Genomic DNA, 144179 nt, shown 5'->3' with positions numbered 1-144179 from the left:
TTTTCCATGGTTGAGGATGTCAGCTCCTGCAGGATGTTCCAAGAAGTTTGTCCTTGGTACACACACCCTGCACACAACATGCAGAGCAGGACCCTGGTCCCCCTCCTTGATGGGGCTGCCAAGGAGTTTGTGAAGGCACAGATGTCCGGCTTTGCTGAGAGAAGTGTGCACTTCACATCTGGACCTGCCCTCGGTTGCATCAGGTATATCTCTTGCTGATTGTGCACTGGTATGCCAAACAAGCAGAGGACCCACTCAAACAATGTTATAACAAACAGTGGAGACCAAACGAGTGGGTGGCAAAACAAATCAAATACATTTACCAAGGTGTAAATAGTGTTGTTCACACAATATCTTTAACAAATAATGAATAAAAGAATAACAATAGGTGCATATATCAATTATGAGTCTGCATATTCAAATGTCCAGAAAAGACAATAACACCAATCAAAAGTCCATAAATCTAGGAGCTTTGCACCACATGGATCGCCAAACAGGCTTTCATGGAGCCAAGCCCACATGCCCAATACGCAGCACCGGTTCTTTCTGCTGTTTCATCTTCCTGATTGTGCACTGGTGTCAACTTGATGACCTTCTGGGTGGGGATGGGACAATCAGCACCAGGCAGGGTCAAACGGAGGGCTACCAGGCCAGCTATCACAGAGCTTTGCTGAGGTTCTTGACAAGGCACAACATCTCTGCTGCCATTGAGGGGCAAGTAGTGCAGTGGGTAGGCAGGGACATCACCTCACGACACATGGTGGCAGATGGTGGAGAAGGTATCCAAGCAGCAGCACTGGTGGATCTCAAGCACATTTACGGTGTGGCCCACAAACTTCACTGTATGGTGAGGGTCATGCTGGGTCTGGGTTCTTCTGAGGACCTGAACACTGCAAAACATGTGCTCCAGTGTCTTATCATGAGATGCTGGTGCATCATTGGTCACTGCTCCCACAGTGTGAAACCGACTGTGCCAGAAACCTGTCCTGCCAGGAATGCTAGTGCATCACCTGATCAGCAATGTTAGGACTTGATGGAGCTCCACCTATATATGCTTTAGTATTAGGTGGAGCAGCCAGTGACCCACAACGTGGCTCTCTGAGAGCAACACTCCGAGTTCAGCCAAGAGGACTGGCTGACCATCTCCTTAGGCTCTTCAAGCACTTCACTTTCATGGTCTCATCTGACATGCAGACCCTGGGTTGGTTCTTCCTCTAACTCACATGCTTCAGAGGAGGGTGGCCTCCTTTCTGAACCCAAGAACCAAATACAGTGTAGAGAGCCAGTTTGGTATAATAGTTAAGAACAGTGGGACTCTAATCTGAAGAGCTGGGTTTGATTCCCCACGCCTCTGCTTGAAGCCAGCTGGGTGACCTTGGGCTAGTCACAGTTCTCTGGAGCTCTCTCAGCCCCACCCACCTCACAGGGTGTTTGTTGTGGGGATAATAATGGCATAGTTTGCAAACCACTCTGAGTGGGTGTGAAGTCATCCTGAAGGGTGGGATATAAATCGAATGCTGCTGTTATTATTATTGTCATTGTTGTTGTTGTTATTTGTTTCAGCAGTGTGCACGCTTGTGAGAAGGCTGCGAGAAGATAGCAAGTCCCACCTGCAACCTCTCACTGTACTTAGAATTCAATATAGGCTTGGGGCTTGCTGCAGATCTTCATTCCTGGCAACAAACCTGTAATGGATTGCTGAACTAGTAGATTATCAATAAAGCTTTAACTCATGCAGTTCTGGACTCATGTAGTGAAGTTATTGAGATCTACCTGGCAAAACATTACCCTATCCCCAAATGGTTGTCAGTGTTTCCTGTTGACTACATTCTGTGTTGTGTGAATCCCCCATGTTACTAAGTGTTGGAGAACCTGGAGCAGTATTCCCCCATAGCCCTCTGTGTGGACTGTCCCCCCTGCTCCTTACAACACCTCTGGAATCTCATTCCCTGCCAGAGTTCCTCCCCCCTCCCCGCAGGCTTTGGCCATAATCCCCCTGCCTCATCATATCATCTTACCATCTCTTGGCTCAACACATGTAATCTTAGGCTCCAAACATGCCCAAATCCAGCGGGAGACAGACCCACAAGGTCCATGCGGTCCTTTGAAAGCTATCTTTAGTCATCAGGAGAGCGGTGACATGGGGGTGAGTGTACACTGCCTCCATAGAGTGCATGCAGTAGGGTTCCTGGCTCTCAGGGCCCAAGCATTAATTTTTCAGACCCTATAAAACTTGTAAAACACAAACACACACCAACCCCATAATCCCTCATCCTATACATACAGTCTAATGAACCATGAAAAAATGTTTGGGGGTTTATTATTATTGTTGTTGTTGTTATTTATTACATTTCTAACTGTACACGAGGTACAACAGATTATAAAAATATAATACAAATATCAAAACCATAAAAGAACAGTTCATCATAAAAATCAACAAACAGATAATAACTGTCCCAAGATGGGATCAATTCCAGATTCCTGCCCATCAACATACAGGAGGAGGGAAGTGGACAGATAATGTACAGCAACCTATATGTGGGTCAGCAAATGACCCATAGCCCCGTGCTGTACCCAAATGTTGGGCAGCTGGCCGGTGGACACTGTATAATCCCACACTTAGTGGGAGGCTGGTGGGAGGCTCAGTGAGGATCCCATGCTGGCCTTAACCGTACGCCTGGTGGAACATGTCTGTCTTACAGGCCTGCTGAAATGATAGAAGATCCTGATGGGCCCGGGTGTCCTCCGACAGAGAGTTCTACCACGTTGGGGCCAGGACTGAACAGCCTCTGGCCCTGGTTGAGGCCAACCAAGCCTCCCTGGGGCCAGGGACCACCAGCAGATGTTTTCCAGCTGATCAGAGTGTTCTCCGGGGCACATACGGGGAGAGGCTGTCCCTTAAATATGCTGGTCCCAGTCCATTTAGGGATTTATAGGTCAAAACCAGCACCTTGAACTTAATCCGGAATTCCACGGGGAGCCAGTGGAGCTGCTGCAGAATTGATGTAATATGTGTCCTATAAGGAACACCCATCAAAACATGTGCAGAAGCATTCTGGACCCGCTGTAGTCTCTGGATCAAACCCAAGGGCAGCCCTGCGTACACCGAGTTACAGTAATCCAACCTAGAGGTGACCATTGCATGGATCACTGTTGTTAGGTCCTGGGCTGAGAGACAGGGGGCTAGCTGCTTGGCCTGCCGAAAATAGAAAAAAGCAGCCCGGGCAATCGTCGCAATCTGGGCCTCCATAGATAAGGAGGAATCCAGGAGCATGCCCAAACTCCTGACTGATGGTACGGGCACAAGTGGTGCCCCCCCAAAGGCTGGGAGATGGATCCCCTCCTCTGACAGCCCATGGCCCAAATACAGGCCCTTCGTCTTCATGGGATTCAGCTTCAGCCTGCTCTGTGCCACCCATCCAGACATGGCCTCCAAAGCTTTCAACAGGGCATCAGGGGCAGAGTCAGGTCGATCGTCCATCAGCAGATACAACTGGGTGTCATCTGCATATTGATGAAAACCCAGTCCAAACCTCTGCACCAGCTGGGCGAGGGGGCGCATATAAAGACTGAACAACAGGGAAGAGAGTATTGCCCCCTGAGGGATACCACATACCAAAGGCTGGCGTGTGGACAATCTCTCCCCCAGCGCCATCCAGCATTCTACTATCTGGTACTATCTGGGCACTAGGGGTTTGCAAAATGGAACAAATAAGCTGAAAATCGCACAACAATCACTGGTTTGATTTGTTAAAGTAGCTTCCTGGTGAAACAAAATTGGAAAACGAAGCTGTGACAACTCCCCCTCACTGAAAAGTTTGTATGTTTCATTTCAGTTCTTCCATGCAGAGCAGCAGCTCAGGCATGCAGGCAGTATGGGCCAGCAGGCAGCACCTTGTTTTTCCTGATGCAGGGATTTATACCCAAGACCAGCTGGTGGCTGGCCATGGCTGGCCACTGCTGGCTCACCATCCTGGTGGGGCGGGGCCAGGGAGCTGCACCAGAGTAATTTGGGCTTATAATGGTGTAACTGTGAGATGCATTGATGTAAGAGCTAGTTTGCTCTGATGCCACTTCCATGCCACTCTCACCCTGGTGCAGGGATTTATGCTCAAAGTCTGTGTCTGCCCTCCATCAGCGTAACAGCTTGGCAGAGTGGCACCAGGGAGCTCCACCAGCATAAGTCAGGCTTAAGGCAGTGGAGCTCCAAGATATGTTAGTTACAGGCTAGTCGGCTCCCTGAGTTCTTTCCCCCCCTCTCTCTTTCTTTCTGTCTCTCTCCCACACACACACACAAACACACCAGGGCCATTTTCACACTGCTTACTGGCCATGGAACATCGCGGCAAGATCCCAGAACAACAGTGTCTTCCTGGCACCAGGAAGACACTGTCGTTCTGGGAGCTTGCCATGATGTTCTGTGGCCGGTAAGAAGTGTGATAATGGCCCTGGATTGCTAAAATCTAGAAGTTTTTGAAATGTTGGGTTCAGAAAAATTAAAAATATAAAAGTTCAAAATATTTTTGTCTCGCATATGCAGCAAGGAAGGGAAGGTGGTATAGTCCTGGAAATCTTGTAAGATCTCAGAAACTCAGCAGGATCAGTACTTCAATGAGAGACCAATGAGGAAGACTCTGCAGAGGAAGACAAAGGCAAATCACTTCTGCTTCTCACTTGCCTTGAAAGTCCTTTACTGAGGTTGTCATAAGTTATTTTTGACTTGACAGCACCTTACACACATACATACGTAGCAGAGTCAGTTGATTTTAAAAAGGACTAGATTTTCTTGGCCAGGATAAGATACTGAAAATCTCAGATGAGCATCACCAATTTGTGGGAAAATCTAATTAGGCAGAATAAGTTGAATTGGTAATGGAAAGTGCTGTCAAGTCATAGCTGACTTATGGTGACCCCTGATGGGGTTTCCCAGGCAAGAGACTAACAGAGGTGGTTTATGCCTGTCTTTGCACAGCCATGCTGCTCTTCCTTGGAGGTGTCCCATCCAATTACTAGCCAAGGCTGACCCTGCTTAGCTTCCAAGATCTGATGAGATCGCGCTTGCCTGGGCTATCCAGGTCATGGCAACCTGAATTAGGAATAAAGAATCTGGAAATCGGAAAAACATCAGAACCAGATGATTTTATAAATGAGTTCTGTTCTACTTTCTTGAAGAACTGACCCCATATTATTGAAATTATATTTGTTTATCATTTATAATAATAAACCTATGAAAACTTATGTGGATGCCTATATTTCATTAGGCATGCAAACTTTCAATGTATAAACTAATCTTCATACTTAATATGGATTATAAAATGTTAATATTAATGTTAACTAAGCATCTTTAAAATTATGATCAACCATACTGAATAACTATACAGTATAGCTATACCGTGCTATACAGTATAACTATATTGTACTACATATAACTATACTCAAGCCAGTTTGTCAGAAGAATGTCAATTGACAGGTAACATTCTAAGATCAATTAATTTGATAAATTCAGTAAAACACGAGCATATTCCTGCAATGTTATACTTTGTTAATGCTGCAAAAGCATTTGACCAAGTTAACTGGAATTTTTTGAAAGAGACATTAAAGGGTTCGGAAGTGGGCCGTAATTTTTGTAAACTGATATGTTTAATCTACTCTCAACCAAAGATCCAGCTTTCCTTTTGATGACATATCTCATCACAATTTCAGTAACAATATCAATAGTAAGAATTTCAGTAAGAATTTCAAGCAGAATAACCAGGCTTCTAGTCAGGGCATCTATTCTGCTTACTAGTAGGACACCTGCTCTCAGGCATGTAGAAAACTGTTCTTTGGTAAGATAACAAGAATCTCCCCCTGCAAAAAAGAGACCCCCCCATGCTTTGATCAGGATTGAATATGTTTATTTCTCTCCAGGAACTAGCAAACGTTGAGGGCAGGTAAATGCATGCACAAATACTTACCATATTAGTCTTTTTTTAAAATTTACTAAAATAAATAAGTTACAACTATGTACAAAAACAACAAAATACTTATAAAATACATTGCCAATCTGAATTCCCTTCTGTCCTGCCTCCATGGACATACCTACACCATCACCATCAACGGACGTTATCAATACTACAATACTATTTCCAATTATACAATTGCCAGTTCCATTCTTTGTATTGACCATAAAAGAGCTACTCTATATGTGTGTCTATTTTTCTGATAAACAGTTTCACTAAAGAATCGATCTCCTTTATTTTCAACAGCCAGTCTTGTAGTTTATAAAAATATACATTTACCTGGCAGGGGAGACACTTTCATCACTATATTAGTTTAACAGTATTCAGGGGGGAGAAGAAATTTCAGTGTTGGTTCCCTCATTCCTCAAGATACCTCAGCTTGTTACTCATATATTAATTAGTTCTAAACTTTGAGACACCATAGAGGTAACATCCTATGAGGTTTAGAAACTTGTTTACATTGCTTAATGATGATTCCAAGCCTTTTAAAGGAAGGATATTGGGGCAAATTGTTTCCACTTGGAATAAACTTCCTCCAGTCTACCTCCATGTAAGCATTCTGCTTTATAGCATTCTTCTTAACTCTCATGCATAGAAGCTTACTGTAGTTTGAGGTTCAATAGTGTTTTGTTTGAGCTGTAAGCAACCAGACACTCTGTGTCCTTTGTTGCTCAAAGATCAGTGGCAGAACACCCGCTTTTCATGCAAAATGTTCCAAGTTTAGTTCCTCACATCATCAGTTAAAATGATCTGAATAGCAGAATTGAGATTAAGAAAGACCTTTGCAAAAATACTTTGGAGAGTTTGGAGAATTTGGAGAGTTCCAAGTTAAAATACACAATCCTTTGTAGGTCAGTCATCTGATTGATTAAAAGACAGCATCGTAGTCAGATGACCGAACCTTGCTTTGTTAGATTGCTAAGTGATAATTAGAGTTTACAAATGTTTGCTTGATGGCTGTTCAACAGGAGTCTGCTAGAAAGAGATGCTTTTCTAGATGGGCAATCCATGTATTCAGATCATGTACCCTTTAGACTGAAAATGTGACGTATTCCCCACTGCTGTAGGGAACAGAAAGAGCTGATGTGTGAAGAAACCACAGTAGTCAAGAAATAGGGAAAATGGCAGAAGGGTGTTTCTATGAAGAGTTTCTAGTAAGAGTTAGCCGGAACTGGAGCAGTCTGCCCAAGTGGCTCTCTGGGCAACCTTCTGCCTTGAAGAAGTGCCTATTTGCTACTAGCTTTAGCTAAGCACTTTCCAGACTTCGACAAACCCAGTAATGGAGGCCATCAGCTCATGACAGTATATCTGTTATGAAGTGATTTTCCTAGTGTCATGGAGTAATTGGCTCAAGCTGAAAATAAGATTGCAGAAGTATGTCTCCGCTAACAGGAAGCAGATTAGTAACTGTAAGTAGCAGCAGGGCTTTTTTTCCTGGAGGGTTCATGTTGGCACATAAACTGGCACTTCTTGCAGCTGGTGGGCTTGGCCCCCCCAAGGCAGTGAACATGACAGTACTAGCACTTTTTTTAAAAAAAGTACTGAGTAGCAGACACTGAAGTTGCACAGAGACAACAAAATAGAGAGTCTCAGTTCAAGCCTCTTTTTTCTTTTACCCATGTCTTTTAAAATTGGAGGCAGTAGAAGACAAGTGAGGAGGGGGCTGCACCATAGATAGTGGTATGATCCTTCAAAATGGGAACATCTGAAGAGCTCACCAAATGATCAGCTGCCTGCTTGTGACCAGTATACAGCATATGAGCCAAATCATCAGGTATTCAAGCATGCCCACTTATTGTTTACCCTGATCTCGTTAGCCTGATCTTGTTAGATTTCAGAAGCTAAGCAGGGTCGGCCTTGGTTATTAATTGGATGGGAGACCTCCAACAAAGACCAGGCCTGAAGAGGCAGACAATGGAGACCTGTTAGTCTCTTGCCATGAAAACCCCGCCAGGGGTCACCATAAATCTGCTATGACTTGAGGGCACTCTCTGCTACACATATTGTTTGCATGTGTAAAGCAAATATTACAAAGACACTATAAGACTGCAATGCTTTCTCCTCCACAGCTTTAATAATAACGCGTTTAAACTATGTTAAATATGGAATCGGTATTGTGGAGCTGAGATCTTCAACAAAATTTACTAATGACTTCGACTGGCAAAAGTACTCGCATCTGAAATTATGGGCCTCCTAGAATGGTGTGTCTTCATTTCTGTTTGTTCCAGAACAAAATGAGACTTGTGAGGGATACTAGAATCAGATTTAAGGGCTTCTTTGGTTGTGTTCCCCCAACCAGTGGAAACCGAACAATTGGTTTGAGGAATGACTGGCAGCCCAGGAAATGTAAGGACATTGTTAATTGAACCCCAATATAACGAAGCAGCTTGTAGATATTGTTTGAGAGCCTCTGTCTCTAAACTTTGAGACTTTTTGGAGACCAGTGCTGTCCCAGAAGGGGGGGGAATGTGGGCTTGGAAAATGGCAAACCAGTCATCTTGACAACAATATCTCATAAAATTCTAGAACAGATTATTCAGCTGTCAGTCTGTGAGCTTCTAGAGAAATCAGTGGGCTTAGAAGGTAAGATTGCACTATTAGCAGAACTGAAGCATGTTCAGCAGTACAAAGCAGTTGCCAAGAAAACAAACACAGTCTTTGGCTGTATTCAGAGGATCAGAGTAAGAGGTCCTGCATAGATCGGGCTTCCGGTTATGGGCACCATATTTTAAGGAAATTTAAAGAAATTGACAAAATAGATGGAATCCAGAGGACAACAAACATGATGCAGAGAATCTGGAAACCAAGACCTCTGCGAGAAGTTTGAAAGAGCTGGGCAAGTTGGTGTTAGTGCTGGTGGGTAAAAGTTGCAGAGTTTAACATTAGCACAGTGAAAATAAGTAGACAGACTTCTGTGGTTTTAGCTCTAGAAAATACTTTTACTACATATCAGGGGAAAGGTTACACAGGTTAGAAAATAAAGAATAGCTATCTCCTACATCTCCACGCCTTGGTGATCAGGCTAGAAGAGAAGAGAGACTGAACAGAGAGAGAGAGTGAGAGAGCGAGAGAGAGCAATAAAACTTTAATATATGTTGCTAGTAAAACCCTCCCCCCAACAAATTGGTTTATCCAATAGACAATTCTAGATCCCTTCATTAAGACCAGACAAGGTCTTACTATGGTGGGAACTTTTATTGGACAGCTAAGTGGTCCTCTGCTAACTAGCTATCTAACTAAACAAAACAGAACTTCAATTTCACTCTTTTATGACTGAATATAAGACACTTGCTAAAATCCCAACAGTTAGTCTTACAAGTGCTATGGGACTCTTGCTCTTTTCAAATATCAGAAGGGATATCACATCGAAAATAGAGCAGACATGTTCTCACTTGCTCCAGAGGGCAGGGTGGAAATTATATGCAGGTAGATTTTGGCTAAATAGTAGGATGAATTTGCTGATTATAAGAACTGTTCAGCACAGCAGTGGAACATGTTGTCTCAGGAGGTGAAGGACTAACTTTCACTTAAGGACTAACCAAGGCTGAGAGACCATCTTTCTGAGATGCTGTATTCCTGTTCTTAACGGGATGTTGGACTGGACGTCCTCCAAGATGCCTTCTCATTCTAACAGTGTATGACTGTAACTCAGAAGTATTTTCAGGAGAACCTCAAAAGTTTATATATATGAGATGATGGTACTCCTACAAAGTCTCTCGACAGTCCTTAATCTCATGTTACTGATTTGCTGTTCTTAGGAGACGAAGGAAAAACAAGATAATCCCTCAAAAACATCTGGTGTGATGCAGAAGAGTTCATAGTAGCCACATACCCATTAGCAGCGGAATCTCCATCATTAACAAACAACTTTGACAGACAGACTTTGCCCTTGAGATCATGAACGCACCAAGCGTGTTTCTCCTTGCTGCACCGCTATTTCTCAAGACAATATAAACCGCCTTTTCTCCCTCAATGAGTAGCCTGCATCCAATTTGTGAGTTAAAACATTTTAAAGTATTTATTTGTAAAAAGTGTTAATTCATTGGCATTTATAAAAAAAAAATATTGTAAGAGTGTAATGGTTTCATTCCAGATTCAACATCGATGGAACGAGAAAATCAAAGTGTGGTGACAGAATTCATCCTCATTGGATTTTCGGGTTTCCCAGGACTGCAGATCCCACTATTTGTAGTATTCACCATAATGTACTTCACTATTTTGACAGGAAATATCATTATTGTCACTACGATAAATCACGACTCCAGCCTCCACACCCCCATGTACTTCTTCCTCGCCATTCTCTCCAGTTCAGAAATCTTTTATACACTCATTATTATCCCGAACATGCTTACAAATCTTCTAAGAGTAAAGGCAACGATTTCATTTGTTGGCTGTGCTACTCAGATGTGTATGTTCCTGGGCTTTGGCTGTACAAACTGTATACTTCTCACAGTGATGGGGTATGACCGATATGTGTCCATATGTAAACCTTTGCATTACCAGGTGCTGATGAATCAGGGATTCTGTACTAAACTGGTTGTCTTTTCAGCAACTACTGGTTTTCTTTTTTCTACAATTGAGACAATTTTCGTATTTACCTTGCCGTTCTGCGGGCTGAATAAAATCAATCACTTCTTTTGTGATATAGCACCTTTACTTGAGCTAGCCTGTGCCAGAAATTATATAGGAGAAGCTGTCATTTTTCTTATTTGTTTTTTGGTAGTATGTTGCTCATTCTTTCTGATCCTTCTGTCCTACATTTTAATCTTAAACACAATCCTGAAAATCCCCACCACAGATGGGAAACGGAAAGCCTTTTCAACGTGTGCATCTCATCTTATTGTGGTTATCGTGCACTTTGGATGTATTTCCATTATTTACCTGAGGCCCAAATCCAGGTATACTTTGAATGGAGACACATTGATCTCTGTTACATACACGCTGGTGACTCCATTGCTGAATCCGGTTGTTTACAGCTTGAGGAACAAAGATGTCCAAGTAGCACTCAAGAAATCCCTGGGCAGGAGCACGTGCACCAAAAAGATATGAGAAGCTCTTTGGGCTCACTGTAAGTCCAGTGGCACCTTAAGAAGAACAATATCCATGCTGGTATGAGCTTTTGCAAGACACAGCTCACTTCCTTAGGTACTATAGAAGAAAGAAGCCCCTTTACCTTAGTTTTACAGAACATTACAGGGAGGGAGCAGGAAAGATGGAGGAGTTTTGCAGAGAGAGGCGTAATATAATAAATCCAGTGAGATTCTTTATGTGGGAACTTGAACCCCTATGTGGGGTAGTTTAATGGATGTTGGGAGAGATTACAGGTTCCTACATTAGGTGAAGATAAACAAAAGTGCAATAAAATAAATGACAAATTAATTAAAGAAGAGGTAGTTGGATATATGAGAAAACTGAACATCAGTAAAGGATTACAGTATGATGCAATAGGTGAAAAACAGGGTGTTAAAATTATTAAAAAGAGTCCTCTGGAGTTATTAGAAATTATAATGAATTAAGAATCCCAAGTCTCAATTTAAGCCAGAATGACAGAAGGTGTTTATTTTCTGGACGAGTTCTAATTCAGCCCTTTCATGTGGCATATTCCTTTTGAAGTTTTTCTGTCGAACAGGGGCTTTCAGATCTGCAACAGGATGTCTGGAGAGATTAATAGAAAAGAGTCTAGTAGCACCTTTAAGACTAACCAACTTTACTGTAGCATAAGCTTTCGAGAATCACAGTTCTCTTTGTCAGATGCATGGAGGGTAAGAAGAAAATGGTCAGATATATAGGTGGAGAGGGGAGGGGGGAGTAGATACAATCAGTAGCTTCTGATAATGGGATCAGTTACTTCTGATAATGATATAACCATTCGTAGTCCCTATTCAATCCAAACCTGACTGCATCAAATTTACATATGAATTCCAGTTCAGCAGCTTCCTGTTGGATTCTGGTTTTGAAAGGTTTCTGTTGAACTACAGTGACCTTTAAGTCCTTGATGGAATATCCTGGTAGATTGAAGTGGTTTCTGGATGTTGCCATTTTTAATGTCAGATTTGTGTCCATTTATTCTTTTGTGCAGAGGTTGGCTGGTTTGTCCAATGTACAGAGCAGATGGACATTGTTGGCACATGAGGGCATATATCAGATTGGAGGATGAGCAGCTGTAAGAGCCAGAGATCATGTAGTTGACGCCATTGGATCCTGTAATCGTATTTCCTGAGGAGATATGAGGGCAGAGCTGGCATCTGGGTCTGTTGCAGGGCCGGGTACCTGTCTTGGCAACTCTGCTAGCTGATTCATGGTTGTAGGTGAGAAGTCATCTAAGGCTGAGGGGCTGTCTGTAGGCAAGGAAAGGTCTTCCATCCAGGGCTTGTGAGAGTGAGGCATCATTTTCCAGGATGGGTTGTAGTTCGCTGATGATATGTTGGATGGGTTTGAGCTGGGAACTTTAGGTGACAACCAGTGGTATTCTGTTGTTAGTTCCTTTAGGTTTGTCCTGAAGCAGGCTGTTTCTGGGTACTAGTCTGGCCCTGTCGATTTGTTTCCTCACTTCATTATGTGGGTACTGTAGCCCCAAAAATGCTTGTTGTAAATCGCTTAAGTGGGAGTCCCTATCAAGAGCATTGGAGCAGATACGATTGTAACATAATAGGAGAAATGAACCAAGTAATTAAGTAATGCAGGCCACGGCTTAGTAATAGAGCACCAGTTTTCCATGCATGTTCAATCTCTGGCATCTCTAGTTTTTATTTTTTAAGTTTATGTGAAAAACCTCCCCCTGAGATGCTGCTGGACAGAGTAGACAAAACGGAGAGACTAGTGATCTAGTATAGGTGTTAGGGATTTGGGGGGGGTAAAACTCATTGATCTGGACTGCTCAAAGCTTGTGAGAAAATTCTTCTACCCATTCTGTTTTGCATTTCTGTTCCTGAAATTCTGATTGTAACATTATAAATGTAAAGGCCATGAGAAAGGCACAGTGAGTTTGCTTCCACTACACACTGAAGCCTAAGAATTGTTTATATCCGGAGATATTCAGCTCCGGCCTTGGGTATCTTTTCCCAGTTATGTTTTGAAATTAATGGTGCCATCCAGGAATGTTATTCTTACTGTGTTCCAGGGCTTTTTTTCTGGGAAAAGAGGTGGTGGAACTCAGTGGGTTTCCCTTGGAGAAAATGGCCACATGGCTGGTGGCCCCACCCCCTGATCTCCAGAAAGAGGGGAGTTTAGATTGCCCTCCGTGCCACTCAGCGGCGCAGAGGGCAATCTAAACTCCCCTCTGCCTGGAGATCAGGGGGCGGGGCCACCAGCCATGTGACCATTTTCAAGAGGTTCCGGAACTCTGTTCCACTGCATTCCAGCTGAAAAAAAGCCCTGCTGTGTTCCTTTAACTGCTGGCTATAGCTTGTCACTCTCCACTGTCCAGAAGATCATGTACTTTGACTTGACTGTAAGAACAGGCTGCTTGTTTACAGAATTGTATGAAATCTTATGAACTGTATACAATCTTTGCTATATTGACTGAAAGGTATAAAATACATGTGCTGATGCTCCCATGTAGCACGCAACAGTAGCCCAGGGACCAACAATTCAGTGAAACTACAATAGATACCAAAATTGAAAAATAGTATAATTCTGAACACTGAAACAGTGAAAAGTAGCTTTAAATATAATTACAAACAACCATCTTAGTGGAATAAGTACAGTTATAATGCCTTTAACACTAGAGTGGACATTTTCAAATGGACAAGGCTCATTAAACTTAGGAAACTCTTTGGTTGTAGCTTGGACATCCCCACGTACAAGGGAATTAAATACAAATCTTCATTTCCCCCCTCAGTCTCTGACCCATTAATTGACTCTTTTGAAAAGGTAGTCCTAAGGGGCATCCATAAATTAGAACCAGCACAGCAATACAAGAGATATAATCTGAGCAAATTAGAATGGGATGCTTTAAACTCCCTTAAAAACGACTGCAGCATTATTATCTGAGCTGCAGATAAGGGAGAAGGTATAGTGATTCAGGGCGTTCAACACTATACCCAAGAGGTGGAAAGACAATTGAGAATCCAAACAGATTACAAACCACTTCCTTGTAACCCACAAGTCCAGAATGTAATAAGAATCGTTCTCGATGAGGGTCTCATTGCCCAAGAAATCGATCAAAAGACCCATGATGCCCTGATAAATAAACAACCACGTACGTCAGTATTCTACACTCTGCCAAAAATCCACAAGGAGGGTTCCCCCTGCCCCCGGGAAGACAGATAATTTCGGGAACCAATTCGGTTTTGGAACCCCTATCAGTATTTTTGGATTTCTTTTTACAACCATTAGTAGTACAGACTCGGGCTTACCATAAGGATACTATGTCCCTTATCACCTTAACTGAACCTCTTGTGATCCCAAATACAGCTTACCTCATGACTCTTGACGTTAAGTCCCTGTACACTTCAATCCCACACAAAGGGGCTAGGGAAGTAGTAGAAAATGCACTATACAAGAGAAATTCTCAATGTCAGATCTGTAGTATCTACTGGGGGGTCCTGTAAGATTCGGTTTCCCCCTGTGTTGTTCATTATTTATGTGAGACCCCTGAACAAGTTCACTAAAGAAACATTTTATTGGATATGTTGAGAACAAACATAAAAGAAAAAATATACATTTCACTATTTCTTTCTCCGGTTGAGTACAGATTTATCCCCAACCCACCCTTCCCTTCCTCCCCATCAGACTCCAATAGCGCTTATACCCTATAATTCATACATTGTTCCCTCTAATTCTATTATTTTCCATAATCTTCAAAGGTAAAGTTACACTCAATACTAAATTCAACAAATTACATAATACTCATCAAAAATTATCCATAGACCACAACTGATCTTTTACATCCCAGTTCTTTTCCAAATAGTCTTTCAATTTTCTCCAATCCGTCAGAAAATCATTTGAACTTTGTTCTTTTAGCTTTCTAGTTAATTTGTCCATTTCCACCATGTACAAAAGTTTTTGTATCCACTCATCAACTTCTGGTATCTTATCTTGCTTCCAATATTGTGCATACAACAATCTTGCTGCTATAGTCATATACCATAATAATGTTCTATCCCTGACATTTATAGTTTCTAAATTAAGTCCTAACAAAAACATTTCAGGATTTTTCTGCAAATTACATTTCAAAATTTTCAATACTTCAGCATGAATAGAAGACCAAAATTGTTTTGCCTTATCACAAGTCCACCACATATGGTAAAAGGAACCTTCATGTTCCTGACATTTCCAACATTTATTTGACATTACATTATTCATGTTTGCTAATTTTTTCGGCGTTAAATACCGGGTGATTCCGCATGAGTGGTTTTCCCTGCTTCAGCTTCTAAATGACCTCGATTTTTTCTTGTGTTTCCACACGTGGGAAGGCAATCCTAGCAGCAGATTCGAAGCCACTGCACGTTTTGTCCGGTTTTTTTCCATCCTGCTTTCCCCCGACTTATTTGTCCATTCGCAGCAGATTAGGGATTTTAATCATGCGGAATTCTTTATCCGATGTTCTCCCCACCCTTGCCCTTTTCTCTCGCCCTTCGAATTTTATTGGCCAATCATGTTTTCTAAGCCACACCCACTACCTTTTCCCTTTTCCTCTTTTTTTTAAAAAAAATGTAAAAAAATGGCTGTTGTGGGTTTTCCGGGCTGTATTGCCGTGGTCTTGGCATTGTAGTTCCTGACGTTTCGCCAGCAGCTGTGGCTGGCATCTTCAGAGGTGTAGCACCAAAAGACAGAGATCTCTCAGTGTCACAATGTGGAAAAGATGTAGGTCATTTGTATCTACTCAGGAGGGGTGGGTTGAGCTGAGTCATCCTGTAAGAGTTTCCCAGGGTGTGGAATGCTAATGGCGGGAGGCTTCACTGTATCCTGAGGAGGTTCTTTTGCATATGGATTGGTACTTGATGTGCTAATCTTCTCTGCAGGGCTACTGTCGGGGATAGAATGTTTTGTTAGCCTGGTGTTTTTCAGAACTGGAAACCATGCTCTATTCATTCTTAAGGTTTCTTCTTTCCTGTTGAAGTTTTGCTTATGCTTGTGAATTTCAATGGCTTCCCTGTGCAGTCTGACAAAGTAGTTGGAAGTGTTGTCCAGTATTTTGGTGTCCTGGAATAAGATACTGTGCCCTGTTTGAGTTAGGCTATGTTCAGCCACTGCTGATTTTTCAGGTTGTCCAAGTCTGCAGTGTCTTTCATGTTCTTTTATTCTTGTCTGGATGCTACGCTTTGTGGTCCCGATGTAAACTTGTCCACAGCTGCAGGGTATACGGTATACTCCTGCAGAGGTTAGGGGGTCTCTACTGTCTTTTGCTGATCGTAGCATCTGTTGTATTTTTTGGGTGGGTCTGAATACTGCTTGAAAGCTTTTTCATAAGCTTTCCCATCTGATCAGTAATTCCTTTGATATATGGCAAAAACACTTTTCCTGTAGGAGACTGTTTTTCCTTGGTTGTTTGATTCATCCTGGGTTTGATTGCTCTTCGGATTTCATTTCTGGAGTAGCCATTTGCCTGAAGTGCGTGGTTTAGATGATTAATTTCCTCATTGAGAAAGTGCGGCTCACATAGCCGTCTTGCACGATCCACTAATGTTTTCATTATGCCTCTTTTCTGTCGGGGGTGGTGATTGGAGTTTTTGTGTAAGTACCGATTAGTGTGAGTTGGCTTCCTGTAGATCTTGTGACCTAACTGAAAGTTTGCTTTGCGGATGACCAAGGTATCCAGGAATGGGAGTTTTCCCTCGATTTCTTTCTCCATTGTGAATTGTATGTTCAGGTGGATGTTGTTGAGATGATTCAAAAACCCCATCAATTCTTCCTCCCCATGGCTCCAAATGATAAATGTATCATCCACAAACTGGAACCATACACTAGGTTTGTGGGGTGCTGATTCTAGAGCTGTTTTTTCAAAATGTTCCATGTAGAAGTTTGCTATAACTGGGCTGAGTGGGCTCCCCATGGCCACCCCATCCATCTGTTCATAGAATTCGTTTTCCCATTGGAAGTAACTGGTTGTCAGACAATGGTGGAATAAGGCTGTTACATCCTCTGGGAAAATCTGATTAATAAGTGCAATAGTGTCTTTTACTGGAACCTTGGTAAACAGGGATACAACATCAAAACTGACAAGTATGTCTTGTGGATTGAGTTTCAGAGAACTGATTTTGTTGATGAAATCTGCTGAATCTTTGATGTAAGATGAGGTTTTCCCGATGTGGTCCTGCAGGAGATCGGCCAGATGTCTAGCTAATTCATATGTCGGTGAACCAATGGCACTCACAATGGGTCGGAGTGGGACTGAATCCTTATGTATTTTGGGGAGTCCATATAGTCTAGGTGGCTGGCTTCAGTCTTGCATAGTTTTCTGTGCGTGTCGGGATGTAGTGAGGAATTCTTGATCAGCGCATTTGTTAGCCTGGTGATTTTGCAAGTGGGATCTCGTTTTAGTTTTTTGTAGGTGGAGGGGTCCAGGAGTTCCTTAATCTTCTTTTTGTATTCTTGATCAGCGCATATAACACGCAAGGAGAGAAATGCCATCAAGACCCTCAATGCAGATCCAGACATCATCATTCTACCAGCTGATAAAGGCAATGCTACAGTGATCATGAAAACAGAGGAATACAAAAAGATTTTGCAAGTGGGATCTCGTTTTAGTTTTTTGTAGGTGGAGGGGTCCAGGAGTTCCTTAATCTTCTTTTTGTATTCCTCTGTGGATGATACATTTATCATTTGGAGCCATGGGGAGGAAGAATTGATGGGGTTTTTGAATCATCTCAACAACATCCACCTGAACATACAATTCACAATGGAGAAAGAAATCGAGGGAAAACTCCCATTCCTGGATACCTTGGTCATCCGCAAAGCAAACTTTCAGTTAGGTCACAAGGTCTACAGGAAACCAACTCACACTAATCGGTACTTACACAAAAACTCCAATCACCACCCCCGACAGAAAAGAGGCATAATGAAAACATTAGTGGATCGTGCAAGACAGATATGTGAGCCGCACTTTCTCAATGAGGAAATTAATCATCTAAACCACGCACTTCAGGCAAATGGCTACTCCAGAAATGAAATCCGAAGAGCAATCAAACCCAGGATGAATCAAACAACCAAGGAAAAACAGTCTCCTACAGGAAAAGTGTTTTTGCCATATATCAAAGGAATTACTGATCAGATGGGAAAGCTTATGAAAAAGCTTTCAAGCAGTATTCAGACCCACCCAAAAAATACAACAGATGCTACGATCAGCAAAAGACAGTAGAGACCCCCTAACCTCTGCAGGAGTATACCGTATACCCTGCAGCTGTGGACAAGTTTACATCGGGACCACAAAGCGTAGCATCCAGACAAGAATAAAAGAACATGAAAGACACTGCAGACTTGGACAACCTGAAAAATCAGCAGTGGCTGAACATAGCCTAACTCAAACAGGGCACAGTATCTTATTCCAGGACACCAAAATACTGGACAACACTTCCAACTACTTTGTCAGACTGCACAGGGAAGCCATTGAAATTCACAAGCATAAGCAAAACTTCAACAGGAAAGAAGAAACCTTAAGAATGAACAGAGCATGGTTTCCAGTTCTGAAAAACACCAGGCTAACAAAACATTCTATCCCCAACAGTAGCCCTGCAGAGAAGATTAGCACATCAAGTACCAATCCATATGCAAAAGAACCTCCTCAGGATACAGTGAAGCCTCCCGCCATTAGCATTCCACACCCTGGGAAACTCTTACAGGATGACTCAGCTCAACCCACCCCTCCTGAGTAGATACAAATGACCTACATCTTTTCCACATTGTGACACTGAGAGATCTCTGTCTTTTGGTGCTACACCTCTGAAGATGCCAGCCACAGCTGCTGGCGAAACGTCAGGAACTACAATGCCAAGACCACGGCAATACAGCCCGGAAAACCCACAACAGCCATCGTTCTCCAGCCGTGAATGCCTTCGACAATACAATGTAAAAAAAGTTGCAACGTTTCTACATGTCTATGCAGAAACATATCCTGTGTCACATGACAACTGCTGACCAATAACGGGTCCATTTTACAACACGCCAAATTTGTTACTTGTTGCTCGCTGACAGCTGACAGCTTCTGAGGTAGAGTGAAAGTGTGATGGAGGGACTTCAGCATTCAACTAGTGGTCTAGGCATTTCATGGAGGGAGAAAGAGACCGTCCTCAACACAACACCTATCACTAAACTACACTGCTGAAGAAAGCGGGAAAGATAGACACGGGGTCATTGGTAACAATTTTCCCTCCAAATGTCAATAGCCAATACTCTTCCACAATATCAGCGGGAAGTGCTCTGGCCTATCCAATATGTTTATTTGATGTAACGTTTATGTGTAGCAACGTTTTTTTGTGAGAATTTTTTTTCTAATGTGTTGGTTTGATGCAACGTTTATGTCTAGCAACGTTTTTTTGGGGGGGGGGAATAAAAAAAACCCGAAGATGTGCATCATTCGAAACTTCCCCCAGAAAAAGCGATGAGGAATCGATTTTTATCCTGTCAAAAATTCCGCATGATGGACTTTGAGCCGATGAAATATGTTAAACAAAAGCCTAATGTGGAATCGGGGAGAAGTGGATTCGTAGGACTCCACCGCGGCATGACTGCACAGAAAGTCTGATCAAAATTGATCATGCGGAATCCCCCACCATCTATACATCATTTTATAACCATTTTTCTTCAAATTGACACACCTGGATATTCTCAGGGCATTTTTCCATAAATACTCCCATGATTCCATTGTAATCTCTTTATTCAAATTCAATGCCCATTTCACCATTTGAACCTTAACCACTTCATCTTCTGTATACCATTTCAATAATAGTTTATAAAATTTTGAAATCTCTTTTCTATCATCTCCTAATAAAAGTTTTTCCATTTCTGAATTTTCCTTTCTAAAACCATTTTTTTTTAATCTGACTCATATAAGTCTTTAATTTGTCGATATTGTAGCCATCCATATTTAAAAGTTAAGCCCTCTTCTTTCTTCATTTTAACTATATCTCCATTTATTAACAACAAGTCTTTATAAGTTAGCCATTCCTTCCCTTGATATTCCGAATGCGGTTTTATGACTTCTGCAGGAACAATCCATAAGGGTCTTCTTTCTTCCAAAAATTTTTTGTACTTCAGATTCAGTTTCGTTTTCCCGGCCAAGTCGGACGCTCCTCTCTGCAGGTCCGGGAGGAAGCACCCGAGCAGCCTGACCGGGCGGTTGACCTGCGAGGGTTAACCCCCAGGACTCCCAGTGAGGGGGTCAGGGTCCAGAGCTCTGCGGGAAGAGCCCCCTGAAGTCGATGCAGGGGGTAAATTGCCCGTTTGCTCCTACGGAGGCCGGCAGATTTGCGCAGCACATCACATGCTGCCGGGCCATGGAGAACGGCAATAAGCAAATTTAAGGTGAAAACCTGTAAGTAAGCGAATCCCTTCTGTTATTTCAAGCGTATGCGAAGGATTGGTGGGAGTTGAAGCTAAGAAGGTTCGGATATCTTCCCCTTCGTTGAGTTTTGGAACTTAGTTGGCGGACTCCCCCCACCCCTAAGATGGCAACGAAAAAGCAGAGCCCTGCTGTGGACAAATCTGTTTCGGCTGCTTTGCAGGGGAAAGGAGAGTCTCTTGAAGAGGTGGTTAAACGGTTGGTCGTTGAAGCTATGAAGCCCTTTGTTGATAAGCTAAATGAAATTGGTCAAAGGGTTGGCTCAGTTGAGAACGAAGTGAAAACCATTAAAGACGTAGCGTCTTGGGCAGAGCAGTCTGCTCGGGAAAACGCAGTACTCATGAAAGCAACAACCAAAGAAGTAAAGCTTTTGGAGAATCAATTGATAGGGTTACAAGTGGATCGTGCTCAGATGGTATTGCGTCTTCAGAATGTGAAGGAGGAGGAAAGTGAAAACTTAAAGGATTTGGTGTCGGAACTTTTGGCGTCATTTGCAAAGGCAACTAAAGAAGAGTTAAAAAGCGATATTCTGGAAGTCCGCCAGACATCTTCAAAATATGCAACGAAGCGTCAGCTGCCTCGCAAGATTATTATCGATTTTTCATCTAAGAAGACTCGGGACACCATCTTATATAATTCGTACAATGTGGACTTGGACTTTCTGGGTAACAAGGTTAAGATATTGAAGGACATTCCATTTTTAGCTCGGAAAAGAAGATTCAAATATAAAAGGTTTGCAGCTCTTCTGAGGAAGCGTGAAATAAAATACAAATGGTTATTTCCGGAAGGCATCTGGTTCAGTTATAAAGACCAAGCCTACAAGATAACATCGGAAGTACAGCTGAGGGACTTTGTGTTTAATCATCAAGAGTTCCAGCAAGGAGAGGATTTAGAATCTGAAGGGGGAAATGGGGAGAAGGGAGTGAGCGCAGCTACTGTAGCTGTTCAGAGAGAGTTGCGACCGAGACGCAGGGGGGGGGGGGGAAGAAGACCTGATCCTGACTGTAGTTCGTATTTTATAAGATCTACCAATGTAATAGCATATTAGAAAGTTTAACTTTAAATAATTGTATTATGAAAGGAATGCAATACTTGTAGATGTAGTGTGTGTTTTTATATGTTGTTTCTTCCCTTTCCCCCTGTTCCCTTTTTCCCTTTTTTGTAGTTTTTGAGGTTAGTAATTAAAAATAAATTTTTTTATAAAAAACAAAAAACAATTTTTTTGTACTTCAGCCATACAGAGAAAATACTTCTTCTTATATAATGATGTAAAAACATACCATCCATTTTATATTTGTCATACCATAAATAAGCATGCCAACCAAAAATATTGTTGTGCCCTTCCAAAGTTAGCAACTTATGATTAGTCAAACAGATCGCTTCATGATATAATCTCAAGTTTGGCATTTGCAACCCACCTCTTTCTTTTGCATCACACAATACCTTCATCTCAACCCTTGTTTTTTTGCCCGCCCATCAAAATTTAACCATTTCCTTTGCCATTTATCAAATTGTTTCACTTCTTTAACAATTGGGATTGTTTGCAATAAAAACATTACCCTTGATAACACATTCATTTTCACCACAGATATATGACCCATCAATGACAAATTCAGTTTATTCCATTTTATCATATCTTTTTCCAATTGTACCCACAGTTTTTCATAGTTGTTCTTATATAAATCTATATTTATCATTGTTAACTCAATTCCCAAGCATTTTGTTTTTTTTTACCACTTCACACTCAGTAAGTCTCATTAACTCCTGCTTTTCTTTAGTCATATTTTTACGTAACAGTTTGGACTTTGATTTGTTAATATAAAATCCTGCCAAATCTCCAAACTCCTTGATCTTGTTCAATAGCAACAGAAGTGTCTGAACTGGATCTTCCAAGATAAACATCACATCACATGCCCTAAACTTATAGGAAACACCTTTCAATCTTATACCCTTGATACTTTGATCTTCTCTTATTTGCCTTAACAAGATTTCTAAAACCAGGATAAACAACAAGGGGGAGACAAGGGGGAGAGTGGACATCCTTGCCTTGTACCTTTTCTAACTTTAAGTTTGTTGGTCAAATCATTATTCACACATAATGCCGCTTGCTGGTCTCGGTATACTGCCTTTATGGCTTTTATAAATCCTTCTCCAAAGTTCATTTTTTCCATTATTAAAAACATAAAATCCCAATTCAAATTGTCACAGGCTTTCTCTGCATCCACAAAGTAAAAACCCACCTCTTTCTCAGGATGTTTATCATAATATTCTATTGCATCAATTACAACTCTCAAATTATCTTTTATTTGTCTGCTAGGCAAAAAACCTGCTTGTTCTTCTCCAATAAATTCCATTAGGAATACCTTCAATCTTTCAGCCAGAACTCTTGCAAAAATCTTGTAGTCATTATTTAAGAGAGAGATAGGTCTATAGTTTTTAACATCAGTTAAATCTTGTACCTCCCTGGGAATCAACGAAATATTGTCTTCATTCCATAATTTTCAAAACTTTGTAAAATTTGGCTGAAATCTCATCTGGGCCTGACTCCTTACCCAATTTCATTGAGTCAATAGAATTTAAAATTTCCTCCTCTGTAATTAGAGTATTCAAGACTTTCTTCATATAATCTGAAATCTTAGGTAACTTAACCTTTTCTAAATAGCGATCAATATCTTCTTTGTCAATCAACTTTTTCTGAAATAGTTTGGCATAATACTTATGGAAAGCTCTTTTTATTCCTTTTTATTTTTTTTCAATTTTTTTAATTTTTTAAAACAAACAAACAAACAAAAACAGTATACAGAAGTAAAATAGAACAACAACAAAGTCTTAGTGAACTATATACAATTATATACATAGATGTGAAATTTGTGAAATGCTTTAGTTTTTATACAGGAATAAGGAAATTAGATAATAAACGTCATGTCAATATAGTTAAAACAAAGACAACTAGCATTTTTTTTCAATTATTTGATAGTCGTTGCTTCAAATCTGAGTAACAAAAAGTAAGTGCTTAGGTGGAGAGTGATTTTTATTGGAAGTGAATTCAATGAATGGTAACCATTTTGCAATAAAATCAGTTTCTTTCAAATAGTGTTCACTCTGGCATTCTTTTTATTCCTTGATGGTCTATCACTTCTTTCCCTTTTTCCAAAATTCTGTCAATTACTTTTTTCTCTCTTCTTTTCGTCAGTTGCCAAGCTAAAAATTTCCCTGGTTTATTAGCCCCTTCAAAAGATTTTTGCTGCAATTCTTTAAAGTTTCATTCTAGTTCCCTGTTTGCAAAGCCACTCAGTTCTTCCTGCAAAATTTTAATTTCCTGTATAATTTTCTTTTTTCCTGGTCTCTTCCTTAATTCTTGTTCCTTCTTGGCTATTTTATCCTGAATTTCATGAAATTTCTTTTCTCTATTATTCTTTTCTTTACTGTGATCAGGTTACCCCTGATCACCGCTTTGTAAGCATCCCATACTGTCTGTATAGGTACCCCTTTGCCAATGTTAAATTGAAAAAAGAAATTCGCTTCCTTCTGAATATAGTCCACATTAATTTGCTTCTGAAATAAATCTTCATCTCCATCTGGGTCTTTTATAACCCATCGGACCCTTCCACATTAACGGATTATGATCAGAGCTCACTCTGGGCATAATTTCAATTTTTTTGGTTAATAGATTAATGCCTTTTGTTGTCCAAATCATATCTATCCTTGAAAAGGTTTGATGTCTTGCTGAGTAAAATGTAAACTCTTTTGTTCTAGGGTTCCATTTCCTCCAAACATCTTCTAAGTTTTCTTGTTTTACTAAATCAAAGAAAAATCTTGGCAATCTCCCGTCTTTACTTTGAATCCTTTTTGACTCTTTATCTAATTGCAAATTTACAGTCCCATTAAAGTCTCCCAGCAACATTATCTGATCGTAAATCACTTTATCTAACTTCTGATTTAGATCTTTAAAATAAGCATCTTTGGCACCATTGGGTGCATAAACGCCCCAAACCAAAGTCTTTTTAAAATTCAGCATAATTTCAACTGCTAAAAATCTGCCTTCCTTGTCTCTGAAAGCCATTTTGAGTTCCAATTCTTTCTTTACATAAATCACAATTCCTCTGTTCTTTTGGTTTGCTGATGAAAAAAATTTTCTCCTAAAAAACCATTTTTTAAAAACCTAAAGTCCTGTTGTTTAATATGAGTTTCTTGCAAACAAATTATATTACAATTTTGTTTTCTTAACCAATGAAAGACTGATTTACGCTTTTGACGTGAGTTAAGACCATTCACATTCCAAGAAATTAATTTGTATTCCATAGTGGTTTACTCTTTACCAAATCCCCCAAAGTCTTTTTGGTTATCAAACAAAAACCTAATCATCTGCTCCTTTGTCTTGATATTAACTTTCATTGCCTGGAAGCACAAACCTTCTGGAAGTTCCCATCTGTACCTTATGCTCTTTGATCTCAGTTTCTCTGTCAGTTCTCTATATTTCTATCTTGAAGTACTTTCCTGGGAAGTTCTTTCATTATTCTAATTTTCTTCCCCTCAATTTCCAATGGGACTTTATAGTGTTCCCTCAGGATCTCTTCTCTAAGTTTCTTGGTCAACAATTGTATAATTATGTCTCTTGACAATTTTTTTGTTGAGCATAGGCAGAGTCCACTCTGTAAATAAGGTCAGAATTGTCTTCTATTTCTTCTGGCTGTTTTCCTAAAAGCTTTGCCAAGCCTCCGAGGGTTTGTTCTTGTACATTTTCTTTTAAAGATTCTGGCACACCTCTCAGTCTCAGGTGGGTTTCCGTTGCTTTGCATTCCATCAATATTATATGCTCTTGGAGCTTCTGATTTCCCCGGCTCAAATTCATAGTCTTTTGTTCCACTTCTTGTATTTTCTGCATCCTGTAGTTCTTTTTTCATTTCACCTAACTCCTTTCTTACTTCACTCATCTCTGCTTGCATCAATTCTTTCATGCTTTTAATTATTTTTTCAGTTTGAGTTTCCTACATTTTAATTATTTTTTCAGTTTGGGTTTCCTCTATTTTTTGCATGCCTTCTAACATTCTTTTTTCCAAAACTTCCATAGCTGCCTGCCACTCCTGTTGGTCTTTTTCTAATTTCTTTGCCATCTTTGGTCTGGGCTTGGATCAGCTCCAAGTAGTCACCTTGCTTCTGAGCTCCATTGTTAAAATAAGTTTTCAATCAGCAACACCAATCCTTTTATTTTTATATGAGTTCGATCAGTTATTAACTTGCCAATTAAATCGCTACCTTATTTTAATTTTAATTTATTTCCGTTTCTTTTATTTTACTAAAATTCAAAAATACCTTCCCAAAATGTCCGACGCAAAAACTCTATGGTAGTTCTCTATGATTCTTCTTTTCCACTCCTAAAATGGCTGCTGGTTCTCTTCCTGTTTACATCCGGCCTCCAAATCCTCTCTAGGCCCCGATTCACGTTTCTCTGTGATTTTCTCAGTCTTGTGATATCTTCTACTTGCTCTTTCCGCAGTGCCCCTCCAAACTTAATTCTTATCTGCATTCCAAAACTGCAGGCATGCATAAACAATATTGTTTTCCTCTTCCAAATCTCCAATTTCCATGCAAAAATCTCCACTCTTTCTCCATACAATTCTTCAGGCAAGCAGATTACAGCGATATCAGTAAGTTACTTGCACTTTTTAACGTTCTTTCTTGTTAATTTAGTTTGAAAAAGTCAGATAGCCATTTTTACCTTGCTTTGCTCTTTGCAGGTTTCAGCACTGCTTCTTACTTTCAAAGTAGTTCAAATTCTTTTAAAGAAGCCTGGATTATGAAGATCTTATGCCAGATCCTGGCTCAAAAAGGGCTCTGCAGAGATTAAAGCTCCCCTGTCACAGATCGGACCTCAAGATGCGGTGAGAGTCCTTTATTCAGAACACCCCCACGTCGAGGTCACCCACTCTCTAGGGCTTGTAGCGTCCCAGCTCTTCCTCTACCTGAAGAAGAGTGGCAGCAGGTATCTATGTGCCTGACCCACCTATAACAGAGCCCCCGATTGCCCAGCTCCACTGAACAATGTCAGAGCTCCATTTTCTCCAGACTGGAAGTTCTACTTGTTCAGACCCCTGAACAAGTTCAGACATGGTTTGTAAAAGGAGTGTTATTAATATGCTGATCACCTCAACTGTAGATCCCCTTGATTAATTCAAAGAAGCTGATCTCTCTGTGCTGGGCTGATGCCTGAATGCTGAAGGAGTCACTGAAGGAGAGTAAGCTGGATCTAGAGAAGGCAGAAGAGATGCTGGTTGGGAAGATAGTGGTGGATAACGCCCTCAAGTCATAGCTGACAGGGCAACCCCTAGTGGGGTTTTCATGGCAAGAGACTAACAGAGGTGGTTTGCCATTGCCTGCCTCTGCAACCCTGGTGTTTCTTGGAGGTCTCCCATCCAGTTACTAACCAAGGCCAACCCTACTTAGCTTCTGAGATCTGACAAGATCAGGCTCACTTGAGCTATCCAGGTTGAGATATCTGCACTGAAGGGGATGGTTCACCTGGCTATTGATAGGGTGCCCTGTTTGTCAAAGGACTTGGTTAAAAGCTTGGTAGGTTAAGTGGTGGCTGGACAACACCGAGACTTCCTGGATGAAGCAGATTGTTTGGCTCCTTTGCAGCCTGGTTCCAGGCCTGGCTCTGGGAGTGAAGAAGCCTTGGTTTTCTTGGTGGGCAGAGGGAGCCCAATCCTGTTGATCCTTCTGGGCCTTTCAGCAGCTTTCCATACCGCTGATCATGGTATTATTTTTTATTATTTATTTTCTTCAATTTATAGTCCGCCCTCCCCACACAAGTGGGCTCAGGGCGGATTGCAACAGACTTAAAATACACCACACAACTAATCAACATCACCATTAAAAGCATAAATAATACATATCATTCAATTTAACTCAACGTAACTTAATGATTACACTAGGATCTCCAGCAAGATTCTTTAAAGCCACTCTTTCAGCCTTAGACATATTATCCCATCTTTTTTTTTAGCCTTCAGGTCTGCCTTTTGGAGTCAGGACTGTGAGGAACCATCCTGCGGTGGTTACAGTCCTACTTGGAAGGCAGGGTTCAGATGGTGGTGCTGGGGGACTGCTGCTCAGCCCTGCGGCCTTTGACTTATGGGGCTCTGCAAAGGGCCATTGTGTTCCTCCCTGCTTTTTAACATCTACATGAGGCTGTTGGGAGAGGTCATCTAGAGATTGGGCCTGGTTGCCATTAATATGCAGTGGATAGTGTAGCAGATCCCAGGGAGGCTGTGGAAACCATGAACTGGAGTTTTGGATAAATGAGGACCAATTAACTTAATCCTGGAAAAAGAGAGGTGATGCTGGTGGGCAGAAGAATCAACCCAGGTGTGATGGGTCAGGGGGGTTGTTCTGTTCTTCCCTCCCTCTGATCCCCCCCAGTTTCTCCCAGTAGGACCACCACCACTTCAACTGGGACTGGCTTTACCCTTCAACAGCTGTTAGAGAAGTTGATGAACCTCTGAGCATATATAGAGTTCTGGCATGGGACTGGATGTAGGCACGTAGGTGGGGACTGACACAACCAACAAAGCCCAGGACCAAAGTGAAAGAGGAGAACCAGTGTCCAACCAGAGAATCCCAGTGTCCAACCAGAGAATCCCAATGTTCAACCAGAGGACCCCAGTGTAAAAGTAAAGAATCCAAACCCAAGCTGAAGTGGAGGCGGGGGGAGTTGAGGCTCACCAGAGCTGTGGAATTTAAAAGGTGGCTGCCACAGCTTGAAGGACTCTTCTGGAGCTTGGGCAGGGAAGGAGGTAGGGGATGGGAATCTGTCTGCTGCCGTTAATTCCCTGCCAGTATTGTGCCAGGGCCGCTTGCCTCCACTTTGTGCCGCTACCCTCTTGCTCATGCTGTTGATCTCTTGCTCTCTGATGTGGCTGCCTGTGGCTGCTTGCAACCAAATAATCTGGCCCAGCAGAGTTGGGTTTCCCAGATCCATCTGAGATTCTCTTATGAGGTCCATTATAGCCAGATTATGCCAGATTGACATAAATCTGGTTATAAAGCCAGATCACAAATCCCAGACCACACACCCTCTCCTGTGCACCTTCTCCTGTGAATTAACCTGAAGTTAATGTGCAGAGACTCGAGGACAGAGAGAAGAAACATGAAAATTGGCAGAGACCAGAACAGTTAATACACCTGCCTCCTCAAGCTACTCCTCCTCCCAAAAGGCCAGAATAAAAACCATTCCAATCTTGGCATCTTACAAAAAGTTCCACCCAAACTCAGCCAGCCACCAGCCCCAACAACACACAGCGGGCAATCAGTAGAATTGCAGGAACAGTAAGAAGGAGCTTGCATAGATTGGAGAAACCCCTAAAACCTTTAGCCCCCCCTTTCAAGTTTCATATCTCCTGCAATAAGTATGTAGCAGCCCCTGGGCCCTAACTCCCTCCCCAAAGTAGCGCCCCTTTTAGATAGCATGGTTGAGCTCTAGGAGTCTGTGTGGTGCAGAGAACAGCTACTGGCATTTAAGAATTAAAAAGGCATTTATTAGAGAAACTAGGGAAAATCAATATAGTAGCCATGTTAGTCTGTCTGTAGCAGTGGAAAAGAGCAAGAGTCCAGTAGCATCCATAAGATTAATAAAATTTATGGTAGGGTATGAGCTTTTGTGATCTGAAGAAGTGAGCTGCGACTCACAAAAGCTCCTACCCAACCACAAATTTTGTTAGTCTTATAGGTGCTACTGGACTCTTGCTCTTTTCTAGGAAAAAAATGTTCACACAGAGCCAAGCTGCAAGTGACGAATGACACTTGCCTGGCAAGTGAACAGACTCATGTGTATTCCTCCCTGTTCACTTGCCCTCCACTTGCCCTCCACTTGATCAGGTGGAGAGGAAGTGAATGGCAGGTGAACAGAGAGGAATACACGTGAGTCTGTTCACTTGTCAGGCAAGTGTCATTCGTCACTTGTAGCTTGGCTCACACTTCTAAGCACAACTCCAAATCAAGGAAGGAAACTCAAAAAGAAATGGGTAAAAATGCAACACCTTTCCCCCTCCACTGGGACATGCCTAAGGGACAAAACCTTTTCTGACACAATTTCCTTGTCCTCTCTGGGGGCTCTGTGGGTTGGGGGGGAAGGAGGGGGGGCTCCCCCTTCCAAATAGGTTGCAAAATTCCTCTTTGGACCTTGGAGAAAGGCTGGCCTTACTTCCTGTTCCCTGTGCTGTTGTGCAAATGCAGATCTTTGAGTTCCCAAAGTAGACCTGACCTCACCTCACCCTCACCTTTTTCCATCCCAGGGAATCTTTCTGCTGCTGTCATCTACAGCTAAGAGGTTCTGTTCTGTTCCCTTGCCAAATGGCAAAGCATGGAGATTTGGTTCTCCAGTGACATGGGGGGATGGCACAACCCCATGTACTGGAAAGGTTGCTGGCTGACCGCATTCACCTCCAAAACCAAACATGGGTTCTATATCATTCCTTTGTGTCCCGGTGTGGATATGAATGCTGCAGGAATGGGGTTTCACATGTGTCAGACTCTGGATGATAGATTACAGCAGACAGACACCTGGTTAATTGTAACAAGACACTGGTTCTTGAGTAAATGACTTTTATTCAGAAATCAGTTCTTTCCATAATCAGATCCAAAGGTCTACTTAAGAGCAAGGTAAGCACCTAAACAGTTCTAAGCATGACCAGAATGGCTACACAGGAAAATTACATCCCTCTTCTACGCTCTGTTCCATCCCCCCTCCCAATTTCCAAACAACTTTGTGTTGTTTGATCTGTGTGAGAACAGTATGCGTATTTGGGTTATTAAGCTACACAGAGAGCAGACGTATCACAAACAGGATGAAAACCTTAAACTGGTAAACACCTGGACGCCTGGGAATGGGTGAGAACTTATTGGAATATTAGCAACAAGAATACATCCAGGCTTTATTAAAGTTTATAGCCCATTTCACCATTTGTGTTTTAACTATCTCATCCTCGGTATACCATTTCAACAGTACTTGGTATACCTTGGATATTCTTTTCCTGTCTTCTTTAAGAAGGGTCTGCTCTAGTTCCGAGTCCTCTGTTCGTATGCCCCCTTTTGCAGAGTCCGAATTGTATAAGTCTCTAATCTGTCTGTACTGGAACCAATCATAGTTAGGTGATAGTTCCTCTTGCGTCTTTATTCTAAGTTTAGATGCTTCAGTTTTGGTTATTTCTTTGTACGTTAAACATTGTTGTTCATTATCAACAGCTCTCGGATCTATCACCTCGTATGGAACCACCCACCAGGGGGTTCCTTCTTGTAGGTAAATTCTGTACTTCTTCCAGATTGTATATAAACTTCTCCTTACAAAATGATGCAGGAACATCGAGTTGACCTTTACTTTGTCATGCCATAGGTATGCGTGCCATCCAAAAAATTTTTTATATCCCTCTAGGGCTAATAGTTTCTTATTCTTTAATGTCATCCACTCTTTTAACCAAACTAGGCAGATTGCATCATAATAAAGTCTCAGGTTGGGCAGTTGCATTCCGCCTCTTTCCTTTGCATCTTGTAGAACTTTTACTTTCACTCGAGGCTTCTTGCCTGCCCAAACAAAATCTGATATTTTCCTCTGCCATTTTTCAAATTGTTTAGAGTCTCTGATGATTGGTATTGTCTGTAGCAAAAACATTACTCTTGGTAAAAATTGTTTATCTAAAGAAGTATAGTTTGGATGTATAATAAGTAAAAGAGTTAAAGATGTACTGCTTAATATAATGGAGAATATATATTTGTTTTAGACAGAGGAAGTTAATAGAAGTAAGGGAAAAGGGACAGAGGGGGGGAAAGCTGTTGGAAGTCAACAAAAGGGGGGGAAAGGGAGGGGGTTAGAAACGAAAAATTAGGGGAAAATTGAATGTAATGTAATGTAAAAATATTAATGTTCTAACCCAATAAAATTTTTTTTTTAAAAAAAAAAGAATACATCCAGGCATACAAAATGGAGTCACCCCTGACAGAACAAAGCATATACTTGACAGCAAAATCATTGGCATGAATGAATGGGTACAGTCAGACATGACAACATGAAATGTGAAAGGGAGCGCTCTTCGTCAGACTCTTTTCTCTTTTGCAATTACAGACTAACTCGGCTAACTCTTCTGGATCTATGAACATGGAAAGCACCACATTCAACCTAACAGAAAGGAAATCCATCAACCTCATGAAGAAACCAGCATGCATCTGACGAAGAGAGCTGTGGTTCTCGAAAGCTTATGCTACAATAAAGTGGGTTAGCCTTAAAGGTGCTACTGGGCTCTTTACTATTTTGCTACTACAGACTAACATGGCTAACGCCTCTGAATCTATTTCCTAGTATGGGGAAGTTATGGGGAAATTGCTGTGCTTGAGGGAAACACAAACATAGCATCTCATCATGCAGATGGGCAAGGATGTCTGAAGGGTAGCCACTAGATGTTCTGTCTAGAAATAAATCAGGAATTTTCTTCACCACCAGCGGAATATCCAGGAGCTTTCTCTCAGCAGCACCACCATGAAGGGGGGAGGTGATGGTGGTCAGAAAGCGTATCTCCAGCAGGAGGGATGCTTCTCTCACCCCAGATGTGGGTTCTGCAGTGGAAAGGGAAGTTTCAATGTGAACAACACAACAAAACTCGTGAAACAGTAGCTTTTAGTGGCAGTGCAGATTTGGACCATTTCCCTATGTCTTAAACACTCACGGAACGCTGGGGGCCCTGTGGCGCAGTTTCTGATGTCACAGTTTCCAAAATGGAGGCAGGCGGTTATGATTCCATTTTCTTGATGCCACAAAAACAGATTCATACGTAGTTGCCTGCCTCCATTTTGGAAACCATGATATCAGAAATCGCGCAACAGAGTCGCCAGCATTTCATGTGAGGAGATGGCCTTGGTTAATGAACTGGTGTGCAGCATGCTTGAACCAACTTGGAATATACACAACACGGGCCGTTTCCACACGACTTACCAGCCGACGAAACTGTCATCAGAATTTTGTTCGTGGGTTGGAACCAGACCTTTTTGGCCTACGTTAGAAATAGAGAACCAGCTATAGTTTGGGGAAAAGAAATCTTCCAAAAGCTCTCTCTGTCCCTGCAGAATAAAGTTGCATTTTCTGGGAAGATCTCACCCTCTGTGACAGGGAATAGATAAGGCCATAAAAGCTGTTAATTGTTTGGGACTTTTTTGAGTCCTTTGGCCTTTTTCATATAAATCACCAAAAGAGCAAAGGTAATGAGGACCAGGGCAAACAGCAAACAGCTTATCTCTGGGGAGAACAGGATATCCTAAACCTATGACTAGTGTGGTGTGAACATTCCTTTGCAAATTACAAATGCATATCAAAGATGCAGTCTATCTTAGAGGTAAAGGATGCGTAGATTTGTGTTTACATGAAAGACCCTCAACGGAACTGTCTTTCAAGAACAAAGACAATGTAATTGATTAGGATGTTAATGAAACAAGCCTTTGATATCTTCCTATAAAAGAGGGACGAACCAGATACTCGGTACCCTTCTCTTGTTAGAGGACAGGGACCTCACAGGTCCCTGCTCTCCGGAATGGCGGGTTCTCAAGGGCCCTTGATTTGGGGGGAAAAGATATCTTAATTGTTTTGTATTATTGTTATGTCTAAACTAATGATTTTGTACTCTGTATCTATCTCTGTAGTGTTCAGCAGAGGTGAGGCCCTGATCTGGTGCCTTGTTTCTCTGCTTGTATTCTCCTTTGCCTTTTTAAATAAAAACTTCCAGTCTTGCTTAAGCCCTTTTTGCAACAGGCACATTATTCTTAGCAGAGACATCAGTTTAGTACTAGGGAAAGATAAAGTGAGGTTGCACTCTTTACATGCCTACGGTAAGAGGCAAACCCAAGCAACGAACCAAAAGCAACTGGTGGACTAGTCCCCGGTTGCAGAGCGACAATTTCCACAACAGAAACGTTCCAAAAAACACCTGGAAGATAGTGTCTTCTCATGCAAAATCACATCAGGAAGATGCTACTTCGCACAAAACTCCTGGATGAAAGCGTCTTCCTGGCACGATTTCGTATGAGAAGATGCTAGCTTCCGGATGTTTTGTGGAATGTTTCGTTGGCCGGTAAGTCGTGTGGAAATGGCCAAGGTTAGTAAAAATTGTAACTGGAAAGAAACTGGAAGTAGCCTTCTCTTGGGCAAGCTAGAGTGCATTTTCTTCCCGTCCTATTGGCCCACCACAGAACATATGAACTTTTCCGTAGGAGGGTATTGTTATAATTTGATTTCCTAGCTCACCATTCTGGAAACTGTTTTAATGAAACAGAACGGCTATTTCTGTGTGTATTTTCAGCTTGTTTGATTTTTTCTGCATACCACTTGTGTCTATGCTGCCACCAGCCTTTGGCTAAACTTATCCCCTGCTAAGCACTCCCAGCACTCCATCCACATCACCATTTACAGGCTCTTAGTGGCCGCATTTACAGCTCGCTTCCTCCAGGGAATTTGATTTCTGTAGCCTGCAGGTCAGTTGTGATTCTAGAAGTCCGGGCTCCAAATGGAGGGGATCAGACGGACTTGAGCAAGGCACCTGGCAACCATAGTAACATCACCTGGTAAATACCATCTCACAGGAGTGCAGGCGTTTACACTTTCATCCCAGTTGGGAGGGGAATGAACTTCTTATCAGTTTGGATTTTGAAATCCCACAAGAACTCAACAAGTTTTGCAGACGGTAGTTCGTACCTTTTTGCATAAATTCTAATGCAGCATTGCAGCTACTTTCTTGCGGCACTTTTCATAGGGAATTCCCCAAATAGGATGGCATCCCTGGCACTGTGGCATCATGCCAAAACTGGAAGTGACATCATGGCACCAGTGACACCAGTTGTTGAGGTCTCTCCCCTTCATTGCTCCCAGGCTGGAACAGTCTGGAGGCTGGAAAACCTAATTCCAGAACACACCTCTCAACTCAACCTGAGCGATTTCTTAGGGGAAAAGTAATGTGTTGTTAGGCCTGTGACATAATTGATGATGTGACTCCATATCAGTGTGGAGGAGGAAAGCACAGGGTGTACGAGGGGAAAGACAGGCACTGTCTGGCAGAGTCTGCAATGCCAGCCAAGGTGGGCCAGTGCCAGGTCTGACGCAGCACAAAGAAGCTTCATGCATTCCTTCCTCCCCGCTGTCCTCTCCTTTACAGCGCTGAGGAATGAGAGCTACTCTAGCCCCCCTCCCCATCTCTTTTCCCTAGACCTTGTATATTTCCCATAGTCCCTCCCAGGGCTTTTTTTCAGCTGGAACACGGTGGAATGGAGTTCCGGCACCTCTTGAAAATGATCACATGGCCGATGGCCCCGCCCCCTGATCTCCAGACAGAAGGGAGCTTAGATTGCCCTCCGCGCTGCTCCAGCGGAGGGCAATCTAAATTCCCCTGTGACTGGAGATCAGGGGGCGGGGCCACCGGCCATGGGATCATTTTTGCCGAGGGTGATTTAAACTTTAAAAACTCCCCCCTTTATTCCAGCTGACCCAAAGCGACATCATTGTGCGGTCCTAAGTTCCACCACTGAGTTCCACCACCTCTTTTCCCAGGAAAAAAGCTCTGGTCCCTCCCATTTCTCCAACTCTCCTGCCATTTGTTTCTTCTTATCCTTCACTCAAGGCACAAGTAAGTGTACCTTACAAATGACACAGGGATAGTACCAAAAATGACATCCACAAATCTTGCCACAGGTGGCAATGCTGAGGAATTCTGACATCATTGTGGTTTCTTTCTTCCACAGAAACCAGCGATGGAGGTGATGACATCGCAATGGCTGTCCTCTCAGGCCCTGTGTTGTGTTCTCTGCTCAGTAAGGGCAGGGCTTTCTCAGTGGTATCCCCTGGGTATTAAATGTTCTTCTCCTCTCCCTGCACCAGGCGCTATCACTGGATATTTTAAAGCACCAGGCCAAGACTTTAAAAAGAATCACTACACTTTTACTTGCTTGTCTTCCATGTCTAGTGTATTTTTTTCTTTCCCTTCTTCATAGAGTCATAGACTCATAGGGTTGGAAGGGATCTCCAGGGTTATCTAGTCCAACCCCCTGCATAATGCAGGGAATTCACCACTATCTCCCTTTCCCCCACATACACCCAGTGACCCCTGCTCCATGCCCAGAAGATGGCAAAACACCATCAAAAGCCCTAGCCAAATTGGCCTGAGTTTTATGAGAACACCACTGTTATAGTATGTGTGGGGTGTGTGTGTGTGTTTTGTCTAGTGCTCACTGGAGATGGGCACGAGCTAAAATACAAACCAAAATTAAGCATGAACCAGGCTAGTTCATGGTTAGCGAACTGTGGTTCATCAGATCCCATTTCTGACAAACCACCACGAACTTTAGGCTGGTTTGTTTGGTTCGTTTTTTGGTTCATGACTGCAGACAGCCTGGTGCCAATCAATCAGTTTCCTAGGCAACAGGAGATGGACTTCCTGCAGACCTTCTGCTGACCCAGAAGTAACCTTCTGCTGGCCCGGAAGTGATGGTTTTCTGACCCGGATGTGATGTTTTCACGAACCAAATGAACCGGTTCGCAAATCAGGGGCAGGTTCGTGAAAGTTCGTGGTTCATGAAATTTGACGAACCACAAACCACATGGTTCATTTTTTTCCCAGTTCGTGCCCATCTCTAGTGCTGACTACAGGTAGGATCTCCCTAGTTATTATCACATATTATTGTTGATGACTGTTCACCTCCAGGGACATGACTGCTTTGGGCTTTGATGGTTTCCTTTCCAGACACACATGCCTGGTGCTTTCTGGTTGGGTTTGTAGCCAGTGATCAGTCTCCATGGAAGCTGTTTGTCCTCCATCCATTGAAGAAGCAGTTATAAGCAGGGCTTTTTTCTGGGGAAAGAGGTGGTGGAACTTAGTGGGTTGCCAGCACAGGGCACAACTCCTGGCAGGAGGTGGTGCCCATGGTATCACATGCACATGCTCAAAGTGCATGCGCGCTCCCAAGACCACACAATGACGTCACTTCGGGTCAGCTGGAACAAGGGGGGAGTTTTTAAAAGTTTAAATGGCCCTTGGTGAACAGAGGGGAGTTTAGATTGCCCTCTGCACCACTCCAACTGAGGTGCCCGAAGCCCTGGTTCAAGAGCACTCCACAGCCTTCCGGACAATCGGGCCAAATCCAATACTGGACTTTGTGAACTGACTTCTGTTTGCTTTCTAACAAATTAATGCTTACCACACTGGTTGCATTTCTGCAAACTGTGCAAATGTTGTTCCCAGCTTGGTACAATAAATAGCCTTGGAAGTCCTTGTACATGTTCTCTCTCACACACACACACGGACACAGACCCGCACACGCACACGCACATGCACAGGACTATTCTTGAGCATCACCAATGCCTCACAATCCAGCTCTGCCAACTGCCAAAAGTTTCTCTCCCAGCTTTTTTCTATGAGGGATGATTGTGCCATTAGCAGAAAGCCTTTTCCAGGCTGTGCCCCTTCAGGTTGCATATCTGAAAGCTTGTCCATGGTTGGGAAAGATTGCACATATTTTTTAAAAAGCGTAATAATAAAGAGTCCAATGGCACCTTTAAGACCAACCAACTTTATTGTAGCATAAGCTTTCGAGAACCACAGCTCTCTTCCTCAAAATCATGTGACCAAGAGAGCTGTGGTTTTCAAAAGCTTGTGCTACAATAAAGTCGGTTAGTCTTAAAGTTACTACTGGACTCTACTATTTTGAAGCTACAGACTAACAAGGCTAACTCCTCTGGATGTAAAAAAAAAAAGCATGACTCTGTGTCAGAAAGAAACAAGGTTGAATCTTCACATGCAAGTGTCAAGAAACTGCTTGGGGCGGGGAGGGGGTGTGTACACAAAGTCACATTCAAACACATGATCATTACCACCATTCCTACAGAGGAAAAGAATTCCTTCTGCATATAGAACAATACAGGCCAAGCTAGAAGTGACAAATGACACTTGCCTGGCAAGTGAACAGACTCACGTGTATTCCTCCCTGTTCACTTGCCATTCACTTGCTCTCCACTTGATCAAGTGGAGAGCAAGTGAATGGCAAGTGACCAGGGAGGAATACACGTGAGTCTGTTCACTTGCCAGGCAAGTGTCATTCGTCACTTGTAGCTTGGCCCATAGTTTTACTCAGGTAGTAAAAGGAAAAGAGAGTCATCATACAGAAACATAAGTAGGAGGCTCAGAAGGGCACACACCAGGAGCCAGTCTGGCCACTGAAGGATCGAAAGGCCCCAACTCAGGGCAGCCGTCGTGTATGACTCACTAACAACCTCTCTACATGAGACATCTTACATGAGGGCACTCAAGTGTAGGGAGATGCGATGTTGGCCAGGAAGCATAGTTTTAAAAGGCAGAGCCCAAGGTCAGTTTCACCTCTCCACACACAGCCCGCAGAGATGGCTCCTCAGAGGGTGTGTTAATTTCATCTTCGCCTTCCCCAAGTCTCTGTCAATTTCACTTCCCCTTTGGGGAGGCGAAGATGAAATTAACAAACCCTCTGAGGAGCGATCTCTGCAGGCTCTGTGTGGAGAGGTGAAACTGACCTTCGGCTCTGCCTTTTTAAACTAGGCTCCCTGGCTAACATTGCGTCTCCCTACACTTGACCATCCTTGTATAAGATGTTTCTGGTGGCTAAGCTAGAAGTGATGAATTACACTTGAATAGCAAGTGATCACTATGTGATCGAGTGGAGTGCAAGTGGAGCGTAAGTGAACAGGGAGGAATACATGTGAGTCTGTTCACTTGCCATTCAAGTGTAATTCGTCACTTCTAGCTTGGCCCTATGGCTAAAAAAAGACTCATTTGTCTTTGTGGCCCCGCAAGAGTCCCTGCTATTTGGAGAGCAATGTCAGCACAAATTGTGAGGAGGAGAGAAGCCTGGGACAGTGAATGGTTAGACACTTTGTTGACAGATCCTCTAATTAAAACACTCACCTTTGCTTTTGCTCAGCCTTGGGCCACATCCAGAAATCAGGTGAAGGCTAGGTTATCTCACAGAGGAAATTGCCTAACGGAGCTTTTATTTGACTATCTGTGGAAATGGCTTGCTCTGAGGCAACCTCATCTGTCTGGTGTTGGAAAGGAGGCTGGCTAAGTTTCTCCTCTGGCCACCCTCTTGGATGGAGTTGCAATTGTGCTTATGGGCAGGCAGCACTGCGATAAATTAATCCATGCAAGTTTAAAACGAGTCCTTTCCAGGACTTTAATATTTTGCAAATAGATCCTCTATTATAACTCTGGGTCGAACCACCTGCAATCTGCATGGCATGTTGGTTTTGGCCTTCGAAAGCTCACTGGCCCATGCCCTGCGGTTCAGACAGTGCAGTTTGCATGACCCACCCGCCTGCCCTCCCACTGCATCTGCACGGAGCCTGCTATGGTTGCTGCCCATTTCACATCCTTGTAGGAACTGCCTCCTCTTGTCACGGTCTCCAAGAACAGGGAAGCGAAGTACCCCGTCCACCAATTAAATGGCCCTCTCTTGCGGTGAAGGGCAGAGTGAGGAAGGCTTGTAGGCTGTCAAATTTGTCTGAACCGGTAATCCCCACCAGGTGAATGGAAGATTTTATGCCTCGCACAAGCTGCCTTGTAACCTGGAAATGGGTTCCAATCGTCCCTTCTGTTGGTGGCATCTGTAGAATTAGCGGCAGCGCCTTTTTGGTGGGGGCTCTGTTGCAGTATGTGGCTATTCTGCCTGTGCAGCATCCAGTGCCTGAACTGTATGTTTTTCCTTGCTTGGCCACCCTTGGCAATGCTCGAGTGGATGCTCAGGATGATTGGAGGGCAGCAAGACCTTGGCAGCACCTGTCCTTCCCCTTCTGGTGGGAGAGAGGGGCAGTTTCGTCTATCACCTACCAAAACTGTGCCAGACCTTTGGGCAGGGCACTGCACATTCTTCTTTTCTGTTTACTGGGGCAAGGAAAGAGTGCTGCATAGGGGTCCAGTGGGATCTCATGGCAAGGAAAATTGTCCGTTCCAGAATTATTTGTCAGTGTAAGGTAATTTATATCACAGAACTTGGTGCCAGCCTCACCCACGTGCTTTGTGAGGAATTTGCTGGAAGGAATCCTGGGCAGAATAACCAAGTCCTACAGCGAAGCATCTTTTTCCTGCTGATGGACAAGTTTGCCTGCTGGAGCCCCGTCTCCCTGCAGCGTGACAGGTTCAAGCGCAGGCCCATCAAGGAAGCCCTTTCTTCTGCTGCTTTCCCTTTGCCAGGGAACCGGCTTTGTGTGACTCAGAGGTGAAGGCTGAGGTTCCCTCTTCTCTCCAGAGAGTCCCTCCCAGCCCCCAGCCTTTATCTCACATGCTGTGCAAGCTATTTGCAGAGAGCCGGTATAAAGAGGCTGGCAGACTGGTGCCTGAGGGAGCAAGAAAGGGCACAAAACCAGCCTCTGCCCCACTTGTGTGCCAGCTACCTCTAAGCAGCATGGGGAAGGACCAGTTTGCTGTGGGACCGAGGATCTTGCTCCTTCTCTTGTTCCTGATTCCTGGAGAGGCTTCATCATCGACCCCAGAACCGTAAGTGGGAGGGCTAGGGACGGGCTTTGTTTTCTTGTCCTTGTTTCTCACATGGGGCCAAGCTAGAAGAGATAAATTACACTTGAATGGCAAGTGAACTCAGAGCCGAGCTACAAGTGACGAATTACACTTGCTTGGCAAGTGAACAGACTCATGTGTATTCCTCCCTGTTCACTTGCCATTCACTTGCACTCCACTTGATCAAGTAGATTGCACAAGGAAGCCATTGAAATGCACAAGCATAAGCAAAACTTCAACAGGAAAGAAGAGACTTTAAGAATGAATAGAGCATGGTTTCCAGTTCTGAAAAACACCAGGCTAACAAAAGACTCTACAACCCACAATAGCCCTGCAGAGAAGATTAGCATATCAAGCACCAATCCATATGCTCCTCAGGATACAGTGAAGCCTCCCTCCATTAGCATTCCACACCCTGGGAAACTCTTACAGGATGACACAACCCAACCCACCTTTGTGAGTAGATATAAATCACCTGCAAACATCTCCTCCACAGTTTGACACTGAGAGATCCCTGTCTTTCGGTGATACACCTCTGAAGATGCCAGTCACAGCTGCTGGCGAAACATCAGGAACTACAATGCCAAGGCCATGGCAATACAGCCCGGAAAACCCACAACCACCATCGTTTTACGGCCATGAAAGCCTTTGACAATATATCGGAGAGCAAATGAATGACAAGTGAACAGGGAGGAATACACGTGAGTCTGTTCACTCGCCATTCAAGTGTAATTCGTCACTTCTAGCTTGGCCCATGGCTCCATTCTGCTAACTTCCCAGAGTGAGCTACGCTGATGCTCTCTCCACACCGCTTTACAGAGGGGGATTTTAAACACAACATGTTTAACGTGGAACTCACAGCTCAAGATGTGGTGCAAACTCTCAAGTGGTTTTTTAAAAGAGTGAGGCAAATGCAGGGAAGAGAGTTCTGTCCGTGGTTATTAACCGTAATGTAAGAATGTCAAGTTCCCCACTGGATTAGACCAGTGGTCCAGCGTCTATTGGCCAACCAGCTGCCTAGAGGGCCAACAAACAGACAGCTTCCTAGCTCTGGCATTCAGAGAATGACTGCCCCTGGATGATGAATGGAATAGAAAAACTTTAGATAGCACCCTTCTTTTAAAATTTAAAACCTTCATATTTGGAGAACAGCCACGGTGTACATTTCTGGCCATACCCATATTTTTATTTAATATTCCAGCAGGCTGTCCATCCTGAAACTATTGCTCATCAACTTCACTGACTATCTTATAAAATACTGTTAAGGTACACCGGTCAGATTGCATCATACGAACCCTCCTTTTTCGCCTCTGTGCTGGGAATCTTGTTGTGCGCAGGGTTCTTCTCTCCATTGTTGGCGGTCCTGCACTATCAGTAAGGAATTTTGGCAACAAATTCTATATCAAATCAAAATGATCAACCCCAGACAATACTGTTTTATTCTTGCAGTAACTCAAATATACCAAATATTTTAAAAGAACTCATTGCGGTGCTTTTAACAGCTGCCAAAGGGAAAGACACCAATCTCCAACAGTAAGCCAATGGTGTGTAAAAACATGGGAATTTCTTATATTAGATAAAATATCAGATAGCGTTGCGCGCTCAGGAAACCATGGACCTCAAACGAAGTTGTTTGGAAAATGGCATCTTTTTTTAGACAAAATGGCTCCTAACCTAGACAATCAGACAAATTGTAAAAGGTACCAACTGTATGAGATTTTTTTATACCAGTAAATTAGGATATTGCTTCTCAACTCTTCAGTAATTATACATGTTAAATATCTTTAACATAGTAACATCAACGTTCTATAATATTCCAACCCTCCTTGCGTACATAGTAACATGTACTATTTAATTGTTGAACCTGTACTTCTTTGTATTTTCTTTTTCAAATAAATATAAAAAGTCTTTAAAAAAAATCAATTAGTTCCCTGAGTTCAAGTATTACAGGAAAGGGGGAATTTTTCCCCAGTCCATTCCCCCCCACTCATACATAATTGTATAAACCTCTGCCATGTATCCCCTTAACTATCTTTCCTCAAAACTTAAACTTAAGACCATCTAGTCTTCCCTCACAGGAAAGGTGCTCCAACCTCTTAATCATCTTGGCTTATCTCTTCAGCACTTTTCCAGCTGTGCAGTCCAGCTGTTGCTGTATCTTTTTGAGATACAGTAACCAGAAGTGCACACATTACTCTAGTTGAGGCTGCACCATAGATATATGCTTTTATAATATTGGCTGTGGTATTTTCCGGTCCTCTTCTAATAATCTTTTTCACATCAGGTGTACACTAGAATTGTCAGCTCTGGGTTGGGAGATTGCTAGAGGTTTGTGGGGTGGAAGCTGGAGAGGGCAGGGTTTGGAGAGGGACCTCAGTGGAGTATAATGCCATAGAGGTCAGCCACTTTCTTCAGGGGAACTGGTCTCTGTTGCTTGGCGATCAGTTGTAATTCTGGGAGATCTCCAGACAGGAGGTTGGCAGTCCTAGTGCACTGAACTGATATTTTCATTATAATCCCAAGATCTTTCCCCCTCCCACAGAATTCATGGATGATTCCGCACACGTTGGATAATGCACTTCCAATCCTCTTTATAGATAATTTGGAATGGATTTTTTCATGTGCGGAACAAAAAACCCACCTCAAACGATTGATAAAGTGCATTGAAAGTGCATTATCCAACGTGTACGGAATCAGCCCATATTTAATTTGTGGAATTCACTGAGAAAAAACGTGGTGTGATAGTTAAATGGAACCTCTGTCTTGAAAAGCAAATTATCTGTGAGCACCACACACTGAGTGTCATGTATGCCAGCACACCTGCCATTATTGTATTCTGCATTCTGTACTGGTCATTACTGTTTTGCTAAAGGTCATCTGAGAATGACTTAACTGCTAACATAAAATGCAGGAGAGCCGGTGGGGCCTCTCCGTTATCTGTTGAAAATATGTACTTTCACTTTTACAGCGAGTATCCTTGAAGGCGAGCTGCTAGTAGTGAACGTTGGATCTTTTCCCAGAGACTGGGATATTTTCACTTTGTGCTTCATTTAGTCTAAACTAATCAGTTCCCATGTAGCTGCTTTGGGGTTTCATGTCAGAATGTCAATGGACCCCAAAGGGCAGCAAGTTCCCCTATAATTAGTAATGGCTTTGTTTGAATTGTCACTTCTGCCAATTGCCACCTTTGTGTGAACCCCCTGAACTGTATGGATCTCATTAAAGTTGCTTCATCTCGAACACTTGTGTGTTAATTCTGGAGAGCTTGAAGGGACCTAACTGCAAGAGACTGACACTGAGAAACAGTAACTGGGCTGAGCTGTTGCTCTCCAAAGGGCATCCAGTGGGTCTCTGTTGACTGACGGATTGATTGAGTTTATTTTTATCTTGCCCCCCATCCAAGGAACTCAGGATGGCACACATGGCTCTCCCCTCCCCCATTTTCCCATACAGCAACCCTGAGAAAGAGTTACTGGCCCAAGTTCACCCAGCAATCTCCATGGCTGAGGAGGGTTTTGAACCCGGGTCCTCAAATGCTAGTCTAGCACACTCAACACTACACCATGTGGGCTCCTCTTTTGGAACCGATCAGACTCTTCACAGCAGGATTGTCGTCTTTTTCTGAACACAGGCATCCATTGACTAAGCCGCAGAACCATTTCCTCAGCTGCTCACCCCATCAGTCCTATCAAGTGGTAGGTAGAATCCCAATCAGGTCCCTGGATTTCAGACACAGAAGCATAATCAGAGTCTCCTTTGTCGCTTGGCAGAAAAACATAGACGAGTGGATGACAGCAATGGAGTTGTGTACACAAAGTCTCGAGCTAATGGTAAATTTGGTATTCACTGTATGTACAGAACATCAGCCCTTTAAACAACATTTCAGAGAGAACTGGGGGAGGCAGGGACATCACAGTGTCAAGGGCTGTTTCCACATGGTTTACCTTCCCTCAGAATGACCCGGAACATTGCGCAAAAAACGCGGAAGATCGCGTTTTCTCGCACGAGATTTGCTCGATGTCACGCAAATCTCGCATGAGAAAATGCGATATTCCATGTTTTTTGCGTGATGTTCCGGGTCATTCCGAGAGAAGGTAAGTCGTGTGGAAATGGCCTAGGTCAGGGTATGTGCCTAGGAAGAAGTGGTATCTGTTTTCTCTGGATTCCTGATCACACTAAGGTGTGTGTGTATATCTAGGACCTATGCACACCTTCCAATGAAAGCACGTAGGTCAGGGCAGAGACGGCAAAGCCACCACCCCGTCATGTACATACACACCGGTTCGCCTTAAAACATTGTGCATAAGGGGCAGAAGCTCCTTCTCTGTATGACTCTGAGAGTGGCACAGTTACTCCTGCCCATATTTCCCTCTATCAGTCTGCAAAGACACTGCAATCCGGGTGGGAGCTTCTGCACCCACTTAGCCCTGGAGTTCTGCTCACAGACCTCTCCGTAAAGTGTTTCCAATGAGGGCAGAGAGGCAGTGGTTTGCGAGAGTTCTTTCTTGCCAAAGGCAACAAATATATGTTTCTTTCCCCACCTCATGGTTGTTTAAACTGGAGTGGCTGGTTTTTAAAGCATTTATACAAACATGCAAATCTTATTCACCAGAGACAAAAATGGAATGAATGTCATCTCATGCACACACCCCAAAAAGTTATCGTATTCCAGTCACAATTTTCTTTCTTTCTTTCTTTCTTTCTTTCTTTCTTTCTTTCTTTCTTTCTTTCTTTCTTTCTTTCTTTCTTTCTTTCTTTCTTTCTTTCTTTCTTTCTTTCTTTCTTTCTTTCGTTCGTTCGTTCGTTCGTTCGTTCGTTCGTTCGTTCGTTCGTTCGTTCGTTCTTTCATTCTTGCTTGCGAGCTTGCTTGCGTGCGTGCTTTTCTTTCTTTTAGGGAAATAAACACTGGGACAATAAACGTCATTTTTTTCTGTCATGTACATCCTCCTACTTTGTCACAGCAAACCACTCCCAGATCCTCCAATGGGACTGTCTTTTCCTTTCCAGCCAATACCTGGTGTTGGTACCGTTTCTGATCCATGCTGAGACCTCTGAGAAGATCTGTGTCCATCTGAGCCACTTGAATGAATCTGTGTCTCTAAGCATCACTTTGGAATATGAAGGACAGAACAGGAGCTTGATCGATAACGTGTTGGCTGAGAAGGACTTCTTTGGGTGCATCCCATTCACAGTTAGTGCCTGCGCATTACTTCCATTTATGTTCCTATCTGAAATTACCCACTAATTTGGCAAAGAAACAAGCTACCATTGCCCTGAAGTCACTCAGCAGAGTCAACTGTATATTCTTAGTTTGGTTTCATTTTTACTGTGCCTTTTCTCCACAGCAAAACCCTTTTAAAATTAAGTTTTCTTAAAAAAAAATTACTGTGATTGACCAGTCACAAATTTGATCTCTGTTTAGATATTCAAGAAAAAAACAGGGCAAAACTACAGTGAAATCCTAAGCAGAGTTACTCCAGTCTAAGCCCATTAAGCTCAATGGGTTTAGACTGGAGTAACTCCACTTAGGACTTCACTGTCACTGTGAGAGACACTGGGCTGCCATGGAAAACTGCAGCCTTGTGTCTGAAATGTGTAAAAGAATTGTCCAGTGATCTGACATGGTATTTTGCATTGACAGGTTCCTTCCATTGGCAATCAAGTTCTTATGTATATTTTATTTTCTATAACTTGTTAGGGTGAGGAGTATATAACTTGAATAAGTACAGTTATTTTTATGTTTCGATGATTTTGAAGTTATTTCCTTAAGTTACCTCTTGTCCCCTTAGTTACATTGTTTTGCTCCTAGAAATAACAACTAAGGGGGGGGGGGGGTTTCTGAAGAAATTACAAGGATAATTATAGCTCTGTATGCATGACATACCGATGTACAGGGCCAATACATGAAGAGGGGGAACAGGGCCAAGCATGCCAGCCCTGCCTCTCCTCTGTACATTTCCCACAAAAGAGAAAAGGATCCCTGCATGTTCAAATGGCGTGCACGTAGGCTTTGTACCTGTGGACAGGAATAGTCAGAAACAAATGTGAGCATGATGAAGATGCTGAGGAAAGAGTAGAGGCGGAGTGCTCAGCCCAAAACGTTGGCCCTGTACACTGAGAGGTCATGTGATCTGATCTCCCCAAATCCACTCTCAAGAAGAGGACAACGTGGATGGGCAATGCTGGGCAGTTGAACAAGGTAGCATTTGGAGCAGTTCTGATTGGAGGTAATGGAAAACACTGGACACCAAACAGCTCTAACTCTCTCTTTTTAAAAGAAACCTGATGTGTTCCTTGTCTATAAAAAATGCCTCATCATTGAAACAGAAACTCTGATGTCACAAATTAAAAAGGATGGGTGTTTTTTTAAAGGTGGGGTAAATCAGTTCTCCTGGTATGGAATGGTATACTTCTCCCCACATCACCAACTAGTATATGGTAGACTGGGAAGGGGATCGCATTGTATAAGCGACAACAAATTGTGCTTTGAATGTGTGGAAAAGTTTGATTTTCCTGTGACTTTTGGAAAGCTTTTGCATTTCTCCCCATCCATCAGCAGTCTTCAGGCTAGAGGACGTATCTGTTTTGAATCGCCCTTACAACTACTCGTTAGCCAGAAAACGGCCATTTGAAGATCCCAAGCCCTCCCGCCTTCCCCCTCTTCTCTTCTGCAGGTTCCCAGGTGGAACGGTTCATCTGTAGTGCTCCTCAGAGTGGTGGTGAAAGGGCCAACACACGAATTTAGAAGCCAAAAAACGGTGCTGGTCAAGAACCTGGAGAGCCTGGCCTTTGTCCAGACTGACAAACCCATCTACAGGCCAGGGCAGAAAGGTAAGCAGGTGGCTCGAGTGCGGAAATGAATCCTGTACAAGCTTTTCGATCCTTTGATAAATCTGTGGCACAACTTCCACTTGAGTCCCCCTCTTGGTGGCTTTCCAACATCCAAAGGCAACGTGAGCCATAAAAAGAAGGCAGAGACAACAAAAGGAGGCGCCTAAGAATGTGCACACGGATCCCTTCCTGAAATCCTCTTAAGTGCAGATACCGCGGATGCTTGAACCTGGGTCCTTCTGCCGCCATGCTAAAAGTGATGAATGACACTCGAACGGCAAGTGAACAGACTCACGTGTATTCCTCCCTGTTCACTTGCACTCCACTTGCCCGAGTGGAGGGCAAGTGGAGGGCAAGTGGAATGCAAGTGAACAAGTGGAGTGCAAGTGAACGAGTGGAGGGCAAGTGGAGTGCAAGTGAACAGGGAGGAGGGCAAGTGGAGGGCAAGTGGAGGGCAAGTGGAATGCAAGTGAACAAGTGGAGTGCAAGTGAACGAGTGGAGGGCAAGTGGAGTGCAAGTGAACAGGGAGGAATACACGTGGGTCTGTTCACTTGCTGTTCGAGTGTCATTCATCACTTGTAGCTTGGCCCCATATGTGACGTATTTCTGTGAACGTCTGTACATGAGACATCTTACACAGGGATGCTCAAGTGTAGGGAGATGCAATGTTAGCCGGGAAGAGTAGTTTAAAAAGACACAGCCAAAGCCTCTGTCAATTTCACCTCTCTACACAAGGGTAGCTTAAAAATGACAGATTCAACAGAGATCGCTCCTCAGAGGGCTTGCTAATTTCATCTTCACCTCCCCGAAGGCTTGGGCAATTTCATCTCCCCTTTATGGAGGCAAAGATGAAATTAACAAACCCTCTGAGGAGCCATCTGCACTAGCTCTGTTGTTTAAAACTCCCCTCATGTAATGAGGTGAAATTGACAGAGCCTTCTGAGAGGCAAAGATGAAATTAACAAACCCTCTGAGGAGCTATCTTGTATAGAGAGCTGAAATTGACAGAGCCTTTAAACTTCGCTTCCTGTCTGTTGCGTCTCCCTATTACACTTGAGCGTCCTCATGTAAGAAATCTTCTGTAGAGAGACTCTGAGCCATGCAGCTCAGACAAAGCTACAAAATAACATTGAAATTCTTTCTTTCTCAGTTTTGTTTAGAATAATCTCTCTGAATGAAGATTTCCTTCCTCTGAATGAGAAGGTAAGCCTCATCTTGACATCACAGCAGCATCCAGAATAATTCACAGAAATATCTTTTGAGCTAGGGTTTTTTTTTTTTAATCAATGGAAATTAGAGACAGGGCTTTTCTAGTGGTGGTACCACTCAGTCCAGGGCTTTTTCCCCCCAGCTAGAACGTGGTGGAACGGAGTTCTGGAACCTCTTGAAAATGGTCAAATAGCTGGTGGCCCCGCCCCCTGATCTCCAGACAAGAGGGGAGTTTAGATCGTCCACTGCGCTGCTCCAGTGGCACGGAGGGCAATCTAAACTCCCCTCTGTATGGAGATCAGGGGGCGGGGCCACCAGCCATGTGACCATTTTCACTAAGAGCGATTTAAACGTTTAAAAACTCCTCCCTTGTTCCAGCTGACCCAAAGTGACATCATTGGTCCTGGGAGTGTGTGCGCACTTTGCGCACGTGCATGTGGTACCAGGGGCACCACCTCCTGCCAAGAGTTGCCCCCTGTGCTGGCAAGCCACTGAGTTCCACCACCTCTTTTCCCAGAAAAAAAGCCCTGGCTCCGTCTAGAGTTGAAGACGTGGTATGGAGGTTGACTTGGGAGGACCCCACACATGCTGCTCCTGTAGCCTAGACCTGTGGTCACTGGCCACTGAAACATTCCTTTTTAAAAACCAGCCACTGAAACATTCCTTTTTAAAAACCGGGCCTGTAAAACAGAGCTATTCCACCAGGCTGATGCCAGGTGGTGCCCCCCCCCCCGCCGTGGAGGAGGGGTTAAACCATCACCCCTATGTGAACACAGATGCTGTTACCACACTCATTACTACTCCATGTATTTGCTCTGGTAGAACTGCTGTACCATGTAATGCTTTTAAATGTTTTAAAATGTACCATTTAATGCTTTTAAATGTTTTTAATGATATGTGATATTTGTATTTTGTTATCCGCCCTGAGCCTGCGAAAGCGGGGAGGGCGGAATATAAGTATAATAAATTAAATTAAATTAAAATGTACATATGATATTTATATGCATACATGGTAAATGTACACTCCCTCTTCTAAAAATTAATATCCCTCAAGGAAACGTCAGCATAAAAAAAGAACCAACAGAGCTGCAATTTCTAAAAAGAAGACTCCTTTTTATATTAAGTCCCAATCCCCTGATCAATATTTCAAGTTTAATGTCAGAATGCAGCAGTAAATCAAATTTTTTCGGCAGCTATAAAGTCAGCTCATGAGTCAAAAGAATCCAGATGATCTCCTGATTTCCAAGTAAAAGTGAACCTTCGCCCACATCCCAAATGGTCTTTGTATGCTTATGACAGAGCCAGAATTAATGGCAACAATGACACGCAATGTCAGACCTAGTATGTATTAAGGGTCTTAATGTGTCAGACAGGATGGGGGGCTGTGAATAGCTGAGATGCTTCTGTTAAGTTCTGAGCAGCAGATGGAGGGCAGAAACAGAGCCCGAAGGAGCAAGTAAGGAGGAGGAGCGATGGGGCCCTGGCGTGGATGTCCCAGGCTAGTCCAATTTCATCCCGTCTCACCTCTGTTTGTCTTGTTGCCTTGAAAATCCCAAGAGGGTCACCTGACCCTGCTGTGACCTGATAGCACCTTATGCCCAACAGCGGTGGAGGTGCAGAAAGAGCGAGGGGGCTGCTTAGCAAGTAGAGCAGCCGGCAGACAGACCTCTGCTGAGACTGGTGCAGGTACAGTCAGAAAAAGACCACAATGGGATTGGGCGTGAAAATAAAGCTCTTCTGGGGTTAACGTAGTGTGGCCCTCGTAAATTAATACACATGTCCAAGCAGTTCTCAGGAATCAAGTGGTCCCCGCCCCCCCCCCTCCGCATTGTGCACTCCTGTCTGAGGTCAGGCCTGAACCTTGCAAACTGGCTTCCACACATGCAAGCAAACAAGAGTTGCCAGCCTCCAGGTAGTTTGCCTTGTTGTTTGCTACAGCCTCCAGGTAGTGGCTGGAGATCTCCTGGGATTACAATTGGTCTCCAGGCCACAGAGATCAGTTCACCTGGAGAAAATGGCTACTTTTGGGGGTGGACTCTATGGAATGCTGCCATGCCAAGGTCCTTTCCCTTCCCAAACCCCACTTTCTCCAGGTTTTCTCCAGGTTTCATCCCCCAGGTCTCCAGGAATTTCCCAACTTGGAGCTGGCAACCCTAAAGCAAACTCTTATTGGGTGTTCAGAAGGAGTTGCCAAGTTATTACTCTCCCTGGCAGAAGCTCCGTCATTAACTCCAGGCTGGGAAATTCCAGGAGATTTGGGGGTGGTCGATAGGAATGGGAATGTTTGTGGAGAGGCAAAACCGCCGTGTGGTATAATGCCCTCCAAAGCAATCAGGGGACGTGATCTCTGTAGCCTGTAGATCAGTTGTAATTTTGGAAGCTCGCCAGGCCTCGCCTGGAGGTTGGAAACCATAACCAAGGACCAAACAGTCATTGTCAGGTGTGAAGTGCAGGTTTTTGCCTCACAGACACCCCCCCCCCCCAGGATTGGTACCTGCTAATGGGCGAAAAACTAAGCTGTTGTCAGGGAGAGCGGCTGAGGGGAGCCCAGAATTGCTTTTAGGTGACTTTAGTCTATTGCTGGATTATCTCTGATTTCTTCCTCTGTTCTTCTCTCCACAGTTTCCTTTGGTTTACATCGAGGTAAGTGAGTAATTTCTCGGGCTGCAATGGCAACTTCTGCCCAGGGGAGATCACAAAGGACCTTTGTGGGTACAGAGAGAATTACAAAAGGTTCAGCATAAGACTCCAGCCAAAGAGATCCTTCTTGAGTTCTTTTGCTCTGAAATGAGGACCCTAATTAGACACTACAAGTAGTGGGGGGGGGGGGCTTTGGGGTAATCAATGGGGGGGAATTAGGAAATTCCCCCCAGTCCTTGTATCTTCCCTTCCTGGTTTTCAAAAGCCCTCTGGGTGTGGCACAAGCTAGTTCTCCTCCTGATGTGAATTTGCCTTCCGTATCCTACCAGATTCTGAGCACCCTCAGCCCTCACCTGGCTGTTTTTTTTGTTTTTCCAGTTTGTTTAGTTTATATATCTTTCTCCCAACCTGGGGAGCCCCTTTACAATCTGTAGATGGCCCCCAGTTTTTTGTTGTTTTTGTTCTGCACACAGGGCAGAACCAGATGGACATTAGACGGGGTTATAATAATAATAATAATAATAATAATAATAATAATAATAATAATTTATATACTGCCCTTCAGGACAACTTAATGCCACACTCAGAGCGGTTTACGAGGTGTGTTATTATTACCCTCACGACAATCACTCTGTGAAGTGGGTGGGGTTGAGAGAGCTCTGAGAGAGCTGTGACTGACCCAAGGCTTCAAGCGGAGGAGTAGAGAATCAAATCTGGTTCTTCAGATTAGAGTCCTGCTGCTCTTAACCACAACACCAAATGAGCTCTTTCTACACGCATTCCTCAGGAGTGGCTGCTCGCTGGATCCAAGCAAGACAGTTACGTCAGGCAACCACTGGGGACATTATTCATGTGGGAGGATGGGCCAGTGTTGTAGCACAATACTTAAGTGGTTCAGCTGCGAATCAGCACTCTGCTGGTTCGAATCCCACTACTGCCATGAGCTGAGTAGGTGGCCTTGGGGAAGCCACTCCTCTCAGCCCCAGCTCCCCAGCTGCAATGTGGGGATAATAATAACACTAAAACCTGTTCACCGCTGTGGGTGAGGCATTAATCTGTCTAAAAGAGTGTTATATAAGCGCAGTTATGATTTATTTTTAATTATTAATTATGAATGTGTGGCCAGAGCCATTAGTATTAAGAAGGTCTCTGGCGTAAGCCCAAATTAATGAATTTCCCAGGGAATTAAGCCCCTTGGTGAAGGGGATTTTCCACCTCAGGGATAGAAATGATCTTTTCAGTTCAGGTTGTCAGGCAACAAGAGAAAACTTCGTGAAACAGCCGTACCGTAAAACCAAATGTTTCTGTTAATTAACGTGCAGAAGCATGCTTGTGAAACGTTTCATTTTCCCCTAGCCATTTGCCTCATTAAACAATTAATTCTTCAGACAAAGAGCCTCCTGGTTGTGCCGCAGTCTCCAAACGTTTAAGTCCCTCCAGCAGCTTTCCAGCAGTGACAGATTTCCATGCAGGGCTCTGCAGCCCTTAGGATTCGACCCCCGTAGAAGGACAAACCATTTTGGCCTTGAGAACAGTGGGCAGTGAACCCCTGAGTGTGCTCGAGAGTCCCTCTAGCAACTTGCTAAAGAAGCCCTGTAAAAATATTGGCAAATCCATTGCCATCAACATGTTGCAAAGCTGGTTGGATCATTGCACGAGTTCATCCTCATAACCAGTTTAGGGCTGAGGCCCCCAAACCTTGATGCTCCCAGAATTTCCCATTACATTGGTCCTCCTTATGTGGTCTTACCAGCTCTGGGTCTCCTCCCCAACAAGAGCCATGCTGTTCACATAGGAGTCACATCTCTAGTGCTGAGAGGGTCTGTAACGAAATGGTTGCCAAGGGTGAGATGAGTGCTGGTTGCAGTTAATCTGTTTTAAAAAGGGGGGGGGGAAATGTTCCCCCTGAGGTCTGATGGGCTGTGGGGCCAGGGAGGGGCCGGCAGGAGTCTTGGTGTGAGATGCCCTTCTTCCTGGACTACAACTCCCAGCTGCCCCAGGGCCAAGAAAGTGCGGGAAAAATAAGGGGTGGAGCCTGAATGGAGAGACACAGACGATCCTGAGGAGAAAAAAGAGTCGCCTTCTCGGTTGAAGAAGGAGAGGCTCCTGCTGCGGGGTGAGACCCGGTGGCCCAGGCCCTAAATGTGGGGGGCCTGGGAGGCAGCAGAGAGGAAATAAAAGGGGGAACCTTCCCTCAGACCCCCACCCCTTAAGGCAGAGCAGGGAACAGTGTGGTAGGGAAAGCAGACGGCGGCTCTCTTCAGTTTGATTTTCTGCCCCATGAGTGCTGAAGGGGGGGGTCTGCCCCTATGTGTGGTGCCTTTACCTGCTCTGTATATAGTGCTCTGTATATAGGTATTAAATTATATATTTTTGAATATAAAGGACCTTGTGGTGCTCTGACTACGTAACCTCCCCCACTTGGCACGCTACAAGAAGGGAGGGAGCCCGGGAGAAACTGATCAGGCCAGACCTGGGTGGGTTGCCAATTCTCCAGGGCCCAACCAAAGATAGGGCTATTCATTTTCCAGTAAGGAAATTCAGCCAGAGGGGTCTCACTGCCCCTCAGTCAGGCGGTGTACAAATCAGTGAGTGGTGGCAGCGACGAAGAGGGTGAGCCACGCCCACCAGGGACAGTGGGAGGCAGATAGCAGTGCTAGCAGGCCATTGACGGCAGCTCAGTTGCCCAGACTGAGAGCCAGCGCCCGTTCCGCCACAGGGTCCTTGAGCCGAGTGCACAAGCGGCAGATTATCTAAAGCAAATAAGTTTTTTAAATATGATACACTAGAGAAAAAGAGATTTTTCTGTTGTTCCAACCTGAATTGAGGGCCAGAGAGATGCTCGTTAACGTCATTTATGTATAGACTGAATAATAAAGGGGCAGCTCACACCTTTACTGATAGGGATACTGTTGGTTAGGGATCAAGTTTCCCACTGTAATGTGTGCAGTGGTGCCTTTATGGAGCTCACGGAGTAGAAATAACAGGTTCTTATCTATATTTATTTTGGCCAATTTTGCCCAGTTGAATCAAAAGTGGCAGCCAGGTCAACAAACGCTACATAGTGCCTTTGTTGGCCCGTTAATCCCGGAATAAGCCAATCGATAGAGAGTTTGGCAATGATCTATGGTTCCAAGACCCTTCCAAAATCCCACTTGTGAGGTGTCTCAGGAGGAGGTTTGTATTTGTGGACTATCTGCAGTGGAGAACCTTCCTCATTATTTATTATACTGCCTGCTATATAATGTACCTAAAATTAAATTTCTGGCTGGAATTTTACCTGCTGCAGCAGCATACTCAAAAACTGAGAAAATCGAGTTCCTGTTAACAGACAGTGACAGTCATGTATCCTGTAGAGTTTCACAGTTTGTTTAACAACCAAGAAGATCAGATCCGAAGCTTCTCCGAATGGGGTGCCCTTATGCCCAGTATGATTCCTTGCACAGTTTATTTTAATTTTTTTTAATGATGATGCTGGATGTAACTGTCTTTAGATAAAGTATGTTTTACTTATCTTGTGATGGCCTATGGCTAATGACAATAAATCTACTTCTTCACTACAGGAAGAGAGGAAATGCTTTAAACATTAACTCTAGATGTGAATGGCTCAAGAAGGTTGCAAAAAGGGGTTGTTGTTTTCCCCACATTGATTATTAAACTTATTGAGATGGTTTCTAATTGCAGAATAAGTGTCAATCCTTGGCAGGTAGATTCCCCAGTTCTTCACAGCAAACACACCAGTGATTTGGTTGAAGTAACTTTTATCGTTAATCCATCAGGTTCAAGGTGTTCAGACAGTAAACTTGGCAGAAGTGACGGGTTAAGAGAAAGAGTAGTTAGACATAGGGTAAGGTCCCACCCCTGGGTAAGAGGCCCGTTGGAAATTTGGTGCACACGCCAGAAACAAAAAGTACCACAGTTTAGACTCCCTGAGTGAAATCACCCTTGTTCCCAGAGAAGGCACTGTTTCCGTTAGGTGCAGCTGGGCCCAAGGAGGCTCTCACAGCAAAACTTAAAAGCAGAGATAACACACTGAGCTCCTAATTAATAGGCATTGAAAGGCACTCAGAGGCTAGACAGGTAGTACTTAACATATACATGGCATTTATGCAGACAGGCATACATGACATTAACTTTGATTGGAGCGGGACCATGGTAATGGTTATCTATTGGAGCATTTGAGCCCTCCCTTTCCAGTTATAACATGCCTTGTGGTTGTCAATTTTAGGACCCCTACGGAAACCGCTTAATTCAGTGGCAAGCTGTCCAGCTGCAGAACGGCTTCACCCGGCTCTCCTTTCCTCTCACTTTTGAGCCTATCCACGGTACCTACAAGGTGGTGGTACAGAAACTTTTTGGAAACAACATAGAACACCGATTTGAAGTAGATGAAGATGGTAAGATATGACCCTCTTGACCCTGGGAGCTGGAGAGGGAAGCCAAGATGCAAACATGCAGAGCACCAGTTGACGTCGACCACATCCATTTTTCTTTAACAGTTCCACATCTCTCCTAATTTGTCTATTGTGTATTCAGCCAGCTTGATGGAAAATGAAATTGTATGTATGTTCCTGTGGAGCTGGCTGAAAAACACTAGACAATTATGGGAGATAATTCTGGGACCCAAAGAAGTCCCTTTTGTCCTTTTGAATTTTTTTTAAAGGAGACAACCATCACTTTTGAACAAAAAGCAGAAGGAGGACATATAAAATTGGGGTACATGTTTAGCAAAACAAAGGTAGCTCTTCTTGACATCAGGCTGGAAATGGAAGATCATAGTTTGGGAGTCTTTCCCATTTAGAAAGTTCCTTGCAGGGCCAGATCTAGGGTTGCTGGCACCCGGAGCAACCCTAGTCTGACCTCGTGTGCGCGCTCCCAGCACTGCATGATGATGTCATTTTGGTGACGTTATCACGCAGGGTGGCGGAGGCAGCGTGCGGGGCTGGGAAGCCGCCCATGCCATTCTCCTCCCCACAGGTGAATGGTACGGGCGGCCTCGCAGCCCCCCGCACTGCCTTTCGCCTTCCCCGCAGGATAGAGGGCGGCCAGCTTGCCGCATGCCCCCTGTCCTGCAGGACAGGCAAAAGGCAGCACAGGGGGCTGCGAAGCCGCCCGCACCATGCGCCTGCCCCGCAGGACAGGGGGCGGCCAGCTGCCCCTCTCCTGTGGGGCTGGTGAATGGCATGGGCAGCCACGCTGCCCCCTGTCCTGCAGGGCAGGCGAAAGGCAGCGCGGGGGGCTGCAAGGCAGCCCACGCTGCCACCTGCGCACTCAGGCAGCTGGCAGCTGTTCCCGGCGTCTCCTCTCTGGCAGCACCAGGGGCAGATTACCCCCCCCTGCCTCTCCGATCCAGCCCTGGTTCCTTGCATGTAAAAAAAAGTAATGCACAATGGGACAGCCTAGTTTTTCTACATGTAAGGATGCTTTTATATGAGAAAATTAAAAATTCCACGCACATGCACACCCTGCAGCATAGAATAATAGGCTTGATTCAGAATGCAAATACAATGCAGGCAGAGCTTTTTTCCAAGAAAAGAGGTGGTGGAACTCAGTGGGTTGCCAACTTGCCAGCACAGGGGGCAACTCCTGGTGGGAGGTGGTGCTCCTAGTACCACATGCGCATGTGCAAAGTGTGCACACGCTTCCAGGACCACGCAATGACATCACTTTGGTTCAGCTGGAACAAGGGGGAGAGTTATTTAAAGTTTAAACTTCCCTCAATTAAAATGGTCACATGGTCGGTGGTCCCGCCTCCTGATCTCCAGACAGAGGGGAGTTTAGATCATTTCTGTGCCACTGCAGCGCCGCTGCAGTGGAGTGAAGGGCAATCTAAACTCCTCTTTATCTGGAGATCAGGGGGCGGGGCCGCCGGCCATGTGACCATTTTCAAGAGGTGCCAGAACTCCGTTCCACCACGTTCTGGCTGAAAAAAAGCCCTGAATATAGGAAAATATGACATTATTAGAAATAATATCGAAAAATGGTATTGCATAACAGAAGAAGGTGTAGGAAGAGCAGGATAATACATCCAGCAAATATAATGCATACTATACACAGTCCTGTTACCTTTATTAAGGCATCCTCCTGAACCATTCTAATATAGCCCTCTTGCCTTTATAAAAATGCCCTCCTGAACAATTCCGTTCTACATCCTTTATGGCATGAAGGAAACATGAGAGGCCTTTCCACAAGGTGGAGGCTACGATACCGGAGTCACATGGAGGGGTAGTTGTTGATCTCGCCCGTTTGCAGGGCGGCATGTTACATACATACTTCCGCCCATCCTGTTTTCTTATGATGCATACAGGTAGGTATGTGGGCCATCATCTCAGGGCCCACTAGGCCTAGCTTGCTGCCAGGCTGTTTCAACATCCCTGGACAATGTGCTCAGCCATGGGAATCCAATACACATGGGAAGTGTTGTCATTGCTCCATGGCTGTATTAGAAGTCAACACCGTAGCAGCTGGTTCCCATCTTGCGTGGCTGCACCATTTTCAACTGCAAGATGATGATTCTAATTTCCCCCTCTGTTGAAACAGAGAAGACAAACACATCAGGTGAAAGTGGTCCTTGCCCAGCTACACCTCAACAGTAAAAAACATACGATTTATATGCCGCCTTTCTGGACAATGCCCACTCAGAGCGGTTTACAAAGTGTGTTGTTATTATTATCTTCATAGCAATGTATGAGCAGTCACCTAGGACTGCAGGGAGGCCAGATACACTACACGGTGTGCAATAAATTCCTTACAAGCGGAATTTATTGCACACCGTGAAGTGTATCTGGCCTCCCTGCAGTCCTAGGTGACTGCTCATACATTGCTATTGCATTGGAGACCTTCGTTTTGTGTTTAGTCAATTATTATCTTCGTGACAATCACCCGGTGAAGTGGGTGGGGCTGAGAGAGCTCCGAGAAGCTCTGACTGGCTCAAGGTCACCCAGCTGGTTTCAAGCAGAGGAGTGGGGGATCAAACCTGGCTCTCCAGATTAGAGTCCTGCTGCTCTTAACGAATACACCAAACTTTGTTCTTTGCACAGCTTGGCTCTCGTTACTAGTAATGGGCTGTTTTACTTCAGTGAGGATTTGGCCTTATTTAGTATCATTTCTGCACTGTTGGGGACAGGGGAATCAGTCGCAATTTGTTAATGTCCTGTCTTTTATGCTGGTATTTCTTTCCTTTCTCTAGAGCTGCCCAAATATGAGGTCTCCGTGAAGTTGCCCAGGATCATAACAATTTACACTGAGGAACTAAAAGTGACTGCCTGTGGAACGTAAGTGAGACCCGGCTAAATTCCTCCTCCTCGTTGCCCATCTGCCTCGTATCCTCTTAAGGCCATTTCACATGAACCAAAGAACTCATGTAAACACAGCTGCCCCAGGAATTTGTGAAACAAAAGTGGGGGGGGGACAGACCATCCTCTAGAACTGGTGTAGATGGGCGTTCCCAAAGGCCACCAACCTAACCTTGAACCACAGGATCTCCAGTGAGGGGCTGGCGGTCCTTGAAGTGACTGAGGACAGTGTGAGGGGTGATTTTGGCCTTTGAATGGAAGATGAGATGCCTGTTGGCTCAAGAGGGCTCTTCCTCTACTAACATTTGGCCTCGAACCGGCCTGGGTTCTCCTGTTGTCACTGCTATGGGCTGTGTCTTGTGACAGGTATACCTATGGGAAGCCAATCCCTGGCCTGGTGAAGGTTAGCGTCTGCCGGAAATATGCTGAAAGCAGATCCCAATGTAGTAGAAGAATGCCAGAGGCTATATGTAAAGACTTCAGCGGTGAGGTGAGTCTCACAACTGCAGGGGTGGCCTTTTTGTCCCGCAGAAAGAACAATGACCATTTTGTGGCTCTGTGTCAGACTCTGGATGGTGAAATACAGTAGACAGATCCCTGGTTCATTGTAGCAAGACACAGGTTCTTGGTTAAATGACTTTTATTCAGAAATCAGTTCTTTCCATATTCAACTCCAAAGGTCTACTTAGAAGTAAGGTAAGCAACTAAGCAGTTCTTGCAGAATGTTGACCAGAATGACCACATAGGAAAAGTACATCACTTTTCTACCCCTGTTCTTCCCCCCTCCCAATTTCCAAACAACCTAGTGTTGTTTTTTCTGTGTGAGAACATTATGTATATTTGTGCTATCAGGCTACAAGGAGAGAAGACATATCACAGTCAGGAAGAAGGCTTCAAACTGGTAAACACCTGGCCACCTGGGGACGTGTGAGAACTCACTGGAATGTTAGTCACCAGAAACTGAATTATATCTGGCAGTAGAAAATGCAGTCACGTTTGACAGAACAGAGCATATACTTGACAGCAGACATTTTGGCATGAATGAATGGCTATAGTCAGACATGACACTCTGTAACAGCTGGAGCTCCAGAGCCTATTGTTTCTTCATTCCTCTTTACTCCAGTGTTGATCTTTAACCTAGCATTGTTTCAATACCTTTTTGATCAAAAGAGAAGCTCAGAGATAGGAGAAGCCAGAAGAGAATAGCTGCGAAAGTTTAGAATTTGTCTCTAAAGGGTAGGATTAGGAATACCTTCCTCTCTTCCTGCTAGAGCGCCGTCCTGCAATGTCAAAAAACTCTGCAAGGGGATGAAATTACAAAAGGGTACACAGAAATGGGTCAAATCCCCTTCCTGTTTGGCACTGCAACCCCCACCATTAGCCTTAAGGTAGTGGCCAGTAAGGGCAAAGGGACAAATGGACGGCTCCTTGCATGATTACTGATGTGGCAAGACTTGGGTAGTGAATACATTACCAGAGGTAACTTGTTGCTTTTTGGGCTCTTTGGATGCAGACAGATGCACATGGATGTCTCACTCGGGTAGTGAAAACAAACATATTTCAGTTGAAGAGGAAAGGATACGACATGAGCATCCAGGTGACTGCCGAGCTCATAGAAGAAGGCACAGGTATGGGCACGCAAGGCTGTGCTCGTGGAAAGGAACAGTAGTTGCCGGGGAAGTCAGATCGGGCAGGTGGGAGCAGGATAAGAAATGTTATGTGGTTACCCTGTTTGTTTGTGTGTGTAATTTGTCTGCTTGGTTTTGGCAGGGCTGGAATTAACAGGCTTCAGTTCCACTGAGATTACCTCCACTCTCAGCAAAGTTACCTTTGAAGAACTGGATTCTTATTACAAGCCTGGGCTCCCCCTTTTTGTGAGGGTAAGGCACAACAGCAGTGTTACCGGGCCAGGACTGGCCAAAGCCCCTCAGGCTCTCTGTCCTTCCTTAGGGAATGGGCGTGGCTCAGTGGTGCAGCGTCTGCTTTATATGCAGAAAGTCTCTGTTTCAGCCTTCAGCATCTCCTGTTGGAAGTGTCAGGTGACCTACTGCAGAGACTCTGGAGAACCACTGTTAGACAGAGGAGACAATAGTGACCTTGACAGAACAAGGGTCTGGCTTAGTAGAAGACAGTTCCGGGTGTTCATGTGAATCAAAAACCTACTGCAGCCCCTCTGGGTTGCCAAGTTCTATCATCACTCGTGTGTGGAGAATGCTCTCAAGTCATAGCTGACTTACGGCAACCCCTGGTGAGGTTTTCATGGCAAGAGACTAACAGAGGTTTGCCATTGCCTGCCTCTGCAACCCTGGTCTTCCTTGGAGGTCTCCCATCCAACTACTAACCAATGCCTGCTTAGCTTCTGAGACCTGAGGAGATCAGGCTCTCCCGGCCTATCCAAGGCCAACCCTGCTTAGCTTCTGAGAGCTGATGAGATCAGAATTCACCTATCCACAAAATTGCCCTGTAGGCTGCCTAGAATCAATATAGTCACAGCAGTACTTACACAGCTTTGCATGTTTAGGTGAAACTGGTAGATAGCATCGGTGTGCCAATGGCCAATGAAACAATCCAGATTCGTATTGCGATGCCTCCGTACAGCGCCAGCTACAAAACTGATGGCCATGGGAAAGCACGGTTTTTCATCAACACTGACAATTTCACAGAACAGAGTATTCACGTAGAGGTGAGTTTTCCTTGGATTTGACTGTTTAAAAAATATCCTTATGGCACAGGCTTAATCGTCTTATCAGTCAATTGGAAGGGGAATGGGGCTGTTCTTATTTATTTTACTTATTTATTTGTTTTATTTATTTCATTTATAGTCTGCCTTTCTCACTGAGACTCAGGGTAAATTACATAGTGTGAGATTAGTACAGTCAATATCAAGAGCATTTCCATAAACAATGCCAGAGGGTAAATAGAGACAACTTGGCAGTTCCTTTCTCCTTTTGTCTTTCTTCTCTGCCACCATTTCTCCATTTGTCTTTTCACTGTCAGTCACTTTCATGCTTTCTGTTTCATTCTCTTTTTCAGTTAAAAACATATTTAGGGAAATATATCTTACTATATAATTGAGTAAATGTGTTTCAGACAACTCACTTTATACCCTGGTGCACCACTAGAGGGCACTGAAATGGATGGAACCCTAGGCAAGGCACCATGTCCCTCCAGAAAACGTGGCATGGTGGGAAGCCCAGGCTGGGAGCAGGATGGGAGCAAATGGCAACGCCCACCTCCCACCTTCACCCAGCTGATATTAGGAGTGGAGCAGGTGGCAATGCCCACCCTCATCTTAACCCCGTCAGTATTAGGAGCGGAGCAAGTGGCAATGCCTAACCCCCGCGTTAACCCAGCTGGTATCAGCAGTGGAACAGGTGGCAATTGTCAGACTATGGAATCCCAGTTATCTAGAGTCCGTCTCCCCCCCCCCTTCTGCAAGAAGCTAAAAGTTTCTTGATTCCAAAAGGTTTATTGAAAGACAGCATTCAAAACACTAGTATCCATATTTCAAGGCCTAGATGGACTTGACTGAACAGAGGCTTTGTTAGGAACGAGATACAAAACGAAATCTGTGATACATCAAACCCTTCGTTCCCAGCCTCCCCCGCAAAGTTCACGCTGATGAGAACTTGGATGTGGGAAGGCTCGGCTCGTCAAGGTCGCTGGCTGAAGAAACAGAGAAGAGTATCCTCTCCCATGGAAAACGCGGTCATAACAATATCTGGACCTGGAGGGAGAGAAAGACTAACAACTACAGATTAAACATGGCGTAACTCTGGTTAAGGAACCACACGACATATTAGATCCGGACAGCAATGCCCGCCCCCCTTTGAACCTAGGTACTTCATAACATGTATTTCCATCCTTAGTGGAATGGCCTGTATTTGGTTTCAGGTGTGGTGTGATCAAGGCCAAAGGTGAGGAACAACCCAGAGAACTATTCCAGCCTCCCTCCCACCATTTGATGGGTAATTTCACAATAAATTGCAACTAGCAACAAAGCCCATCGTGGGAAAAAATACAACGGGCTCTAGAAAGGGGAGAGCGGGCAAGCAGGCATTTGCTCCTCCTCCATCACTGATTCTAGCTGGTGAAGGAGGGGGGTGGGCATTGTCATCTGCTCCACGCCTGATCTCAGCCATGTGAAGGGGTGGTGGGCTTTGCTACCTGCTCCATGCCTGATACATGCTGGGTAAAGGTGGGGTATTGCCTCCTGTTCTGTGCCTGACTACGGCTCGGTGAAGGGGGGCAGGCATTGCCGCCTGCTCCAAGCCTAATCCCACCTGAGTGAAGGGGGGTGGGCACTGCCACCTGCTCCACACTGGGAGAATGGAGGAACAGGTATTGCCTCCTGCTCCACACCTGATCCTGACAGTTGAAGGTGGAGGTACATCCATTCACTGAAACGTAGATCTTGACACTTTCCTACACCTTAAATAAATGACAATTGTCAAGTCAAAGTTGCCTACAGTACTTGTTCTCACAGAGAAAACTGAGCTCAATTGGCCCTTTGCCCTCTGGAATCACTTGCAGATGCAGTCACACCAAAGGAGCTCTCAGGAAAGCAGCATTCACATGGGTTAAGCAAGAACAGCCTGCATGTGAATTGGGGAATACACATAAAATCTTTCACTTGAGCATCCCCAGGTAATTGGCAACATAGATTTTCGCTCTCAGTTCAGTCCTCTAGGTATTATATGAAACCATCATTTGAAGTTGACTTATTAACTACAGTTCAGCTCACTTCAGATGAGAGGTGAAACCTTGGTTTAATTGTAATTATCTAGAGTTAACATAATTGTCCAAATACAAACCGTTTCACTAACTGATTGTTTGAGCTCTGTCCACATGTTACATTGAATGCACGTACATCCTACCTAAATGTGCCTACATCTGTTTGTAAGAAAGAGCCAATACACATTCACTTTACAAATGAAATCAGGGACCAATTCCTGGATACATGTGTGGCTCGTATCACACATGCATTGACAGCAGCAAGAGAATAATTTAATGCAGATACAAAGAATCACGTGTACACTATGCACAGATCTAAAGTATGTTCATTGTACCTTGAGAACAGGGCTTTGAGACCTGCCAAACCAGGGCTGTTGTCAGTCTATGGAGTTCAAGTTACTCTGATTTCATCTCCTACCCCCTTGCAGCAAGAAATCCAAGGTCTCTTGAGTCAAAGGTTATTTATTGAAAGATTATATTCAAAGTACAAGTGTCCATCGGTAATCCAAACAAAGCTTCTGGCTGAACACAAAGCCTTGTTGAGAATGGTGTGTTAGTTACATGCTGCAGTATATCAAATCCTCCTTTCCACCCCCCCCCCATATGTCCAGCTATTGTAGAGGTTTGGGAATGTGAAAGTAACTCCTCCAAGGTCTGTGGCTAGCCAGGCTCGATAAGACTGTCCTGGGAACCACAGCTGTCTTCTGAAACCTGCAGACAAACAACACTGGAAAGTTACAGTAGTGAAACACACAACTGAGGAAAATAATATGACAGTACTGTGGGTAGCAGACCTGACAGCTGTTTCCACACATCTTTCCCTTGCACAAAATTGTGCATAACTCAAAAAATGACGGCATCTTCATGGCACGATTTCCCGTCATGATTCCGTTTCATGGTGCGATTTCTGAAGTCATCATGCCACGAAACGGAGTCATGACAGGCAATCAGGCCTTGAAGATGCTGTTGTTCTGTGAGTTTTGTGTGGTTTTCTGTGAGGAGGAAAGACGTGTGGAAACGGTCCAGGATCTGAATTCATGGTGTGAAACTGGCCTTAGCTTTGGTTTTGAGTGATATATGAATGTCAACATCCTATAGCTTAATCCTGGTGTATTCCTTTGGGCTACCTTCACACACACTCCGCCTATAGAGACACCTGGCCAGAGCAGAGGTAATGAAACTGGCAATCGTCAAGACAAACAAGGATTTGAGCGGTTGCCAGCAAGCCCAAACCTTGCTCCGTGAACTATTCACCATTAAAATAAACCATGGTTTTTCTTTATGTCTGAACGCAGCCTGGGAATGCTTCCATTCATTGTTGGCCTGCTAAGAATGGGAGTGCCTGCCCCTTTCCTATGGGAGATTGTGGGATGCTGGGCTGTGGTTGTGATGCGTCATGGCTGGGGCTACTTTTTTGCCCCTAGAGGATCTACCAAGTGCTGTCCAGCAACACTACTTTTCCGGGTGATGAAGGAGCTCTTGGATGTAGCGCACCCAAGGGATTGTCTTTCTGGCCCATTGTGACATGTTTGCACATAATATTGCTCACATCTGCTCAGACTTCAACTCCAAGTTGAATGCAATGCAAACGCAGGACATTCTGTTAGCACTTCTTGCTCTTTAATTTGCAGGGCTTTTCTTCTGGGGAAAGAGGTGTTGGAACTCAGTGGTGGAACTCAGGACCGCACAATGACGTCACTTTGGGTCAGCTGGAACAGGGGGGAGGGGAGTTTTTTAAAGTTTAAATCGTCCTCGGCCAAAATGGTCACATGGCCGATGGCCCCGCCCCCTGATCTCCAAACAGAGGGGAGTTTAGATCGCTCTCCGCGCCAGTGGCATGGAGGGCAATCTAAACTCCTCTCTGTCCGGAGATCAGGGGCCGGGGCCACTGGCCATGTGACCATTTTCAAGAGGTGCCGGAATGCCGTTCCACCACGTTCCCCCTGAAAAAGAGCCCTGTTAATTTGTATCCTTTTTCATTGTGGCATTGAGGGTGCTGATAGTTTGCTTGGAGAGGCGAGGATGGTCGAAGGTATTTTGCCACCTCGGGCAGGAACACTGCCCATCAGCCTCTCCCATGGGAGCAACCTGAGCCCCACTAATGCTAGCAGCGCCTCAGGAGCCAGCCACTACATGTGTAGACTTGGGAAGCATTGTGCCCTCTGCATTGTGCCAGTCTAAGCTGCCACATATGTGGCTTGGGCAAAGAGCTGACCTTATAGAGAAGTGATGGTTTTCCCCGGACCATTGCATTTTTTTTTTACCAGCAGTGATCTTAAATGGGTAGTTCATTCAGACAAACTGTTTTAACTCTTTCCCTCCCAATTGGGTGGGAGCCTGTGGGATCAATCCTAGGTTTGAGGGGCAATGTCTCTAAAGCCCACCAAAATTCTCCTACGTTTTGCACTATTATCTTTAGGGTTTGCAGCCGGCAATATTAAAACTTTCCATCTTCCCCACTTGCCAGTGGAGCCAAAATCTTCTGTTCTTCCTAACATTTGTCTTTAGAAAAATATGTTTCCTTCCTGAGCACAGCATGCAGAGCTTATGGCTATTTTCACATCACTATGTGTTTTCTTTTAGGCAAGGTGCTTCAAATTTACAACAGTTACCAAGATGGGCATCTGTCTATAGCAGCAGAAAGCAGTAAGAGTCCAGTAGCACCTACGAGATGTTCAAAATGTGTAGTAAAGTACGAGCTTTTTGTGAGTCACAGTATCTGAAGAAGAGAGCTGTGACTCACAAAAGCTCCTACCCTGCCACAAATGTTGTTAGTCTTATAGGTGCTACCGGACTCTTGCTCTTTTCTGCTACAACAGTTACCAGGTTTTGTTTTACTGATGTTTTTGTTTTTGCTTCTTTGTCATGCTACAGTATATTTTACATTGTTCTAACCTTGCTTTGAATGCATTTTAAGCTGTTTTGAATGTCATTGTGGCAGAAAGACAGCATATCATGATAAAAATAAATTAATAAATAATATTTCCAAATCTTTGGGCCCTTTTTCATTAGGCACTTTATAAATCGCCAGAATACTGTTACGATATGAACTGGGTCACGCCTTCTCATCAAAGTGCAACTAAAACAGCATTTTATCACTATTCACCAAGTAAAAGCTACATCCATATTGATTCTGTTCCTGAGACCTTAAGCTGTGGGCATATTCAGCCACTCAAAGTATATTACATCTTAAATCTGGATGCTGTAGCAGAGAAGATTCACTTCTATTATTTGGTAAGTCTGAATGACCTTAACTTTAATGAAATGGGCCAAAACTGTGACGGAACTTCTGGAGTAGGTCTAGAACTCAGAGGCAGAGAAGGTCCCAGGCCCTATCCAAAGTCCATTTTGAAGAACAGATTTCTGAGGCTGGTTAGCAAGACTGGGGCAGATCTCTGCGAAATTATTGGGCCAGCTGGATTAGTGATCTCTGTGGGAGGGGAGCTCCCTCATCCCACCTCTTGCACCCTGAAGCGGCATCAGGGCTAAAATGGCCATTGGGTCAATAGAATAATGTCACTTCTGGGGACAACTGGAAGGGACATCAGTTCTCTCTAGAGGTCTCTGGTGATTTCTAGAGAGGCGTGATGATGACACTTCGTGATGTCATGTTAGGGCTGCCAGTCCCCTGGTGGGGGCAGGGGATTTCCTGCTTCCCATCTCTTCCCCCAGCCATCATGTACCTGGCCATCGGGGGGTGGGGGGAAGGCCCCCAGGAATGGGCCCCAGAGGTTAAAAACCTCCTGGTCCAGCTCGCAGTGGACGCTCTCCCCACAGGCGTGATGACATCACTTCCAGGAGTGACGTCATTGTGCCTGGAGGTGGCCATGCCCACTGCTGGGGACAATGACATCACTCCCAGAAGTGATGTCATCACACCACACTAGGAGTGTGCACGGGCATTGCACATGCACGAGAAGTGTCACAAGGTGAGTAGTGGGGTTCCCCCCCCACTGGGAGGGTAAGAGGATCTGGCAACCTTATGTCATGCTGTTGCCAACTGCTGCTCCCCATGCCCCCCAATCTCCCACTGGTTGTGGAGTTGCCGTGGTCCCTATATCCTCCCACTGGGAGGGGGGGCTGGCACTCACTTTGTGCTGGTGGCAAGGTCTTCGTGTGCTAATGTCACCGCTGGAAGTGACGTCGTCACACTGGCCACAGGAGCACTCTCACATTCTGTGCGGGGACAATTCATCCCGTTCGGGGCCCGATTCAGCCCCAAACCCAAGTGCAGGAATACTCCCGCAGCCAGTGTGGCAATGTCACTTCCGGAAGTGACGTCGCCACGCCCGTTTGGGAGCATGCGCAGCACATGTTCCTGAGGTCCCTGCCAGTGGCAGACAACCTCTGGGAGCTTGCCACCTCCTGCCGACCACTGGTGGGTCACTGGGTAAGGTGGCAATCCCCTGGGAGTTTGCCCGCCATCAGCAGGCACCTGTGAACCCTAGCCCCAGGAGCCAAAGTAGGTGCAGGTAGCTGGGGGCAGAGAGGAAGCAGAGGGCACCTTCCTCACGTGTGCAAATTGTGCACATGCTCCCGCACTCCCCTTTTGTGCTGGAAAATGGCACCATTATCTGCCTTGTCAGAGGAGCCGTTGGGCATGTTGAAGCTGCACAATAGAAACTGCCCGTTTGGAGGCGCCTGATGGCAGATCAGACGCAGGGCCAAGGTCAGCCATAATGGCAGCAGACAGCCTCCTTGCTCGGCTCTGTGTAAAGCAAGAGGAGCGGGCAGGGATCTGGTTTCAATGTTAAAAAGTGTCAAGCAAGTGAGGGAAACAGAACTGGGTCCCTTTGGAAGAAAAGCAGGCCAGAAATATTATAAACAAGCGAATCAACTCTCTCCTTCCCCCCCTCTTCTCTCCGAGGCACAGTCAGGCCCTTGGCTCCCTTATCCTCCTAACTTGATAGTCCATGGACGGGGGCAGAGGAAGGGAAGGGGATGGAGCACAGCCCCTTGTAGGGTCGCCAGGCAATACCTGACACCTGGTGGGAGGGTTGGGGGGGGCAATATTATGGGAGAATTTTTTAAGTGCACCCTCATGAACTTATCCAAGGTTCTTACTGGAAGCCGCCAAGATTAGCTCTCGGAATCTCTGGAAACTGTGGTTTTACTTCCAGTAAGAACTTCGGGTAAGTACCAGGGGCTGTGTTTTTAAAAACATTTCTCGACTCATTGTTTATGCTCCCACTTTGGGGGGCATATCAAATGATTAAATGTAGAATCTTGGATATTGAATTCCAAAATCTATACATTATGGCTAACAAAATTTGCTCTCCTTCGAGTTTGCAGATTCCATTGGCAGTGGATCATATGGCCCCAAACTTTTAGTCCCTGCAAATTCCACGACAACACTGAGCTTTTCCTTTAGCTAGATTTAAAGCTTTGCCAGCTGTGATTTTATACGGCAGATTTCAAAAGAGAGCATGTGTGGCCAGGCACTGTCTTTGCAATACCGTTTGTATCAAGACAATTCCACATGTTCTTGTCTATGATGTTGATATTCGTTTTAAATATTTAAGCACTATTTTAGCTAATATAATGGGAGTTCTTCTGATTCCCACGAGGTTTGCTGTCTTTTAAATGATTGCTTCTTCAATATAACTGAGAAGGTAGCAAAGTTTTTACAACTTGCTATAAAGCTGCGCCAGGAGAAGTTTCAGAAATCAACCGCTGATATCACTCAACTGTTTTATATTATATTTTGTTCTTTTTCTTTTGGACCATCCTCTTTTCTTTGTTATATGCCAATAAGGACTGATGGAATTGAAACCAGAGTTGCGCTTACCGTAACTACTGTTCATTGACGTCTTCTGTGCAGACACACATGGGACTGCGCCTGCGCAGGCCTGCCGACCGGATTTTTCTTTACTAGCAAACATCCACTAGGGGGCGCACGTCCGATCCAATGCGCATGCGCGGCCGTTTCCCGCCCGAGCGACATTGGGCGACGTCGCCCCCTTTCCCCTCAGTTTCTCCTTTGCCGCCGAATGCCTTCACATTATCTGGAAGAACACAGCGGGGTAGGAGGGAGGGTTGTGTGTCTGCACAGAAGACGTCAATGAACAGTAGTTACGGTAAGCGCAACTCTGTTTTCACTGTCCGTCTTCTGTGCAGCCCCACATGGGAGACTCACAAGCCACTTACCCAGGAGGCGGGCATGTGTTCTCACCGAAAAAGAGACTGAAGCACTGCATTACCAACAGCAGCCTCTTTCCTTTCCCACACATCTAGTGCGTAATGTTTAGTGAACGTGTCAGAAGACGACCACGTTGCAGCCCTGCAGATGTCTTGCAAGGGCACGCCCCTAAGGAAGGCCACAGAAGCAGCTTGCGCTCTGGTGGAATGAGCTGTTACTTCCAAAGGGCAAGGTAACTTAGCATGCGAGTAGCAGGCTCTTAACAGTTTGAGTGACCCAACGGGAAATTGACTGGGCTGTAGCAGCCTTTCCCTTCCTGGGCCCATAATAGCACACAAACAGTTGTTTGGCACTCCTAAACTGCGATGTACGTTGGAGGTAAAATAAAATAGCCCTCCTCACATCCAAGGAATGTAAAGCCCTTTCAGAGTTATCAGAAGGGTCAGGAAAAAAGATAGGAAAGACAATGTCCTGCGAGGTGTGAAATTGAGCCTTGGGCCTTGGGCCTAAAACGAAGATCCGGCCTGAGAACCACCTTATTTTGATGGACCTTCAAAAAGGGAGAATCCCACCTCAGGGCAGCAAGCTCGCTAACCCTGCGGGCAGATGTAATGGCTACCAAAAAGGCCACCTTACAGGACAACCATTTTAAATCACAAGTAGCCAGTGGTTCGAAGGGTGATTTCATAAGTCCCGTCAGCACTACCTGCAGTGACCATTGGGGAACAATTTCCTTGACTTGTGGAAACATATTATACAACCCCTTCAAAAAAGACTTCGACAAACTGTGGGAGAACACCGTCTTCCCATCTATTTTAGGGTGGAAGGCTGAAATGGCAGCCAAATAGACTTTAACAGAGGAATTAGAGAGTCCCCCATCCTTTAGGGACAGGAGGAACTCAAAAATAAAAGACAACTGGCAATCCCAAACATTAATTGCGGTGTCAGCAGCCCAGGCCTCAAAACGCTTCCATTTAGCTGCGTACGACCTGCGAGTGGTGTCCCTACGGGCATTCAGCAAAATTTCAGCTACCCTGTCAGACATCCCCTCCGTCCCCGAATGTGCCAAGCAGTGAGGTTGAGTTTGGGTAGGTCGTGATACCAAACCCCTTTGTCGGACAGAAGGTCCGGGTTCAGTGCGAACCGATAATATGACCCCTGTGAAAGCTGCATGACATGTTGGAACCATGCTTGTCTGGGCCAGAAGGGGGCCACCAGAATTAAGTGCGGCCCATCCCTCTGGATCTTGCTGACGACCCGAGACAGCAGTGGGAACGGAGGGAAGGCATAAAACAGGTGCCCTGTCCAGCGTATCTGGAATGCGTCCCCCAGGGAGCGGTGACCTAGCCCTCCCCTGGAACAGAATTGCGGAGCCTTCTTGTTGGCCTCTGCCGCAAAGAGGTCTACGTCCGGGAACCCCCAGTCCAAAAAGATGGCGTTCAGGTAATTGTCTGCTACAGTCCATTCGTAGCTGTCGAATCGCATCCGACTCAGTTTGTCTGCGATGACATTGGTGGTGCCGGGAATATGGACCACCTGAAGGAACACGCCTCTGTCCACGGCCCAGTTCCAGATCCGAACGGCCTCGTCGCAGAGGGCCTTGGATGTAGTGCCCCCTTGTTTGTTCAGGTAGAACATCGTGGTGCAATTGTCTGTGAGCACCTGAACCGCTTTCTGCTGCAGCGTGTCTGCGAATGCGATAAGGGCATAACGGACCGCTCTCAATTCTAGCAGGTTAATATGATCTCTCCTTTCCTGCTCCGACCAAATCCCATGTGCCCTCAGGGCACCACACTGGGCACCCCATCCTACTGTGGAGGCATCAGTCGAGATTGTGATCTCGGTCTGGATGGACCCAAACGCAACACCCCCAAGGAGGTTAGTCTCATCAAGCCACCATCGTAAGGCCCGGATAATCCCTCTGGGGATGGAGTATCGTTTATTCTGGGACTCGTGTTCAAAATCATGAACCGACAGGAACCACAGCTGGAGAGGTCGCATGTGCAACCGGGCCATAGGGGTGACAGCTGTAGACGAGGCCATGAGGCCCAGTAGCCTCTGGATCGCAGTCACGGATTGGAACCTGCACTTGGAAAAAAAGGTTCACCATCCTGCCAATTCTTAACGCACGCTCCCTGGGGAGAAAACCTCTGTTCACGCCACCATCAAATTCCATACCGATAAACAGTATTCTCTTGGACGGGGTAAGGTTAGACTTTTGCAAGTTAACCAAAAGCCCTAACCGGGAGCAGGTGAGCATCACTGTACGAATCTGGGCCAGGAGTGCATCAGCAGAGGGAGCTGCTAGGAGCCAATCGTCAAGGTAGGGATAGATGGTACAACCCTGTTCCCTCAAATAAGCCACTACCACAGCCATACACTTAGAAAAAACTCGTGGGGCTGTTGATAGACCAAAGGGAAGCACTCGGTAATGGTAGGCCTTATTGTTACAAAGAAATCTAAAGTACTTCCAATGATCAGGATGGATGGCAATATGAAAATATGCATCCTTGAGGTCCAGGACAGCGAACCACATGTCCTCGGGCATTAACTGGAGGACCATGTTCAAGGTAAGCATCCTGGACCTCTTGACGAGAACGAATTTATTCAGTTCCCGTAGGTCTAAGATGGGTCGTACCCCTCCATCTTTCTTGTCTACCAAGAACATCCTGGAGAAAAAGCCTAAGGGGGGGTCCTGAGGGAGCACCTCCCACACAGCCCCTTTCTCTAGCAGTGCTACAACCTCAGCCTGTAAGTTATGAGAAGAGGATTGTATTGAGTGGTCAGGAAGAGACAACACTGGGTAAACATCAAACTGAATTTTATATCCAACATTAACGATTTTAAGAACCCAACTATCGGATGTAATTTCTGCCCATGCAGAGGCAAATTGAACCAATCTGTTCCCAAACATCACAGACTGTTCAAATTCTAGTCAGAACTGCTTTGGCTGCGTTGCTGACTCTTTGGCATCGTGGGCTTGGGGACCGCGACGAGGGCGGTAGCTAGCTCTCCAGCGCTGAAAGGAACTTGCAGGCTGCTGGAATTGCCTGCAGGACCCATAACGGGGATACGGCTGGTATCGCTGTTGCCGACCACGATAGCCCTGTGAAGGGCGATACTGGAACCGATTTTCGGCAGACGGTCTGGTCGGGAGGATGCCGTAGGAACGGGCTGTCAGCCGATCTTTGCGTTTTTGGGAGAGGTAGTCATCCGTCTTGGATGAGAACAGGGATTGACCCTCAAAGGGCAGATTCTCAACCTTATTACGTGTCTCGATCGGCAGCGCAGTCGTGTCTGCGGAGGACGACGGAGGAAGCTAGTGCCCTTGCAGAGGTATCAACAGTGTCACGGCCCGCGTTTATTGTTGCCGAGACAGCCACAGGGCCTCATCGAGGATCACCTTTGCCAACACCCTCTGGTCTGCCGGCAGTTTTTCCATGAAGGCCGCCATACGGTTCCAGAGAAATATCTGGTACGCCCCCATGATGGCTGAATAGTTAGAGATCTTCAGCGTCAGGGCAGCAGAGGAGTATAATTTCTTGCCCAGGGAGTCCAGTTTCCTGCTCTCCTTGTCAATGGGCACTGCATAAGACCCCTGGCGTTGGCGGGTCTGCATTTCCTCCGTAATGAGGGAAGAGGGAGGCGGATGTGCAAAGAGGTATGCACAAACGTCATCCCGTGTCTTGTACAGGGCCTCCAGCTTGCGGGATGTCGGGTACACAGAGGCCGGCTTCTCACAAATGTCGTGAATGATTTCCACCAAGCCCTCGGAGAACGGGAAGGCAATAGTCGGAGGTTTGCCGGACTGGACGTATTGCAGAATCTTGTCCTTTGGCTTAGGATCCACAGCCGATATCTCGATGTCGAGAGAACGGGCCATCCTGACCATCTGCTCCGAGTATAGCTGATAGTCCTCAGAGGGTGACACACGACCAGTCCCAATGATGATGTCATCTGGCGACGGGTCAGATGGCGGGCTAGGACTCGGGCACTGATAAGGCTCTGCACGTAGGTAAGGTGAGACGCGTCTAGGAGAACCATAGTGGGAGAACTCACTCCTAGTGTCACCCCAATACTCCCTGCCAAACGATGGAGAGCTGGCATACAGGGAGCCCTCTCTGTCGTAGCCACTCCAAGGAAGGTGGTAAGGCCGGAACCCCCTCACCATATAGTCATCGGCATGCCACGTCTCAGCAGCCCGAGGTGGAGCGTCGGGTAGGTCACCATCGCCATCAGTGGAGTGGTGCAACGGGGATGACAGGTCCGGTGATGGGGTCGAGGGCTTCTCCCAGAGGACCTCATCCATCTGGACCGACGTCGACTGCTGGTGCTTAGATTTTTTCTTTGACTTCTGAAGTCGGATCGGAGCTTCGGTTCCGGTCAATCGGAGCCGGTGACACAGACAACGGATCCGAAACCTTCGGATCCAACCGAGAGCCCGTCTTCGGAACACGACCAGTGCGAGCCGATTCAGTGGGCTTCGGAGTTGATGACGTCGGAGTCGGATCCGACGGCTTGGGAACCAACCCAGCCGGAATGTTCGGATCTGAAGAAGTCCTCGGCACCTTCGGAGCCGATGTGGCGGTCGGTTCCGACCTCGACGGGGACCTGGAACGGTGCCGCTTCTGAGTCGGATCCGACTGCGGAGTGGAGCGCTTGCGACCCGACGCGGAACTCGCAGCCTCCTTCGGATCCGGGGTCATGGAATGCTTGCGACCCGACGCGGAACTCGCAGCCTCCTTCGGATCCGGGGTCGGGTGTTGGGCTTGGCGGCGATCCGGCGAGCGGGAACGCGAAGTGGAAGCGGCCCTTCGGACAGATTCCGTTTCAGGGGGGGTGTCAACCGTCCCACCAGCCGGTGGAGGTCCCCCCGGGGTACCTGGAGCCCCCGACGCCCGCATCGCCCTTCTCCACAACAGGACATTCAGCCTATTCGCCCTCTCAGCCCTCGCCTTCGGGGTGAACCGTTGGCAGTGCTCACATTTACCGACGATGTGCCCTTCTCCCAGGCACTCGAGGCACACGGAGTGACCGTCCGTCCTCGTCATCTTCGTGGCACAGGTGGAACAACGCTTAAAAAGCGACTTCTCAGACATCTTCTCCTCAGAAAAAAGTTTCCTCAGAAAAGCGGACAGCTAGATCTTCACCGGTTGGCGGCAAAGAAGAAACTGAGGGGAAAGGGGGCGACGTCGCCCAATATCGCTCGGGCGGGAAACGGCCGTGCATGCGCTTTGGATCGGACGTGCGCCCCCTAGTGGACGTTTGCTAGTAAAGAAAAATCCGGTCGGCAGGCCTGCGCAGGCGCAGTCCCATGTGGGGCTGCACAGAAGACGGACAGTGAATAAAAACTTTTCTCATGCTGCCAATACGAGCTGCATTGGGCAATGGGGACCAGTTGCCCCCCCACCAGAGATTTGGCAGCCCTAGCCCTGGAGTTATAGGTGGTAGCTGCTGCAGTGACAACTGGTTTGGCCTTTGGGGCCAGGCAATACCATATCTTTGTTATACTTCAGATACCAGTCTTGCAATTTTATTTCTTTTGCTGGAATTGCTTCAAATCCAGAATTCTAAGTCTCAGTTTACTATACAGGATCTGGTGAGGCATTTCTGGAACCTCCTCGAGCCCTGAGGGTAGCACCCCTAGCATGTGGCGTTGGACAGGTTAGCCTCCCACATGCCATTTCCACTGCCAGCATTTCCTTTTTTCCATGCAGGTGATGGCCAAGGGAGGTATTGTGGAATCTGGGATCCATGCGGAGCCTGTGGAGAATGGAAAAGGTAAATGCTTCCCGCCTTCCTCTGCTTCTTCCCCTTCATCCAAAGGTGCTTGCCGGCTGGGAGAGGAACAGGTGCTGTTTTCATACGCGGTGAGGTGCCCTCCCCTTTCAGCATCTCCAGGGAAATACACTACCCCTTCCTTGTCCAGAACAGAAAGAAAATCTGCTCGGAGCAATGGCCATCTTGCTCTCTCGTCATCTGTACATACCTTTTGGCCCTTGCCTACAGGGATAAAGGGAGGGAAGGGGGGGGGAGTCAAGGGATTGCCTGGGGGAGGGAAATTTAACTTCCGGTTTGTACTTCAAAGTCCCCTCAACCAGCAGCTGAACGTCAGTCCAAAGTACTCTCTCTCTCTCTCTCTCTCTCTCTCTCTCTCTCTCTCTCTCTCTCTCTCTCTCCCCCCTCCCCCCCGATTTGTTTTTCAATCCACTAGCCAAAGGAATGTTTCTTCTGGATCTCTCTGTGGACATCAAAACTGCTCCTGTATTGAACTTGTTTCTATATGTCATTCTGCCCAGTGGAGAACTTGTTGCTGACACTATAGAATTTGCTGTTGAAAACTGCTTTTCAAATAAGGTAAATGGAAGTACACCAAACACTTCCAGTCCCAGTGCATACACAAAATGACTGCTTCTTTCATTGCAGAACTGGTGTAAGAGAGTGAGCAAATGGCAGGGCTTCCAGGTCAAGCCTAGCAACCATTGGGAGGGTTGAGGATAGGGACGTGGGTATTTGTGACGTCGGTTGCATCCCTATGTCACTTCTGGGGAAAACCTGGAGATGATATAGGATACCTCTAGGAATCGCTGGAAACTCTATGGTATGGTAGCTCTAGGAATTGTTGGAAACTATGATAAAAACAAAAAGATTGCCATAGAGTTTCCAGTGATTCCTAGAGCTACCCTACATCACATCTTGGTTTTTCCTGGAACGTATGAATGTAGCCAACATCAGCTTTTTTAAAAAAAATTGCCACTGCCAACGCAATGTGTCAGGTCTTGCCACGTATTTTCCCCAAGCACTTCACTGCATCACTCAGGTGTATGAGTTAAAGTTACTTTATTAAGGAAGAATACCAGTATCAAGAGGGTCAGACAGGACCATTGGCTGAAGTGATGCATGGTAGCAAAGCAAGGTTAATTATAGGGCAAACTCCCCGCCCCCAATAGGAAAGAAAGCCCATTAGGATTTTGGCGCACTGGGTCATGGAGTCAGGAGAGAGGGGAGGAGGGGAAGGATGAGATCTGCTCAGTCTCTTAGGATGTTGGTGCAGTCTCGGCTGGAACTTCAAGGCCATGTTCACAGGCTGGCCAGGAAATGGTAACCAAAACACCTGCGACATAAGCAGCTAGCAGCCAGTCAGCAAAACAGGTTCCCTCTGCATGTTCTCAGAGGTACGCTACACACTGCAGCAAGAAATTCATAGCACATGGCAGATATGCTGGAGGTGTAGATGACACAATGCCTCTGGCCATGGTAGGAGTCATGGCAGCTCTAGGGAAAGGAGCATGTAAGCCCATCTATGCGCCAGTTGCCTTGGTGTTAAACTCTGCAAACTCCAGCAAGGGGGGACTTTTCACAAGAGGGCTTGGGTAAGACGCCCTTGTTTTGTCTCTTTTTATCCAGTTACCGTAACATTTAACAGGAGCAGATGCATCAAAGCAATTTAAAATTAGCTACTTGCCATTCTGTGTGCAACTTAAATGACTTAAGGGTCACAAATTACAGTTTGGATAACTAAAACGTGATTTCTAATTTATTTATTTATTTATTTATAGTCTGCCTTTTTTACTGAGTCTCAAGGCAGATTACACAGTGTTGGCCAATTTGCCAGAGTTTTGGACATCTGGTGGAAATTTATGTTGCAAATATTCATACCATATTTCTCTGTGGTCTCTCTATTATGTTAAATATTGCACTGCAGTGTGTTTTGCATTTATCTAGCTCTCTTGTTAACATGTGATTTCAAACTTAAGATGTAGAATGGTGCCCTGAACATGAACACCAATTTTCATTCCTTCAAGGAACATATCACAGTACAATATTTTGCATTTTTGTTCCCTCGTTGAAAGAGGAGTGGGGATAGGATCATTGGCTGGCATTCAGATGTGAAACATAGAATTGTGTCCTGGGTATGGGTACCAGATGCCATTCTGATATCAACAAAATTATTGTATTACAAATAGAAGGCTAAAAAAAATAATTAAACTAACAGGGCTCTTCATTTGGCAAACTAGTCACCTGGTAGGAAACACTTTTATAGGTAGAGCTAGTGAACTACTGAAAGGTTAACGACATGAGAGGGGAGCCCAAGCCAAATCCAGGATACATTTTTTTTATGCTGCTGTATATGTGATTGTCCAGTGACCTTCTATTTTTGCAGGTGAAATTGTCGTTTTCGGCTGCCGAAGGCCTGCCCAACAGCAAGACACAGCTCCATCTTGCGGCCTACAAAGATTCCCTTTGTGCTATCCGTGCTGTTGATAAGAGCGTTCTGAAACCTGAAGCTGAGCTCTCACCTCGTACTGTGAGTCCAAGCTGCATCTTGGAAAGAAATGCGATCTCTTCAATGCCCAAAAATCTTGCTAATGAATATATGAGGTGCTGTTGTTGAATATATTAGTCAGATATATTAATTCCTCCCACCCATCTGCCTTAATAAACAAACCTGTAAAACAGATGAAAAACTGCTCGGGGGGAGGGGGGCGGTAAGATACGTTCAGGATGAGTGTAATTCATCCAGAGACGGCAAACCCTTCATCTCCCTTTGTGGAAGGAGGTTCAGCTATCCCACAAATCATAAACAAAAATATGCCATGCGGGGAGGGGGGGAGTATTTATACACAGTAGGGTCCCAAGCTGTTTTCTGAACATCAGCACCTTTCTGAAAATGTTCATCAAAGCTATTAGAGGTAGGGTTCCCAGGTGCCGGCTTGTGGTGGGCAAACTCCTTGCCCACCAACCCACCAATGGTCAGTGGGAGGTAGCAGACTCCCAGAGGTTGTCCAGCATCGGCAGGCACCCCAGGAACTCACACCATGTGAGCGCAAGGGGTGCAATGATGTCACCCCTGAAAGTGAATTGGCCCCACATGGAGCGTGGCAGCGCTCCCATGGGCGGTGTGATGACATCACTTCCGGGGGTGATGTCATGACACAGGTGTCAGAGTGCTTCCACACCTCACTGCTGGCAGGAGGGTATAGGGACCTGGCAATGCTAACTGGAAGACCTTCTCCTAACTGTTGGCCGAGTGCCTAAGCAGCAACCAGGACACTGTTCTGATTAAGGTCTATTTTTGGAACTAACAAACTAGAGACGAAAGAGAGGAGAGACACTAGCAGCCTTACTAGTTGAGAGAGTTTGTGTAGAGTTCTCGAAGAAAAGCTGAAGAATAGCGTTCAGCAGACAGACGAGGAAAAGCCCCTTTTGAAGGAAGGTACTCCACCTACAGTCGTGGCTAGCTAGAGTTTGCTGCCCCCTGGAGGATCTTTTTCCTTCCTCTTCGTACACAGGACTTTCTATACGTCACACTAACTACGGGGGCCCAATAATGGAACTGGAACGGAACACAAGATTTTGCATTGTGCTCTCCAGTTCAACTCAAGTTAGATGGGAAACCTGATGTGGATCTTGAGTGTTTTGAATATCATCATTATTGTGAGACGGTGTAGCACAGTAGATCAGCAAGTGAGCTGTGAAACAGGAAGCCCCCGCTTCAGATTTCTGCTCTAAAAAGTTTTGGCAGAGGTGGAATTAATTGAGGCCACTTTGCCAAACCTCTGGGGGAAATTGCCACATCTGGAAGAGATGCTACAATCTATTCCAGGTATACAAAAAATGGCCTAATATGGCCACCCCTTGTTACCAGAACTGCTATTTTATAGGGGAATTAGCTTGCAGTCTGGGTTTTAATTAGTGTGGATCTTAACCAGCTTATACCAGAGTCCCTCTTCCAGATTTCTCGTGCAATAAGGAGGCAAGACTAATAAAGATAAAATGTATTTTACTAGTAACGTTGCGTAAGCCTACAATAGCACACACAAGCAAGGTACACACAAGAACTAGGAAATAAAGAGTAGGAAAAATAGAGCCATTTGGATTAGCAGGAGAGCCCACTTGAGATTGACGGAACGGGGCAATACTCACCTGGTCACGGCATGGAATCAAGATGCAGCAGTGAAGCGTGGCGAAATCTAATGCCTGCACTAGACCCACAGAGAGACGGTCGGGGTTCAAGATAGGAATGGTGCGCGCTCCTCATGGCAGGGAAAGCCTGCTTAAGTACCCAAAAACGTACCCTGAAGCGCATGCCTTTCCCTGTGGTTCTCACGGAGGAAACAAAGGCTTAATGGGTCTACAACTATCCTTAATGGGCCACTTTAGGATCTGAACATATGATTGTTTGTGACACCTCGAGAAGAGGGGACAAAGGAGGGGAGGGGAGTGCCGGGTGGGTTGATTGTATCTTCCAGGATAGCATCAGCTCTGGAATGTGGAGGTTGTATTGAGATGCGTCCATTAGGTGTTCAGGACAGGCGGCACTTAGCTTCCATTCTGGGGCGGCTTCCAAGATATGCATAGCAGGGTGAGGCTGGCTGCTGCGGACGTGACAGGCACGCGTTTACGAAATGGCTTCTCAGAGCAAGCTGTTCATGTTGGTCTTTTGCTGCCTGGGAACATGGCTTCTGCCTTGGCACAGCTTGGGCTTGCTAGCAGACTGCCTGGAGGCAAGGGCAGACCCAGTGACCGACCTGCAAGAGAGTCTCCACAGGAACTGACCAAGGGGCACCTGGCCAGGCTCGTGGGGAGTCCCCCCGGCTGGCACTGTGCTGCTGGCGGCATGGCTTTGTGCCCAAGTGAGGCAAGTGTCCATGGAGGCAGGAAACAGGCATAAATAATAGAGCAGAAATATCAGGAAACAGGCAAGGGCAATGCTGCCCCCAAACAGAGTCTTTGGTGGAGCTTTACAATAGCAGTGCAGGAAACTGACACAGTCCATGGCAGGCCCCATAACAGGAGGGGGGTGGCCCTTGGCAACACCCTCTCTGGTCCATGGCCTCCAGTTCAGTCTCCCAAGAGAATGGTGATACAGCTGCCACTCAAGGATACAGACCAGGATATCTTGGTCATGCCAAGACATCCTGGTCTCTCTTTATTTTTGGAACTGGCCTGGAAACAGCTAGAAAGTAGCAGCCATGTTTCCATCCTGATGGGCAGCCATTGTCCCCATCCAGAGCTCAACTTGGTCTCTAGTGAGGACGAATTTGGAGGCATGGTGACTACTAGCTGGACAGGAATATTTTATATCACATTGAATTATTCTTTGCTTTCAGGTCTATAATTTGCTTCCTGTGAAGAACCTTAGAGGTTATTCCTACCAGAACCACCGTTTGGATGAACCAAATATGGAGCAGTGTGTGACTCCCAAACATACTATTGTGGATGGCATTCACTACAGTCCTTTTTCACATGGTAAAGGTGACCCCTATGAACTCATGAAGGTGAGTGCCAAAGAGACACTGAATTCGTAGCTAGAGAAATGCCCGTCATTGTGCCAGGCCCTCTTTGATTTTCCAAGAATGCATCTTCTGCGCTCCTCTCTGACATGTAAAAAAGATCCGTTTATATCCATGCTTTCTAGATGTTTCAAAGCCTCTTATTTGCTTGTTTTATAGGACTTTGGCCTTAAAGTTTTTACTAATATCAAGATCCGTTGGCCTGAGTTCTGCAACACAGTTTTAAATAGAGGTGGAGTTCCAGGTTTTCAAAGCGTAAGAATGAGCTACGGTAAGAACTGAAAGCAGAATAAGGGCAGAGTGACCCCTCTGCACTTTCCATCAGCTCCATCTTCATTCATTAAAACCATCAGATGACCCCTGCCAGTATGGTTGCCGGGTCCCCATAGGCTCCCAGCAGGAGGGGGGCATCCCGGCACTTACCAAAATCGGCCCCTGTGATGTGCGGGAGCACTCGCATGGCCAGCATGACGATGTCACTTCCTGAGATGATGACATCATGCCCTGCCAGGAGCGCACCACCTATGCACTTGCCCGGGTCAGCTTCCAGTGGCAGCAAGCAGCAAGCTGGGAGTTTGCCTGTCACTGGTGGGCATCAGGGAACTGTACCAGCAAGGCAAGATTAATTATCCTCCCAATGCCCTCTTCTTCTGCTCTGACGGACAGTCTGCCACCTGGCCAGAGGCTCTGTGGAAAGGAAAGATTGAAAAACTCTCAGATATTAGGGAGGAGGACTTTCTTCTACATCACTTCTATTACAAAGGGAAAATTCAGAGTGAATTCGTGACAACCTCTGAGGAATGTTGACAGTGAAATTTCTCAGAGCATCTTTGCGGGAGTGTCAGTTCTAGGGATGGCAGTCCATGGCAGATAGACTCCCCCCCCCCAAACCCCTTATAGCAAGCACTCCAGTGCGTTGGTTGAAAAAGTTTTTATTTAAGTTCATGGGTACATCCATAGACGAGTAAGTTGGCAGGAATGGTTATACAAGCATGTGCACTATTGATATATGGAGCACAATTCCCCCCTCCCCTCGAGCAGTTAGCATTTGGGCGCAAAAATCCTAACAAGTTCCATGAGAACACAATAGCTTTGTCTGGACAGAGAAAGACAGAAGATTACAAGGAATCAAACTCCCTCTTTCCCCTGTGAAGAGTTACAGTACAGCTGCAAGGTCAACAAGCACACTTTTGGAGATAACAGGCTGGCAACTTTCTCTCAGCAGCAGTGCTTTCGTTTCCAGGCAGGCCAAGGATGGCATGATTATAATGGTTACATTATATGGGCATGACATGAATGCAGGACACAGGATACAGTGGTCAGATCAATACAGAGCGCAGAGAATATATGAATGGCATGCAGACATGGCAGGGAGAGGGGCCGCTGAGATCATGAGGAGAAAGAAGCAGCGAAAGAGGCAGCAAGAGTGCCCCTGGGCCGCTTCTTGGGGTGTGGCCAGCACCTTCAGATCCCCACAGATTGGTTTTCTCGTTGCCCTCAAGAGAACGAAATGGAACTGACCACCATCTCCTTTCATATAGAGAAACCAAGCCTGCATATTTTACTTTTAAATTTTACTTCATTTGTATCCCACCTTTCTCCCCAGCGGGGATCCTTGGTAGCTTATATAATATATCTCTCCTCCATCCTATCCCCACAACAGCCCTGTGAGGTAGGTTCAGCTGAGAGTTTGTGTGGTCACACAGCAAACTTCCCTGACAGAGTGGGGATTCAAACCTGTCTCTCCCAGATCTTAGTCTGACTGCCCCACCATGCAGGTGTACGTGTTGATAGACTGAGCCACTATCCCGTGGAGCTAGCTGGAGCACTCTGGTGGTGGTGGTGGAGAGTGGCCTCAAGTCAGAGTTGACTTACAGCAACTTCTGGTGGGGTTTTCATGGGAAGAGACTAACAGAGGTGATTTGCCATTGCCTGCCCCTGCAACCCTGTCTTCACTGGAAGTCTCCCATCCAATTACTAACCAAGGCCGATCCTGCTTAGCTTCTGAGATCTGACGAGATCAGGCTTGTAACAAGCAATTGACACGTCATTCTCAAGGGCTTTGTGTACAGCCAGAAGCTGTCGTAGCCTTTGGATTACCTATGGACACTTGTTCTTTGAATATATACTCTCTCAATAAATAACCTTTGATTCAAGAGACCTTGATGCAAGGGGTGGGAGATGAAATCAGAGTAACCTGAACTTCATAGACTGACAGCCGCTTGGTTTTACATGGGGAGTCAACTGGCAAAGAGCTGCTTCGCAGGTGCCTGCCCCTTGGCGAAGGACATGCATGTGTGAAACAGCCATCAGATAGCAAGGCAAGGCTTTTCAGCGGCAAGCGTGCATCTCTCCGCCACTCTCACTGTCTCCTGTGCTTCTTGCAGAACATCCAGCATCTCCCGTGGTAAGGGCAGGAGCACCTATGGACAGGACCCTTTCCCCCGAGACGTGGCTTTGGTTGGAAGCCTCAGTCAAGTAAGCAACAATTTTAATCCTTGTGGGCTGAGGCAATTTAGTTACAACGATCCTCACAAAGACATTTTAGGGTTAGTAGGAAAGTGGTGATCCTGCTGCTATAAAGGGGCATGCTTTTGACAAATGTATTTATTTATCTTTATATATACATATTCAACGTTTTCTTTTTTTGTTTGGAGATTTCTTTGAAATCCAGCCGTGTGGTTCCTCTAAAAGAGCTCTAAAAGATGGCAAAAAACTGCATAAAGAACACAATAACAATATTGGCTAATGTACATGTAATAATGGACACAAAAGAACACATCATGAAACTGTTACAAATAATATTCAGAGAATCCAGTTGTGCCAAATGCAGAAGGGGAACAATTGGTGCTGACGGGTTGCTGAGAACTCCTTGCCGGAGTCCAGTACGAGAGACGTCGCCAGATTGGGAAGGGAACATAAACAATTGTTCAAAAGTGCGTTATAAAATACTCGGGCATTCTCCCCACTACATCACATTGGCTACCTTGTAATAGCATCGCTAATTTTGTTGTGAAAACACCCAACAAAACGTAACACGCTTCTGTGCTTAACTAGGAACTATTTCTTTGCCAGAATACTAAAGGAAAACTTACAGAATATAATCACATAGCAAATGTCAATTTGTGAATAGGTTTGCCAACTTTTAAAAGTGGTCCCGCTAGCTGTCCTTTTGATACCCGTATGAGCTGCACACAATTGTTAGGTGCTTTTCTTTTATTTCATGCCATGAAACGCTTCAGCTGCCCAGTTCCACCCATGAAACCTCTGGTAAAGGGACAGTCACAGGACATCTCTTTTTCTTGTCCAGTTAGCAGTGAAACTTCTGCAATCATGCCACAAAACACTGCCCGTTGTTAGAAAATGCAGTTAGAAATAACACGCTTCTGCAATCAGGCAACAAAATGCCTATTATTTTTATACAAATTGCCATAGCCGTCAAGAGGCTTTGCAAATATTTCATACTGTTTATACGGATATAGTCCAATTACCTGAAAACTATGTTATCTATATGAAGTGTGTGTTTGTTGTCAACTCTGGATTGGGAAATTCCTGGGGATTTGGAGGTAAAATCTGGGGAAGGCAGGGTTGGGGGGTGGAAGGGGAGGGGTATGATTGATGCCATAGAGTTCACCCTCTGAAGCGCCCGTTTTCTCCAAGGGAACTGATCTCTATAGTCTGGTGGTGATCTGTTATAATTCCTGAAGCACTCCAGGCCCCATCTGATATATGTGTGTGTGGTAACACTGGGCTTGCCCTGTGGTTGGAGGCAACAGAGGGCTACTTCTGTACATGTTTAGGTATTTGCCACTCTATTAGCAGTCATCTGTTTCCATTCATGTGTTTCTGGGATCCAGATTTTTCCATTTGAACCTAAGGTTGCAAACAAAGAAATGGAAGTTGGTTTATAAAGGCAGTCCTTGTAGAACTAACCCCTACTTCAAGATTGCTTCCTCAAAAATAACAGGATATATAATCCCGTTAGACCCCAAGATTATCTTCTTGAATCAGTGGGGTGATTTACCTATACCTAAAATTAGAAGAGAACTGATGGCAACTCTTTTTGTAGTGGCAAAGAATGAGATAGCTTTGGTTTGGAAGAAAAACTCAGCTCCCTTAATTGAAGCATGGTTGGAAAAAGTGTGGAATTATTTCATTGTGGAAAAAACACACGATGATATCTATGTAGCGGAGAAGTTTCCGGTGAGCTCCAATTTTGTGGAAAAATGGTTCCCGTTTTTTGAATATGTTGAAAAACATAACATTCAGCCGAAATCAAAAATCCTTCAAACAATAACTATGTCAAAGGGTTTTACACTATAATGGTCCACAATGTATATAACTTTGTTGACATGTGCTGTCTCTCCTTCTGTAACAAAATTTCATGCATTGAATTGATTGTTTGTTCGTTGTACAGGTTCAAGTTTGTATGTTGTAATTGTTTTCGTTGAATAAAAAGTTTATAAACAAACAGACAAAAAAGATTGCTTCCTCAAAGTACTGTGGAATTCCTTCCCACCCTTTGCTCCCTGTGTCCTTTCGGCAGTTCTGACGGACAGGCGGACGTGCCCGTGACCATTCCAGACACCATCACAGAGTGGAACGCAGGCGCCTTCTGTACATCGGCGGAGGCAGGCTTCGGCCTCTCCCAGACTGTCTCCATCAAGACCTCCCAACCCTTCTTCCTGGAAGTCACCTTGCCTTACTCGGTTGTGCGGGGTGAAGCCTTTGTCCTGAAGGCCACAGTCTTCACCTATCTCCAGCACTGCATCAGAGTGAGTGAGGAATGTTTACTGCCGGCCTTAATAATAATAATATAAAAATAACATTCGATTTATATACCGCCCTTCAGGACTTTAATGGCCACTCAGAGTGGTTTACAAAGTGTGTTATTATTATCCTCATGACAATCACCCTGTGAGGTGGGTGGGGCTGAGAGAGCTCTGAAGGAACTGTGACTAGCCCAAGGTCACCCCGCTGGCTTCAAGCGGAGGAGTAGGGAATCAAACCCAGTTCTCCAGATTAGAGTCCCACACTTAACCACTACCTATACCACAAAGCCAGAAATCATTTTGTCTTTCCACTCATGCTTGAATCTATTTTATTTATTTAGAATATTTCGATGTCGTCTCTTCAGAGTCCTGCTTGAAGAAGCTTACAATTTTTTAAAGTACAGTATTAAAACTTAAGCCATCAAAACATAAGCGGTGTAAAAACTATCCACCGACTCTGTCTTTTTAAACTACGCTTCCGTGCTAACATTGCATCTCCCTACGTTTGATGAACATGCGCCAAGGCGTTTCATGTAGAGAGGCTCTTAGAAGAGGGAGGCGGGATGATGTTGCCCTTTTTCTGCTATGCACTGCTGCATTGACCTGTGTGTTGTCCATGCTGGTCCCACAAGCCCAGAGGCAACTTTCTGGGGGTCAGAAAGGACATTTGTGGTGAGAATGTGGCAACAATTTGTACTCCCTCCACCGATGGACTGATAGATCCAACCTTGTCTCTCTCTCACCTTGTTGTCAGCCTCCTGTTTTCATTCTGTTTCTACTCCAAACGTCTGCTCATGCGAGCATCAGTGCATGGAGGGAAGGGGAACAGGATCAGCCCTGCCGGCCTCATTGCGCCCAACCATCCGCCACGTGTTCATCCACACGTGTAAACGCATCTTACGTTTAAGATTTCTGCCTGGAAATGGTTCTATTTGGAGCTGGCTTGTGACATCTCAGAAGCGGAATAAGAAGTCCAGTAGAGAGCGGGAGGGGGGGGTAGAGAGTTTCTCGCCTCCACGACTTGCAGAGTTAAAAGAAGTCGTAGAAGCAGGTAGCAAAATACTAAATAAGAAATAGGAAAGTTGCATGATTTCCACCCATTGCAGAGCTGAGCAACTCTTAGCACAGATTTATAGCACTGTATAAATATTAACGGGTCATTTCGTAGAAAAAGAGCTAGAGGAACTCATTAGCATAACTCATTAGCATATGCCACAACCCTTGCCATTACCAGAAGGGTGTCATTAGCATAACTGATTTGCAAATGCACACCCCCTCACCTCACCTATCCTGGCTGTTTTGGACCCAATCCTGGCCATTCAGGGCTGAGACTGGGCCCAAAATGGCCAAAAAGGGGCCCAAAATGGTCAGGATTGGGCCACTGCTGAGTGGGAGAGTGATCCACCACCTATCAGAGGCCCGATCTGGGCCGTTTCAACTCCAATCCAGGCTGAAACAGGTCCAAAATGGCCAAGAGTCAGGTGGGCGGGGCCACCTGGCATGTGCTCTCTTTGGGGAACAGCCGGAACTGTGTTCCTGCGTGTTTCCACTCGAAATGAGCCCTGAATATTAATATTAAATGTCGCCCCTCCCCAGTAACATCTTTTTGTTGATGGGCAGGTGGCCATATCCTTGGCTCCCTCTGTGGACTTTGTGGCTTCCCCGCTGGAGAATGAGGAAGAATCTTACTGTCTGTGTATGAATGAAAGGCAAACGGTGTCCTGGACAGTTACACCAAAATCTTTGGGTAAGCAACTGCACTAAAATCAACTTTGGAGTCAGAGGAATTGTGTTTGCATGGGCATGCATGGACTGCTCCTGCCTCCTAATTCAGGAGGGGAGTAGTCTTGCTCCCATTTAATCAGAGATTGACAGAAACGAATACAGAGAGTGACTTTTGTCCGGGGTCTGGGTCCCAGCCCCAGACTTGGTAGGAGGGAGCAGTGGGAGGCAACCGGGAGGCAGTGGCCCTACCACCCCAGCCAGCAACCAGGTCCAGAACCTGCCCACTCCAGGGGGAAGAGGCGAAAGGCCCAAGCCTCACAGGGCTGGGGGGAGCAGGGGGAGACCAGCCAGTCCCACCCTCCAGGGGGAAGAGAGGGGGCTAAGCAGGACAGAGGCAAAGGGCCAAGGCAGGGGGAACAGGGACCCAGCAACAGCCCAGACAGAGCCCGTACCTGCCAAGGACGAGAAGTAGCCACTGCAGCCCAGAGCCACACCCTGGCTAGAGGACAGCAGCCTGGCTCGGGGGGTGCTAGGAGCCAAGCCCCTCCAGGTGGGGCTGCCACAGGCATTCTGGTGGAGGAGATGGGTAGTCCCGTCCGGCATCAATGAGCAGGCAGCCCAGAAGCTGGCCAGGGCAGCTCCTCGCAAGCAAGGCCAGGCATGCTCAGCAGCACAGAAGCCGGCTGGGGCAGCTCCTCGCTAGCAAGGCCAGGCGTGCTCAGCAGCACAGAAGCCGGCTGGGGCAGCTCCTCGTGAGCAAGGCCAAGGAGACCTCAGCTGGGGATGGCTCGCATTCAACCCCACCCTGCCAGCAAGGCAAGGAAGCCAAGAAGGGATTAGTGGTAGGAGGGAAACACCTGAGGGAAGGCACAGCTGGGCCAAGTCAGGAGAGGGAACAAGCCTAGAAGGAGGGTGGGGCGGGGAAAGGAAACCCTATATAAGGTGGCTAGGAAGAGCTCTGAGGTGGTGGGTGTGAGTAAGGAGTGATGATGTGGAGTGAGAGCAGAGCAGTGTGGGAGTGGAGGCTTGGAGGAGAGTTCTGGGAGGAGGAGATGATGGAGGACGCAGGGGGTGAGCAGGCCAGGTTGAGCAGGCCAGCGAGTGGACTGAGAGGGAGTCTGGGTGATGTATACCACCCCTCCTTCCACAGAGCAGAGTCCTGCAGTATCCCTGGTGCCCCTCTGATGTCAGGGCCGGCCCAGCTGGGGCCCCGCCCAGCAGTGGCAGCGACAAGCCCTGACAAATTTGGGGCATGGTTTAATGCTCAGCTGAGTAATCCCCAGTCAGCTTTTAAGGTTAATGAAGAAGGAATAGTTTTTTACCCCTAGAAAAGAGCAAGAGTCCAGCAGCACCTATAAAACTAACAGAACTTGTGGTCGGGTATGAGCTTTCGTGAGTCACTGCTCCCTTCTTCACAAAAGCTCCTACCCTACCTGCAATTTTGTAGTCTAATAGGCATCACTGGACTCTTGCTCTTTTCTACTGCTACAGACAGACAAACACGGCTACCCGTCTTGATTTATCTCCTTGTATCCCTGCCCTGGAAGCAGGTTTATTGCTGGCAGAATCAGGAGCTCAGCAGGAATAACAAAGCTGCCACAGACCCCCTCTGGCTCTGGCATCCTGACCTCGGTATCCTTCTTGCAATCAGACTAATACAGGAAAGAATTTCCCTGTCACTCATTCCACTGGCTCAGAGTTGCAAGCGGTGGTGCATGAGAGCGGCAGCTCAGGGCCAAGCTACAAGGGATGAGTTACACTTGCCTGGCAAGTGAACAGACTCCTGTGTATTCCTCCCTGTTCACTTGCCTTTCATTGTATGTGATCAAGTGGAGCGCAAGTGGAGGGCAAGTGAACAGGGAGGAAAAGACACGTGAGTCTGTTCGCTTGCCGTTCAAGTGTCATTCGTCACTTGTAGCTTGGCTCTCCGTCCCTTCTTTCCATTGGGAAGACAGCACACAGGATGAACTGGGTCTCTGTCTCAGAGCCAAGGTACAAGTGACGAATGACACTTGAATGGCAAGCGAACAGACTCACATGTGTTTTCCTCCCTGTTCACTTGCACTCCACTTGCGCTCCACTTGATCACTACATGATGATCAAGTGGAGGGCAAGTGGAGGGCAAGTGAACAGGGAAGAATACATGTGAGTCTGTTCGCTTCGTCACTTGTAGCTTGGCCCTGAGTGCCTGATCAAACCGTGGCCCAAAAGAATATGCAAACGTGGCTCCATTGTCACCTACTGCAGCCACATCTCCAGCCAACTGTATGAGCGGAGGTAGTGTGGCACCATTTATGGGGGCGGCAAAGCCGGACCATTTCCTAGGGAGATATGTGCTGTCAACGGAGGCACATGGCAGTGCTGGACAAGGTCCCCTCTGACCCTTGGCCAGTCCCCAATAAGACATCTCAATTAGGGCCACAAAGGTGTAGCAATGAAAGTGTCCGACTAGGATATGGGTGCCCCGGCTCGATCCCCCCTGCTCCCGTGGAAGCTTGTACAACTTCTATCATGTGGGGGTCCACAAAATATTTTGACGGTAAAAAGAAGTCCTCATACTTGAAAAAGTTGGGGACCACTGCACTATAGTTGCAATGTTAAAATGTTAAAAAAATTAAAAACCCATTGTGACCCAGGAACAGATCCAGTTCTGAACAGAAGTATTTAGTTTGCTCATTCTTGCCAAGTGCCCTTCAGCAAATGGGGCTGCTGCCTCAATGAATATCAAAAGCATAAAAGGAAGGCCCAGATCTGAACACAGGAGCTGGCTGGCTCCTAAGTCCTGTTGCATCACTGTGTGCCTCCAAATTGTCCGAGAGGGAACCAGGGAGAAGAAAAGTTGGTGATTGACCCCCCCTGACGGGAGGCCATTTCTGTTCTAGGTGAAGTGAATGTTACAGTGAGTGCTGAGTCGATAAAATCTGAAAAGCTGTGTGGGAACGAAATAGTGAAGATCCCCAGCGAAGGACAAACAGACACTGTGATCAAGTCACTTTTAGTTGAGGTTTGTGGGCTGTTTTAGTCTTGGGAGTGGGGAACGCTGGGGTGGTCAGCAATAACATACACATAATTGCAAGTATTTATGCAGAAAAACAATACCTGCATACTGATTTTTCATTCCTTTCCAAAGAATAAAAAAAGGAAAAGCGAAATGAAAAAACACAATAAAACCCACATCCTTTGTGCTTCCCTTTTCTGCCCTTTCATCTCCCTCCTCATACTTACGGTGCTGTGAGTTGAGGTGACTTTGGTTGGTCGTGGTGGGGCCAGGTCATCCAGTAAAGTCCCTGGCCAATGGCCCTGAGGCTTTCCCAGCCTCCTTGAGGCCTGCGACCCTCTATCCACTTAATTCGGGACTTGGCCCCAAAAATCATCCGACACATTCCCCACCTGGACAGGCAAAGAGAGACCGCTCCTCACATGCACAGGGCTGCCAGAAGCTGCAGTTGATAAAACACGCATGTCTTTGGGATACCTGTGGTGGTGAAGAGTGCCCTCAAGTCATTGCTGATTGATGGCGACCCCTGGCAGGGTTTTCATGGCAAGAGACTAACGGAGGTGGTTTGCCATTGCCTGCCTCTGCAGGCCCGGTCTTTGTTGGAGTTCTCCCATCCAGTTACTAACCAAGGCCGACCCTGCTTAGCTTCTAAGATCTGACGAGATCAGGCTCACCTCACCTGGTCTTTACCTGTAGGGATGTGAAAAGATATAGGAAAATGTCATTTTTTTAAAAGTGTTTGTGATTCAGAGGAAAAACTGGCTGCTTTGATGTAGGGACTCTGGTCATGCTGGGAAACATAGTCTTGCCATTTTAACCAGAACTCCAGGCCTCACCTAGGCCTCACCTAGGGTTTCCAGGTGCCCACCAATGGTAGGCAAACTCCCGGGGGTTTGCCACCTTGCCCACCAACCCATCAGTGGTCAGCGGGAGATGGCAAACTCCCGGAGGTTGCCCGCCATCGCCAGGCACCCCAGAATTGCGCACTGTGCACATCCTCACAAGGGGCGCAAAGACATCACCCCTGTAAGTGACATCATCACACCAGCCGTGGGAGCATTCCTGCTCTTCGTTTGGGGCCGATCTGGGCCCCAAACAGGCCAAATTGGCCCTGCACAGAGCGTGGGAGCACTCCCAAGGTTGGCGCGATGATGTCACTTCCGGGGGTGACATCATCACACTGGCACTGAAGCTTGTGCGAAGAACACCAGGCTGCTGGCACGAGGTAAGTGCCAGGTCCCCCCTCCCAGAGGCAACCCTGGCCTCACCTGGAGGTTAGCAGCCCAAGTATCATAAGTATAGAAAAATGTCTACCTCACGGCTTCCTTGCGAGCCTCACAGAAGCCCAGGCTACTCATGCGGGGCCTAAAAGAGCATGTTTCTTGCCCCTGGAGGTGGTTCCTACCACACGTCTCTGGCACTTGTTCTCATCTTCCCCCCTTTCCCCTCTCCCTTCTCTCTGCATGAAGCCTGAAGGAGTCGAGAACGAGGTGGTCTTCAACAGCGTGATCTGCGGAACTGGTAAGTGCCTATTTGTTCAGGATTATGATACACTAACAACAACAACGACATTCAATTTATATACCACCCTTCAGGACAACATAACGCCCACTCAGAGCGGTTTACAAAGTGTGTTGTTGTTATCCTCACGACAATCACCTTGTGAGGCGGGTGAGGCCGAGAGAGCTCTGCAAGAGCTGTGCCTGACCCAAGGTCACCCAGCTGGCTTCGAGCAGAGGAGTGGGGGATCAAACCCAGTTCTCCAAATTAAAGTCCTGCCACTCTTAACCACTATACCAAACTAAAGGGGGGGGGGGTTGTCCAGGCATATGTTAGCCTGACCCAGGCCTTTGCAGAGTGGCCTTCCTTTATGCTGTTATGGGTCTGCCAATGCTTGAGGCTTGCCCAGGCTGCTGCTCATCAGGGTCTGGCCCAACCCCATGTCTGGGAGGGGTTTTACACCCCTTTCCCAAGTGAGACGAGTCACATTCTAAGTTTGAGGCCTATCTAATTGGATGTAGCACAACGGTTAAGTAGTTCAGCGGCACTCTACAGGTTCAAATCCCACTACTGCCATGAGCTCAGTAGGCGGCCTTGCGGAAGCCGCTCCTCTCAGCCCCAGCTCCACAGCTGTATTGTGGGGATAATAATGTTGACTTTGTTCACTGCTCTGAGTGGGGCACTAATCCGCCTAGATGAGTGGTGTATAAGCACAGTTATTATAATACTGTTATTGCAATCATAACTTCCCTCAGAGAATCCCAAGCCTGCAGGTTAGCACTTTCTAGTCTCCCTCACACAACGGTCGTTCTCATGCCAGTTTGAACGTGTCATGCAGCTATCGCTTTCAAAAGGGGTCCCCCTGGATTCCTCTCCAACAGAAGCCAGAAGATAACCGTAGGTCCTGCCATTTCCAGAGGGGGAGCCAACAGATGCACCTTAAAGACGAATAACAGTTATTCCTGCAGAGGTTTTTGCCTGCTGGAGACTGGAGCCTGTTCAAAGAGAAAACAAAGGCCCACTCACTAGGGTTGCCATCCTCCAGTTCTCCCAGAATTATAGCTGATCACCAGTCTACAGAGATCAGTTCCCTGGAGGAAAGGGCCGCTTCAGAGGATAAACTCTATGGTATCATATCCCCTCTGAGCTCCCAACCCCTTCCCAGGCTCTGCCCACCAAACCTTTGGGAGTTTCCCAAGCTGCTGTTGGCATCCCTACCACCCACTATTATGGCAGCAGATTCCAGCCCGTTCAACAAATGTTGCAGTCACTCCTGGTGCAGTCAGCAGGTGATGAGATGGCTTCACCATCCTTCAGCCACAGTGGCCATTAGAAGCCCACCTCATCTGCTTCAAGAGTCGCCCAAGGAAGTCTGTGGCATAATAACAATAATAACATTCGATGTATATACCACCCTTCAGAACATCTGAATACCCACTCAGAGCAGTTTACAATGTATGCTCTCATTATCCGCACAACTATCACCCTGTGAGCTGGGTGGGGCTGAGAGAGCTGTGACTGGCCCAAGGTCACCTAGCTGGCTTCAAGAGGAGGAGTGGGGAATAGGGTTGCCAGGCCCCCTCGATCTCCCGGCGGGAGACTGGGGCCTGGCTCTTACCTTGCAGGAGCTTGTGTGTGCGTGCGCAAAGCGTGTGTGCGTGCTCCTGCAAGCGTGATCACATCACTTCTGGGAGTGACGTCATCATGTAGCCCTTGTTTGGGCATGGAATGGGCCTGTTGTGGGCCCCTGCGGAGCGCAGGAACGCTCCTGTGCTCCACAGGGGCCCACAACCAATCTGGGCCCGTTTTGGCATGGATCGGGTCCGTTTTGAAGCGGATTGGGCCCATTTTGGAACCCTGTGGAGCGTGGGAGTGTTCCTGCGCTCTACAGGGGCCCACAACAGGCCCGCTCCGCGCCAAAACGGACCCAATCCGTGCCAAAACGGGTGTGGATTGGGCCCGTTCTGGCATGGATTGGGCCCGTTGTGGGCCCCTGCGGAGTGCTGGCATGCTCCTGCGCTCCACAGGGGCCCCGATCCAGGCCAAAACAGGCCTGATCCTGTGGCTGCTGTGCACGGGGGTGCGCTGGCCAGGTAAGTGGGGGCGGGGGCGGGGGTGGGAGGGTGGGGGCAGGGGATCCCCCGCCCCCACCGGGGGTCTGGCAGCCCTAGTGGGGAATCAAACCCAGTTCTCCAGGTTGAAGTCCTACCACGCTTAACCACTGCACCAAACTGGCTCTTCTAGCCCCCACTTTGCACTCCTCCAACCATCTATTCACGAAAAGGCACTTAAGTCTCTGTGTGTGCCTGGAATGGACTGAGGAATCGTTTTGGTTTCTGCAGTCTTCTGGTTGTGCTAAACAGACCCAATCCACATTCCATGGAACCTTTACACAGTCAGATCATGGGGTTTCTCTCATCCTCCCCCTTCCAAACTCATTTCACCATTCCAGAATTGCCCAGAATTCTGATCAAAAAGGAAACAGTCACGTTATTGACGCTTTCTGGATGAGAGTTGAACCCGCACAGTTTCAGGATTTTTTTAATAGGACCATCTTAGGTTGGGTGAAGCACATGAAAGAGTCAGAAGGAAAGAGAAGAAGTGATGGAGGGACAGGCTCACAAATGTATTAATCTGCTGGAGGGATGGAGGCTGAGTGGAGAACAGGGAAATCAAGCCGCAGGAGGTAACAGGCATCAATATTTCTCTCGTTCTCTTTTCCTGGCAGGAGACTCCGAAGCACCTGTTTCCTTGACAGTTCCAGAAAATGTGGTTGAGGGCTCAGCCAGGGCCTATTTCTGTGTGCTTGGTAAGTTTATTTATTTATTTTAATTTACAATATTTATATATCACTTTTCTGCCTAATCAAGGGTCACCAAGACAGCTGACGATTAAAACAAACATAATAAAACACACCTTTAAAACAATGCACAAAACTATACAATGGTCTTCCAAGTAAAGACTGTTTCCGAAGAACAGCTTTTTCAGTTCTCAGTACCTCAGTAATATGAAGAACCACATGAATAATGCAAAATTCATTTCAACTTCCAGTTTTTTTTAAAAAAGGAAGAAAGGATTGATATACAGCCAACATACTGAATATTAAATAAGAGGATACAAAATGCCAAGTATCCGTAAAGAAGAGACATTTCCCCTTCTACTCTTATTGCAGCCATACACTGAAATGAAACTTGTTCTTGCGAGGTTTGGAGTGAAAACCATTGTGCGTAAAGTACAGTCAAGCTGCAACCAAACTGACATGGCAGCCCCTTAGGGTTTTCAAGGCAAGAGAGAAACAGAGGTGGTTTGCCATTGCCTGCCTCCTTGTAGAGACCCTGAGTTCTCTTGATGGTTTTCTGTCTAAGTACTAATTGGGGCTGACCCTGCTTAGCTTCCAAGATCTAATGAAACAGCAAAGAGTCTAGTAGCCCCTTTAAGACTAACCAACTTTATTGTTGCATAAGCTTTCGAGAACCACAGCTCTCTTCCTCAGATGCATCTGACAGACAGCTGTGGTTCTCGAAAGCTTATACTACAATAAAATTGGCTAGTCTTAAAGGGGCTACTGGACTCCTTACTATTTTGCAACTACAGACTGACACAGCTAACTCCTCTGGATCTAAGATCTAATGAGATTGGGCTAGCCTGGGCCATCCAGGATAGGAGAAAACAATTAGCTGACCTTTAAAGAAATTCTGCTTATTCTCTGGCTATGTGTCAGAGACTGCCAGCTTAGATCTCAAGTAACTTCACTGCACGAGTCCAAGGATGCATGAGTTAAAGTTGTATTGATCATCTAAGAGCTTGGTACAGTAGACATTCCTTGTCAGGAATAATCCCGCCTGCCTACTAGGTATAATAAACCTTTCAAGCACAGCCCACTCCCCCCAGTTCTCCTTTTTAGCTAGGCTCCCATCTATGCAGAAAAAGAAAAGTGAAGAGAGAAAAAGAGTAGAATTGTTGTGGCTAGTTTAGATCAGTTCAGTTCAGTTCTCAGGCCATCTGACCACGTCTCCTTGGCCACGCTGATAACTACATTCCTTTCTTAGCGTCTGACTGCTTCTTTAGCCGCTTCTCCAGCACTCCTAAAATACGTTATAGAGGACCTGGTCAACAGCCCAATAGTGAACCCCTAAACCCCTCAGAGTATGGCAGGGTCCATGACCCTGATACTATGGAAGTGAAGTGTTTTAGACATCTGAGGAAACAGAGCTTCTTTGAATTGCAACACATTTCTAATTTTGCCACCAGAGTTGTTGTTCATGTTATTTTACACGAGTGCAGCTTGTTCTATGTTAGGAAAACGTTTTGGACCATCAGGATGCTCGTTTCTAAACAATCACAGTATTAGATGCCCCATTACTGAGCTTGAGAGATTTAGGGAGTGATCCTAAAGAGGTCTACTCAGAAGTAAGTCCTATTTTATTCAATAGGGCTTACTCCCAAGAGAGTTCTCTTAGGATTGCACTGCTAGAAGCTAATCCCAGGGAGATCTACTCAGAATTCTACTCAGGTCAATGGGGCTTACTCCCAGGAAAGTACACTGGTATAATGCAATCCCATGCAAAATTACTCCAGTCTAAGACCAGTGGTTTCAATGGGCTGTCTGGAGTAACTTTGCATCGCATTCAGAAATGGAATCTCTGGGGGGGCTGAAATGTCTGCACACATATTCAGATTCCCAAAAGATTCTACCGCTCGATGGTTGTTGTGGGTTTTCCGGGCTGTATTGCCGTGATCTTGGCATTGTAGTTCCCGACGTTTCGCCAGCAGCTGTGGCTGGCATCTTCAGAGGTGTAGCACCAAAAGACAGAGATCTCTCAGTGTCACAGTGTGGAAAAGATGTTGGCAGGTCATTTGTATCTACTCAGGAGGGGTGGGGTTGAGCTGAGTCATCCTGTAAGAGTTTTCCAGGGTGTGGAATGCTAATGGCGGGAGGCTTCACTTTGTTTTGTTAGCCTGGTGTTTTTCAGAACTGGAAACCATGCTCTGTTCATTCTTAAGGTTTCTTCTTTCCTGTTGAAGTTTTGCTTATGCTTGTGAATTTCAATGGCTTCCCTGTGCAGAACACAAAACACTCTATACCCGACAATAGCCCTGCAGAGAAGATTAGCACATCAAGTACCAATCCATATGCAAAAGAACCTCCTCAGGATACAGTGAAGCCTCCCGCCATTAGCATTCCACACCCTGGGAAACTCTTACAGGATGACTCAGCTCAACCCCACCCCTCCTGAGTAGATACAAATGACCTACATCTTTTCCACATTGTGACACTGAGAGATCTCTGTCTTTTGGTGCTACACCTCTGAAGATGCCAGCCACAGCTGCTGGCGAAACGTCAGGAACTACAATGCCAAGACCACGGCAATACAGCCCGGAAAACCCACAACAACCATCGTTCTCCGGCCGTGAAAGCCTTCGACAATACATTCTACCGCTCGTTTTACTTTCATTGGTGCATGTTGCTGTCCCATCTGACCATTCCCTGCCTGTGCATTTTTCTTACCGTTTCCTCACTGTCTTTTGTAACTTCCTCCTTCTCATTATTACTTCTTCTTCTTGCTCTCACATCCCTGCCTATTCTGTGGTTCTTCCTTTCACTTGCCTTCCAAGCTGACCTGAGCCTGTGTTCTCCTCTCCTCTTTCAGGTGATATCCTGGGCACAGCCTTACAGAACTTGCAGCAGCTGCTCCGACTTCCCTATGGATGTGGAGAGCAGAACATGGTCCTCTTTGCACCCAACATCTACATCCTGGACTATCTGAACAAGACGGAGCAACTGACTGAGGAGACCAGATCCAAGGCCATTGGCTACCTGGTTGCTGGTGAGAAGACTCTCACATTCGACTCCTGTTATTTCTCTTTAGTTGGGATGGATAATTGTCCACAGATAGGGCTGTCTATGCAATCTGCTTAACCAATAGCTCAGTCCATTAAGTCTATACAACCCAGTTCTATGCATATTTTCTTAGAAGTAAACCGTACCGACTTCGGTAGAGGAGGTGCGTGAGCCTGAATGCGCAGCTGAGAAGTAGCGCATGCTAAAATTGGGAACATGCCACAACCATTCCCAGATGGAGGGGGCACTGCTATTGTTGAAGAATAACAACAACAAACAACATTCGATGTATACCCTGGTAGGAAGCTACTTACAGCACAGTGATTGTTATTTTGCATAAACAATAACTTCCATTTCAGGCTACCAGCGGCAGCTAAAATACAAGCACACTGACGGCTCTTATAGCACCTTTGGACTACGTCACCATGTGCAAGGAAACACGTGGTAAGCGTCACTGTTTCTCCTCTGTTCCCCCATCTGCAAAAACACTGGAAAGCTGCAGAATAAGAGACTCTCTAGGTGAGACATCTGACACATGAACAACTCGTGGGAGATGCAATGTTAGTCAGGAAGGATTGTTTAAAAAGATAGAGCTGGCAGCAGGGCAAAAGCTTTGCTTTACACTGGAGCTGTCTGAAGGGGCTGTGAAATGGCAGAAAGGAAACTTCAGCCCATTAGAACCTCTCCAGGTCCAAGCCCAGCTCTGGAAGGCAATTCCAGCTCATTTCCATTTCTCAGTGCCCTCTGGTTGCGATCTCACACGGTTTTAGACTGGAAAAGTGAATTGACAGAGCCTTTGGGGGTGGTGAAGATGATATTAACAAACCCTCTGAGGAGCGATCTCTGCCGGCTGTTTTTTAAAACTGTGCTTCCTGGCTAACATTGCGTCTTCCTACACTTGACGAACACACGCCGAGGCATCTTGTGTAGAGAGCTGCTCACAGAATCTAGCTTCCTGAAGAAATTCAACTTTCATTTTTTAACAGCAATTTTTAGCCCTACAGTTGTGAAAATAACACTTGACAGTCTATGGGAAATGCCCGGGGAGAATCTCTAGAGCTGGGAAGGGGTTTGTGTGTGTTCTAAATAAGATGTCTGTTGTTCAGGGGACAAGGTTTTAGCATACAACTCCTTGCCCCACCCCCAAGAACTGAAGCCAAAAAAGCTCTGCAAAATAGAAAATGACGGAGAATAAATTATGCAAAAGAAGAGATCATTTATTCAGGATTTACACAAACGGGCAGAATTTTGGTTGACTAAATGTTTATTTTTTTTAATCTGTAGTACTAAGTATTAAATGCAACCCTGATTATGTCAGAGGAGATTAGCTCGCTCAGACTCAATCGCCGCAGTCCATCATATTGTAGAGTTACAAACAATCCAAGGTGGAGTGTAGGTGGAGAATCAGAGACGGGAAGATAGCAGAAAACATGGTTTTCAGTTACTGAGGACACACAAAACAGGGAATAGATTTATCCCTTCGTCTGGATGCAGTCCCCAGTTAATCTTTTTACCTGCTCTTACATAAATACATAGCCCCGCCTGACCTGGATAGCCTAGGCAAGCCTGATCTTGTCAGGTCTCAGAAGCTAAGCAGGGTCGGCCTTGGTTGGTAATTGGATGGGAGACCTCCAAGGAAGACCCGGGTTGCAGAGGCAGGCAACGGCCAACCTCCTCTGTTAGTCTCTTGCCATGAAAACCCACCAGGGGTCAGCCACCATAAGTCAGCTATGGTGACTCCTCCATCACCACCACATAAGTACATGTCTATCATTCAATGTTATGACGGAAGAAAAGGTCCAGCACTTGGAAGCAAGACGGGCCTAACTTGCCGCCCCCTCCCCCCCGCCTCCAACCCTGGATGCCCCAGTGCATTCTCTTGCGCTCAGGGGGGTGCAGACGGCAACGAGAGGTATTGCAACACCCAAGGGATCCTGCAATAAAATGCCCTCCCCTGCCCACTTTGTACACATATCAATGATGGACATTTTGCTAGGGTTGCCAAATCTGGTTTAGGAAATCCCTGGAGATTGGGGGGGGGGGTGCCAGAGGAGGGCAGAGGAGGGGAAAGAGCTCACTGGGGATGTGATGCCGTAGGGTCCGCCCTCCGCAGCTGCAGGTAAACTGATCCAGGTGAACTGCTCTGTGTCATCTGGAGACCAGTTGTTATTCCAGAACTCCGGGCCCTTCCTGGAGGTTGGTAACCCTACATTTTGCAATGAACAGTAATGGGAGCACCTTTCAAGCACATCAGGCTTTAAACTATATGCTGGTCCTCCCTAGATTATTAGAAGGGTAGCAGAGTTGCATCATTTGCAGGGAAGAGTATGACGGGTGTAGGAGCTTTACAGGCTAGTGTGTATTTAAGAGAAAACAACAGATTTACACTATGAGTCTCTCTACACAAGACATCTTACACAGGGACGCTCAAGTGAAAGATCTTCCACTTGCTCTCCCATTGTGGATACACAAGCACTGCTAGGGAGACAGAGTGCATTGAATATAAGACCACACAGAAAGTAAGTCACTTGAGCGTCCCCATGTAAGATGCCTTGTGTAGAGAGACTTGGCTTAGGTTTAGGGGGGGAAATGAGAGTTCTTTATTGTAGGAACTCCATACTCCGATCGGAGAGAGAGAGATTGCTATCTACCTGTCTAGTCTAAGGATGGCACTGGGTTGTAGGACAGGTCCTCCATCCATGGTGCAAGATGGAGAGGAGACGAGTGAGGACTAGAGACTGTGACAAAGAGAGAAAGAAGAAGGTGCCTCAAGGAGGCAGTCCTGAGATTAGCAATCTACACATCAAAGAGCATTTCAGGTCTGTAAGGAGTACAGAGTAAACAGATCTCTGACCAAGCTCTGAAACCTGAGGAAGGATAGCATTGGTCCTCCTCTTCTAAAGCAAGCAGAAATAATCTGCTAGGGTTGCCAGCCTCCAGGTGGTGGCTGGAGATCTCCCAGAATTACAACTGATCTCCAAGTGATAGAGATCATTTCTCCTGAAGAAACTGGCAGCTTTGGAAGGTGGACTCTATGGCATTATACCCCAATGAGGCCACTCCCCTCCTCAAACCACACCTTTATAGTCTCCACCCCCTAAATCTCCAGGAATTTGTCAACCTGGGCCTGAAAACCCTACCTGGAGTACCAATAACTATAACATTTTATTACTCTCTTCTTTCAAGGAGTTTAGAACAGCAGGCATGGTTCTCTCTTCCTGATTTTATCCTATGAGAACCATAGAGTTTTTGGCAGATCCTAGAGCATTGCCTCCCAATGTTTTTGATGGAAGTGATGGTGCATGCTTGCATAATGCAGGCATGCCAACCCCACCCCATTTTCCTCCACTGGCCTTTGAGCTATTGGCAGGCGAGGTGGAACATCTCACATCCCTAAGTCCCACACACTTCAGCCACTGTGCTACACTGGTATAGTGAGTCACACGAGGCAAGACAAAAAGAATCTTCACAGAACAGAGGGCCAATTTATTCCATATTGTGAGGCCCTCTTGAGCAGATCTGTCTTGGCATGCACAAAAGCAAGGAGGGGAGGGATGATGCTCTTCTCTTCTTGCAGGCTGACCGCTTTTGTGCTCAAGTCCTTTGCACAAGCCCGTTCCTACATCTTTGTTGAAGACCAGCTCATCACAGATGCTCAGGCCTCCTTGGCTTCCAGGCAGAAGGAGAACGGCTGCTTCCAAAGCTCTGGACACCTCCTGAACAATGCTATCAAGGTAGAAGTGTCAGAACCTAAAGGTTATGGCCAAATAAGAGAACAAGACAAAATAAAATAAGACAGTTAAGAAGGGCTTTTGGACTTGCCTTTGGGGCTCAGAATTAAGGAGGGATCATTCATGGAAGAATGTTACTTTGTTTTGTTGTTTTGTTTTGGGGAACCAGTTGGGGTAGGCAATACACTTAAAACCTCAAAACAGTTGATCATATTTCAGCATTTGGGTCATAACTTAGGGGCTGCAGCAGCAAATAAAGTAACCTACTTAGAAAGAACTTTCCTCTTGTTCACTAACGGCTGAGCCAACAGAAAATCAATGAGTGCATTAATCGGATCATGAAGTGGGAAAGCCCGTGAGAGCGAAACTACACGAGACGAATTACACGAGGACGCTCAAGTGAAGGGAGATGCTATGTTAGCCGGGAGGTGTAGTTTGATTTTCACCTCTCTACAGAGCCGGCAAAGATCACTCCTCAGAGGGTTTGTTAATTTCCTCTTTGCCTTCCGGAAGGTTCTGTCAATAATTAACAAACCCTCTGAAGGAGGATCTTACTGTGTAATCTGCCTTGAGTCTCAATGAGAGAGGCGGATTATTAACGGTGATGATGATGATGTCCTGAAGGGTTTTTCAGGTAACTATTTAAAGTGCTTCACGTACACTAACTGTGAATTCCTAAACAGAATTGAAATCAATGGGCTCAGACTGGAGTAACTCTGCTTGGGATTTCACTGTAAGTAGCCTGCACAGCAGCATTGCAAGGTAGACCAGTATTCTCACCTCCGTGTTGTGGACGGCAGTGGAGAGTGGCACCCCCAGGTCTGCTGAGGGAGCAAGAGTTGACAGCTTCGTGCCTTGTTTTCTACAGGGCGGGGTTGATGATGAAGTCACTCTGTCTGCTTATATCACAATCGCTCTGCTGGAGATTCCTTTGCCCGTCTCTGTGAGTATTCCCCTTCTCCCTCCATGGGGGTTCTATCAGGAAAGAATAAAGCTCCCTTTGAGAAGGGACTTTCTATTGATTTGTTCTGTGCAGTACCATGCAGACATGGGTATCAGGTGGTTTTGGCAGCGGGTATGAAGGTGCCATACAAGCCATGCACAATGGTCTTGCCAAGCCTTCAGAAATGGTGCTGGCGGCTTCAGACGAGTATCTTTGTCCTTTTCTTTCCAGCACCCTGTTGTGCGCAATGCTCTCTTTTGCTTGGAGACTGCGGCCCAGGCAGAAGACATCCACGTCTACACCCGGGCTCTGTTGGCCTATGCCTTTGCCTTGGCAGGGAAAGAGGAGAAGAAGAAAGAGATGCTGTCCTCCCTTGAGGAGGCAGCTGTAAAAGAAGGTGAGAAGGGCGCTCCAGAGAGGATAACACGTTTCAAGAGCAATTCCCGCACTGACCCCATCCTCTGTTTCCTGACCCAAAGGGGGATGTGTCCGTCAGCCCTTTCTGTATTTTTTCATGCAGCCGCACTATGATGCTGTTTCCCCTCTGCTGGATTCAGCTCATAACCTATACCTGATATAGTCTAGTGTTTAACAGAGAAGATGTCAGAGAGGCAATATCACTCACTGGCTCAGAGTCTTTTCTACACTAGACGTCTTGGTGGATGTTTGTCAAGTGTAGGGAGATGCAATGTTAGCCGGGAGGCGTAGTTTAAAAAGACAGAGTTGGCAGAGATCACTCCTCAGAGGGTTTGTTAATTTCATCTTTGCCTCCCCAAAAACTCTGTCAATTTCACCTCTCCAGTCTAAAACTGTGGGATCACAACCAGAGGGCAGCCAGGAATGGAAATGGATTGGAGCTGCCTTCCTGAGCCAGACATGTACCTGGAGAGGTTCTAATGGGCTGAAGTTTCCCTTCTGGCATTTCACAGCCCCTTCACACAATGCCAGTGTAGAGCAAAGCCTTTGGCCTGCTACTGGCTCTGCCTTTTTAAATTTCCCTTCATGGCTACCATTGCATCTCCCGACACGTGTTCTTCATGTGTCCCATGTCTCATGTAGAGAGACTCTCACTTTGCCACCTGTCTGCCAGTTGTTGGAAGAACTGTTCACCCGTTACGCAGCAACATTGCAAGTAGCCCAGTATTCTCACTTCCATATTGCAGGTGGCAGCGAAGGGTGGCATGCCCAGAGCTGCCAAGATAGCAGAGCAAGAGCTATCCTAATCAATCTCACTCCCACACTCCTTTTCACAAAGGTGGCTCCATCCCCTATTGTTTCACGGATTTTTTTTTGTTTGAAAAATGCACAAAGCACTATGCTGTAGAAACAGATCTATGCAATGAAGCCACCTGTTTCCATGTAGTCTCCTTCTCTAGGCTAGATGACTCTTAGACCTTTGCCAGACATCTGAGCTCTAGAGCAGGAAGTCCCCTGGTTTGACTCTCACTGTAGCGGCTTTGAGCAGCCGGCTCTCTGCCTCAGCCCATTCCTGTAATGCGGTGATAGAAAGATGGCCAATATTATGCGGCTGGCGTGACAATTACAAGATAAAGAATCTGAAGGACTTTGAATCCTCAACAGCGCTGCAGTGTTGTTGTTATTAAATCAGCAATGGGCCTCTCAGCTGCTATTCAAGTTAATATGCAGAAGAGAAAGTAGAAGTAGAAGCACGTGTGTAGGAATTCTGGCCAGTGCAGCAGTTTTGAGAAAGAGCCCCTTTAAGCCTCATGTGTGAAAATGCCTGTAGTAGTTACCAGAATTCTCTGATTCCGCCTCTGAAGGAGATGGCTCCATGCATTGGCAGAGGCCTGGCAGACAACAGGAGGAGCACCATGGGCAATTCTTTCATCTCCGGGCTCCCTCTGCAGAGGTAGAGATGACGGCTTACGTGCTCCTTGCTCACCTCACCGAAGGGCCAGTGCTATCCAGGGAGGCTCTGACAACAGCATCCAAGATTGTCAAATGGCTCAGCAGGCAGCAGAATCCCACAGGGGGGTTCTCATCTACCCAGGTAAGCTCTTTCCCGCCAAGACCCCACAGCAAGAGGCGGGCAGGGTCGTGTGGGGTTTTTTTCCTTCAAATGTTTGAGGTACTGCTTGTAATTGGCAAAAAAATTGCAATGGGAACAAAGGGATTCACAAAGCATGACAAACATAAAGTACAATTTTGATCCTTTATTCCAGATTTATCACATTTTCTGATTTATATCATTTGTGGGCAGCTTTTTGCTTTATTTCAGAAACTGCACAAGCTATTTTACTGCCCAGATGAAGATTTTTTTGTCCTTCCTCTCCTTGTTGGATGCAGCGGGGGGGGGGGGGGGCTCTGTGTTTTCTCCCAGAGAATTTTCCCATTTGCTCATCCATTTCTCTATTCCATTCAACGAGCTGAAAGAAACTGGAAAAACTGGGGGTAAAGCCATTGTTGCAAGAGAATCTTTGGATAAAAGGAACTGTATCACCCTCAGTAATAAAATTAAAGGATTAAAAGCAAAGGGCCTGAATGTCAGGCTGCAGAGGAAAGCTTTAGATAAGCTGCAACATTCTCCCAATACAGTTGATAGACATGTCAAATGACCAACCCAAGACCATAACCAAAGGCCCAAGGGCCTTCCTCAATGGCCAATAATACACACTTTAGTAATAAACAGACCCACACTTCCAGAAAACAATATGTATCTATTCTGCCCTGATATTCAGGCCCTATTTTGAATCTTTTGATTTTATTACTGTACATTGTACAATAAATATCTATTTTGAATGTATTTTATGATTTTAGCTTGACCCTTGTAGCATCTACAGACCATTTCGGGTTGAGTTGTGGGTTCTCCCCCTCCTTTCTTTGTTTACTGTGTCCCCCTCCCTAATCATTTTCCAGATGGCAGTAATTTTGCTATGCTCCATACAAGTCAATAGAGGTTGCTAGCTCCAGGTTGGAAAATTCCTGGAGATTTGGAGGGTGGTGCCCGGAAAGGGCAGGGTTTGGGGAGGGACCTTCACAGGATATAATGCCATACAGCCCACCCTCCAAAGCCATTTTCTCCAGGGGAACTGATCTCTATGGCCTGGAGACAGGGCTGGCACCACCAGTGAGGCGAGTGCCGCGGGCACTGGGGCACCAGAGGGCACTGGAAGGGGTGCCACCGCCACCACTACCACACGCCGGGCGCAGCAGCCGTGGGCCAGGCACAGCATGGCGTCCAGGGCAGCGTGTGGAGTGCGGGCAGCCTCTGCGCTCCATCCCACCCACCCACCAGCCAATGGGGCCGGCTTTGCTGCATGATGATGTCATCACATGTTGACATCATCACACAGTTTGGGGGGGGGCGCATCCACACTGCATGCGTGCACATGAAGGGGCAGCTGCGAGCACCAGAAACCCTGGCACCGCCCCTGCCTGGAGATCAGTTGTAATTCCAGGAGATCTCCAGCCACCACCTAGAGGCTGGCAACTCTACGCGGAGGACTTTCATCCCATGTTTGGTGTGGGGCTGCTGATAGGAAAACATGGGGTGGGGTGGGAGGCAGTTGCTCCTATATGTCAGACCCTGTTGTACCAAGGGCCTGTGGTATGTGAGGGGACAGCATTCACCCCAGAGTGATTTCTTGATTAGAGGTGATGCTTCTCCAGTTCAGCTGTCCTGTCAATTAACCTTTTATTTTCATATCATGTTGGTATGCTTTTTGGTAATAATAACTTTTGGTTTCACTCATATGAAGTATGAACGATTCAGACACGAGGCAGAAGTGGGAAAAGGGAGATTTACACAGCTGCCATTTTCACAGAGACAAGACAAGTCCAAGGATGAGGGCAAAGAGGGGGATGAAGGAAGCAAGTGATTAAAATCCATGTCTTCTTTATATCCCACTGTGTTTCCAGTCCAAAAGAGGACTACAACAGTGTTCTCCCCACCCCAGCAACACTGAGATCCATCTTCACATTCTTTTCACCCGCTTACTTGTGGCGATGCCAAGAGAGCATAACTATTCAGAACTTGAGGTTCATCTTCATTTTCCACAAAGCAGTTTTCAGCCAATATGCACCAGACTGTCCTCCTGAGTCAAAGGGCGGCCTACCTGTGAGACAGGAGAGGCTGAGAGAGAGTGATTGGCCCAAAGCCACCGATGAGCTTCCATGGCAGAGCAGGGATTCCAACTGGGGTCTCCCGGACCCTCGACCAGCGCTCTAGCCGCTCCGCCGCACTGGCCCTTATCCCAGGGTAGCCCCACTCATCTCTCGACGTCTGTTGCAGGACACCGTGGTTGCCCTGCAGGCCCTCTCCCTGTACGGGGCTTCCACCTACTCCAAGACTGATGCACAAGCAGAAGCAAAACTGCTCTCTGGGAAGGAAGTCCAGCACCAGTTTCAGGTGGACAAACACAACCGCTTGCTGCTTCAGTGCGGAGCCGTGGCCAAAGTGCCAGGAGACTACAGCGTGCAAGTGACGGGAGAAGGGTGTGTCTACGCGCAGGTGAGCATCATAGGGGTGCTTGGGAGAGGAAAGTGACAGGGGATGTGCTTTCCAATATTCTTGTAACTGATCTGGACCAGGGTGTGAAGGGGTGACTCGTTAAATTTGCAGGTGACACCAAATGATGCAAACCAAATGATTCAAAAGGGCTTTTTACTGAGATAGGAGAGCTCTATTGTAGGGAGGGGGCCTCTGATGATCCACTAATGAGTCAGGAACCATAAACCGCGCCACTATGTGATACTGGATTCCTGCTAATGCTGTGTCTTTGCAAACTTGTATCTGTTTACCCTATGGCATTGTTTATGGAAATGTTCTTGATATTGACTGCACTGATCTCCCACTGTGTAATCCACCCTGAGTCTCAGGGAGAAAGACGGACTATAAATGACATAAACAAAATTAAAATTAAACTGGGAGGAGCAGCAATCACCCTTGAAGATAGGAATAGAATTCAATGAGATCTGAACACACTGAAAAGGTGGGCAGATTTGAATAAGATACAATTTAACATGGGTAAGTGCTGGATTTTGCACGTGGGTAACTAAAATGCAAAGCATGGGGGATAGATTTCTGGGAAGCAGTGTGTGTGAACAAGATCTTGGGGGTACAGATAGGAAGCTAAATATGAGCAGCTAGTGTGATGCAGCAACAAAAAAGGCAAATGCAATCTTGGGGTGCATCAACAAAGGCACAACAGCATACAATGTCCTTGTCCCTCCCACCATATACCGGATTGGTCAGACCCCACCTGGAGGATTGTATGCAGTTCTGGAGGCCTCACTTCAAAAAGGATGTGGACAAATTGGAACAGGTGCAAAGGAAAGCAACCAGGATGATCAGGGGCCTGGAGACCAAGCCTTGAGGAAAGACTGAAGGACTTGGGAATGTTCCGTTTGGAGAGAAGGAGGTTGAGCGGAAAGATAGTTGCTCTCTTTAAAATACTTGGGGAAGGGAGCTCTTCCTATTGGTAACAGAGGATAGGACTTAAAACAATGGGTTGAAATTCCAGGAGAGGAGGTATCAGCTGGACGTTAGGGGAAACGTCTTCATGTTCACGTTAAAAGTAATCCAGCAGTGGAATCGGCTGCCGGGGGATGTGGTGGGCTCCCCCTCATTGGCAGTCTTCAAGGAGCGGCTGATGAACACTTGTCAGAGATGCTTTAGGCTGTTCCCTCATTGGGCAGGAGGTTAGACTAGATGGTCTGTAAGGCCCCTTCAAGCTCTATTATGCTTTGAATAGAGAGTTCCCACTTGGAGACGGTGGAATGAAGAAATGAAGTAATAAAGAGTCCAGTAGCACCTTTAAGACTAACCAACTTTATTGTAGCATAAGCTTTCGAGAACCACAGCCCTCTTCATCAGATGCATCTGTAGCATAAGCTCTCAAGAATCACAGCTCTGGTTGTTGGGGGTTTTCCGGGCTGTATTGCCGTGGTCTTGGCATTGTAGTTCCTGACGTTTCGCCAGCAGCTGTGGCTGGCATCTTCAGAGGTGTAGCACCAAAAGACAGAGATCTCTCAGTCACAGCTCTCTTTGTCAGATGCAACTTTATTGTAGCATAAGCTTTCGAGAACCACAGCTCTCTTCGTCAGATGCAACCGTCAGGTTGCATCTGACGAAGAGAGCTGTGGTTCTCGAAAGCTTATGCTACAATAAAGTAGGTTAGTCTTAAAGGTGCTACTGGACTCTTCGCTATATTGTGACTTCAGACTAACATGGCTATGGATTTATGAAGAAATGAAGGCGCAGAAGGCAAGAAGGGATAGGATGAAGCATGTGGGCAAGGAAAGAAAAGGAGGGTGGACTTCACTGAAGTATAGGGTTGGAAGGGACCCCTAGGGAAATGCAGGAAATTCACAACTACCTCCCCCAAACACACACACACCGGTGACTCTGATTCCATGCCCAGAAGATGGCAAAACACCATCTGGATCCCTGACCAAACTGGCCTGGGGGGAAATTGCTACCTGATCCCAAGGTGGCGATCAGCATTACCCTGGGCATGTTAGAAGGGGCCATGAGAACTTAGCACTGATGTATCCCTTCCTGGCCTCCCTCTCCTGATCTGTCCAGGTTCACAGAATCAGCATTGCTTCTCCTTTATCTTTCCTGGGAAGATGCCCCTGGGCCCGGAAGGCCCACTTATGGCCAGGCACAAGCAGAGCCTGCAGGACTTGCCCAGCTCTGGGGTTGTTTCAGTGCCCCCTAGCAAATCAGAGCGGGGGGAGGCTGGAGAATAAGAAGGGGAGGCAGGAAAGGCTCCTGTGCCTTGAACAAATGGACCCAATGACAAGGAGGAATAGCCTCAGAACCATTTAGAGGAGAAGAGACCAAATGGGACAGGATACAGATCGCAGCCTCACAAGCACCCTCCCAGTGCAGGGTGTGAAGCTGGGTCGGCTCACAAGTCCGTGCAAGTTGCGAAGGAACGACCTGGAGTGAGACATCCTATTGCCATTTCCTTTCCAGACCACCTTGAAATACAATGTGCAGCCCCGCCACGAGGGAGAAACTTTCGCACTGGAGGTGCACACAGTTCCTGAGACGTGTACAGGACCTAAAGCCAACGTAGTGTTTGATGTGGCTATCAATGTCAGGTAATTGCATACTCCTGAGTAGGTCTCTAGTCTAGGCCACTACATGAGGAGTGGAGCTGAAGAGTGGGAGAGGGAAGCTCTCCTCAGTTGAATGGCCATCAGCAGGCCTTGAGTAAATCTACACCACACTTCGGTGAATATCAGCTAACCATTTACGGAAGTTCAAGCATGCCAATGTGGTTGAGCAGCTAGACTTGGGGTGCAAGTGATGTTGGCGGTTTCCTAAAGAGTTTCCTTGAGAAGTCAGCAATGGGAAATGTTCTCCACCCACACATTGTTTCTTCCACCACTCCCCTCCCCTCTCACAGGGCAATAGCTTCCTACAACGAAGAGCCAGTTTTCCTGCCAGTATAACAGCAGTTTAAGAAATGTTTGCCCTACCATGTAACTCCCTCTGTTAATTCTTCTACTGGGCAGGAACCAAGCAGGCACCATCAGAAGCTTCTACATTTGGCCAGAGTCAGTCGCATCTGCTGCTGAGCCCGCCAGTTCCAGTATCAAGCCCCACTTTCTGTGGTCTCACCGAGTGCAGGGACAGGAGTGGCGCCAGGGTTTCTGGTGCCCCCAGATTGCGTGATGACGTCACTGCGTTATGACGTTGTCACTGCGTGATGATGTCATCACTCAGCAAGCCGGCCCCATTGGCCGGCAAGTGGCTGGGACGGGGTACGAGGTTGCCTGCACTCCCAGTCAGGCATGGCGGGTGGCTGGGGAGGGTCTGCACACCGCCCCAGACACCCGCCGTGCCTGGCCCGCGGCTGCTGTGCCCGGCTGGGGGCATGCGTTGGTGGCGGCGGCGGTGCAGGGCTGGCCTGCTGCAGCAACTACAGGCTAGGTACACCATCTCCATGGGCACGTGCCTCTGCCTACAGCACCCCCTCCAGCGCCCCCTTCAGTGCCTCAGCTCCCGCGGCACCTGCCTCACCACCTCAATGGTGGCGGCCGTCCCTGTGCAGGGAGTACTTTTATGTTTAAAGCCACCATGCAAGCTAAGGGCTAGCCAAGGGCTCATCTCCTCAGGTTTTCTCAGGCAACTAGAAGCTGAGCACCAATCTACCCGAGCTCCTTCTCAGATCCTCTTGGGGACATGGCTTGCACCACTCCCCGTAGCACTCCAAGTACTTTCTCTTTAGCTTCCACTACCATCCCCACAGGTCTCCAGACAGCCATATTTCAGCCACAGGTCCTCCCTTGCCGTTTCCAGCCTGGACTAATCTTCTGCTCTTCTCTGTGTCCATGACTGCCATTTTTCTCCCAACCAGTCAACGTGGCATCTTCTGTGACTAAGGAGCCCCATTGAGGCAGGCCACATCAGCACACCTGAAGGCAATTCTTCACCAAGAATATTTTCCCAAGAATAAGGCATTGGTGGCTTTGACTTTGAGTTCAAGAATTTGAAATGGCTTCCTTTTCCTCTTTGTCTCTCAGTTACACCGGCAAGCGCCCATCCTCTAACATGGCAATCATTGATGTTAAGATGCTGTCAGGATTCATTCCAGTGAAATCATCAGTGAAAAAAGTAAGCGTCCTATATATGTTTCAGGACCCCACTATAAAGAAGCATCTCTCTTGAGAAGAGACCTGAGAGCTCAGGATGTAATCTCGTTAGATTTTGGTTCGAATTTGGGTTTCCTGGGCAACCCTAAATTGCTGCAGAGATCTCATAAGTCTATATTGCAGGGTTTCAGCTGCCACTTTGAAAGTTGCTAGGCAACTGTTATGACATCATTAACTCATCGGACCTCAGAAGTAAAGCAGGGTTGGCCTTGGTTAGTACTTGGATGGGAGGCCACCAACGAAGTCCAGGGCTGCAGAGGCAGGCAGTGGCAAACCACCTCTGTTAGTCTGTTGCCCTGAAAACCCCACAGGGTCTCCATGTCAGATGTGACTTGATGGCACCTTACACACAGAAGGCACCCTGCCTGAGGTCGCTATGTACTATTTGCTGATAGGTCCATGAATTTGTCTGATCTTTTTTTAAAAAGTCAACTAAGCAACTGGCTATGTTGTGGTAGCGAGTAGCATCTGCTAATTTATTTGGTAGGCTCATCTGACCAGGGCCATTTTCACACTGCTTACTGTCCACGGAACATGGCGCTGAGCTCCCAGAACAACAGTGTCTTCCTGGCGCAAAAATCGTTCTCGCGCGAAATCATGCCACTGTCGTTCTGGGAGCTTAGCGCCATGTTCCGTGGCCGGTAAGCAGTGTAAAAATGGCCCCCGTCTCCTTCCCCTCACCATTGTGTGAAGTTTCAACTGACCATGGGGCTAGAGACCCCACAGCATTGCACCTTAATAATGCAGCCCTCTTCATTTTGCCTCCTCCAGCTAGAAATGCCCAAGATGATCAAGCAGACAGAAGAGAGAAGAGGTGATATCATCATAGGGTCCATATTGCTGGTGAGTGGGTAGGAGGACCCAAGGAAAGACAGGGAGAAGCATTTCTTGGGGGAACAATGGTCACAGTGAGAGGAGTCCCCCCTCCCCCATCTCTCTGAAGCCTTGAAGCCGTACGTAGGTATAAAAGCAACAGGTTATGCCTCTCAGGTTATTCCCACTTTGCTTCCCTCTTTTATTCTCAGAAGAGGCACTGCAGTGCTCTTACAGTGTCTTCGTACCCCTGAGACCTGTACCTCTCCTTTCTCCTTCCCTGTAAATAAGAGGTGGAAGAGAGAAAATTCTCTTCTTGTCCTCCTTTGGATGGGAGACCTCCAGCGAAGATGAGGGTTGCAGAGGCAGGCAGTGGCAAACCGCCTGTGTTAGTCTCTTGCCCTGAAAACCCCTCAGGGTCTCCATGTCAGATGTGACTTGATGGCACCTTACACACAAAAGGCACCCTGCCTGAGGTCACTGTGTGCTGTTTGCTGATAGGTCCATGAATTTGTCTGATCTTTTTTTAAAAAGTCAACTAAGCAACTAGCCATGTTCTGGCAGCAAGTAGCATCTGCTAATTTATTTAGTAGGCTCATCTGACCAGGGCCATTTTCACACTGCTTACTGGCCACGGAAAATGGCGCTGAGCTCCCAGAATGACAGTGTCTTCCTGGCGCAAAAATCGTTCTCGCGCAAAATCACACCAGGAAGACACTGTCATTCCAGGAGCTCGGCGCAATGTTCCATGGCCGGTAAGCAGTGTGAAAATGGCCCCCATCTCCTTCCCCTCACCATTGTATGAAGTTTCAACTGACCACGGGGGCAGCGACCCCACAGTATTGCACCTTAATAATGCAGCTCTCTCCATTTTGCCTCCTCCAGGAAGTAACGGAGGTCAAGCGGACAGAAGTGAGCACCAATCACGTCCTACTGTACTTGGAACAGGTGAGTGGGTAAGAGGGCCTGAGGAAAGGCAGAGAGAAGCATTTCTTTGGGGAACAATGGTCGCAGTAAGAGGAGTCCCCCCCTCCCCATCTCTCTGAAGCATTGAAGCCATATGTAGGTATAAAAGCAACAGGTTATGCCTCTCAGGTTATTCCCACTTTGCTTCCCTCTTTTATTCTCAGAAGAGGCACTGCAGTGCTCTTACAGTGTCTTCGTATCCCTGAGACCTGTACCTCTCCTTTCTCCCTCCCTGTATATAAGAGGTGGAAGAGAATTCTCTTCTTGTCCCCCTTTGGATGGGAGACCTCCAGCAAAGACCAGGACTGCAGAGGCAGGCAATGGCAAACCGCCTGTGTTAGTCTCTTGCCTTGAAACCCCACCAGGGGTCACCATTAATCAGCTATGACTTGGAGGCACCCTCCACCGCCACCTTCCTTACTCCACATGCTCTCTGGTGGAGGGAAGGATTCCGGGTTCCGTCTCTTTTGGCCTGCTTTTGCAGTTCAAGATGCTTGGAAGGAGGGGATGGAAAGAGGCTACAAGCAATATCCTCTCATCCTGAGAGCCCTCAGAGTTATGGGGTGCTTCCTCGGGAGTGGACTTGGCCAGTCTCTGCTGCATTAGGCGATGGGATTTGTGTGGCTTCACTGAGATTTTCGAGCATTGGGAGGGGGAGCAGGAGAAGGATGTGAAAATGGTTGCATGAGCTCACAGGGGTGTGTGCAAAAGCACTCATTTATGCCAAGCCCAGAGGGGCCCAGTTAAGAGGAAACAGAGGCTGCTCCTACAAAGCCTGAGGGAGTTCCCCAAAATATCAATTTCCATAACAGGCTGCCGTGGACTCAAACACCACACCCTCTGGTCATCTGAGGGGGGGGGGGTTCCTCCCAGCCTGTAGGTGGGGAACCTCAGTGGAGTTTGTGGTTGCAGCTGTGGAACCTAAGAGAACCTAGAGACTATTGGCTCTTCACTCACCATTGTGGTTGCAGCCATGGAAACTAGGAGGACCTAGGGCCATCGACTCTAATGCTCGCAGTCACTCCAAAGCGATATGGGGGTGGGGTAGGGCAGTAGGGCCTTTCCCTTCCTGTGTGAGCTCCGCACTGCCTGTAACTGGCAGTTTCTTTTTCACCGGGACCGCTGCCCTCTACAGAGCATTGCTGAAGAAATCCTGCTCGGATGGCAGGGCCAGAAAGACTGGCGATTCCAGGGACAAGCCCCTCCCCTCCAGGATCAAAATCAGCTGACTGACCCTGCCTTCAGAGAGGAGCTGTATCCCAAGAGTAAGGACTGCCCCACTCCTAGGACCTCCAGAGAATGCCAATCTCCAGAGCCCTCTGAGGAGATAAAAGTCCCACGAATATTCTCCCTCTCTCCATGAGTCTCTCTACACGAGACATTTTACGTGAGGATGCTCAAGTGTACAAAGACGCACTGATTCTGGGAAGCATAGTTTTAAAAGACAGAACCAAAGGCCCTGTCAATCTCATCTCTCTACAGGAGGGTAGTTTAAAAAGACAGCCAGCAAGAAGGCTCCTAGGAGGATTTATTAATTACATTTTCGCCTCCCTGAAGGCTCCGTCAATGTCACCTCCCCTTAGGGGAGGTTAAGATGAAATTAACAAACCCTCTGAGGAGCGAGCTCTGCCTGCTCTTTCTTTTAAAACTGCACTTCCCAGAAACATTGCATCTCCCTAAACTTGAGCATCCTCATGCAAGATGCCTGATGTAGAGAGACTCTATGAAACAAAGCAAGAAACATCTGCGAAGGAGCTGCGTAGTCTCTCGCCACAGGCCTACTTCCTTTGGGACGTGCAGCACCACCTGGCTGGTTGAGCTCTTGCTGGGGATGAGGAGATCTGTGTTTAAAAGGATCAGATATAAGTAAATCCCACTGCTTCCTCAGATAAGCAATGTGACTCAGAGCTACTCCTTCATGGTGGAGAGGGAGGCGCCCGTTCAGGACCTGAAGCCTGCCTTGGTGAAAGTCTATGATTACTACGAAACAGGTGAGGAAAGACTTGCGACCCTGTTGTAGGTATTTAAATTTTTTAAAACCTGATCCCTTGCTTCTCAGCCTCTTCAAGCAGCTTACCAAAAATTAAAGCTGGCAAAAATAAATGTACGTAAATGTTCCTGAACAAATCCTTATTAACATTAGACTACAGAACAATTGACATCTGTGCAGAAAGCTGGAGGCAGCATTTTACAATACTCCACTTCCCCTGCCCTGACTGTTATTTCCTTATTTCTCCAGGTGACTCTGCCGTGGCTGAGTACAACGCCCCCTGCAGTACAGGTAGAGTGTGAACAGAGGTTGTCCCTTGCCAGATGTCTCAACTCTCGCTCTTTGCTTAACTATCTTATCGCCAATTTACTCGCCCCCATGGGCATTGCTGGGCAACTTTCTGAGATGAAAATACTCTTCCACCTAAAGAGAGATCAGAACATTTTTAAAGAAATGTTTACAGGCCACTCTGTCCCAAGGGATAGCAAACAACGCAATGCAAAGAGTTCAACCCTCTCTTGGAAGCTCTGCCGAAACAAGATAAGTGGCCCTCGTGACATGTGTGAAAGCAATTTGTAAGAACAGGTCTGCATATCAAAACTATTAAAAAGTTGCCTTGGTTTCACTTCACTGTGAAAATTGCTCCTTGAAACTACCAAAAGCTGAAACTGATCAATGGAGAGAGGAATATGGCGATTAGATGGTTGTTGTGGGTTTTCCGGGCTGTATTGCCGTAGTCTTGGCATTGTAGTTCCTGATGTTTCACCAGCAGCTATGGCTGGCATCTTCAGAGGTGTAGCACCAAAAGACAGAGATCTCTGAAATTGCTCCTTGAAACTACCAAAAGCTGAAACTGAACAATGGAGAGAGGAATATGGCGATTAGATGTTAGCATTTAATTTCATATAAAGCCATCCAGTGGGTTCGACTGTCCTGGTCTGAAGAGTCTGAAAATGACCGGATGACACACAGAGTCACCAACTGTGGCCCTGAAAGCAATCTACCCCATCTGCTTTTGATGCCAGAAGTAAGACCTTTGTGAATCTCTTGGCAGGAAGTATGTTGGGGCAGGGGCATTTAAGAACAGCAGATTACCAATTACTTCATTTGCTGATATTATTTTGCAAACCTGGGGGTGGGGGAGCTTGGAGATTTTTCTGCCTCACCCACCAAACTACATTATGCCTTCTCTGGCTGAATATTTGGCATAGTTTTTTTTAAAAATTTATTTTGCAGGTGAGATTAAACAGAAGACTGCATGATGAATGAAGAGATCCAAAGTTCCCATTCTGGTTCTTGTTTAAATTTTTCTTCCACTGAATGATGAAGACTACCAAAGATAAAGAGGAAAGGCCCTTTCCCAAATTTCCTCTGCTTGCCTGCCCCATATTGTGTTACCAGTTTATAAACTGACCATCATAAGCCTCACCCAACTGTGGCTTTACCCAAAGAACTGTTAGTGTAAAATAACGCTGTGGAATAAACGCTGAGCTGATTAGAGAGGCAAAAGCTTTATTTGAGGAAGTTACATACTTGAGGGAAAGAGGGAGAGAGAGAGACCCTAGCTATCTGACTACATCTTACAGAGAGAAGTGTGGCAGGAGAGAGAAGAAGCAGGATATTGCCCTGTTAGGCCCAATAGGAGACAAGACAAGGAAATGACCCCCAGGAAACAAGAGAGGTGCTGCTCTCACTGTCCTAAGTGATCCTTGCTGCCCCCTGCATGGTAGGCTCTTCTTCCTTCTTGCTGCTGCAGTACACCAGACATTGCTATTTCCAACACCCCTTCTCAATGTCTAGTGTACAAAGTCCACAAAGTTCAGTCTTTCACGTAGACTTTGGAATTTCTCTTTGGCAAGTGTCTTGGTGAGGATGTCTGCTATCATTTCTTCTGTAGGGCAGTACTGTAGCTCAACAAGCCCTTCTTGCATATTTCTCACAATGTGATTCTTTATGTCAATGTGCTTGGTTCTTGATCCAATTCTTTCTGTATTTGCAAGCTTTATGCAAGTTTGATTATCTTCAAAGAGTTGTATAGGTTTGGGTTCATTTATCCCAAAGTCTTCTGATAGTTGTAGAATCCACTTGAGTTCTTGGCATGCTTCTGCTGCTGATATGTATTCAGCTTCTGTAGTTGATGCCACTACAAGGTCTTGCTTTCTGCTTGTCCAACTGATTGCTCCTCCACCATAAAAGAATACTCGTCCACTGGTAGACTTTCTGTCTGTGATGTCTTCTGCCCAGTCAGCATCCATGAATCCCACTAGTCTGGGATTGTCGCTTGCTGGTAGCTTGAGCTTCAGTTGTGCAGTACCTCTCAGGTATCTTGCCAGTCTTTTGACTGCTTGGTGATGCACTTTTCTTGCACGGTATTCCAACTGCTGCTGCTATGTCAGGTCTGGTTACTGTACTTATGTAGAGCAGTTTTCCAGTTGCTTCTCTGTACACTTTGATGTTTCTCAAAGGTTCATTGTTTCCATTTTGTTTCAGGAAATCTGTTTCCATTGGAGTACATGTTGGTTTTCCATCTTTCATATCCATGTAGTCTAGGAAATCCATGATCTTTTGCTTTTGATTGAGAAGATAGCTTCCATCTTCCTCTCACTCTAATTGAACGCCAAGGTAAAAACTGACATTTCCAAGACGCTTTACTTCAACCTCTTGGTTCAGGTGCTGAATTATTTCATCACAATCTTGTTGATCCTCATAACAAAGGAGAAGATCATCTACATAAATCAGAATAAAAGTCCATTTGTTGTCTTTCTTTCTTGAGTACAGGCAGCGTTCTGCCCCACCTTGCTTGAATCCTTCTTTGATGAGCATTTGGTTCAGTTTCTGGTTCCAGGCCCTTGCAGCCTGTCTCAGTCCATAAATGCTCTTCTGCAGTTTGCATACAAGTCCTCTGTCTTTGGACTGTTCAGATCCTGGAGGCTGTGTCATATACACGTCTTCTTCCAGCTCTCCATGAAGAGAAGCAGTTTTCACATCCAGATGCTCCATGTGCATCTTCCTTGCGGCTGCTATGCTCAGTAGTGTTCTTACTGAAGTGTGTTTTCACTACTGGTGCAAAGGTTTCATCATAGTCTTCCCAGCTAGAAGGTTCTGGTACAGCTTCTGTTTTTGCCAGGTAAGAGAATTTCAGCAGTGGAACTCCTTTGTTTGTTCTGTCTGAGTGTCTGACACTTGGCTCTGCTTCCCCTTCTCTTTCTGTGGGCTCTGCAGGTGTCTCTTGCGTCTCAGTCAGGTCCCAGAGTTGCACAATTTCTGGCTGCTGTGCTGCATCAGCTTCCTTTGGTGTAGACCCTCTGGTGTCAGGCTTGCTGGCCTTCTTTTCGTCAATGTACACCACATGGCGGATCTTCACCATGTCTGTCTTTGGGTTGAGGATTCGATACCCCTTGCATCCCAGTGCATATCCAACAAATATGCCTTCTTCTGTTCTGAGATCCATCTTAGACCTCTTCTCCTTTGGAACATAAGTGTAGGCCTTTGATCCAAACACTCTCAGATGCCTTACATTGGGCTTGTGGTTGTACCACAGTTCAAATGGTGTGCTGCTTGTACCCTTTGTAGGTAGCATGTTCTGCAGATAGGCAGCAGTGTTGATAGCTTCTCCCCAATATTTTTGAGGTAGCTGTGCTTCTTGCAGCATGCTTCTGCACATTTCTGTGAGAGAACGATTTTTCCTCTCTGCGATCCCGTTGAGTTCGGGTGTATGCCACGGTCAGGTGATGCTCTATTCCTTCAGCTGCTAGGAAGCTTGTCATCTCCTTCCCCACGTACTTGCCTCCATTGTCTGTGCGGATAGCCATTGGTTTTCTCTGGAATCTGTTCTGCACCATTGCTAGGTACACCTTGAATTTTTCCAGTACTTGGCTCTTTTCTTTGAGCAGGTAAATCACAGTAAATCTTGAAAAATCATCAGTAAAAGTCAGAAAGTACTTACTTCCACTGGGTTTTACTGTTCCCATGGGTCCACAGACATCACTGTGAATCAGCTCCAGTGGTCTTGTGGTTTGCTTCTCACTCTGCTTGGTGAAAGAAGATCTTGTGCCTTTGGCTTGAATACAGCAAACACATTTCTCTGCATCAGGACATTTTCTCATTTGCAAATCATTAGTCAGATTCTGCCTTTCAAGCTGATATATATAATCCATATTAGCATGTCCAAGCCTTCTATGGATAAGATTAGTACAATTCTTGTGGGTGCAGTTTTTAAATAAATTCATTGCCCCTTCAGAGCAATCCAGCATATACAGGCCATCCTTTAATGTGCCTTGTGCAATTAATTCACCTTCATTGATAATAAAACATTTCTCTCCTTTGAATACAGTCTCAATGCCCTTTTTCGCCATCATAGATACAGATAATAAGTTAGTTTTAAGTTCAGGTATGTAGAGACAATCAGCAATCTGCACTTCTCTAGTCTGGCCACTGGGTAGCGAACAACATGCAGATACGGTCCCTTGTCCCCGAGCTGTTAAAGCTTCTCCATTTGCAGTATACAATTTTTCATGACATGTATTCATCTCATCAAAAAATTTTCCTCGTTGCATAGATGGTTAGTGCATGCACTGTCAATTGCCCATTTGTATATACTTTGATCATTTTTACCAACATTTAAACAGTCCTTGTTCGATTTTCCCCTCGTTAGGCTAGCGGAATTCGGCAAGCTATTAACTCGATCTGCATTCCTAAAGGCTTTTGTTTCCGTCCCTCGTGGTGGTTTGCTCACTCTCTGTGAATCACGAAAGCGACAGTCTTCCTTTAAATGCCCTCCTTTTCTGCAGATGCTGCAGAACGAATCATTTCTTGAACTGACTCTTAAAGCAAGCTCTCTGGGCTGATTTTTATAAGTGTGTCTGTTGAAACTTTCTTTTTGCAATCTCGCAAGTACATAGTTTAAGCTTAGACTTTCTCTCATTTCCAAAACATGCACAATGCTTGCATAAGATTGAGGAAGGCTGCTTAACAAAATTATTGCCAAATCCTCATCCTGGATCTCCTTTCCAAGGGATCTTAATTTCTGTGTTAATTCCATGAAATTTGCAATATGGTCTTTTAGTTGTTGCTGGGGCTGCATCTGAATTCGATACAATTGTCTCAATAGCAAGATTTTAGTTTTAATTGATTCTTGCCGGTTTATTTGTAGAAGAGACTTCCACATATGTCCCGCCGTGGGCTCATGAATAACTCTTAACAATTGTTTATCAGTTAAAGCATTAATGATAATAGATCTTGCCTTATTATCCTGCTTTATCCATTTGGCTTCATTCTATTGGTTTCCTGTTGGATTTTCATCTGTTACCGCAGACCAGATGTCCAATTGTATGAGGTGCACCTAATCCTTTCTGCCCAGAGATCGTAGTTTCTCCCGTCGTCTAGCTGAATGACTTGGAACCCCTGCTGTGCACTATAGGAGTCGGCCATCTTTCCTCTATTGTCTGCCCTCTGTATTTTAGCCTGCGGCTATGGCAGAAGTTTTATTGCTCTCTCTTAACTTCAGCTTGCGTTAATTGCCTCTGTGGCCCATAACCCTGTTAGAGCGAGTGTAAAATAACGCTGTGGAATAAACACTGAGCTGATTAGAGAGGCAAAAGCTTTATTTGGGGAAGTTACATACTTGAGGGAAAGAGGGGGAGAGAGAGAGACCCTAGCTATCTGACTACATCTTGCAGAGAGAGAGAAGAAGTGCGGCAGGAGAGAGAAGAAGCAGGATATTGCCCTGTTAGGCCCAATAGGAGACAAGACAAGGAAATGACCCCCAGGAAACAAGAGAGGTACTGCTCTCACTATCCTAAGTGATCCTTGCTGCCCCCTGCATGGTAGGCTCTTCTTCCTTCTTGCTGCTGCAATACACCAGACATTGCTATTTCCAACAAGAACAACCTGAATGGCTGTGGGAAAGCAGAATAAATAGGTGAGAAGAGTCTATATAGACGGTGCCCCTTCAAACAATGTACCCTTTCTCAGTCTGAGATCCGCAGTGTCCGTCTGTTGGAGATAATAAAAATACTTCCTATTCTACAGTCATGTCTCTAGTGCATTTCTAAGTAATAGTGGTTGGGGGGAGGGTTGTGTCATTTTCTAGTAAAAATCCAAGGCAGAGTTAGCAGCACTGAAATGTAAGACAGAAGAAGCCTTCTTCTTTTGAACACCCATAAAGTGTGCGTGCGTTTGATTTTCAGCAGCGGAATAATTGTGGGAAGGGTGTGTTGAAGCTCTCCTTGGCCCAGGGTTTCGCTTCTGCCACTCCTTGCCCAGTTGCTTTTTATCCAGCCAGGCTTTAAGTCTGGAAAGTACACAATTAGGAGAAAAAAGTTCAGGGGGGGGCGATAAGTATCCAGAGGAAAGGGGCAGCCTTCTCTCTCCCCTCTGCCACTTTCCCCCTTGAATATTTTGTCTATTTCAGCCCCTAGGCATACTTAAATGTGCTGAAATTAATGGGTGCATACCAAATGTTTGCAAGGGATGGGTTGAGACTCAGTAGTAGAACATCTGCTTTGCATTTGGAAGTTCCAGGTTCAATCACCAGCAGCTCCAGTTAAAAGAATCCAGTCACAGGTGATGTGAGAAAACCTCAACCCTAGACTCTGTAAAATTGCAGGGCCACCAGCCATGTGGCTATTTTCGCCGAGGGCGAGTTAAACTTTAAAAAACTCCTCTTTTGTTCCAGCTGACCCAAAGTGACATCATTGTGAGGTCTTGAGTTCCACCACCTCTTTTCCTAGAAAAAAAGCCATGGGTATGACCGATATGTGTCCATATGTAAACCTTTACATTACCAGGTGCTGATGAATCAGAGATTCTGTACTAAACTGGTTGTCTTTTCAGCAACTACTGGTTTTCTTTTTTCTACAATTGAGACATTTTTCATATTTACCTTGACGTTCTGTGGGCTGAATATAATCAATCACTTCTTTTCTGATATAGCACCTTTACTTGAGCTAGCCTGTGCCAGAAATTATATAGGAGAAGCTGTCATTTTTCTTATTTGTTTTTTGGTAGTATGTTGCTCATTCTTTCTGATCCTTCTATCCTACATTATAATCTTAAACACAGTCCTGAAAATCCCCACCACAGATGGGAAATGGAAAGCCTTTTCAACATGTGCTTCTCATCTTATTGTGCACTTTGGATGTATTTCCATTATTTACCTGAGGCCCCAATCCAGGTATACTTTGAATGAACCAGTGCAAAAAAGGCTGCCCCCAACGTAAATTGCAAAATAAAGGAAACTCCACGGGGGTTGTAGTCAGTACTATATACAGTACACCATATAAACTCTCAGAAAATAATTTAATCACTGTTTAGCATCTACAGTTACAACGTACAATGTATATTAACTGTTTCACTATATATTCAGAACAACATTCAAAGTATCCAGAATAAACCTGCAAAGTAAATTAACCAGTGTCCCAGTGACGTATCTTCTTAAAGGTCACACAAAAAACGATGTCCTCTTTGTAGTCAGTTGAAATGTGATGTCACAATAAAATGACTGCGGGGATAAATTGTCCCTCCAGACTTGTTCCAACGCAAGCTACTTGTCCTGAACGGAAAAAAGAAAGAGACACACCCAATCTGGGGCTGGCTGAAGTTCAGATTTCATCAATGCCTCATCAGGAGCGTCAGTCTCCGTGGTATTCTATTCTTACAGCATGCGTTTTAAACATCTGGAAATACAAATACATTATTGTAGCCAAACCTTCTCACATTCCATGACTTCAGTATGAAAATTAACTTACTCACTCATGCGTGCACCTCTTAGTGCTTCCAATCGCGGTAAATCTTACACTTCCCACTGGTAACGTGCGGCGGCCGTGTCTTCTCAGGCGCGCCCCGTGTGAGTCCAACTCAATACTCTTAAAGACCACCCACTCAGCTCATACCCTAAAGTTTAAAGTAACCGCCACTTCCTGCTGCTAAACAGAAACTAAAGAAAGCAATTCAACACCAGCTCATTGTTTAACCCTTGAGGTTTCACGGTGTGCAAGCGAGTGATCCAAAAAGCCTCCCTGCGTAAAAGAGCTACCTGGTCCCTTTTTACTACTTCCAAAACGGCAACCCGAAGAGAGTTGCTCTCATGATCACACTCTATGCAGTGCTGCACCAAAGGTGCTTCTAAGACCCTGTTTCTGATCCTTGAAAGATGTTCCAACACCCGTACCTTTAATGGTCTGCCTGTGCACCCTACATACAATAACTTGCACGGACATTCAATCAAATAAACCACCCCTGCAGTGTAGCATGAGGCAAAATGAAAACACCTCAATTTCTCTCCTCTGACCCCAAGTTCATCACCTTCCAGCATGAGATTACACATGGCACACCTGCCACACTTAAAATTACCCCGAGGCAGGCTTGCCTTCTCCTGTCGTCCCCATGCTGCTCCTTCACTTTCTTATGGGAGGATAGGGGGACCTGCTTTGGGGGGCCATAACATGGCCCCCCAAAGTCCAATCGGTCTGAAACTTGGGGTTTTTTTAGAGAGGGGTTAGAGGAAGGTCCCCACCAATTTTGGGCTGATTCGGTGGGAAAATGCCTCCCCCAGACGTCTGGGAAGACGGAGGCATTTTCCCATTGAAAAGCTGAAAGAAAGCCAAAAGAAGCCGAAAAGTTTCGGCTTTTTTTCTTTCGGCTAAGCCGAAACGTTTCAGCTTTCTCCAAAACTTTTCGGCTAACCCGAAAGAAGCCGAAACACTTTTGTTTCGGCTTTCTTTCAGCATTCAGAAAGCCGAAACGCACATCCCTAGTGACCATATGTAAACCTTTACATTACCAGGTGCTGATGAATCAGGGATTCTGTACTAAACTGGTTTTCTTTTCAGCAACTACTGGTTTTCTTTTTTCTACAATTGAGACAATTTTCGTATTTACCTTGCCGTTCTGCGGGCTGAATAAAATCAATCACTTCTTTTGTGATATAGCACCTCTACTTGAGCTAGCCTGTGCCAGAAATTATATAGGAGAAGCTGTCATTTTTCCTATTTGTTTTTTGGCAGTATGTTGCTCATTCTTTCTGATCCTTCTGTCCTACATTTTAATCTTAAACACAATCCTGAAAATCCCCACCACAGATGGGAAACGGAAAGCCTTTTCAACATGTGCTTCTCATCTTATTGTGGTTATCGTGCACTTTGGATGTATTTCCATTATTTACTTGAGGCCCCAATCCAGGTATACTTTGAATGAAGACACATTGATCTCTGTTACATATACGCTAGTGACTCCATTGCTGAATCCGTTTGTTTACATCTTGAGTAACAAAGATGTCCAAATAGCACTCAAGAAATCCCTGGGCAGGAGCACGTGCACCGAAAAGATATGAGAAGCTCTTTGAACTTGCTGTAAGTCCAGTGAGACCTTAAGAAGAACACCATCCATGCTGGTATGAGCTTTCAAAAGACAGAGCTCCCTTCCTTAGGTACTATAGGAGAAAGAAGCCCCTTTACCTTAGTTTTACAGAAAATTATGGGGAGGGAGAAGGAAAGAGGGAGGAGTTGAGCAGAGAGAGGCCTAATATAATAAATCCAGTGAGATTCTTTATGTGGGAACTTGAACCCCTATGTGGGGTAGTTTCGATGGGAGAGATTACAGGTTCTTGCATGAGGTGAAGATAAACAAAAGTGCAATAAAATAAATGACAAATTAATTAAGGAAGAGATCGTGGGATATATGAGAAAATTGAACATCAGTAAAGGATTATAGTATGATGTAATAGGTGAAGAACAGGGTGTTAAAATTGTTAAAAAGAGTCCTCTGGAGTTATTAGAAATTATAATGAATAAAGAACTCCAAGTCTCAGTTTAAGCCAGAATGACAGAAGGTGTTTATTTTCTGGACAAGTTCTAATTCAGCCCTTTCATGTGGCATATTCCTTATGAAGTTTTTCTGTCGAATAGGGGCTTTCAGATCCGCAACAGGATGTCCAGAGAGATTAACAAAAAAGAGTCCAGTAGCATCTTTGAGACTAACCATCTTTACTGTAGTATAAGCTTTCGAGAATCACAGTTCTCTTTGTCAGATGCATGGAGGGTAAGAAAAAACTGGTCAGATATATAGGTGGGGAGGGGGGAGTAGATGCAATCATTAGCTTCTGATAATGGGATCAGTTACTTCTGATAATGAGATAACCATTCGTAGTCTCTATTCAATCCAAGCCTGACTGCGTCAAATTTACATATGAATTCCAATTCAGCAGCTTCCTGTTGGATTCTGGTTTTGAAAGGTTTCTGTTGAACTACAGTGACCTTTAAGTCCTTGATGGAATGTCCTGGTAGATTAAAGTGTTCTCCCACTGGTTTCTGGATTTGCCATTTTTAATGTCAGCTTTGTGTCAGGTTCAGAATGGTTTCCTTAATGCTATAACCAAAGAGACTCCATTTTCATTCTTTCAGTATTCTTAGTGCTTTGTTCACAGGTGCCAAGACGTTCCCAAACAGCTTTCTCCCAGAAGAGGAATGTTTTGACTACTACTTTGCCAGCCTTGGGAAACTTTTGCTTTCTCAGCTTTAGACGGATTGTTTTGAGAACTATGGGGGGAGGTTGGGCCTGCCATGGTTTGATACTCTGTACTTTGTTCTGTGCCTATCATTCGTAACAATTCACGTGTACCAGCCTAGATATTGCATCTAGGTCAGTGGACTATAATGGTTGCCTTTTTCAGTAAATCTTTTGAAAACAACGGACTCTTGTCTGATTGCAGAAGGTAGTCTGGATCACAACTATTATTTAGCCACAGATCTGACATTTTGTTACGAATCACATCTGTTCCAATGCCTAAGCCGGGGCAGACGGATGCCAAAGCCACTCCTGACAGGGACCCTTTGTTTGATCCTTATGCTTCCCCCGGTTCGGAAGGACTGGAACTTCAAGGACCCGTTCAAAGGAGAACGGGGTCTTCCGTTACTACAATATATACCCTCGCTCCTAGCACGACTGATACTCGGCCCGTAGCAGCAGCTGACCCACTGATACCTTTGCCGACGCCGACACAGTGGGGATCGAGGCCTAGGGACGCGAGGAAAAGAAGAGCGAGTACGATGTTCACGCAGCCCCCAATGGAAGGCCAACGGAGCTTGGGAGTGATAGCAGAGCAATCCAGTAGTCAACCGTGGTATTACTGGAACCGTGAGGCTGACCAATTGGAGTGGGATCGAAGAGGTTCGGAGAGTACCCAGACATGGGAAGCGTCCCGTCGCGATGTAATGAGTTGGGACTATGTGGAAGTCGCTCCATGGACGGGACAACAAGATCTGAGTGAGCGCACGTGGATACAATTACAAAGCCGAACCATAGCAGTAGATGCCGGAATTTTGGCGGTCACAGGATTAGCGAAAGGAATCCTGGCGGGGAGAGCGCATGAAGAGCAAGGTAATGGGGCCCAGGGCTTGGGAGAAATAAGACCTTGGCCTGGGGCAACATATGCAGGTTCCGATGCAGAATACTTAGAGACTATGCAAGTCCCTAATGAACCTCCCCAGAAGTATGCAGAAACCAAAACCACCGCAGTGGATTCGAGTCGGGTACAAGTCCTAGAAGAGAGACTGTCTAGTATGGAAGAGAGTTTGGCCCACGCCATCCATTTGCTCTCCGTGCTAGTTGTCGGAGGATCGGATGGGAGCCAAGAAACGGCTTCAGGCGTACAGAACATCAGTCAGAGCCTGTCAACTTTACAAAGAATCATTCTGCGGACAGAAACCGTGGTGCAAGTTCAGCAAATTCCATTAACTGACAACTCGCAACAACCTGTACAGCCACCGAATCCCACACCAGGGCCAGTCGATGAGAAATCGGACAATACCGAAGAAGAAGAAGAAGAAGAAGAAGAAGAAGAAGAAGAAGAAGAAGAAGAAGAAGAAGAAGAAGAAGAAGAAGAAGAAGAAGAGGGAGTAACAGGAGGGGGGCAACCACGAGAGGAACCGATGAGAACCCCGCCGCAGCCTGGGGGTACACCACAGCATCCACCGGGGGAAGCTCCGGTCCTCACGCCTACACCAATTCAGCCGCAAGGTCCACCAATCCCCCCACCGACCATGACCCAGCAGCAAGGACAGCCGTTCCTGCCGAGACTTGTGGCCCCGATACCATGGGGCACCACTCCTTGGCAATTACCGCTGCCAGGACCGATAGGAAGGGGCACCACACCCCGGCCATTACTACAGCCGGGACCAAGAGGGACCCCTCCACCACTACAGCCTGTTCTGAAAGGACCTCCTCCGCCGCTACAGCCAGTGCCGAGAGGACCCCCTCCGCCAGTTCAGCCAGTGCCGAGATGTCCCCCTCCGCCAGTCCAGCCAGTGCCAAGAGGACCCCCTCCTCCATTACAACCTCAACCGAGGCCCCAGCAACCTCCGATACAACCTCCTCCGCAGTACCCTGATGGGAGACCTCGACAGGTGCCTATAGAATATTATCCACTGCCTGCACCGGTTGCTAGACCCCAGGAATTGCCGATGGGGTGGGTCAAACTGGAAGCCACGTTTGACGGAGACCCCTCCAAATTAGGATTTTTCCTAGTACAAGCTCTACAATTCTTTAACCGTTGGGGACATTTGTTCGGAGATGAAGCCAGCCAGATCGAGCACTTGGGGTCCCGCCTACAAGGAAAAGCAGCAGAATGGTATGTAGCCCTTTACGAATTGGGGGCTCCCGAATTAAACACATTGCAGGGTCTTGTAGATGCGCTCCGCGCCCAATACGAAGACCCCTTGGAAGAAAGTAGAGCCAGGACCGAATTACAATCCATTAGACAAGGCAGCATGTCGGCTAGAGACTATGTTACAAAATTCCGACAGCTGGCCGCTAAATGCCCAAGGTGTGAGGAGTCCACCAAAATAATCCTGTTCAAACAGGGCATGAATCCTAGACTGTTGGACAGAGCCCTTATGCAAGATAATCCTCCCACACTTCTGGGGTGGATTCAATTAACGTGTGAAGTTGAAAATCGTATGCAAGAAGTACGCCTGGTCGAACAACAACAAACCACTGGGCACCGGTGCTCATCCGTACTTGTGAGAGGAAGTAGGGGTACTGGATATGCAACTAGAGGAGCGAGAGATGCTAGATGGCAACAAGGACTGTGTCTACAGTGTGGCCAAGGCGGTCACTTCGCGGCACAATGTCCGTTCCGGCCTGTGCAAAGAAATCCGTTCCCACCAAGGCGTCCAGCCCCCACATCTCTTCCCACGCCGGCCTGCCCAATGCCAGCTCCCAGAGCAACAAGAGGCAGGGGGACTTTCCGCAGAAATCCTCCCGATAAAGGTTTAGAGCTAGAAGAAATTATGGACTATGATTCAACAGCTCTAATCGGTGAAGAAAACCCCGAAAGTCCTGCCTCGGGAAACGAGATGGATCTGTCGTAAAAGGACCCAAGCGGCAGATCAAAAATCAGTCAGTTCCAATTCCGGAAAGACCTCATGGGTCCATACTATTTATACCAGTGACGTTAGTCAATCCAGAAAGAAAAACACATATCCGTGTACAAGCACTTATAGATTCAGGATGCTCCAGAGACATTATGGCACCAGCTTTAGTGAATGGATTAGTACTACCCATAAAAGAGCTGGAAACCCCAGTCATTTTTGAACAAATGGATGGTACCAATATGAATCCAGTCACAACCGAAGCGATACCTGTCATTACAGGTATGGGACAACATTGGGAAACGAGATCATTCGTAATCAGTGCTACAGCCAAATACCCGCTAATTTTGGGGAGCAGATGGTTGTGGGATCACAACCCATATATAGACTGGACGGTCGGAAGCATCACCTTTTCACATGATAAATGTAAAAATCATCGTTGGGACCAGAATTGGGGTATCAACCCTACCCTCATTGAACAAGCCCTGTTAACTCAGGAAGAAATTAACCAAATACCTAAAGAGTACAGAGCCTATGTCCAAGCCTTCACTGAAGAAGAAGCCAACTCCTTACCTCCCCATCGGAGGATGGACTGTGCTGTGGAAATTTTACTGGGTTCATCGTTACCCAAGGGCAAATTGTACCCCATGAGCCCTAACGAGCGAGAGGAGCTCCGCAAGTTCATTGACACTAATCTGCAAAGAGGTTTCATCCGACCCGCGAATAGCTCACACGCTGCTCCAGTACTGTTTGTCAAAAAAAAGGATGGGGGATTGAGACTATGCACAGACTTTAGAGGACTTCATGCAGTCTCCTCCAGCAACGCCTATCCCATACCACTCATCAGAGATCTACTCAACGTCGTGGCACAAGGTAAGATCTTTACAAAATTGGATTTAAAAGATGCTTACTTCCACGTCCGTATAAGGGAAGGCGATGAATGGAAAACCGCGTTCAACACACCCCTCGGCCAGTACGAATACTTAGTTATGCCTTTTGGCCTGGCCGGAGCACCTTCAGTTTTCATGTCCACAATCAATGAAGTATTACATGAATTTTTATATAAAGGAGTAGTTGTTTATCTAGATGACATTTTAATTTATTCAGAATCCGAAGAGGAACTTATAGATCTTGTGAAAAAAGTATTAACTACTCTGATGTGTAATAAGCTGCCCATCAAACTGTCCAAATGTGAATTTCATAAGACAGAACTCACTTATTTGGGATACTGCATCTCCAAAGATGGGTTGAAAATGGACCCGAGCAAAGTGCAAGCTGTCCAGGAATGGCAAACACCCAGTACTCGTAAAGAACTGCAATCTTTCCTAGGGTTTGCCAACTTTTATAGAGAATTTATTGCTAACTTTGCCCAAATAACTCTCCCCCTTACTGAACTGCTAAAAACCAAAGACAAAGGGGAGCAAGCCAAGAAACCAAGTGCTAAACTAACTTGGACACCACAGTGTCAATCAGCATTTGATCAACTCAAAAAGCAATTTATTTCTGAACCAGTACTGCAACACCCTGACGAAAATCGTCCATTTATAGTACAGGTGGACGCCAGCAATACTGCGATTGGGGGCGTCCTCTTGCAGCGTGGGGAGGACGGTGGGCTTAAACCCTGTGCCTTCCTGTCCCGAAAATTTTCTGAACCTGAAAGAAATTGGAACGTTTGGGAAAGGGAGGCTTTTGCTGTAAAAGCGGCACTCTCCACCTGGAGACATTGGTTAGAGGGAGCCCGCCATCCGTTTGAAGTATGGACAGATCACAAAAATTTAGAAGCGTTATGCAGCCCCAGAAGGTTGAATGCCAAGCAGCTTCGATGAGCAGAATACTTTTCTAAATTCAATTTCACTTTAAACTTTTTACCCGGTAAAACTAACTTCCTGGCAGACGCCCTATCGCGCATGCCTCCAACATAAGAGCAAGCGGGAGGAGACAATAGACACTGTCTTTTCACCTACGCAACTGGGGGGAGTGGTTACGACGTGCAGTCGCGCAGCCCAACCTCCTCAGTCAGACCAAGGGTGGAGACTAAGACTAAAAACTGAAGTGGAAAAGGAAGGGGAGAATGTACCCAAGGAAAAATTGCAACAATCCGAGCAAGGAGAGTGGCTTTGGGGGGACCGCTTTTATGTACCCAGCAGTTTAAGAAAAGAAGTATTACAACGCTGTCATGACGCCCCCACGGCTGGCCACTATGGGTACTTAAAAACACTTCATCTAGTGCAACGGCAGTTTTGGTGGCCAGGCATGCGCAAAGACATTTCCCAATATATAGCGTCATGCCCCATCTGTCTTAGTGCCAAGTCACGCAAAGGCAAGCCACCTGGACTTTTACAACCTTTAGAAACGCCAAGCAGACCATGGGAAACCGTATCCATGGATTTTATCACAGACCTTCCCCCCTCCAAGGGCCACACTTGCATTTTGGTCGTAGTAGATCTGTTCTCCAAACAAGCTCATTTCATACCCTGCACCACTATACCTTCGGCCCGAAAACTAGCAGATATATTCCTGAAACACATTGTTAAACTGCATTCTTTTCCGTCAAAGGTGATTTTGGACCGCGGCGGACAATTTGTTGCCAACTTCTGGCGGGAGCTTCTACAAATTATGGGAATTGAACAAGGTTTAAGTTCCAGCCATCATCCTCAAACCGACGGGCAGTCCGAAAAAACTAATCAAATATTAGAACAATTCCTCCGCTGTTATATCAACTTTCAACAAGACAACTGGATTGATTTACTTCCCTTAGCGGAATTCTCGTATAATAACAGCGTACATGCCTCCACTGGAGAAACCCCCTTCAAAGTAGTCTATGGCTTCCACTTCAAGCCTTTCCCGTTTGAAGCGCTCCCCCCTCCTACTTCAGCGTCCAAAGATGTTTCACAACGGTGGGGGGAAGCAGCTCAACAATGGACTGTAATTAAAAAACATCTTGACAAAGCCAAACAGGATTACAAAAAATACGCTGATCGCCATCATGTGGCCGAATGGGACTTACAACCCGGAGACCTTGTTTATCTATCTACAAAAAATTTGAAAGTTACTCAAACCAGCCGTAAATTGGCATTGAAATTTCTAGGACCTTTTCCTGTTCGTAAAGTGATCAATAAAGTGACTGTAGCCCTGGATTTACCAAAAAATCTGCGCCATGTACATGATACATTCCACGTTAGCCTTTTGAAAAAAGTTCCCCCAGCAAATCAATGGCACACCCGTGGCCCCCCTATCCCAACTTTGATTGATGATCAAACTCATTATGAAGTGCAACAGATTTTGGACTCTAAACTTAAAAGAAATCAGCTGTTTTATCTTATCCGATGGAAGGACTTTGACTCTGGGTTTGATGAGTGGGTACACTCTGTACATGTTCATGCTCCTAGATTAGTTAAAGCGTTCCACACCCGTTATCCACATAAGCCGGGGGGGAGGAGCATTTTAGGGAGGGCAGAAATGTCAGGTTCAGAATGATTTCCTTAATGCTATAACCAAAGAGACTCCATTTTCATTCTTTCAGTATTCTGAGTGCTTTGTTCACAGGTGCCAAGACGTTCCCGAACAGCTATCTCCCAGAAGAGGAATGTTTTGACTACTACTTTGCCAGCCTTGGGAAACTTTTGCTTTCTCAGCTTCAGACGGATTGTTTTGAGAACTATGGGGGGAGGTTGGGCCTGCCAGGGTTTGATACTCTGTACTTTGTTCTGTGCCTATCATTCGTAACAATTCACGTGTACCAGCCTAGATATTGCATCTAGGTCAGTGGACTATAATGGTTGCCTTTTTCAGTAAATCTTTTGAAAACAACGGACTCTTGTCTGATTGCAGAAGGTAGTCTGGATCACAACTATTATTTAGCCACAGATCTGACACTTTGTGTCCATTTATTCTTTTGCGCAGAGGTTGGGTGGTTTGTCCAATGTACAGAGCAGATGGACATTGTTGGCACATGAGGGCTGTAAGGCCCCGCCCACCCCCTGCCGCCCCACCTTGCTCGGCTGTGCCTCTGGGCACTCACTGGGCTGGTGGCAGGGAGTCCCCTCCGCCTCAGACTTGACGGGGGCAGCCGTTGGTGCACTGGCCTCAGCCTCCACCAGTTGGCCAGAGCCTGCGTCTTGCCCTCTCTCTCCTTCTTGCTCTGCGCGTGTTCTTCCGTTCCCCACTTCTCCTCCTCCACGGCGTCCTTGGGTGTCTCCCTTTTATGCCACCACTTCAACCAGCCTCCCCCTTCTCCCCCAATCTCTCACTGTGCTCCCCTCTTCCCCCTCCCCGTGCCAAGCTTTTCCCTCTATCATTGGTGCTTTCCCCTGCCTCTCCTTGAGCAACCCCATGCCCGGCCCGCCTCCTTCCCCTTTCCTCTACTCTTGTCTTCTGTCAATCTCCTCTCCCCTTCCTCCGCTCCAGCTTGGCCCGTTACACCGGGGAGCCTTCCCAGCCCTCCACTCCCCAATCGGGCTTCGAGCTGCCGAGGGTTCCCGCCTCCTGGCTGCCCCTGTTGTCCAGGCCCGCCCCCGCCCTGGCGTGGGCCTCGCCCGTCCAGCCGCCATACGCTGCCCGCCCGTCTGCCAGGCTTGGTCTCCCCCGGGCTCCTCTCCCTTCCTCCCTCCGGCCCCGGCTGTCACGGTGGCGCGGAGCTCTGCGCCTCTGGGGTCGTCTGCGCCGCGCTCACCTCTGTCGCCTCCTCCTGCCCCCTTCCCGGCTGGGCGTCGTTCCGGCGCCTGGCTTCGCTGCTTCTCCTCGGCCTCCTCCTTCCCTGGTTGTGGGGTGAGTTGGGGGAGCTCAGCAGGAGGATGGGCTCTGTTGGGGCCGCAGGGGTGGGTGGGGCATGGCCGAGCTGAGCCCAGTCTGGGGCAGGAGGGTCCTGCTCCGGACAAGAGCATATATCACACAGAGGATGAGCAGCTGTAAGAGCCAGAGATAGTGTAGTTGATGCCATTGGGTCCTGTAATTGTATTCCCTGGGTAGATATAGGGGCAGAGCTGGCATCTGGGTCTGTTGCAGGGTCTGGTACCTGTGTTGGTGACTCTGCTAGCTGATTCATGGTTGTAAGTGAGAAGTCGTTTAAGGTTGGGGGGCTGTCTGTAGGCAAGGAAAGGTCTTCCACCCAGGGCTTGTGAGAGTGAGGCATCATTTTCTAGGATGGGTTGTAGGTCACTGATGATATGTTGGATGGGTTTGAGCTGGGAACTGTAGGTGACAACTAGGGGTGTGCAAGGAAAAAACTTTCGGCTTTCTTGTTTCGGCATTACCCGAAACAAGATTCTCTACCGTTAAAGCCGAAAGCCGAAACAAGAATCTCTTTCGGCTTTCGGCATTCTTTCGGCATTCTTTCAGCATTCTTTCGGCTTTTTTCTATGGGAAAATGCCTCCGTCTTCCAGGACGCCTGAAGGAGGCATTTTCCCACCGAATAAGCCCAAAATTGGTGGGGACCTTCCTCTAACCCTTCTCTAACAACCAACCAAGTTTCAGACAGATTGGACTTTGGGGGGCCATGTTATGGCCCCCCAAAGCAGGTCCCCCCATCCTCCCATAAGAAAGCGAAGGAGCAGCATATTGTTAGCATGCTGCTGCTAATCTTTCTTCATTATTTCCTATGGGGAAAAAATGAAGAGGCAGGCTTCCTTTGCCAGGGGTGGCATTTTGCATGCAAAATGCCCCCTTACCCTCAGGAGCCCTTCTCCCACCCCTCCTCCCACCCCCCACCAAGGCTCAGCCTGCTCCCACTTGGGGGGGCCATTTCATGGCCTCCCCAAGTAGGTCCCCTCAGCCCCCAAAGTCCACCCCTCACAGCCCCACACAAACCCAATTCCCCCCCAGCTGCCACACACAGACCCAAATCCCCCCAGTAGCCCCTCACAGACCCAAATCAACCCCCACCTGCCCCACACCCACCATAACCCCAGGAACAGGCTGGCCTGCCCTCCCCTTTTGGGAACCCCTAAACTCTCTTTCCCAGGGCAATTCCGCACAGACCAGGGGTGCCACAATGGTGGCAGTGCCAAATCGTCCCTGGGAAAGAGCACCTGCCCTGGCACACAGACAACCACCCCCCTGACCCCCCCACCACCTGCAGAGAAGGCTGGCCAGCCTGCCCCATTGTTCCCTATGCTGGGAACCAACCTCCCATCAAAGAAGGGAACACAGACACACAATGATTAAGTTTAAAAAAACCTTTATTTTATCATTTTCAAATTACAAGTGGTCAACAAATCACAACATATTACACTTATTGTCCCTCACAGCACAACACAACACAATTAACTACACATCAGAGAATCTTAAAAACAATTTTTCTTTTGAAATGGACAATCTGTAAAGTTTTGAACATTACAACAGGTTACATAGTAAGCGGGTACAACAGGGCATGGAAACAGAAGCCCACACTAGACAAGATGATCATAATAACTACCAGCCTAATACAACTCTCCCTCCATAACATGACTTAATGGGGGGGAACCACTGCAACAAAATCCCCCCCAACCCTCTGGGGCCCTTCTCCCACCCTTCCTCCCACCCCCCCACCAAGGCTCAGCCTGCTCCCACTTGGGGGGGGCATTTCATGGCCTCCCCAAGTAGGTGCTCTGCTCTCATCTCTACCACTGACAGCTGGGGGAGGCTTGTTTGCCAGGGGTGGCATTTTGCATGCCAAATGCCACCCTTACCCTCAGGGGCCCTTCTCCCACCCTTCCTACCACCCCCCACCACATGCATTCCTTGACAATCAAGAAATCTGGAGTTAAATATAATGTGCATGTAAGTCCCTCAAAGACAGAAGCAATATGGAGGTAATGACCCATTTGATTTCCACAACCTCAGACACAATTAGGGATCCGTTTCCCCTTGGTGGGGGATCCCCCACTCTCACCTATCACCCCCTGTCACTGCTTACCTGGCTGGAAGGGGGAAAGTCAGGGAATGAGCCTTCAAGGTACGCTCCTGGGGCTGCTGCCGTGATGTCACTGATGTTATCTGGCTGCCCTGAGAGTATTCCTGTGCTTTGCAGTGGGCTGATTTGGGCCCTACAGGCCAAAGCAGGATCCCTTGTGGCCCAAATCTGCCTGCTGTGAATTGTGCGTGCTCCCCAGCCTTGTGTGATGATCACATCACTTCCTAGAACAGACATCATCATGCCAGAGCATTGCCATGAAATGATCATGCGTGTGTGAACAGACCCTAAGTATCCTGTAGGCTTCAGTGATGGTATAGTCTGTCAGTAATGTTTTCACACACATTATAGAGAGAGAGAGAGACAGAGAGGGGGGGGGGAGGCACTGAACCTAGATTATTTCTTCTATTTTACTGTCCCCTTCCAAAGCCAGGGTGGCATTGGCACAATGCCCCCCTCCCCCCGGCCAGAGCCTTAGTAACAGTATGCATTGACAGGCCCATGCATCATAGTCCTTTTTGAGACCCAGCCAAGTTGTGTGCCTTTTGGAGAAAAATGTTCAAGTTGCTGGTGGGGGTATGAACAATTTTTAGATATCCACTGTAGTGCAATGGCTAGAGAGTTGGTCTAGAATCTGGCAGACTCTGATTCTGTGCCTTGTAGGCTTGATGGATGTTCTTGGCTCAGCCTAAGTAAACAATTGTGTTGTGTTTTCCAGAGGCAGTCTAGGTGATTTTGGGGCCCTAGACAAATGTTCTGGACGGGGCCCCAGAACCAGTGCCGCCCCACCACTGGCTCCTTGCCAAGGCCAAGCAATTTGGTCACCTAGGCCCCAGATAGAGTGGGCAGGAGTGCGTTGTTTCCTTCCTCCCCCACCTCCACCCCCTCCAACAACTAAGAAGGCCATCGGTGGATGTAGTCACTCCAATGTGAGGCATGGAGCAGCTGTCTATTGTTAGCCTGGTTGTGATGAGGGTGAAACAAATCAAGGGAGAACAGCAATGTGTAAACCACTATAGGTTCCCATGGGGGAGAAAACCGGGGCATAAGATAAACCTTTAATTTGGTGGGGAGCGGGTATATACATTTTATGTGTATGTGTCTGTATGTTTTATGCATTCAAATCACTTATGGTGTACTTTAGAATTATTGAGCTCCAAAATATCCCAAAAGCCTTGTCCATGTATTGCAAACCGAAGTCAATCTACCACATCTAGGGTATTCTTCTTTTCCCTACTGCCTTCAATTTTTCCCAGCATTATTGTCTTTTCTAGTGAACCTTGTCTTCTCGTGACGTGACATTAATCAGTAAGCACTATTATCAACTGATATCTTCAAGGGAGAAAGCAGGCCTGATTTGGTCTGGATGCCACTTACATGTCTTTTTCGGAGTCCATGGTACATGTAAATTAAAACTTTCTTCCCACTTGACAGTATGAATGCGTTTTCTTCCTATGAGCTTTGTCTAAATTTTACTGTACTGATACTGCTCATTTGGCCAAAAGGCCTGCCCTTGAGCAATGCCACATTAAATACTTCATAATAAAAATATGTTTTTAAAACCATTTAAAAGTGTCTTTAAGTGCCATACGCTGATTTAAAAAAACATAAGCTAAATGTTTGGGAACACAACCAGATATGTGAATGACTGAAATGCAGCCCAATCCCACTGCTACTTAAAATCCATTTTTGATGGAGGTCTGGATTGTCTTACATTGGTGTCATTGGGCTTGGAATCAGGAACCTGGAAGTGTTCCATGGGGGCTACAACTTTCATGCCAAGGCTAAGAGGGTGGGAACGGGATCTCTCTGGGGTGGCAAACTCTGGCCTTGGAAGTTACTGGCAATTTGGGGGTGGGACTTGTGGAAAGGGAAATCTGAGTAGGGATCTCCCCCAGAATCCATGGTCCACATTTGCCCTCTAAAGCGATTGCCCTTGGAAGCAGCCAGTTTCTCTGTAGGGAACAACTCTCTCTAACCTGAACTCAAGCCCAACCAGGAGTTTGGCAGCCCTAGGAAAATTTCTGAAAAAGATGGCAAAGGAGGGCCAGCAACTGATAGAGGCATGGAAGCCCACACCAGGACAGTAGCAGGGGCCTACTTGGGCACAAAGGACGACCAGTGCTCTCACCCCCCATAGTCCACTCCTTACAGCCCCACACAAACCCAGTTCCCCCACCCCAGCTGCCACACACAGACCCAAATCCTCCACTCAGCCCTTCTCAGAACCAAAACCACCCTCAGCTGCCCCACACCCAGTACCCCAGGAACAGGCTGGCCAGCCTGCCCCATTGTTCCCTATGCTGGGAACCAACCTCCCATCAAAGAAGGGAACACAGACACACAATCATTAAGTTTTAAAAAAACTTTATTTTATCATTTTCAAATTACAAGTGGTCAACAAATCACACAACATATTACACTTATTGTCCCTCACAGCACAACACAACACAATTAACTACACATCAGAGAATCTTAACAACATTTTTTCTTTTGAAATGGACAAACTGTAAAGTTTTGAACATTTCCACAGGTTACATAGTGAGCGGGCACAACAGGGCATGGAAACAGAAGATGATCATAACTACCAGCCTAATACAACTCTCCCTCCATAAAACGACTTAATGGGGGGGAACCACTGCAACAGGGTCCAGCAGAACCTATGTCATTTCCTGTGGCTGTGCTTTCAGTTCAGACACACAAAGCTGAACTGGGCACTTCCAAGGCACTGGACAATGGTATTTCTGGAGCAGTTCTGCAGAGGTCTCCCCCCACCCCCACACCAGCCTCAGAATTTACCTGGGAACATCTGCGAGAGATCATCATTGGCCGGTGCCCATCCACCACTCTTCCCGCATCCCCCAACCATGCAAACCCAACATTAACATCAACAATTTTTTTTGGTTTTTTTTTTAAACATTAACATTCAATCAACTTTTAAAAAACATAATCACAACATTTTTGGGGTTTTTTTTTCTTTTTTTTACATGAACAGAACATCAACTTTCAAAAAACAGTACAACAATTCTTCTTCAATTTTTTTTTTACAAGGATTTCATCTGATAAAAACACCTAAGTAATCCCTATCTAACCTGTTTCTCCCTCCAGTAGCAATCCATGTTTCTGGGGCATTATTTTTCATAATAAATTTGGTCCCACAGGGTCTGTCTCAGTGATGGGAGATGTTTTGAATACCCTGGGGGGGGGGCTTTCAAATTGCTGGGTGTTTTCCCTTTGCCACTGGTTCCTAACCACCCTCCCTCTACTGGCCGGTTTTAACTGTATATACAGGGTTTTATACAGGGGAGAGTGCGATTCCAAAGGATTGGACTCACAGAGGATGCAGGCCACAAGTTGGGCTCACCTCAGTCACTCTGGAAGTCCAGTCCTGAGAAATCGAAGAGGCGAGAGTTGACCTTCAGGAAGGTCAACTGCTCGACTCTCCATGGGAGAAGGCGAGTGCGATGTGGGCCGACAATGTCGCCCGCATGTGAAAAGACGCGCTCGCTCTCCACGCTCGTCGGAGGGCATGAGAGCAGCCGCTGCGCCTCGAGGGAGAGGTCCGGCCAGACCGACTCCTTCCTGGCCCAGTAGCTGAGCGGATCGGTGGAGAGCGACTCGCAGGGCTCCGCGAGGTAGTCCCTGACCATCGCCTCCGCCGGATCCTCTCTCACGGTCCTCACGACCCCAGAGGGGACGAGGGCCCACCGGAGCATCTCCATCTCCATCGGCACTCCGGTGGTGGCCTCGGGGGGGGCCTGCGCAGAGGGGGCATCAGAGGGACCCGCACGGCAGGGCCCCTCTTGCGTCCCCCCTGTCGACAGGCGTCCCCTCTTGGCCTGCCTGCGCCTCACCCAAGAGCAGAGCCCGTCTCTGGCTTGGGTGAGGTTCCCGTCCCGCTCGGCGAAAGTGCCCTTTATGCGCGGGTCACACATGGTCGCCAACATGTATGACTCTTCCTTAGTGAGAGGAGTTAGCCTGGCAGCTATGCCCTGCTGCAGCCTTCTCACTAATGCGCGCACCGCTGGAACAAGGTCAGCACGGGGCGCGACCCGGTCTGCAAGGGTGGCCAGATTCCTCTGGAGCGTGTGCACCAGGGGAATGACCAGACCGAGGGTCGCCGTGTCTGACGAGACCGCCACAGTGAAGTCCTTGAAGGGCTTCAGGACCTCCACTGTCTGGGTGATGGTGAGCCAATCCTCCCGGCTGAACTCACCCACCTGACTCGCACCGCGGTTCTCGGAGAGCCACGCGTGGAGTGCGGCCTTCTGCTCCACCAAGCGCTCAAGCATGGCGCAGGTGGAGTTCCAGCGAGTGCTGACGTCAGTGATCAGAGCGTGCTCTGGCACACCTGTCCTGACCTGTGTCTGGCGCAGTTCGTGCGTGGCCTTCATGCTGCACGAGAAGTGACCCGTGAGCCTCCGACATTTCTGGACAAGTAACTGGAGTTCACGGGTCCGGGTATCCACGGGTTCCTTCGAGGAGCCCAACCCCAGTGCATCTCTCACCACTAGGTGAAGCTTGTGAGTGGCACAGTAGACGCTCTCTCGGCTCACTAGATGCGCCGCTGTCCTCATGTTCTTGCCACCGTCCGTCACCATGCATCCCACGGTGGCGGGTCCCTGGCCTATCCACTCGTCCAACTGTCTTCGCAAGGTGGCAGCGATGTTCTCCGCCGTGTGGGACACGTCGAGCACCTCGGCGTGAAGCAAGGCCTTGCAGTAGCCGGCCTGGCGGTCTCCCATCCTTCCCTGTCTAGCTGTGCTAGGCACCTCCCCCCGGCCCCCACCCAGAACCGACTTGGGTTCCCACCAGTGAGCAGTAAGCGAGAGGTACGCTTGCTGCACACTTGGGCAGGTCCAGATGTCCGATGTGAAGTGCACAGTTCTCCCGGCAACCCGGGACAGCTGTGCCTTCACATGATCCCTGGCAGCCCTGTAAAACGAGGGCACCACCGATCTGCTCAACGACGTGCGAGCAGGGACAGCGTACCAGGGAAAGCAATCTCGGAGCAGCCCTGAGAAGCCGAAGTCTTCAACTACGGAATACGGTTGCCCATCCACTGCTATCATGTTGATGATGTGGCGCGTGATGCGCCTGCTCGCCCTCCGGATCCCCTCTCTGGGCACACTAGCGCCCTGCGTACCAAGCATCTCCGGGAGAGAGGCTTGGCGTCCCTTTCCTGCAGGTACCCTTAGGGGGAGAGCACCAGAGGAGCCTGCCTCCTTCTGGCTAGCTGGCGGCCGTGCGGCGCCACTCGAACCCTCCTCCCGAAGAAGCACCGCCTGGCGGTGCCTCTTCATATGGTACCTCATCCCAGACGTGGAGAGATGCCACACATCTTTGCCACGGCTGACGCGCTGCCTACAATGCAGGCACAGGGCTGCTCGGGGATCCTCCGCTGTCTGGAAGTGCTTCCAGATTTCGGAGGAAAAGGGCATCCCACGCTTCCCAGGAGAAGCGCTTTCCGGATCACCCTGAGGCACCTCCTGTGAGGTGCTCTGGCCGGACACACCGTGTCCCACTCTCGGCCGGGCAGGTGGGGATGGACGAGGCTGAAGGGGCAGAGATGTGGGCTCTTCCACCACAGTCTCTGCCTCTTCCTCCCGCATCCTCTCCTCCTGCACAGCCGTGAGAGGCCTGCTGCTGGCCTCAGAGGAAACTGGGGTGGACCGCCCCAGGGGGGGTCTCACGGGCAGTTCCTCCAACATCCTCTGGGTTCCTGGGGTGAGCGGGAGCGCAGGGAAAGTCATGTGCTCCGCGCCCATCCCAGGAGACACCACATGCTGCCCCTCCTCCAGCAGCTGGCTCGCAACCACTGGAGGAGGAGGAGCCTCAGCAGCAGGCCCCCGCCCAGTGCCAGCCCCTGCCTCACGCACCCTGGTTGGGGGTGGCCCTCCAGCAGCTGCCTCAGGAAAGAGAGTCTTGCGAACCCTCTTCCTGTCACCAGAAGCCAGGCTGGTGAACGACAGCAGCGCAGGGGAGGGCCTCCTCCGCTCAGATGGGGGGGCTGCCGCAGCAGTCCCCCTCCTCCTCCCCTCTAGATTTCTCCCTAGCCTTTCCCCCGGGTCCCCTCTCTGCTTTCCTCTCTGACATACTTTCCCCTCCCAAAATCTACCCTAACTAATCAGAAAAGATTTGGAAAACAAAGGTCAACTTTGTTTTCAAGACCTAACTAACCTGCTCTAAATCTGTGCTTCTAGTGGCTCTGTGACTTGGAGATGAACAATCAAGTGCCTTTTTAAGCAACCCTATTTATGTCAGGGAACCTGAGCCTGCCAATCAGCTGAATTCCTCTGGAATTGAGCTGGCCCTAAACCCCAATAACAGAGGTGACTAAGCCTTAAACACTCACACACTAGTATGCCCGGGCCGGCCTGGCACCACCACGGGTGCCAGAGATGGGCAGTGGAACCCTAGTTACGGGGGCACTAATGGGAAGCCTATTGACAGCTATTACAAATTTATATATATATATATATATATATATATATATATATATATATATATATATATATATATATATATATATATATATATATATATATATATATATATATAATTCAAACCTAACACTCACTCACTAATGCTTTCCCTGCTGAGTCCCTATTTAGTTTTTTAAAAAAAACTAGGCTTGGTTTCCCTAATTATGTTGAGGGCAATTATCCACTGATCACCTACCAACTGGCCTACCTACCTAAGAGACACTATTTAGCGGGACCAATGTATCTGTGGTATGTCGGTGTGGGGTGTGGATGTGGTGTTTTGAAGATGAGCCTCCCCCCTCCCAAGCTAGCAAGAACCCACCCCCAAGCCCACCCAAATGTGAACCCGGACTCGCTCACACTAACACCAGTCCTGCAGTCCAGCGATGTTCAGGCGGTCTTGCAGCTGGTCCTCCTCTCCTCCGCGATACTGTCAAGAAAATTGGAAATGTTAACAGAGTCAACACCACACGCCGCACACGCAACCCCCAAAATTCAAGGCCCCGTTGCACAAGCCAAGTCAGCCCCCCCCTGAAAGGCTAGGGCCAACCAGCAGCAAAACAAAACACATCCACCCAGCAGAGCTTCTGGCCTGTGCAGGCCAAAAGCTGGCACACTCATTTTTTAGTCCTGTGAAACAGTAGTTCAAGCCCACCCCACACTCAAACTTGACAAATGAAACATGAAAGAAAGCAGGCACTGCAATCAATGCTGCCCCCCCTAACCCCCAAACAATGTCCTCTTGCCCAACCAGAAAATGCTCCCCCTAGCCCAAGCCATAAAGACCGAGCCAAAGCATATGCTCGCAGGTAGGCACAGCAGCAGACATAAGCTCAAAAAACAAATTTTACAACAACCCTACCAGTCCACCACTACAGATGTCCAGCAATGTTGATCCTCCACGCAGAGATCTGCAGGGTGATGTCCACCAAGTGCAGTCCAGTCCAGAAGAGGTCCACCAACGATAAACAACCTGAATGTGAAGCAAAACAGTGAGTGCCAGGCCAGCAAACGGGAAGGGTTACCAAAGCCAAAGCAGCATACCTGTGTGTGGGCCGCAGGCTGGCACAGTTGTTCAGGATGGAGCCTGTTGGAAAGCCTTGCAAGCAGGGGGCCAGACACAGGAAAAAAGCCCACACCATTCCAGTTTGTGAAGCACAACTGTGAGTGCCAGGCCAGCAACCCAAAAGGGTTACCAAAGCCAAAGCAGCATGCCTGTGTGTGGGCCGCAGGCTGGCACAGTTGATCAGGACGGAGCCTGTTGGGAATCCTTGCAAGCAGGGGACCAGACACAGGAAAAAAGCCCACACCATTCCAGTTTGTGAAGCACAACTGTGAGTGCCAGGCCAGCAACCAAAAAGGGTTACCAAAGCCGGAGCAGCAGGGGTTACCAAAGCCGGAGCAGCAGGCCTGTGTGTGGGCCGCAGGCTGGCACAGTTGTTCAGGACGGAGCCTGTTGGAAAGCCTTGGAAGCAGGGGGCCAGACACAGGAAAAAAAAGCCCACACCATTCCAATTTGTGAAGCACAACTGTGAGTGCCAGGCCAGCAACCAAAAAGGGTTACCAAAGCCGGAGCAGCATGCCTGTGTGTGGGCCGCAGGCTGGCACAGTTGATCAGAACGGAGCCTGTTGGGAATCCTTGCAAGCAGGGGACCAGACACAGGAAAAAAGCCCACACCATTCCAGTTTGTGAAGCACAACTGTGAGTGCCAGGCCAGCAACCAAAAAGGGTTACCAAAGCCGGAGCAGCAGGCCTGTGTGTGGGCCGCAGGCTGGCACAGTTGTTCAGGACGGAGCCTGTTGGAAAGCCTTGGAAGCAGGGGGCCAGACACAGGAAAAAAGCCCACACCATTCCAGTTTGTGAAGCACAACTGTGAGTGCCAGGCCAGCAACCAAAAAGGGTTACCAAAGCCAAAGCAGCATGCCTGTGTGTGGGCCGCAGGCTGGCACAGTTGATCAGGACGGAGCCTGTTGGGAATCCTTGCAAGCAGGGGACCAGACACAGGAAAAAAGCCCACACCATTCCAGTTTGTGAAGCACAACTGTGAGTGCCAGGCCAGCAACCAAAAAGGGTTACCAAAGCCAAAGCAGCATACCTGTGTGTGGGCCGCAGGCTGGCACAGTTGATCAGGACGGAGCCTGTTGGGAATCCTTGCAAGCAGGGGACCAGACACAGGAAAAAAGCCCACACCATTCCAGTTTGTGAAGCACAACTGTAAGTGCCAGGCCAGCAACCCAAAAGGGTTACCAAAGCCAAAGCAGCATACCTGTGTGTGGGCCGCAGGCTGGCACAGTTGATCAGGACGGAGCCTGTTGGGAATCCTTGCAAGCAGGGGACCAGACACAGGAAAAAAGCCCACACCATTCCAGTTTGTGAAGCACAACTGTGAGTGCCAGGCCAGCAACCAAAAAGGGTTACCAAAGCCGGAGCAGCAGACCTGTGTGTGGGCCGCAGGCTGGCACAGTTGTTCAGGACGGAGCCTGTTGGGAATCCTTGCAAGCAGGGGACCAGACACAGAAAAACAAGCCACACCATTCCAGATTGTGAAGCATAACTGTGAGAGCCAGCCAGAAGAAAGGCACCAAAGACATCCAGCAGAGCTTCTGGCCTGTGTAGGCCCAAAGCTGGCACACTCTTGTTTTAATCTTAAAACAGTAGATCAAGCTTAAAGAAGGCAAGCACAACAACCAATGCTGAACCCCCCCCCCCACCATCAAACATTGTCTGCCCAACCTGTCCCCCAGGCCATGCCAAGAATAAACTGCAACACCTTTTTGCAGAGGCAGGCCACAGCAGCACATTGCCCAGCATCAAAAAAAATTTCAAAAATTTTAAAAAGGCCTACCAGGTGTCCTCTCAGGATGTCCAGCAGCACAGTTGATCCTCCAGGCAGATGTCCTCCAGGCTTCAGGTGCAGTGCAGTCTCTCTTCTTCTCCTCTCTCGGTCAGCAGCAGCAGCAACAGAGGTGCTCCAGACAGTCTAGCTCCAAATTTAAACCCCCTGCTGCAGCCTCAGCCAAAGATTTAAATCTATTGGCTGGCATGAAAATACAGCAGAGGGATTGGTGACTCCTAAAGTCCCCCCTCCCCTGCCTTTCCCCACCCACACTCCAAGAGCCACCCTCCTCCTGCTCCCCCTCCCCTACCTGTTAGTTTTGGCGGGAATCTCTGCTGCTTTGCAAATGCAAAGTGCAATGCAATGCTTGCACCTTGCATTTGCAAGGCAAAGCAGGATTCCCTATCCTCCTTTGCAAGAGGGGTGGGGGGTGACAGAAGGAGTGAGTGATTCACTCCTTCTCCCCCCCTCCCCTCTTCTAAGAG

The 144179-nt window shown here is 46.6% G+C and overlaps 3 protein-coding genes across 3 annotated transcripts; all 3 read left to right on the top strand.

Moving 5' to 3' along the window:
* Nucleotides 1–10106: 10106 nt before the first annotated feature.
* On the top strand, nt 10107–11051 carry LOC129345749 (olfactory receptor 10R2-like). Its single transcript, XM_055002978.1, has one exon. It carries the CDS (start codon nt 10107–10109, stop codon nt 11049–11051), a length of 945 nt encoding a protein of 314 aa, XP_054858953.1.
* Nucleotides 11052–39865: 28814 nt separating this feature from the next.
* LOC129345354 (alpha-2-macroglobulin-like) lies at nt 39866–120144 on the top strand. Its single transcript, XM_055002473.1, has 37 exons — nt 39866–40043; nt 45069–45252; nt 46736–46892; nt 48044–48096; nt 50725–50745; nt 54971–55139; nt 57932–58016; nt 58404–58527; nt 59551–59665; nt 59808–59917; nt 60559–60720; nt 65784–66005; nt 74628–74691; nt 75125–75267; nt 77075–77218; nt 80025–80192; nt 80367–80478; nt 82595–82685; nt 84754–84982; nt 86600–86726; nt 89587–89708; nt 91172–91223; nt 93931–94011; nt 96854–97030; nt 97404–97488; nt 100622–100778; nt 101644–101718; nt 101950–102115; nt 103500–103729; nt 105971–106189; nt 108662–108789; nt 110218–110308; nt 111118–111189; nt 112045–112107; nt 114014–114116; nt 114365–114406; nt 115352–120144. Exons 1-37 carry the CDS (start codon nt 39952–39954, stop codon nt 115375–115377), a joined length of 4461 nt encoding a protein of 1486 aa, XP_054858448.1. The 5' UTR covers nt 39866–39951; the 3' UTR covers nt 115378–120144.
* Nucleotides 120145–120233: 89 nt separating this feature from the next.
* On the top strand, nt 120234–124614 carry LOC129345355 (olfactory receptor 10R2-like). Its single transcript, XM_055002474.1, has one exon. It carries the CDS (start codon nt 122907–122909, stop codon nt 123444–123446), a length of 540 nt encoding a protein of 179 aa, XP_054858449.1. The 5' UTR covers nt 120234–122906; the 3' UTR covers nt 123447–124614.
* Nucleotides 124615–144179: the final 19565 nt, after the last annotated feature.

This window comes from Eublepharis macularius, chromosome 18, assembly GCF_028583425.1.
Source record: "Eublepharis macularius isolate TG4126 chromosome 18, MPM_Emac_v1.0, whole genome shotgun sequence".
NCBI lineage: Eukaryota > Metazoa > Chordata > Lepidosauria > Squamata > Eublepharidae > Eublepharis > Eublepharis macularius.
Note: the sequence above shows the minus strand (reverse complement) of the source record. Positions and strands in the feature narration are given on the sequence as shown.

Coding starts and splice junctions, on each gene's coding strand:
- LOC129345749 (XM_055002978.1), top strand. CDS start 10,107: ATGGAACGAGAAAATCAAAGTGTGGTGACAGAATTCATCCTCATTGGA.
- LOC129345354 (XM_055002473.1), top strand. CDS start 39,952: ATGGGGAAGGACCAGTTTGCTGTGGGACCGAGGATCTTGCTCCTTCTC. Junction 102,116..103,499: donor GGAGGCAGCTGTAAAAGAAG/GTGAGAAGGGCG, acceptor CCGCCTCTGAAG/GAGATGGCTCCATGCATTGG. Junction 110,309..111,117: donor TGAAATCATCAGTGAAAAAA/GTAAGCGTCCTA, acceptor TGCCTCCTCCAG/CTAGAAATGCCCAAGATGAT.
- LOC129345355 (XM_055002474.1), top strand. CDS start 122,907: ATGAATCAGGGATTCTGTACTAAACTGGTTTTCTTTTCAGCAACTACT.